This window comes from Panthera tigris, chromosome B2, assembly GCF_018350195.1.
Source record: "Panthera tigris isolate Pti1 chromosome B2, P.tigris_Pti1_mat1.1, whole genome shotgun sequence".
NCBI lineage: Eukaryota > Metazoa > Chordata > Mammalia > Carnivora > Felidae > Panthera > Panthera tigris.
Window position 1 is genome coordinate 51,725,212 of NC_056664.1, and position 144,179 is coordinate 51,869,390.

Sequence of the window (144,179 nt, forward strand, 5' to 3'; positions counted from 1 at the left end):
AACAACATGTATTCCATTGAGCTCCTAAAGTTATAAAAAAATTATTTTGAGTTCCTGATTTTTAAATTTATCCCTTGTTTTTAGGTTACTTTATTATTATTTTTTAATCCAAAGAGTTGGTTGCAAACATCCTAAGCCATAATATACCTGAGAGTATCTTTCAGTAGCATTCCATATGAAAGAAAATTAAGCTGGTTATATACTTCCTGAAATAACAACCATCCCTTTCCATAGTTCCTATTGTTGCAGTTGAAAAACTTGAGCAATTCTGTCTTTTTTTTACTGGCAAATTTTTCAAAAATTTGTTCTGACTATATGAAGGATTTTTTAATATACTTGGACACTTCAAATCTGGAAATTCAGATGATTTTTCAGCTCTGAAAAGTTTTGTTTTAATTATACAATTTATTTACTTGCATTTTCTATTATGAATTTGCTGGTTTCTTATTAAATAGCAGCCAGTCTTTAGCAGGCACCATTATAGTTGTTGGAGATGATCGTGTGCAAGATAGAAAGATCCTTGTTTTAGTAGATCTCACATTCATTCGATCATGAGGAGATGAAAAACAAGGTGAGGGAAATAGGGTAAATTGATCGAAAGTGATGATGACAGAAGAGGGAGGAGGTGGTCAATTTTAAACAGAGTCATAAGAAAAATCCTCTCTGAAAAGGTAGCATTTGAATGGAGGCATGAGGGTGTGGTAGACTGTCCAAATAAATGAAATACAGTCATAAAGTGAAATGAAATAAAAATCAAAAGCCATCAAATGAAGGATGTCACGTACGGTAAATGAGACATACCATGGTAGGAGCTGAGGTCTGAGAGGTAGGATCACAAAGGATTGAACAGGGAGAAAGAGTATGAAATGAGAAGCCCCTGAAGAGTTTGACAAAGTGGAAAGATGTGATTCTGGCTTCATTTTCTAAATATTTGCCCTTGTTACTATGTCATGAATGTTTATAAAGAGGCAAAAATATATGCAGGAAATCCAGTTAGGGGTTTCATGCAGCAATTCAGGTGACACGTAATGGTGGCTTGCACCAGGGTGATGGTAGGCAAGAGAGAGCAGTAGATGGATTGGGGGACATATTTGGGAGGTAGGACTGACAAGATTTGCTGATGCATTGACTATGGCAGTTGAGGGAAAGAAACGTTAAAAATTGCTACTCGGTTGCTTATTTGTACAAAGGGATGGGTAATGGACACTAGAGGAGGGAAAAGTTTGGGTGGATGGAAAGCCAAGAGTTTTGGAATGTGGGCAGAGTGTGGAGTGGAATGGTAAGATGACATGAGAGGCATTACTAACATTGAAAATGCAGTTGGGTGAATACATTGGTGCTCCTGGCATCTTGAAGGATTAAGGACATGGTGATTCCAGGTTGGGCGAACTGGAAGAATTGAGGTGGGTGATCAGCAAAAGAAATACCAACTGTGATTTTGAAGTTGGGCAGTTGTCGCTTTAAGAAAATTAAGGGTATGACCATACACTTGGCCATTATGAGATGAAAAAAATTATCACAAGCACCTAGAAAGCCAAATGAAAGGTAAAAAAAAATGACTGAAATGAGTGTTGATATGATGAGAAATAATTTCAGAAACACTGGTGAGAGAGGAGACACTTCCCTGTACAAATAAATATGACAAGTACGAGGGGATGGCAAATGGCAGAGTTGCAGAACCTGACTTTCAAAACAGTTCAGATTTATGAAAGTAAAAGACTTAAAATGGTTTGTAAATGGTAATCGGGAACAAAGAGAAACTTGGCTTATCTCTCTGCACCGGGATACATGGTTATATGAAATAAAGAGCAGCCTCAACCTGAGTTATTAGTTAGTTAATTAGTTAATATTTCCCAGGAAAAATTTCAGTCAGGACTGCATATAGTGAAGATGTTAGTGACTGACCATGAATCCCAGAGGGTGTGGAGGGATTTGAAAGGGCTTGGACTTGAGCCACTATTTTCTGTTTTTCATAAATACCACCTTTTCCCATTTCCATTACCTTATACTTTTGACTTTCGCATCGAATATTTACATTTTATAACATTAATTATGCTTTTTACTCCTTGTATGTTTGATTTATACTATGTGTTTTTTATTTATGCCATTGTATTTTTTATTCCTTGAAAACCTCTCTTCTTTTATTTCATCCTACTTCCCCACCCCCTGCCATTTTGACATTTTCACTTCTTAAGGATATCTACTTTTACCAATAAGTAATATCTTCTGGAATCCCACTGAGAGTGCCCAGTGTTTTTCTATAACTATCTTGTGCTTCTTTCAGAAGACAATTTTCAGAGATTTACTTTTCACTATTTTCAGAATGATGCTTATTTTATTATTATTATTATTATTATTATTTACTTTTGTAAAATATCTGATATCTACGGTAGTAACTTGGAATATTTATAGATGGGAAAGTGCTGACTCAGCAAATTCCCTGTGTCTAAACGGCTATCTTGGGCATCTATGTTGGCCTTCACATATTTTCATTTTCAAGAACCATGATACACTAGAGTAAAATAAAGAAGTATATAAATAACTCCAATTCTGGAAGTAAGCTGTATTTAGAAACTTTTCCTCTTTCTGCTATATCTACCCTGCACTACAGGGACTGACTCCCGTGAAGCAATGTGCCAGTTCCAATTTAATCCCCACCAAGTTCAGTCTCCTTGTTTTGTTGTTGTTTTGTTTTATTTATTTTTTTGTTTTCAAGCATTTCTGTCTCTAAGTGGTACAGACAGAGAGGATTGATCGAAGTATAAAAAGGGAAAGAATCTACTAGTTGCCTTAAACATGTAGCCATGAGTTGCAAAAATGGCTGCCTTTCTTTTGGTTTATCTGAACAAGAGTTCAAAAAAGAGAAAAGCAGATAGGATCTTTCAAAGTATTTTAAAGCAATAGATTAAATGGCATCATATCACAGGTTCCTCTACTTATTGAACTTTACAATCCAGTTCCACTGACTTTAAATTTTGCAAAACTGTGGCCATGATTCTGTGATTTAGAGGATGATCAGTCTCAATATAGGAGTCAGCTTTCAGATTGTATGTGTGTGTGTGTTTGTGTAACTTCTGAAGTATTTCAGAGAAACATTGCAGGATTTGTGTATAAGTGCCCGTCAAACAAATTGGCAAATTGGACAATTGGAATTCTCACCTGGGACCTGCTTATCAGTGGAAACATTTTAAGTCTGAAAACTGAGACTCTGATTATGTACTTTTACATATAAAAGAATAGATGGAGAGTTGTAAATATAAGATAGGGTGGTCTCAAAAGATCTGAAAATATACCACATGGGTGGTGACATACACACATCCCATCCCACAAATATAGACATAATATTTTGTGGTTTTGTGTATAGAAGGGAATGCATGTTCACACAAACTAATTCTTTGATAGTATTTCCTTACATCCAGAAACAATCAAATCAAGAAAATGATTATTAAAATTACACAATAAAGAAATAAAACTCAGGGCACCAGGGTTGCTCCTCAGGTGAGCGTCTGAGTCTTGATTTCAGCTCAGGTCATGCCCTCAGAGTCATGGGATCGAGCCACATGTTGGGCTCCATGCTGAGTGAGGAGACCACTTAGGATTCTCCTCTCTCTCACTCTGCCCCTCTCCCCCACTTGAGCATTCTCTCTCTCCCTAAAATAATAAGGAAACAAATCAAAAAGGAAGAAAGAAAACCCAAACTATCAGTGGATGTTAGGTAATGAAAAAAAAAAACTGGAATGATTAAAAAACCTGAGATAAGATTTAAGAAATAACACAAAAATCCAGTGAGAAACAAGAAAAATAAAATCAACACAACAGTTTCTCTTTGTGAATTCATCAACATATTTTCCTGTGTTGCAACTTAGAGCCTGAACTTAGAATATTTTTGGCTAGAATATAAAACTAATCCATTGCTTTGACAGCATAGGCAAACCAGTTACTCCTCAAGTAATCTCAGCAAAGGAAGCCTTGTGGGAAATGGGAAAGGGGGGCCTGGGGGTAACAAGTTACTTCTATACCAGAAAAAGTATATGAGTTGTTTTAGTGTTGCATATTTAAGTAAGAATATTCTTGAAATTCCCATGAGACATTGTATAAAGTAAGTTAAAATGTCCATGACTTACCAAAACATAGAAAAATGTGTTTTCTATATAGTTACAGTTTAAAATAATTAAACTATCTGCAATTTGTTTTTTAAGGATTACCTTTTACCATTGGGCTTTTCTGAGAAGGCATAAGAAAGTCGTGAAGTTCTTGGGCCAGTTGTTACTAAAAAACACCAGGGGGACACCAGGGTGGCTCAGTGGTTAAGCCTGGACTTCAACTCAGGAGTGCAGAGCCTGCTTAGGATCCTGTCTCTCTTTCTCAAAAGTAAAAAAAAAAAAAAAAAAAAAAAAAAAAAAAAAAAAAAAAAAAAACATTAAAAAAAATACCAGGGACTATGTTTTGGTGTACCTCCAGTTTCCTCTGAGCTCTCTAGGGATTCAATGGGAACTGGGTAACATGAGAGAAAATAAGTGAGGACTTTCTTTCCAAGCACATTCAGGAAGATAACACTTTTATTTACCCGAAGTTCACGTAGCATGGGATGTCATTCTCTACTCTCCCTTTCCCTCCACCTCATGTGGCTTCAAGTGAAGGCAAAGAGCAAAAACAGTAACACTACCATAGCCTGCTCATCGGATTCAGTGAAATAAAGCATTTCTGTGGATGATTACAAGATGTTTCTATGGAATGTAGAGGATAGACATCATCAGAAACATTTTTTAAAATACTCTTTCTTTGGTTAATGAAGCACTATTGACCATTCATATGAGCTGAAATATGAGCTGAAGCACTATTGGCCATTCATATGAGCTGTTTCCCTAGAAGGAATTTCTGGATCCTACATAAAAGCCATAAGGAAGCGGGCACCTGGTTGGTTCAGTCAGTTAAGCATCTGACTTTGGATCAGGTCATGATCTCACAGTTTTTGAGTTCGAACCCCACACTGGGCTCTCTGCTGTCAGCAGAGTCTACTTCGGATCCTTTGTCCCTCGCTCCCTGCCCTCCCCCCGCACGTGCACTCTCTCTCTCAAAAATAAACATTTAAAAGAATTAAACATTAAAAAAATTGTAAGCCATGAGGAGAATGTAAATGTGGAAACTATACGATAACCCTTGTAGTAACTTATCTATGTCTCCTCAACCCTCACTTGTCATTTCAATATCCAGCAGGAAAAATATTGAACATACCACTCTCATATCAGCTTATATTCTTTGCCAGAGATACCACCACTTTAGTCACTCAGAAAAAATGACTATCAGACAAAAAAAAATATGTAATATTATTTATTGGGTGTCATGCCCTATTCTAAGTACTTTATACAAATATGTTTTTTTAGAAAACATCAACCCGGAGAGGTATGTATTGTTGTTATTCCAATGTGGATGTTCCTGAAGTTTCCTTTCCCAGGTGTCCACCTTTGTGTGTAATCCTCTCTCAGTGAGTACAGGTGGAACCCATGATTTGCTTCTAACTAAGAATAGGCAAAAGTGAAGGGAGTTGCAGGTGAAATTAAGATCCCTCATCAGTTGACATTAAGTTAGAAGGAAGAATAGGATAGGTAGACCTGATCATATCAGGTGAGCCCATTAAAAGAGTTTCCATCCTTCACCTGAGAGAAGAGACCAGAAGTAGGAGAGCAGCACTCCTGCTTGCCTCCAAGCAAGCAGCCATTTGTGTACTGCCTGTGGAGAGTGGCTGTCTTCAGAACTGAAAGTTTTGGTCTTACATCAAGAAACCGAATTCTGCCAACAACTTGAATTAAGATGTGACGATGGCTCCAAACTCCAGAAGAGAATGGAGGCTGGTCGGCCCTAGGTTTGTGGTAACTTGTTACGTACTGTTGGGTAATTGATAATCCCATTTTACAGATAAGGAAACTAAAATAATTTGTTCTTGACTGTAGCTAGTTCTTGAAACCAAGAATAAGTCCCAGGCAGCCTGAATCCAGAGCTGCATAGACAACCACTTTGCTATCATTTTTTAAAGTTTATTTCTATTTATTTTGAGAGAGAGAGAGAGTTAGAGAGCAAGTGGGGAAGGGGCAGAAAGACGACGCTCTGCAAGGCTCCCAAACAGGCTGCCCTGTCAACACAGAACCAATGTAGGCTCGGACTCACCTGAGATCATGACCTGAGCCAAAGTCAAAAGTCTGAGGCTTAACTGACTGGGCCACCCAGGCACCCTTTGCTATCGTTTTTAAAAACTTGACTGAAGACTAACAGGCAACATGAGCAGCAATATGAAATAGGTAAAGTTGAACGTATAGTGTATGTATTTTTAATTTTTTTTACATTTATTTATTTTTGAGAAACAGAGTAAGACAAAGCGTGAGCAGGGGAGGGGCAGAGAGAGAAGGAGACTCTGAAGCAGGCTCCAGGCTCTAAGCAAGAGGTCAGCACAGAGCCTGATGCGGGGCTCAAACCCACAAACTGTGAGATCATGACCTGAGCCAAAGTCAGACGCTCAACTGACTGAGCCATCCAGGTGCCCCGAATGTATAGTATATATTAAAGACTGTATATCCAAGTAGTAAAGTCTTCCAGTAAAGCCAAATTATTAAGGAAAAATGGATTCATTTTTTTTAAACAAATTGATTTGAGAAGATTTTTCCGATTGTAGACTATTGTGATCTAAAATAGAATGGTCTGCAAATCAATTGCTAATTTAATTATTACAGCTTCTTTTTCTCCAAGTGTTTTTGCTTTCTATAGATAAAATCTCATTTAACAGTTTTAATGGAAGTAAAATTTTAGCTTAAAGAGGTATTTTATAATAAAGCAGAAATCAAAATTTTCAAAATAGAAAATATTTATGGTAGAATTGCAAAGTTAAGGAGCAAGTGGGTTTATTTGGGAACGAAACAGTTAACTACGATGGAAGTAATTTTAAATAGTAAAATTTTCGAAAGGAACTTGAGTTTCACAAGGGATTGTTCTTGACATTTAATATTCCTTCATATCTAAAAATTGAAAGACCTATTTTTAAGTCCTTTGGTATGTTAGTGAAAGTCTTAGTTAATTAAAATTTAAAGGTCTATTGTAAACCGATAGGCTGTGAGTGATTTTGACTATAAATTGCTTTCTTGTGAGTTAGTATCTAAATAATGCTTTTGTGCTAGCCTGTTAATTAAAGCAAGCCATCTTGATATATATGTGACAATTACGGTTAGTGAATCTGTTTGGAAAAAAAAATCTAACATTTCAAGGACTCAACTTGAGTACTAGGATAGTTTGGATAAGCCAACCAGTGTGAAAAAATAACTCCAAGACACTGGTACAATTGTCTTAAAGCACATGTGTTTAAAGCCATATTCTAGTTCCTGACTAATACACTTTTGATAAACCACTAACCCCCATTCTACTTGCTATAAAATACTAATTAAACACTTGTGGAATACCTCATTCCTTTAAATGATCACTATAAAGAAGTCACCAAGTGAATTGCAATAAGATAGTATATCAAGCAAATAGGCAACGTACTGAAATACTATAGGAACACAATTATATGTCCCTCAGACACCACTGGAAGGAAATAATTTGCTAATAGAGAGTGCTTGGCTTGATATCCTATTTATCAAATTAACAAGTTGTTTTATAACCTCTGCATAGCATTATGTTTGGATTCTTTTTGCACAGCATCATTGGAATAGGTAGAAACCACATAAAGTAACTAGTATTTCAATTTGTACTCAGTTAGGTCTATCACAAATATACAAAATAAATCATTCACATGGTCTAAAATACTAAGAATGGTTGGTATTGTTGACTTACCTCATCTTCAATCTTTTTCTCCAAATTTTCTTCCCTCTCTTTTCCCACTCACTCATCTGTTCCCCACCCCTAATGTCTAGGACAATGTTCTTTGGCTATCATGGCCCTACATTAGGTATAAGTAGTGAATAAAAATAAATAAATCCTGAAGTTGAATTAATGGGGATGAAATTTGTCCACATCATTTGAGGATAACACTGAGGCCTCTTGTTACACGGGCCATGAGGGGGCTTTCTGATCAATAACTCTGTAGGACTAACATGTACAATGGACCACTTCTTTTTGACTTCTGTGTTCAACTGTGGCTGATCTCAGGCCACTGAAGTCTTTGATCAATTCCTCTCCTCATTTGGTGCAACAGACTCATGGCCTTGACTGCTTTTTATTCATTTTTAATGCCTTGGAGATGTTGGTGAGGATGATAGCTTGGACTCTGGCCAGGTCTTTCTCATTTAATACTTGCAGTCAATCAATGTTAAGTCTCCAAATGAAATGGCATGATGCCACTTTAAAATAAAACAAGGCTCATTTGCACAGCCAAATGCAGAGATAAAGTGAGATTATGCACAAGTGGTTTCTAGTTCTCAAGTACTTTTCACAATTGTATTAAATGAGGCTGTTCTTAAGTGAGGGCTAAGCCTAGAATATGAATGGCTTATATAAATTTTAGAGCAGTGTAGTTCCTCCTATGACATTTCCTCTTTCAGGAAAAAAAAAAAAAAAGATTTCAGGGGAGATACCAGAAATCACACTATTGTCTTTGATTAACTTAAAAAATTTTTATGCTAAATAGACCTGTCTTATTTTATTTGCCTATAGAAGACTTCTATGTTTCTCCTATTCATCACTGGCATAAAGTTAAACACCAATTAGTTTATAGGCTATTTCTACTTTTGTATTTACTACAAAAGCTCCATTTTCATTTATTTACATAAGCAAATTACTAAGCAGAAGGCTCAATGTTCCATGTCAAGAATTCACCAAAGATTGCCTATTTATGAAGATGGCCTCCTTCACAAGCCTGCCCTCTTTTTTTTTTTTTTTTTTTTTTATGTTTACTTACTTTGAGAGCAAGAGAGAGCAGGCATGAGCCAGGGGCAGAGAGAGAATCCCAAGCAGGCTCCATGTTGTCAATGTGAAGCCCCACACGGGGCTCAAACTCAGGAACTGTGAGATCAAGATCTGAGCTAAAATGAAGAGTCAGAATCTTAATCGACTGAGACACCCAGGCGCCCCCCACCTTTCTTTTTTAATAGTTTCAAACAAGAGTGTGTAGGAAAATTACCTGGAAGGCTTGTTAAAACACTGATTACTGAGCCTCACCCCCAGAGAGCTGATTCATCTGGTCTGGGGTAGAGCTCAAGAATTGGCATGCATAACAAATTTCAGATGTTGCTGATGGTGCTGGTGTGACATTAAATTGAGAACCACTGCTACATTAGCTTCCCTGTACTTCTCCAAGGAAATATTTTAAAATGAATTTCTACTCAACAGTACATTGACTAATCAAATCTGTTTTTAGAAAGATTATCCTTTATGGGAGAGAATTATTCATGTGATATAGCCTAGTATTAATAATAGCTAAAATTTATTTTTAAATTACCATCTATTATAGCTACATTTTTGGTAAGCGTAGCATAATGTATAAACCTGTTGAATGACTTGTATGCCTGAAAACTAGTGTAACATTGTTAACTACACAAAAATTTCAATATGGACAATAAAATTACATCTATCTCAAAGATAACTGTACCCCCCATGTTCATTGCAGCATTATTTATAACAGGCAATACATGGAAACAACTTGAGTGTTGATTGATGGGTAAATGGGTAGAGCAAAAGTGTGTGTGTGTGTGTGTACTTGCACATACACACACATAGGAATATTCAGCTATAAAAAAGAAGGAAAACCTGCTATTTGTAATAACACAAATGGCCCTTGAGGGTTTTATGTTAAATAAGTCAGACAAGGAAATACAAATACTATATAATCTCATGTGGAATCTTTGGGGGCAGGGGTGGGGGCGGAGGAACTCAGAACAGACTGATGGTTGCCAGTGGCAGAGGGTAAGGGTTTGGGATAGGTGAAATGGGTGAAGTTGCTTAAAATGTACAAATTTCCGGTTAAAGGATAAAAAAGTTCTGGAATATAATGTACAGTATAGTGCCTGTAGTTAATATTTTATTTCATATTTGGAAGTTGCTAAGAACATAGATCTTAAAAAATCTCAAGAAAAAAATGTAACTGTAAAGATGGTTGTTAACTCGTTAGGGTAATCATTTTTCAATATGTACCCAAATCATTGTGTTGTACACTTAAAACTGATAAAATACATCTATTATATCTCAATTGAAAAAATAACCATCTGCTATGCAGTGTTCTAAATATCCTATGTGTTCATTTATCACAATAACCCTGAGCTTAGTACTATTCTCCAATTTACAAGTGAGAAAAGTATATCTTCAGAATTTCAGACCACACAGTTAGATGTGGTACATCAGACATTGGAACTTGATTACGTGATTACTAACTCTAGAGCTCCCACTTTTAATGACTAGACTATTGCTATGGATTGAATTATGTCCCTCTAAAATGCATATGTATTGAAGCTTTACCCCTGCCCCCATGAACTGTATTTAGAGATAGGGCTTATAGGAGACAGGTGAGGCTGGGTGCAATCCTAATCTGATAGGTTTGGTAGCCTTCGAAGAAGAGGGAGAGGAAGGTCTCTTACTCTCCAAAGTGCATAGCTTTAAGGCAGAAAACTTGACCAGAGGGGCACTCATATCAGAATTCTAGTCTTTAAGACCTGTGGAAAAATAGATTGCTAAATTTTATAGCCACACAATCTATGGTATTTTGTTACAGTAGCCCAATCTGACTGACAACTATTTTGCTTTAAAATGTAGATTATATTTTAATGTATGCTCCAAAAATGTATTTTTTTAAAAAATTCCTTGAACAGTATTAGTCTATCTCTAGTTTGTATATATTTGTCTTCAATTAAGTAAAGGCAAAAGGCACACAAAACTCTCATTTTTTTTTGTTTTTTTTAATGTTTATTTTTGAGAGAGAGAAAGAGTGTGAGTGGGGAAAGAAACAGGAAGAGAGGGAAACATGGAATCTGAAGCAGGCTCCAGGCTCTGAGCTTGAACCCACCAACCTTAAGATCAGGACCTAAGTGGAAGTCAGATGCTTAATGTACTGAGCCACCCAGGTGCCCCACAGCACTCTCATTTTTTAAGAAAAATTTGTGCTTGGTTTCCTTAGCTCCTTGGGGTATGGAATTATTTGAGTCATAAAGTTATTCAAGATAATTTTAATCTTGAATAAAAGATACTATTATTAGATTAATTTTCTATCACATAACTTTACTATGAATTTGATTATTGCTTCTGCTATAATTTAAATCATGTTCTTGACACAAAAATGCTTGGTCATTCAAGCATTTGATTTGGATTTGGATTTTTGAACTTTGTTTTGTTTTAAGTTTTTATTTATTGTGAAAGAGAGAGCACAAGCTGGGGAGGGGCAGAGAGAGAGAGGGAGGGGGAGAGGGAGGGATGGAGAGGGAGAATCCCAAGCAGGCTCCATGCTGTCACTGCAGAGCCCGATGTGGGGCTCCATCTCAGGAACCATGAGCTCATGACCTTAGCCAAAATCAAGAGTCTGGTTCTTAACCAACTAAACCACCTAGGAACCCCTGGACTTTTGAATTTTAAAGTGATACTTTGGTTGAGGCAAATTTTATTAGGGCAACTCTAAGTGTTTGTTGGGTTGTTCAGAATTGGAAAGTAGTTCCCAGAGGAAACAGAACTGGCTAATGAAATAGCAGAATGATCAAAATTAGTAAGATTTCCTACATGCAAGTAGGTAGCAAGAGGGGAAACTGACAGTGTTTATGAAATATAGATAGAAACTACTTAGGGCAATACAAATTAGCCTGAACACAGCATTAACAGGACATATTTTAGTTAGCACATACTTTATTGTCCACAAATTAAAACAGTTTTCATTAAAGAATATCTATAGCAATGTGCATAAATGTTAAGCATACAGCTCAGCAAATTGTACTGTTTTTACAAAAAAACAGTCCCCTCCCTGTTTTTATATTCTTTTTGCTTCCCTTCTCTTATGTTTATCTGTTCTGTGTCTTAAAGTCCTCATATGAATGAAGTCCTATGATATTTGTCTTTCTCTGACTAATTTCACTTAGCATAATACCCTCCAGTTCCATCCATGTAGTTGCAAATAGAAAGATCTCATTCTCTTTTTTAAGTTTTATTTATTTTTAAGACAGAGGGAGACAGAATATGAGTGGGGATGGGGCAGAGAGAGAGGGGGACAAAGATTCTGAAGCAGATTCCAGGTTCTGAGCTGTCAGCACAGAGCCCGATGTGGGGCTCGAACTCATGAATTGTGAGATGATGACCTGAGCCGAAGTTGGACGCTTAACCAACTGAGCCACCCACATGCACCAAGATTTTATTCTTTTTGATTGTTTAGTAATACTCCATTGTGTGTGTGTATGTGTGTACACACCACATCTTCTTTATCTCTTGATCCATCAATGGACATTTGAGCTCTTTCCATACTTTGGCTATTGTTGATAGTGCTGCTATAAACATTGAGGTGCATGTGTTGTGTCTGGCTTCTTTTGTTCAAAGTAAAATTTGTGAGATTTGTGCATGTTTTCACTTGTAGTGGTGGTTCCTTTTTTTTTAATGTTTATTTTGAGAGAGCACCCATGAGCAGAGGAAGGGCAGAGAGAGAGTAAGAGAATCTCCAACAGGCTCCATGCTGAGCAATGTGGGTCTCATTCTCACGACTGTGAGATCAGGTTCATTCCTTTTTTTTTTTTTTTTTTTTTATTGTCCTGTAGTTGTCAATTGTGTGACTATCCCACATTTTATTCATTTCAGTCTAGATGATATTTCCAGTTTGGGGATTTTTATTAATTGCCTGTTTGAAAACATTTAAGTTTTTACTCTTCTAGTAATTTCCATGTATACAATACATCAGCTATAGTCACCATGTTATATGTTAGATCCTCAGACTTTATTAATCTTGTAGCTGAAAGCTTATACCCTTTTACCAACTTCTTCCTATTTCCCTCATCCCCCGGCTATCACTTTACTACTCTTAGTATAGATTGCACTTTGTTTTTTGTTGGTTTATCTTTGTGTGTGTTTTTAACTTCATCTACAAATGATATAATGTAGTATTTGTTTTTCTCTGTCTGAATTATTTCACATAGCATAATACCCTCAGAGTCCATTTTGTCACCAGTGGCAAAATTTCCTCACCCATGAAAGAATGATATTTCACTGTATATATGCTACATCTTTATATGTTGATGGACACTTGGGTTGTTTCCTTACCTTGGTTATTGTAAATAACATTGCAATAAACAGGAAGGTGCAAATAATCTTGCTTTCATTTCCTTTGGATGTATACCCAGAAGTTGGATCACTGGATCATATCATAGTTTAATTTTTTGAGGAAACTTCAAACTGTTACCATAGCAGCTGCACCAATTCACATTACCACCAACAGTGCACAAAAGTGCCCTTTTCTCTACATCCTGGCCAACATTTCTTTTGGATGACAGCCATTCGAACAGGTATAAAATGACATGTCCTTGCAGTTTTGATTTGGATTTCCCTATTGACGAGTGATGTTGAGCCCCTTTTCACATACCTGTATGTTTTCTTTAGAAAAGTGTTTATTCAGTCCCTATGCCTATATTTTGATCAGGTTGTCTTTCTGCTATTAAGTTGTGTGAGTTCTTTATGTATCTGAAATATTAACCCCTTGCCAGATAAATGATTTGCAATTTTTTTGTCCCATTTAGATTTCTTTTCACGTTGATGGTTTCCTGTAATGTACAGAAGCTTCTTAGTTTGATGTCATCCCTCCTGATTATTTCTCCTTTTGTTGCCTTTGCTTTTGGTATCAAATCCAACAATTCATTGTCAAGACCAATGTCAAGGAGAATTACCCTCTCTTTTCTTCTATGTTTCTATAGTTTGGGCGCTGTTTGTTTCTTCAGATTAGATGTATAAGAGATCCTACACAGGTTTCAGGTCATAAATTTAATTTTTCATAAATTTTGACTTGATTTTTGTGTATAGTGCAAGATAGTCCATTTTCATTCTTTCACATGTGAATATCTGATTTTTTTTCCACCACCATTTATTCAAGACCCTATACTTTCCCTGTTGTATATTCTTGGCTATTTTGTTGTAAATTAATTTACCATATATGCACAGGTATATTTCTGGACTCTGTTCTATTGATCTATATGGTTTTATGTCAGTAATACTGTAGCTTTGTAATACAGTTTGAAATCAGGAAGTATGATGCCTCCAGCTTTGTTCTTCTTTCTCAAGATTGTTTTTGCTATTTGGAGTCTTCTATGGTTCCATGTAAATTTTAGTATTTTATCTATTTCTGTGAAAATGCTATTGGAATAATGATGCACATTACACTGAATCTTTAGATTGCCAAGTATAGACATTTTAACAATATTAGTTATTCCAATCCATGAGCACAAAATATCTTTCCATTTATTTTGTGTCTTCAATTCCTTTCATCAAAGTCTTGTGCTTTTCAGTGGATAGCTCTTTCACTTCTTGGGTTATGATTATTTCTAAGTATTGTGTTTTTTAAGTGGTACTGTAAATGAGATTATTTCTTTTTAAAAATATTTTGCTATTAGTGTATAGACATGAAAGCAACTGTTTTCTGTATGTCTCTTTAATAAATTGTGGTGGGAAAAGTTTGTACTCATATACCAAACAATGAAATTGAACTCCCATCTTACATGACTCAAATTAACTTGAAATAGATGAAAGACTTAAATGTTTTTTTCTACTGCTACCTGAAGCTGCCTAGTCCTTAGCAATGATATTTTTCCTCTGTGGTCTCTTTGGATATTCATCAATTTTTCCTGATGTTGGCTGCATTGCTTACAGGGAAATAATTGAACTTTCATGGCTGTTGGGCAGGAAGAAGCAGTTTTGATACTTGGTTGTTTTTTTTCTGAAACCCCATACAAAGCTTCATAATTTTTGGAAACAGGAACCCTACAATACTCTTTGCTTTCAATTACGGGGTAATGTCAATTCAGTGTTGTATTCTCATGCTCTGTCTGATGTACACCCACATTAATTCATTCAAATATACAAAGTTACTGCACTGATTAAGGCAATAGAGATACAGCTATGGTTAAAAAGTCACTCTGAGCTGAAACTTACATCCTAGTGAAATGAGGCAGGCAATGAGGAAACACATGAGTAGATAATATTTTAGATTGTGATGAGTGCTAGAAAGAACCACAAAGCAGAAGAAAATCAAGATGGGGGAGGGCAAGAAAGGATGACTATTTGATACAAATCAGGGAAGACCGCTCTAATAAAATACTTGGACAGAAGCTTCAACAAAGGACCCTGTAATTCTCTAGTGGAAAACTGATACAGCCTGAGGAGATGTCAAAAGGCCTGAGCCAGCAGTGTCTGTCTGGGTGGTTGTACAGTGGGGAGAAATGGGACGCACATGGAGTTCAAGTAGTAGCCAGGGACCAGATAATGAGGGTCATAAACTTCTTGGGTTTTCTTGAGCAGGATGTTTCACTTGGTATCCGATTTTTCTCCAAGTGACACAAATTTAAATATCCATGGCTGAAACAATTAGAAGTTTATTTTTCTCCCATGTGGAAGTCTCTAGGCACACAATCCAAGGTTGAAATTTTAGCTCTGAAAGTCCTCTTGGGGTGATGTCCTTCTACTTCATTATTTGAGCCTCCTTCAGACTCTAGGCAGCCGGATGGAGGAAGCAATTTAATACAGATCATAGAGCAACCTGAATTTCCTGTATGTAGAAATGACTTGAACGTGCTGGTAGAATGGACCCTTTGTCTATTGTTGGGGAGAGTGGCTCCTCAGTTAGAAAACCGCACACCATCACAAAACACACATGTAAACACATCTTTTCCACTTATTTCTGGGCTGTTTTCTATGAAAAACTTAGAGGTAATATAACACACATAGGAGTGAATGATTGATAAACTATCATTTCAGAAGTTATCTGAATTGCTAAAAAAGTATGCAAATATTACTATGCAAATATTTCTGATTAGAAGAATATCTGAGAAATTAAATACACGTAATAGGTGTATATACGTATATATACACAATATATAAATTATATATGATTTCATATGTATGGTATCTGAAACACTTAGGTTTATGTATAGATAGATAGAAATACTTCTCAGAAGCCTTTTGGGTTGCCATCTCTCACTTCTGGCTATTTTCTGTGACAACATAACATCCAGAATAGGATTAAATGCCTAGAATTGGTGTCCTTTTGCAAAAGGCAAACTTCCTTAACCTTGAACTAGTTTTCTATTTCATGGGTCCATAAAATTTAAGTAACATCTTTGGGGGGTAAGAGTGTGTTAGTATGGAAAGTGTTTAAAAACATGAATAGCAGTCCTGGCAGATCACCTATTTATGTTGTATTTGTTATAAAACTTTTAGTCTTGAGGTCAAATGTGTCAGAACAATGTACCAGATAATGTTTTTGATACTTTACACTTTATAATATATCAATGTTTCTGTTCCACTTAACTTGCTAAAGTGTAACCTATCTCAGTAGCTATTTACATCCTTCTAAAAGTGGTATGATTTTTTCAGTGTGGTATCTTGTTTGGATTTCTAGGTGTGCTCTATTACTAAATCTAACAACATCCTGAAAATGGTGAAGTTAGAGAGTGTGTGTGTGTGTGTGTGTGTGTGTGTGTGTGTGTGTGTGTGTATTTTTTCTTTTTTGTCAACTTTCATATGAAGGAAGGCCACTCCTAGAATTCTTTTATTGTTGACAGTGAAGCACTCTTTCTTATTCCACTCAGATTAAAGGGAGAGGTGGCAAACCAGAAGGAGCAAGCTAAGGAGGTTCTTGAACTCTATTGGAAAGAGTTTCCCAGGCAGATTGTGGGGCAAGTTACATATCAGCTTAATGGCTTAGCTTTACAGAAAGGGTGTTCTGTTCCATGTCAAGTGTTCCAGAATGATTCAGAAAATACATGTAGAACTTTAACATGGGTTAGAATTCTTAGCATTTTTTTTGCAAGGACTATGCTTATGAACCATGAAAAAGTAACAGGCATGAAACACCAGAATTATGAAATGCAGTACCCCATTTTTTGACTGAAGTACATTCTTGCTCATTTGTCCACACATTAATTAAGTGCGGGATCCTGGAAGGCTTCCTGTGTGCAGGGCACTGTGCTGGGTCCTTCCCTCAGGCTCCTTAGATTTTGTAGGGAGACAGGACATTTGTAAGGCTAAACAGGAATAACTAAAACTCCAGAGTGTGTAAATGCTGTGAAAGATAGGCCACTCCGTTTGCTGTATGACCCTATTTTAGGCTGCTTATTAGGGAAAACAGTGTTTTTATGCAATGACATTTAACACTCCAAGGACTTCATTAATAAAATTGGCAGAGGTGGAAATATGGTTCTTAGAATCTCTCTGTCTATGAAGGGAGAACTTGTTAGTGAACATGCAGAAGGAAAACATGGGCTCGGTGATTTGTTTGCAGTGTAACTGGAATAGCGTTCCATCGCGGTGGTCTCAAAACAGCTGTAATTATGTTGTGAAAAGGAGAGATGGTATAAGGAAGCCAAAGGATAAATCAGATGTGCAAATCATGTCTAAGAAAAATTTTCACTGTGCCTACTGAAACTAGAAACTAAAAGTTAATAAAGCAAACACCTACTACTTTCTTCAAAGAACGGGTTTGCTAAAGAAACCACAAGCCTAAGCAAAACAACATAACCTTCATCCTAGCATCAAAACAACACGAAGGCTTCACTTCTCCATTAGCAAGAGTCAAGTTATGAAAGTTCGAGAAGCCCCCACGAAGAAATTTCCAGGAGACCCTAAATAGTATGCCTCCAAATATCATACCCCCCAACCGTCAAGGAGAAAAATGAGTAAGAAAGAACCTTCCAGAAGGTGGATCAAGAGTCACAGAAAACAGATTTCTGATTAGAACCTTATTAAAGCCATTTGCAGTTGAATAATCATTGCTAGATGTCTCTCTATTCTATTGGGAACTCTTATTGAAAATGTTGTCCCAGGGTGCCTGGGTGACTTAGTCAGTTAAGCATCTGACTTTGGCTCAGGTCATGATCTCATGGTCTGTGAGTTTGAGTCCCACGTTGGGCTCTGTGCTGACAGCTCAGCTGGAGCCTGCTTCAGATTCTGTGTCTCCCTTTCTCTCTGCCCCTTCCCCGCTCACACTCTGTCTCTCTCAAAAAGAAATAAAGTTAAAAAATCAATTGAAAAAATGTTGCCCCTGTTATTGCATAGTATATGGAAAAACAGAAATTTTGATTTATTTTTAGAAGTTCATAGGTCACCATATCTAAACCTGAAGGATAGAATGTTTCATTTAAAGATCCAGGATTGTGCTAGGTGCAGGAACTATATGGGGCTATGTTTTTTTTTTTCTTCCTTCGGGTAGTTTCTATGGGTTTGAAGAAGGGAAGCATGAACATATTGTAGCCAGAGGTATAATCATTGGCTTTATTGATGGGTAAGTTCAACTGTGATGAGGATTGTTCAGAATTTTGTTAGGGCCTACAGTAGTCAGTACTCTAAGTCTATAGTAGGCCCACCCTAAAGTGTTTGGAGAGCCTCAGACACGGAGGGTGCTCTGGGCAGTGTCCCTACTGTGGCAGATCTGCACGGCTCTGTCTGCCAGCATTGTGTGCCCTCTCGAATCTCATAACTTTTGAAGAAGTTTTTCTGTTGGGTGTGTTCTTGGAGTCTTCCATCCCACATTTGCAGAGGTACCAGAATAGCCCAGGAATCAATCTGAAAATGCCAGAGCCTTTTAAAAACAGAGAAAAGTTAAAAAAAAAAAAAAAGTAACAGAATTCCCCCAAACCCATATGCTGGTCTAGAAGATGGAGAACGTTCTGACTTCAAAGTACCTACTATAGGAAAATAAACACCTTAGTGGGCCATCACCTGTGCTACCAGGGTCAGCCTCCACAGAGAAGAATGGTTTAGGAAAAAATAAAAGTGCATGGGAGACAGAAATGAAGTAGTGTTCGCCTTAAGATTGACATTCTCCCTCACCCCCAAAGGAGGGACATTGAAAGTCCACCTAAATTGGTGTTCAGATTCCGGAAAGCATCCTGGTAGATGTGAGTAGTGCCCAAAGGAAAAGGCCTTGTGCACAGAGAGGCAGTCTTGGAAAGGTAATGTAGAGGGAGAAGCAGAGGTAAAAGGGAGAGATGCTTGTGGAGACTGAGTAGTGAGGGGAAAGGCAGGGAAAATTTTAGAATACTATACAAAAAATGAAAGCACATTGAACTGTATCAGGCCTCTCTTCCAACTATTCTTCTAAAGCAAGATAATTGGGGTATCTGGGTGGCTCTGTCGGTGAAGCAGCTGACTGTTGATTTTGGATCAGGTCATTATCTCACAGTCTTGAGGTCAAGCCCCATGTTGGGCTCTGCGCTGAATGTAGACCCTGTGTGGAATTCTCTGTGTCTCTCTGCCCCTCCCCAGCTTGTACTTGTGCACACACACACTCTCAAAAAAAAAAAAAAAGCATCAGTAAAGAAATAACACTGCTATACTGACAAAAAGGGACACTTTCGAACTACTGTGATTTATTGTGGTTTATAAGATTAAGTTGTGTATATAGCTTGCATATATATATATATATATATACACACACACACACACATATATATATATATATATATACATATAGTCTAGATAATTGTAATAGAACAAAATGAGAATGCAAACAATTCAGCTGATGAGAATTCTAAAGAAAAAATTGAAGAGCAGAAGAAAATTAGGACATTTTAGACTGAATTTAACTTTACACACACACTTGAATGTGTATTTAAAAATACAGATTTGTGAATCAAAAATTCAAAAAACTAGAGAAACGGAAACAAGAGAGGACATGAGGATTGCTCCAATTCAGAAAAAAAAAAGAGAACAAACAATGATACTAGATACTTAAGGAAGAATAAATGTAAGTATAAGCTTCAAGTTATTTAAGGCTAGGACAATTCCATGGGGGAAAGAATAGTCTTTTCTACAAATAAGGTTGGAATAATTGGATATCCATGTACAAAAGAATGAAGTTGGATCCCTATAGTGCACCACATATAAAAATTCAAAGTGGATAAAAGACTTAAATGCAAGAGCTAATATATAAAAATCTGAGATGAAAATAGGCATAAATCTCTGTGACCTGGGATTAGGCAGTGATTTCTTAGATATGATACCAAAGGCATGGCCAACAAAAGAAAAATTAGTGAACTGGGCATCATCAAAATCGAACATTTTCATGCAGCAAGGAACATTATCAAAAGATTGCAAATATAACCTGCAGGATGAGTGAATGTATTTGTACATCATGTATCTGATATGTGTTTAATATCCAGCATTTGTAAATCACTTCTGTTCAACAGTAAAAAGTCAAATGGAGAAGACCTTGAACAGACATTTTTCAAAGAAGATGTACAAATGCTCAGTAAACACATGAAAATATACCATTAGAGAAATACTAGCCACTTGGCAAATCAAGAGGACAGTGATATCATTTCAGATACTGTATAATAAAAAATATACGGATAATATTGGTAAAGATGCGAAGAAATCAGGACTCCTATATGCTGGTGATGGAAATGTAAAACAGTTCAGCCACTTGGGAAACAGTCTGGTATTTTCTCAAATGACTAAATGTAGAATTATCACATACTTTCTCTTCTGGGTATAAAGCCCAAGAGAAATGAAAAGTATATGTGCGAAAATGTGTGCCTGAATGTTCACAGCTGCAGTATTCCCAATAGCCCCAAACTGGAAAACACAAATGTCTATCAGCTCATGAATGGATAAACAAAATAGGTAAATTAATACAATGGAATATTCAACAATAAAAAGAATTGAAGTATTGACACATGCTAAACACAGATGAACCTTGGAATCACTATGCTAAGAGAAATCAATCATGAAGGGCTTCCTGTCATGTGCACTTACAGGAAATGTCCAGAATAGGTAAATCTATAGAGACAAAGTTTATTGGTTAACCTGGGTCTGGGAAAGAGGGAGCTGATGACTAAGGTGTGCAGGGTTTCTTTTTGGAGTAATGGAATTGTTCTAAAATTGTGACGATGGATGTACAACTCTGAATATACTAAAGGTCACTGAAGAGTACACTTTATTTTCTTAATTTTTTTTTAACATTTATTTTGTTTTGAAAAGCAGAGAGAGAAAGCATGAGCAGGGGAGGGGGCAGAGAGAGGGAGACCATCCAAATCGGGCTCCAGGCTCTGAGCTGTCAGAACAGAGCCTGACATGGGGCTCAAACCCACAAACCATGAGAACATGACCTGAGCCGAAGTTGGATGCTTAACTGACTGAGCCCCCCCAGGAGCCCCTGAATTGTATACTTTAAATGGGAAAATTATGCAGTATGTGAATTGTATCTCAAAGCTGCTAACAACAGTTTTAGGAAAAAGAACAGGAAACAGTTAAGGTAGTGAAGAGGAGATAGGAAAAGAAGTAAAAAGGTGAGAGAAAATGTGGCTGAAAAAGAAGACAGCAAAGAAAATCCAATTTTTATATATTTGGAGTCTCTTATGAAGAATGACAAAACAATGGACCAGACTTTAGGTTTCAAACTATAATCCAAAAGAAATTCTAAAGAAAAAGTTACCAAAACCTACATATTGACAGGATTCACAGGGGACTGGTGAAAACTGATTCAGAGTAATCTACTTTGAGACCTATTCTAGCAAAACAATTAGATGTTGAAGATTAAAAAAAAATTCTCAGGGCTATCAGAGAATATAATCAAATAGCCTTACAAGAGCAAGAGAATTAAACAGGCATCAGATTTCTTGAAAAAAATGTGCAGAGCAAAGCCAAAGCTGGACATTGTTTTCAAAGCAAAGCTTGCAATAAAATTTGCCAATTTTATGAATGCCATTTGATCAGTTTTGATAAGTATATACAGTTATGTGACACTACCACATTCATGCTAGAGTACATTTCCATCACACAAGAAAGTTCCTTTGTCTCTTTGCAGTTAATCCCATACTGTACCGCTTAGCCCTGGCAACCGTTACTGTGCATTTTGTCTCTATAATTCTGTATTTTACTAGAATTTTATGTAAGTGGTATCTTGTTGTATGTAGATTTTTGTCTCTGACTTCTTCTTTTGCTTAATGTAATATTGCCTATATGCTACTTCATTTCACACCACAAAGTATTCTACCGTAGGAATTAGCACACCTGTTAATATGTTCTTTACATTTTGAACATTTGAGTTATTTCTAATTTGGGGGTTATTATGGATAAAGCTGCTTGTATAAGTATACTCCTGTATATCTTTTCTGTTCTCTTGGATCATTACATAAGAGTAATTTTGCTAGGTCATAGGTTAAGTGTATGTTCAACTTTAGGAGAAACTGCCGAATAGTCCTTCAAAGTGGCTGTTGCTTTTTGCAATTATACCAATAGTGCATCAAAGTCCAAGTTTCTCCACATCCTCTATACTATTTGGTAGTATCCATCATTTTGATATGAACTACTCTAAAGGTTACATGATAGTAACCTCATTATGTATAGTGATAGTAACCTCTCCTTATGGTTTCAATTTGCATTTCCATAATGATTAATGATGTTTAGCATCTTTTTCTTACTGGTCATTTTTTATGTCCTTGTTGGTGGAGTCTTTGCCTATTTTTTAAATTCAGTTGTCTTACTGAAGCATGAGATTACATATGCTGGATACAAGTTACTCATTAAACATTTTGCAAATATTTTCTTCTAGTCAGTTGCTAGCCTTTTCATTTTCTTACTGGTATCTCTTTTTCAAGATCCTGAGGTATATTTTACATAACATATTAATGCATTGTGAATAAGCAGTTTTAATAAATTCACACTTGTCATTCATTACTGTAATGTGGTTTAGTAACACTAACATTGTATCAGGAAATTCCAGTATGCCAATTTGTTGTTAATTCCTGTTCCCACCTGTAGCCCTAGGCAATTACTGACCTGCTTTCTCTTCCTCTAGTTCCCTTCCTTAGACATTTCATGTAAATGGAATCACACAATACCTAGTCTTGGTTTCTGACTTTTTATATTTTTTTATATAACATAAAATGTTTTTATAGTTTTAATTGTTGGAAAAATCAAAAGAATGAGATAACTTTAAAATTTTATGAAATTTTGAATTTCAAGATTTTTAAAAATCTTATGAAATTTGAATTTCAGGATGTGTTAACAACACAACCATACCTGTTCATTTATTTCTTGACTGTGCCTACTTTTGAACTCTAGTGGCAGAGTTTAGTGGTTACCGTCCAGGCTCTAAGAGCCATAAAATCTAAAATCTTTGCTATATAGTCTTTTACAGGAAAAGTTTGCTCTTCAAGGCTTCTTTGTTCCATATTTTTGGCAAAACTTCGTATCGTCAATCATTTTTACAGCAACTCTCATAGTGGTTTTCACTTGCCATTCCCTAATGAGTTGGTATTAAGCACCCATTTTATGTGCTTATCAGTCATTTGTATTTACATATGCCTATATGTGTACATGTGTGAAGTGTTTATGAAGATCCTTTGCCTGTTTATTATTTTGGTTTTGTTATATTGAGTTATAAGATGAACATTCTGGATATAAGTCCTTTATTAGATAAATCATTTGCAAATATTTTCTTCCAGTCTTGGGTTTTTCACTGTTTTGGAATAGTGACTTGAAAAGCAATAGTTTAAAATTTTTAAGATGTGTAATTTATCCACATTTTTCTTTTATCCTTTGTGATTTTTGTGTCATTTTTAGGAAGTCTTTGCCCATTTTATGCTTTTTCTTTTTAAAAATGTTTAACATTTATTTTTGAGAGAGAGAGAGGAAGGGAGGGAGACACAGAATTCGAAGGAAGCTCCAGGCTCTCAGCTGTTAGCACAAAGCCTGATGAGGGGCTTGAACCCACAAACTGTGGGATCATGACCTGAGCTGAAGTCAGACACTTAACTGACTGAGCCACCCAGGTGCCCCAATGATTACCTATTTTAAAGTCACAAAGAGTTTTTCCTACTTTGTGTCCTACATAACATACGGTTTTAAAATTAGTTTTGAATTTTTGCATGAGAAGTGAAACTACGGCCAAAGTTCATGGTTTTTGCACACAAATATTCAGTTTTTTTTAGCACCACTTGTTCAAAGAATATACTTTCTCCATCAAATTACCTCGACACTTTTTTTTTTGAAATTGATTTATCATGTGTGTTGGTCTTCTGTTATCAGAACTCTGCATTCTTTTTTATTGACCTGTTTCTTAGCCCAGTGATACTTTCTTAACAAAATAAAAAATCCTAACTAAAATGGTATTAATTCCAAAATTAGTGTCTTAATAGGGAAGCACTAGAGGTATTTGCACTAAGATCAAGAAGATGATGGGCATCTGGGTGACTCAGTTGGCTGACCTTTGGAACTCTTGATCTTGGCTCAGTTCATGATCCCAGAGTCATGGAATGGAGGCCCATGTCAGGCTACATGCATGAAGCCTCTTTAAGGTTCTTTCTGCCTCTGCTCTTTTCCCCCACTCGGGAACTCTCTCTCTCTCCAAAACAAAAAGTGGGGGGGGGGGAGGGATGACAAGAACTGTCTTCACTACTATTCAGCGTTTTACCGAGATAGTAGTTAACATCCTTAGACAAACGGGGAAAAATATTGGCAGAATATCTGGGGGGGGGGGGGGGGGGGAAACAAAATAGAAATCTGTTTACAGATTATATGATTGTGTACCTGGAAAGCCCTAGAGAATTTTTAAAACTCATTCTGACTATGAAGAAAGCCAGTAAATTAGCAAGATCTAAAGTTAACACACAGAAATTTATAGCATTCATGTACAAAACAATAACCAGATATTTTCTCTAAAGGACTGAATGGAGGTTTTTCTATAAAGTATCTTATATTACGTATTTTAGGCTTTGAAGGCCATACATTCTCTACTGCAATTACTCATTACGTCATTATAGTATAGGAGTAGCTACAGACAACATACAAATAAAAGAGCTCAGCTTTGTCCCAATAACATCTCATTTACAAGAATAGGCCAGATTTGACCTTCAGGCCATAGTTTGGCAACACTTGAGATAGAGATACAGAAAGAAAAACCTTTACAATAATATAAAAAATAATAAAATTTTTGTGTAAGAAAAGAGGAAATAAAACATTTTGCACATAGTGATTAATTTGTGCAAAATAAAATACAAGGCAAGTAGAATAAAGTAGAGTAATGAGATTGGTTACCTGCAGGAGATGGTTGAGGACAGGATAGAAAAGACGAAAGGAAGAAGGGAGAAAAGACCTCTCAAGACTATACCTCTTTGTACAGGTCTGATATTTGGAATCTTGTTCATGTTTCACATAATGGACAAGTGAAAATAAGTGAAATCAAGAATAGGGAAGAATCCCAAATTGAAATACAGACAGAAACAAATGAACTGAGCTATATTAACAAAGGAACAGCATAACCACACAAAGAAGAAAAAAAAACTAACCTTTAGAAAAATTTAAACATAGAATTCAGATAATATATTCCCATGTTAAAGACACAAAAGAACTCTGGATAAACATTGAAATCCAGTTGGTAGGCTTTTTTTTTTCTCTTAGAAGCACGGGTTAGAAATTCTGGAACTATGTTCTCAAGTAGGATTGAGCAAACTAGATATATTGTGGATAATGAGATGGGTTTCTCACTGTTGGCAAAATAATTTACATATACAGAAAGAGAAAGAATGAACCCTCTGAGGTGATGAATTAAAGTTGGAGATAACAAAATCTCATATTTTTTATTTTATTAATTTTTAACGTTTATTTTTGAGAGAGAGAGAGAACACAAGAAGGGAAGGGACAGAGAGAGAGAGAGGGAGACACAGAGTCTGAAGCAGGCTCCAGGCTCCGAGCTGTCAGCACAGAGCCCGACTTGGGGTTCAAACTCAAGAATTGGGAGATCATTACCTGAGCCAAAGTCAAATGCTTAACTGAGCAACCCAGGTGCCCGATGACTCATGTTTTTTAAATAGACAAATATAGAAATAGATACAGGTGTGCCTTTGCATCATGTGTGTTTGTATTTCCCAGTTGCTCTGCTCTGCTGAGAAGATCTAGAAATGACAATCAAGTAGCAATTAACACATCTCACCTAGATCTCAGACCTTGGTTTCTAAACATCTTTTCCATTAAAAAAAAATAATAAATAGATCGTTTTGGAGAAATAACAGATTCCAGTGCTGCACAGCAGGAAGTTCATGATGAGCATGGAATATTTTAATTTGCCAGAATACAACAAAATATTAAAAGAATGATGAAAAATGTCAAAAGGATTCTGGAGCTAATTTCAGGGGATTCTCACTAAATATAAGAAAATCAAAATAAATAATACTAAAGAAAACCCACAAAATAAAACCAGGATCCATGAGCCCACAAAGAAAGAGAGGGAGGAAGAGATGGAAGAAGGGGAGGAGGAGAGAAAGGAAGACAAAAACCTTCTATTAGAGTACCAAATAATAGCTGTGACAGAATGGAACTGTAAAAATCACCATTTTGCAAACATTATAACAATGACTTATTCAGGGAAGAATCATGAATGGATGGTAAAAAAGTTGAAAGTTTGTGTAGTAACAGATACGCAATCTCAGATTATCTTCCCACGACATGCTTGTTAATTACAAAAAGAAAAGTAGTACCATAATAGCACACCTGACAAACACCACTTTTACCAAGTGACCAAAATTAACATCAGCAGTCATGGGACAAATCAGCATGTGCTTCTGGATAGAATGCAGTAAGAGCATAGGATCACGTTTGTGGGATGCCTGCCAGGTAGGTATCTGACTCAGGATGTTTCCACATCAGGCAAGCTCAAATGGAAGTACATTTTACCAAACTACCGGCCCATGTCTCGAAACACACTGAAGGTCTGAGGAACCTGTCAAGTTGAATGTAGACTGAAGAAACATGACCCCTAAATGCAGTATGTGACCTGGGAGTTTCGTTTGCTATACAGGATGCTTGTGACAATTAACAAACCCAGAAGATGGGCTGTAGGGTTGGTTGTAGTGTTGTATGGATAGATAGTATGATCCTGCTTTTGAAAATAATACTGAAGTTCTATGAGAACAGTTTCCCCCCACCATAGGAAATAGACCCTGAAGCATTTAAGAACAAAGAGGCAGGATGGCTGCAAGTTATTCTCAAATGATTTAGGAAGAAATTCTATAGAGACAAAGTAGAATAAGATGGATACAGTAAAATAGTTATTTTAACATTTGTTTAACCTCAGTGAGGGGTATAAGAATTGTTTTTGTTTTTGTATTCTGGTCATGTTTCCATAAATCTGATGTGTCAAAAAAAAATTAGAAAAAGGAGAGCCAGGATAGCCCCTTCCATAGTTCTCCCTGAAGGCAGGCAGCCTGCCTACCACAGGCCCTCGCTGGGAGGTTGAAAAGTCCATTCTCTGAATACAGATTGAAATATTGTTTAATATATGAGTCTTGACAATGTAATTTGAGTCCAGATTGTTTACAACTTAAAGTGACCAAAGGATTTTCTATTCCCTCCAACTCACCAGAAAAGTCATAGGTCCTACAGGGTTTTTTCTTCTGGTGGAGAAAACTTTCTCCACTGAAAAGATTTTAAATAGATGGTAGAAGACAGAAATAAAGTTACGTTTCGATTTCAAAAATAAATAGAATACTGATGCCAAGCAGATGTCATTTCCAGGTTCTGTCACTAAAGTGATAACACTGGAAAATTTCTCAAAACTTGTGTACAAGTTGATGAATTATTCAAAAAAAAGTTACCATAACCACTATCCACACAGTTTACATTTATATCAAGTAATACAAATTAATTATTTTTGCCCTATTTGAGGAAACTGAAACCATGCTATGGAAATTTGATACTTTATAAAATTAAGGTATATAATCCATGAAGGCTGGATCTTTTATGGAGGTGTTTACTCAAATATAACCACATATCTTATTACTTTAAACTCTACTTCTATCTCTCATTTCTATGGGAGGTTTGTCAAACCAGAAAAGAAAATAAGAAAAAAAAAAAAGCCTCCTTTCTCAGAAAAATTGTTCCTGACAAAGAAAGAAGCAGTTTCCCATTCATTTTATCCAAAGTAACATAAGCAAATTTGACTTTCCAGAGAGTAGGTAATGTGTGTTGTTAAATTTCTTGTTTTTGTGTTCTTGTTCTAAAAGTTGGTTTTGTTCTATTTCAGTGTTCTATTTTGAATATAATAATCTATATCCCAGTTGAAGACATCTACTTTAATGTCTATGCTGTGACTTATTTAAATACAGTTTTAAAACTGTGAAGGAAGTTTGAGAGTTGTAGGTATCTTTAAGTAAATAGGGGTTATTTTTGGATGTTGTTTATCTAAATGTAAAAAAAAAAAAAAAAAGTCCATGTTTTCATTAATGACTACATTAGCCATCTGTCCATGTCTTGGCTCAAAGCATTCATTTTCATATTAAATAAAAAATCTTCATCAGTTAGTTTGCATTCTAATTTTGTTTGATTCTTTTAAGGACTGAGGCAGTTGGCACATCAAAAAGTCTTAAAGTATGGGATGGGAATAAACAGCTAGCTCACAGATGATTTTATGTACATTGTGTTCTTATTTACGATACTTTGAGGAATGTCATTTTAGAAATCTCATCTGCAAAATAAGATAACTAGTAAGAAAATCTGGTATCATATTGATAATGAAATCCAGTTTAAAATTAAAAATGGGGGCACCTGGGTGGTTCAGTTGGTTGGGCTTCCAGCTTCAGCTCAGGTCATGATCATGCGGGTTGTGAGTTCGAACCCCACATTGGGCTCTGTGCTAACAGCTGAGAGCATGGAGCCTGCTTCGCATTCTGTGTCTCCGTCTCTCTCTACCCTCCCCTGCTTCTCTTTGTCTCTCTTTGTCAAAAAATAAACATTAATTAAAAAAAAATTAAATTAAAAATGTATTTTGAAACTCAAATCTTTTGTTTTTACCAGACTTATATTGACAATATAGTTCTATCTTAAAACTGAGATAAAACTCTTGTATTTATTAGTATGTATAATATTTGCAACAGAATAAACAATAGAAGTATTAACATGGAAAAATATTTGGGACAATTTAATACAATTTCAAAAAGAAAAGATTTCTTGAAGAATAAAAGTGCCTCTTTTTCCAAAATAATCTGTGTAGTTACCTTATTGCAATGGAAATCTTTTTCTAATCAAAATATTTCAATGAATTCATCAATGGAAGAGGGTGTATAACTGGTATACTTTTATTTGGTAAACTCAAATTTGGAATAGTCAGTTCTAAAGATAGTCGATGGAAAAAATAATAAAGGTTTTTACATATACTCAAAACTTTGTAAGTAGGATTTTGGCTGACAGGACATTCATTGTTATACTATTTTTAACATCTCTTTTTCACGTGTGCAGGTTGTTTTGCTTGTACAACATATTTTGCCATATAACCCAATTAAGATGAGGTGGTATGAATAATGATAAGTGAGCACAGTGACTGGGACAAGGCTTTGATCACCTGAAAAGCGCAGTCTGTCTAAACCGTGTCAAGAAAAATGTTAGCTATCAAACATAAATAAGTACAGACAGACAAAGGAATATTTTATTACTGGGTGATATTCTTTGTTCTCAGAGCAGACCTCTAAAGAGCTAGACTGGATGTTAATGAAAACTCTTTGTTTACTTTAACTTCCAGTCTACCCCCATGCTTAAACTAAAATTCCTTTCAGTGCAATCACTTTCAAGCCTTTCTGCTTTTGGGGCACTACACTCTAATTTTTTTCCTCCCCACTCCAGTCTGCTGCATACACACACACACACACACACACACACACACACACACACACACACACACTACACTGCAAATTTCTCAGTCATCTTTATTGATTTCTTCTTCTTTACCCAATTTCTAAGTGTTTGAGTTTCCCACCTTTGGAAGGCCTAGGCCCTGGATATTTGTTTCACTTAAATCCATTCTTTCTCCTATAGTTACCCCTTTATCCAGGTATCTGATACTAAACACTTCCTCAGTGCACACAACTTCCACACTTTTATGTAGTCCTAGTGTCTCCCTGGCATCCAATCTCCTAATCAAGTTCATTGCCAAAGAGGCAACTTCACTGCCAACTTTTCAAAAAGGAATTTTTGATATTTTCTTTCTCCATATTGTTTTCCATCATCTTGGTTGTTCTCTGTTTCCATGACTCCACAATCCAGCTGGAAGTTCAAGCACAAACATAAATAAGGACTTCTTCTTTATTCCTTTTTCCCATCTCCTAGTGACAGTCCAGCTCTAACAGTCTCCAATTCTACCTTCAAAATACAACTCCTATCTATGTTTATCTCTGCTGACAGGGTGCTAGTCCAAGCCATCTTTCTTCTGCACTGCCCTCGTTGTTCCCTCTTTCATCACCTTACCAGCTGGCAGGATTCTGGAAGGAAACAGGTGGTATAGAACAAGATATAAATATATTTAAGGAACCAACAAGGGATGGGAAAACATGTCTGGGCCAGACCAAGGTCATATGGAGGAAGGCAAGAGAGTGGTCCCTTGAGCCTGTTGTGAGCAGTTAACAGCAGTTACCCCCCAGTACAGCTAAGTTTTTGGGAAAGAACAGGGGGCTGCAAACTTCAGCTCAGCAGGTAAGTTGTTGAAGGCAAAAGCTCCCCCAATTTATCTCTCCTTCCACCCTCTGAATTCTTCCATTGACCAAATTTAATGGAATCCAAAAAGCCGGAGGGTCTGATTGACACTGTCTATAAAGATCAACCTCCAAGGATAGACTAGAAAGGAAGTGGATAAGGAGTCTTGGAAAATAACCAACACACTTCACCACTGTCCTTTTTTCCACACAATAAAGTGACTTTTCAGTAACCCCATTCATACCTTGTGAATTAAACATGTCAACCACCCATTCCTCTTAAAATGAAATTCAAACTTCTCACCCAGGCTCCATTTGCTTCTCTTTTCATTTAGACTAAGTAGTGTTTGGAGGCGATGTAAAGACATTGGCTTTTATAGTGAATGAAATGGGAGGTTACTGGCAGATTTTTATCAGGGGAATTTCGTGACCTAATTTAAATTTTAAGCAGATCACTGTTAGAGTTGCATTGAGAATAGGCTGTACAGAGATGAAGAGAGAAGCTGGGTGACTATATAGGTACCTACTGCTGTGGCTAGGTTGGAGATCATGGTGGCTCAGACAAGGGCAATGATGAGAGGCATTTGGATTTGGAATATTTTGAAGGAAGAACATGCAAGATTTCTTAATGAATTGGCTACAGAATGTGAGGAAAAGATGTCAAAGATTGCGCTGGTGTTTGAGCACCAGATTACAAATCGTGCTTGGTTATGTACTTTCCTTAATAGTTTTCAAATTGTTTCACATGAAAGGATTTTTATCTCCAATATCAAGGCTAGCATCTTGAAATAAAGGTCTTAATGGGATTGGCTTCAGTTTGCTTATCAATGTGTCTGGCACTTCATAGGCATTCTGTAATTATTTGCTACATGGGGGAATGTGCTTTATTCTTTTTAATGTCAGCCTTGATGATGCACTAGTCCTGACATATCAGTAGGGCTGTCTCAGATTATGAGCCAACAAAGAAACCAACACAAATTTTCGGCTGATGTACAGAGGAGACATTGCAATTTACCAGCTCTTTCAGGATATAGGAAGTTTTCAGTAGGGGAAACAGAAAGCTCTAAAAGTGTGACTTTTGTTTCTCCTGAAGCATTCAGCCACATACCAGGCTCAGAGAAGGTATACAACTATTATTTAGTTGCATTTAAACAAAGGAGTTAATATTTAGAAATTTTAAAATGCTTTCAACACATATTTTGGTGAATTTATTTGAAATAAATCTTTGGGCTTCTTTCTGGATCCCTACCTGTGATTCATACTTGATACTTAACTGCTTAAGGGACAAGCAATGCATATGTCACCCTGATCTGGTTAAATAAAATTAGCATTAGGTATGGGTGCAATTGTAATAGATCCAAATAAATGTATTTATTTTAAAAATCACATAAATATTCTTTGGGAAATAAAATATTCTAACGTTTTTCATCTGAAAAAGTTCTTGTAGCCATTAGCAAAATACATGAACGTATCTAAGATTATTTTGAAAGCTTTCCATGGCTACTTTGGGTTGTTAAAAAAAATAGACTTTCTACTTGGTGTTATTGAGTATACACACTTCTTAAAAATTTACAAAATTCTGTCCCATATTTAAAAAAAACATTATGGTTGTAAAACTACATATAGTTTTCAAAATTATACAGTTATAGGGGCTCCTGGGTGGTTCAGTCAGTTGAGCTTCCGACTTCCACTTAGGTCATGATCTCATGGTTGATGAGTTCGAGCCCCGTGTCAGGCTCTGTGCTCACAGCTCAGAGCCTGGAGACTGCTTCCGATTCTGTGTCTCCCTCTCTCTCTGCTTCTCCCCTGTTCATGCTCTGTCTCAAAAATAAAGATAAACATTAAAATTTTTTTTAATTATACAGTTATATATGTACAACTATACAAAAATATACACATATATATATAACAGCAAAAGAATATTGTGCACATGATATTAATAGTTTTATTTTTATTCAGTTAATCCAGAAATTATATAGATGATGTTTAAAATTTAGTTATAATTGAATTTTTTAAAATAAAAAGACCTGATGTGTAAATGAGTTTGGATCTAGTCCTGTTGAACAGAAATTAATAATGCTTAATATATTTTTTTTACTCAAAATAATCTCAAGAGTTTTAGTCTAACATAGCAATCACATAAGACTCTTGTTACTAAAATTACATGAGACCATTAATGTATTTAAAATGCATAATAAATGTGTCCTATTTCTTCACTATATTATGAACTATTTTTATTATAATATTATATATAATATATATTATATATATATTATATATATATTATATATAATATATATATTATATTATATTATTATATTATATATATAATATATAATTATATTTTTAATATAGTTAAAATTATTCACATTTTCACATTTTCAGCACACAATATATATTCCCTTTTTGAAAGTGTATTTCTTTTCATTATGCAACTGATTGTTCAGTGTCATACAGGTATGAGGGGGATGCATTTAGTTCAATTCACTGCTTACTATTGATTCCAGGCCTGAGATTTAGTGAAGTCACACGTGAGCTTCAAGATTTTTATCCTATAGAGGTGCAGATAATTTCTGCCTGGTGGAATAGAAAATCCCAAAGGTTACAGTTGGACCCTAGGAAATTTAACCAGTTTTGTATCTACATCAATAGTCTTATTCTGATATTGCCTGTTAATATTAAGCTTCACAGCTTCACAAATGCTCTTTGAATCAGGTGTGCATGTGTGCATGTTCCTTCCAATAGAACTACATCTGTGAGGCAGGCAGTGGGCTGGATTTGGCCTGTAGTTTGTCAATCCCTGCTACACAGTATTTCACTGTAGCACAAGGCTTTTAGCAACCATGTGAAAATAGTCACCTTCTCACTACCCAGGTTTTCTCCCTGTTACCAGGCAAGTAAGGTAATTTAGCTTTCTTCTGGACTCAGGAGCTCAGAACTGAGTTCTGAATGAAAAACATTGATGAGCTCTAGGTCATCTATGACTTTTAGATACCAAATCTCCAAAGTACCTTGATGTTAACATCTGTCCTTTGTCTGCCCTTCCGTCCCCACTTCAGCCATATTGAAAGCAATGTCACCTGTCCTGAAGCTTGGAAATCTCTTTGAACCAGTTTTAGCATACTACTGTTTCTTAATTAAATGATTTAAATAAAATATTTGATGTATTCATTGTGCATTTACTTAAGATTTATGAACTTACCTACTTAAAATTATTCTGCACCAGTGTAAAAAAAATTGATATAAAGCTGTTGTTAAATGTATCGTGCATAATCTCTTAGTGCAAAGATAGCCACATTTTTTATTAGAATTATTTTCCTTTTTTGTTGTCCTTCCAGAAATGGGTTGATAAGTGTCCTATCAAAATCCATGTCCATCTGGAACCTCAGAATGTGATCTTATTTGGAAATAGAGTCTTTACAGACGTAATTAGTTAAGAATCTTGAGGTAAAATTATCTTGGATTGAGAGTGGGCCCCGAATCCCGTGAATGGTTTCCTTCTAAGAAGAGATGAAGACACAGACACAAGAAGAAAAGCCATGTGAAGGTGGAGGTGCAGAGTGGACCGTAAGTCAACAAAGTCAGGAACCACCAGGTGCTGGAGGCAGGGAAGGACCCTTTCCTAGAGCCTTCAGATGGAGGATGGTCCTGCCAAAACCTTAGTTTTGAACTTCTGACCTCCAGAACTGTGAGTAAATAAATTTTGGTTGTTTTAAGCCTCCCCATTTATGGTAATTTGTTATGGCAGCTCTAGGAAACTAATATACTTTCTATTTTGATTCTTCTTCTTTATATGGGTTTCATGAGGAAGCTTTAGGAGCTTCCTTATCTGTAAAATAATCCCCACGTGCCTCAAGACAGCCACTTTTCACATTTAAAAATGACTTCCACCTATTTCCTTCAAATGAAGTTTTATGTAGCAAAACTTATAATTGTGAATTTATAATTAGGAGCTTTTCTTTTTTTAAAGAAAATGAGTTTCCCCCAGTAGTATTTTTTAAATATTTTTTAAATGTTTACTTATTTTTGAGAGTGGGGTGGGAAGAGGGGCAGAAAGAGAGGGAGATGCAGAATCTGAAGCAGGCTCCAGGCTCCAAGCTATAAGCACAGAGCCTGATGCAGGGTTCAGAATTCACAAAACATGAAATCATGACCTGAGCCAAAGTCAGTCCATTAACCAACTGAGCCACCTAGGCACCCCTCCCCAGTAGTCTTAAAAACAATTTTAATATCATTTTAATATGTATAAATTAGTCCCTCCTATAAAGTTACTGTAGTCCCTTTGAATTTTTCCCTATTTTTGTGCAGTCACATTTTGCAATTACTTGCTTTTTTAGGTAATGTCAAATATATTTGTCTATTTCGTTAAAGGGTTATTTAGACAAATGTAAAATGCCCGGTCAAGAGTAAGAACATTTGTGGGGGGTTTTGGCCTCTTGATTTATAATGAAAATCTCTTCCCTTGTATATACCAAAAAGCATTCAATATTAGCATTTTAGTTGCTGATTTATTTTATGAAAAAGAAAATTGTGTTATTTATGCATTTAAAAATTATTAGCAAATTTTAATTATTTAAAGACATTTATTAGCTCTTTGTATAGGCTATTTTTAAAATTTATCTGCTTGTGATGTTTGCCAATTTATGATTTGGGGTTTGTTTCTGTTTCCTGCCCCCCAAAAGTAGCATACACTGCTTGGCTTGACCAGCAGAAATCATTGACTCACAGTTTTAAAGGCTAGAAGAACCCTATCAAATTGTTGACAGGGTTAGTTGTTCTGAAGACTATGAAGGAGAATCTGTTCCATGCCTCCCCTCTAGCTTTCAGTAGTTAGCTGACAATCTTTTGTGTTCCTTTGCTTGTAAAAGCATCACCTGTTGTGTGACTGCATGTTCATAAGGACTTTCTTTGTGTAGGCATGTCTGCCTCTGTGCCCCAATTTCCCCTTTTTATAAGGACACCAAGAATATTGGATTAGGGCACACCCTAATGATTTTATTGTAACTTGATTACTTCTGTAAAGGCCCCATGTTCACATAGTCATGTTCTGAGTTAATAGGGGTTAGGGGCTCCAACATATCTTTTTTAGAGGGACAAAATTTAATGAAGAACAGAGTCATAGTGCTTTTCTTTTTTTTATAAATATTAAAAATATTAACTATCAGTAATAGTTTTACAAATGTATTTTCCAGGCTTGTATGATTTTTTAAATTCTCTATGACTGGCACTTATTGTGTTTCATTTTTGCTTCTACGATCTTGTTTGTATATATTTTACAAAGAGATGTTTTATATTTTTCATGGTCAAATTTATTTTTTCCTTATTGTTTTAACAATTGGTCTTAGAAAAACCTTTAGTTAGATATTTAGAAGTTATTAAATTCTATTTTATACTTTTTAAATAAAATTTTAGCTTTTGTTACCTTTAAAATTTATTCTGGGGCACTTGGGTGGCTCCATTAGTTGAGCATCTGACTTCAGCTTAGGTTGTGCTCTCATGGTGAGTTTCAACCCCGCATTTGGCCGTCTCCTGTCAACGTGGAGCTTGTTTCAGATCCTCTGTCCCCCTCTCTCTGCCCCTCCCCTGCTTACACTCTCTCAAAAATAAACATTAAAAAATTGTTTAAAATTTACTCTTTTGTTCATCTGCAGTAACAGAGGTCCAGTAACACATATAAGCTTTTCTCCTTTAACCTAGATTCTATTTTTTAGTCCATATTTCAACTGATCTGACATGGGAGTCTTGGACCTGTCCCCATGTAGGTGTGTTTGAGGTTATCGAACTTGTATGGATTTTCGTTTCTCCCTTTGAAAAAATGATGACCATAAAAAGTATTTTCACAGAAGGATGTCTTGAAAGCTAAACTTGTATGACTCTACCAAGCCAGCCTCATGTAAAATGCAGACAGTATAATTGTTTGTAGCCAAAATCAGAAGGAGGCTATTGCATGATTAAAAAAAAAAAAAAAAAAAATGAGGAGGACTGGCAGTCACGTGGCAGTTTCAGCTGCCTTCATGTCAGTTTTCAGAAAATACATTTATCCCTTTTAGAGCTTCCAATTTAAATAAGTTGAGCTGTTTAAAATATTATGATCTTGGGGTTCCTGGCTAACTAGTTGGAAAAGCATGCAACTCTTGGTTTTGGGGTCATGAATTCAAGCACCATGTTGGGTGTAGCGGTTACTTAAATAAACAAACAAATGTTAAAAAATATATTATCACCAAGGCAGATGAGGAATATTATTGGAAAATACAGGGAGAAGGAGATGTGATAAAAGCATTAAATGTTTCAGTGATCCCTGTGGGATGGTTGATAGAAAAACAAAACTGGTGGACAGTAAACAGGAAAAACACCTTTTCAACGTTTTAAGGGTTGATTTCGTATTTTAACTACAGAATTTATTGGTATTGCACGTTAGGTTGGTGTATTTATCACAAATCCATTTCTCCTGCTGTGTGACATTGATATTGCTGTGGCCAAATATAAACAAGAATAAACAGAATTCAGTAGTCAGATTATGCCATGTCTGTCAGAAAAGCTATTAGTAATTATAAAATTAAAAATTCAAATTGCATAGATTTCCTCCAGTTATGGAGGGAAAAGATACAAATGTGAACAAGTTATCTAAATGGATGTTCATTCTGTTTTGTTTTGTCACCATTAAAAACAGAACCCCAACCTTGAGGAGTACCTTCTGTGATGTTCCAGGGGTTGGATCTCAGCATAATGGCTCCATCACTGGATGTCAGTCCTAACTCCTTTCCTATGGTAGAGCCGGCTCTATGTATGCTCTTCCTTGTGTTTTTCCCCTCATGAAAGGGGTGACTCAGTGGAAAGTCCTTAAAATAGAATAAGTGTGATTAAATGGAAGAAAGTTTTGTGCTTACAATTGGTTAGGTTTTCTGCTTTCCCATTTTAATTTCCAATTACCTCTGAAGTACTATTCTTGAAATTATTTTTGTTCTTTTTCATTGACTCAAGTGAGGGGAAGGAAAAGACTGGACAAATCAAGTAATACCTGTTTGCTCCTTTATTTCCCTGTGTACATGACCTTTTCCTTAGTCAGCATGAGATCCATTATTTTTTGTGGCTGTTGGGTTGGGGATAGATTAGGATTTATTGAAGCAAAAATGAAAAGAGAAAGAAATGATTCATATTCAGTTTCAGACACCCAAAATAGGATTGTCAAAACTTTAGCAATAAAATCGGCTTGGATCCCATAGTGTATGAATGTGACTTGTCCTTTATTAAATCACAAACAGACTTAAAATATGGCATTTTATGTAAGGGAGGTTATAGAGGGAAAATAAAATCATGGTCTCCATGGATTGAAGAAATGGAAACTAGGTTAAGTTTTGTAATTGTCACTATTTGGCTAAATTATGAGGCAGTGATCTCCAGAAATGTACAGATTTTTAAAGGTGATTTTAGAAGCACACTTCTTGGTGTTTTCTATGAGGATCCATGACCCTCCGGGAGAAGCCCTACTCCTGTTAGGGAGTCCCTTCCACCTTTGTGCAGAAACAGTGGTATTAGTGAGAGACCACTCTCTCAGAGAATCTGAAGCATGGCTCTTCCTCCTCCTCCATGGCTGGTGTGCAGTGTGGAGAGGGAACCCCAAAGCATCTGCATACCCTCTTGATAGATGTGGGGGGCTATAGAGCTGGCCAGGGGAACAGAAGAGGGTTGGAGTTGCAGCAAAAAGAACAAAGTGGCCATAGTGTTGGAGATCAAGAACTCCTGTAATAGAGCCAGAAGGTTGTCCCCAAAGGCCAGGTGGAGCCATTCACACTAATTTATATCAGGAGCTGTCCAGCCCACAAAGACCCCATAGCATCTGAGGCCTCCATCCCAGCTGGAGCTGCAAGTTCACATTCGCCACACCCAAGGGAGGTGTTTCCTGAAACGTAAATGATTTTTGGAACTTTACTGAAAAAAAAAATACAAGTAAAAATTTAGAGAGTGAAAAGGAACATGTATTCTCAGAATGGGAAACAATTTACAAAAATATATTTGAATTTTCAAAAGCTATCAAATGCTCTAAAACATATAGGAGGAAAAGGATATAACTTTTATCAATTAGCTACCTGACTCACCTCTATAACACATTTCATCCCTACATTGTCGATGGCTTATACTTTACTTTGTTTCTTCATATACATTTGTAGAACCTCCCTATAAAGATGAGAAAAAGAACTCGGTCTTTCTTCTGGCATGGTTAAGAGAAATTGGCTTTTTAAAAATTAGCAATTTAAAATTAATTTCTTAAAAAAATAGTATCATTTTAAGAAAAGTTCTTTTGGCTTCACAACTTGTCATTGGTAATGCCATATAGGTTTTTACCATTGCTGTCAAATCTGGGAAGCTCTCTGTCAAGCTTCTGTCATAGATGCACTTTAAAATCTCAGGACATTTTATGTCTCCTTAAATACTTAAATACTCTTTAAGCTGACTACATTATTCCTAGAAGCCTTTCAAGACTGCTGGCAATAATTTAATTTACACAGAAATAACTGCAAACTATGAACACTTTTACTCTAAATTTAGACAATATGTATTCTCAGTTAAATGTCCCCATAGGCTGATTCCAAAACTTCCCACAGCCATGGCAATCTACCAAACAAAAGGGGATCCATGACAGAGAAGAAATCAGAGTGGAAACACCTAATCTCTCTAATCAGTTGTGGCTAATATGTATTAATATCACACATTTCTATAATGCATTACCTTATGAATAAATTCCTGTGCAAGGGAGATACTTGAGAACATAAGTTTTGTGGCTTTTACAGCCAGTTTAGGTCCTCACATTTGCAGAAGGGCAGGGGAAATGGTAGATCTAAGACAACTGAATGATCTAAAAAAGAATATATGTTTATTATTTTTTTAATGTTTATTTACTTTTGAGAGAGAGAGAGGGCGAGTGGGGGGGGGGGGAGAGAGAGAAAGAGAGAGAGAGAGAGAGAGAGATAAGAATCTAAAACAGACTCCAGGCTCTGAGCTGTCAGCACAGAGCCCAACACGGGGCTTGAACCCACAAACTGCGGGATCATGACCTGAGCTGAAGTCAGACACTTAACTGACTGAGCCACCTAGGTACCCCAAGAATACTTATGTTGAAAATACTTTTTTTTTAAAGCAGGCTCCAGCGGCACCTGGGTGGCTCAGTTGGTTAAGCATTGACTTTGGCTCAGTTGATGATTTCATGGTTCATGGGTTTGAACCCCCCATTGGGTTCTGTGCTGACAGCTCAGAGCCTGGAACCGGTTTCAGATTCTGTGTCTCCTTCTCTCTCTGCCCCTCCCCCACTTGTGCTCTGTCTCCCTCGGTCTCTAAAATAAATGAACATTAAAAAAAATTTTTTTTAAATAAAATAAAGCAGGCTCCAGGCTCAGCATAGAGTCCGATGCAGGACTCGATCTCATAGTTGTGAGATTAGGACCCAAGCCAAAATTAAGAGTTGGACGCTTAACTGACTGAACCACCCAGGTGCCCTTAAAATACTTGCAATTTATTATAGTGTACCAATGTTATGTTGAAATAAACTTACTATTATCTACTTTGACTCTAGGATCTGCCCGTTACCTATCCCTCAGGAGGTAGGGCTCAGGTGAACATCCCATCTTTTGAGTGAAAATAAAGAAGATGCATTATCCTTGTGCTTCTTAGTATTCAATAAATGTGGGATAGTATTACATTTTTTCAAGTTAGCATTTATTTACTTTTAATATAATAGTTAATTATAATTATACTATCCAATATTTTCTAAATTATCATTCGATTTATTATTAGACCTATAGGAGAAAGGCTTTACATTGCTCAGAATTTACTGATATGATTCTAGTCACTGTCAAGGGCTGGTACCAAATCACATGCAAGAATTGTAATGGTAACTGATCTATAAGGTTCCAGGTGCAGAAATTCCAGTAGTCCACGGTTTTTTGTAGCTGCTCATGCCATCATCTTTTTCACTCAAGATCACAATCAGGCCTAGATAAATTGATAGTGTAGGCTTAGTGGTTTTTCCTAACTTCTCTCTTTGCTACTCTGAACTTCTTTGTGCCAATGGACTTGACAGGTAGGTTAGACTCCAAAACACGTGATGAGCTTGTAACATCACATTGATTTATCCTCAGAAGTCTTCAGATTGGGTTGCTGACTCAACACATTCCATTTGCGGATAATAGACAAGAAGATAGGAAAAGGGGTCAGTAGTGGTATGGGAATGGAGTCAGTTAAGGAGTGCTGAGTACCTCACATGTGCTCCTCTTTATTGAGCATCTCCTCTCCCCACCCCCCCCCCCATGACTAGAGAGTAGAAGATAGAATTGTAAGTTTATTTTGTTTGGGGAGGTCATGATGTTCTGGTAAGGCCTGTTAGGGCAGATCTTACCTAGGTTGAGATGGAAGGTAGAGGAATTAGGTAATAGGAGAATAGAGGATTCGAGGCAAAGGCAATAACATTGCAAAAATGGAGGGGTGCCAACATGAACGTTTGCAGTTATAAAACTTGGACTGTGAGGTAGACAGTGTGTTGAAGGCAAAGATTAGGAGCAACAGCAAGGGGGGAGTGTCCTCAGTGGCTTCTGGAAAGTCCTTCTACCCCTTAGAGACAGGAATACTTGATTAAATAATTAAAGAGAAGGCAGAGTAACACTTAGAGCTTACCGGGATCCTCCTTTACCTTGAAATCCAACATTTATCCACAGAGTGAAAAGAAAATGGTTAGCATATATATTTTTTTTCACGAACTCTAAGTTCCCTTGATCTTGGTGGTTTATGTAATTCATGTAGCATTTAGACAGATTAATCCTTTGCAAAAACAAAACATAGAAACCTTCACACAAGCCTACCTTGGACTAGGTGCTTTTACATCTGTTGCCTCACAATCCCCAGAAAAAATACTCTGAATTATTATTGGATTTTCTAGGTTTGACAAGAGGCTTAAAAAGCCTGAATATGAGGTTAAACAAGCCCAAAGGAGGAGAGTTTGAACACAGGTCATCTGCATTTACCTCACCAAGAAAAATGTAAATTTTGAATAATGTTTTCTTTAAGCTGATATGATACCATAAAGCAAATCCTGAATACTTGACTTTTTTGGTGTTTTAAATGCATATGCTTTTGAACTGAAGGGTATCCATAAGAATAAACTGCCAGCCTAATAATTTCCAAAATGTTTGCATTTTGACTGCACAGCCACAATTCAAAAGAAATCTTAACTAGGGAAAAATGCATTATGTATACAAGATTGAGTTGCAAATTTCCAATTATTTTGATGCAGTAGGCACTCTGTCTTCAGAACAATCAATTAGATTCTTGCTTCCTGATGTGAATATCTGAATACAAATTAAAAATGAAGAGCATGTACACAACATCAGAATATAGATCAAAATCATTACCCAGGTCAGTTTGTAATGTTCCATTTCAAGCACGTATAATCAGGGAAAAAATTACATGTGCTCTTGGGAACAATGACAAACACCTGTAATTGCTTTTGAAAAACCATAATTTATATATTTGGAGATATTTCAGAGATGCCTTAAAGTTCTCAGTGAAATGATATAATGTAATACTTAAATATATATATTAAGGAAGCTTCATTAAGATTTATGTCATTGTAACCTATTTCTGGAATCAGTGGGGAAGTACTTATTTCACCTATGAAATAAGTAAGACTATTAATAAAATTCAGTGACCTGGTGGGCACAAAGCACCTGAACTCATGTCTGGCTTCCAGTAGTCACAGTAGAGTTAGTTTCCTTCTAGTTTGACAGATGTGCAAAGCAACATTTAAAAATCATCTGAAATAAACAAAAAATAAAGGAAAATTATCTAAAACTCAACTACAAAATGTGTTTAAGAATCTGAGGCTCTAAGTAGAATTCTATTAGGATGAAGTTTATTACCAAAATTCAGGCATATGTTACTCTCACTTAGTTTTACTTAATAATTAAAGACAGCTTGAAAAAATATTAGCCGTAAACATTGAAAATCTAATACATTGCTGTCTCCTTATGTTTTGTGGTTTTTTTGTTTGTTTTTGTTTTTGTTTTTTTTACATGTGCCTTATGTGAGGGGCAACCAAATTTAAACTTTCTTCTAACTTCTCACTATCTTCTTTCAAGCTATTCAAAGTCAGGTAATTCAGTCAGTATAGCTAGTCTTCTCTTTTGCCTACTAGTGGAGAAGTCACTTCCTGACTGTGTTCCTTCATTGGTTCAATGGGGTTAGTACTACCTCTCTGCTGATGAAATACGGAAAACACTTAGTATGTTGACTGGCATGAAACTGCATTTGGTGTTTTGAATTGGCCCAGAAATAAAGTCTAATAAAGAACATTTGAAATTCACTGTATCCTTCTAATATTTTTTTTATTTTAATAATAAACTGTTGAGGATTATGCCACCTGTGTTGAAGGAAAGTAACCCTGCTGGTCTAGCCACAGATGACAGGGGCACAATTATAGTACATGATTCAAACATGTCCACTGACATCTGCTCTTGGTAAAGGACAATTCCTCCTGTGGTAGCCCAAATGGAATTCTGCTTAGTAATATCCATATTGAATGGTGTTAAAATGATCATTCTTAGGGTATATAACTACTAAATAAACACAAAGAAGCAGGCCACTTGATCTCACTATGAATAGTCTAGTGCACATCTTAGCTCTTATGGAAACTGGGAGGCAAACCCAGATAATAGCATGGCTAAAAAGGCATGTGAAGATTCTTGAACACTCTTATAACAAATCCCTGATGCCAAAGCCACCCAAATTTTGTCTCTTCCATACAGGCTTTCTGTAACATTATTGGTAAAATCTGATAGGTTTTTAAGGAATAGACCTCAGACTTGAAATGGAGTTAGGTGGGAAAAAAATAGGGAGCATGAGGTGTTCCCATTAATTTGGTTTTGGGGAGTAAATCAAAAATTAAGGTATCAACCCACTATGCTGTTGTTTCAGGATTATATACCCAACAAAGTCAAGGCTTCAGGCCACATAGTAGGCATGATATTAAAGTATTATAATATGGAAGAATAATAGATAAGCCATTCTGCTGACCCTATGTTTTCTATATGGAGAAAGCAATATACTCAATCTGACTGTAGACAACTAACAAAACTGACTTCCAGCGTTGTGTCAAATATGCTGGATTGCTCACCCAACTGACAACCTCTCCTCTTCTGCATCTTTAAAACACTTTTTAGTCAAAGATTAAAATGCCAAATACTCATTTTTTTCTGCTCTATCTGCAACTAGATCATGACCAAGCATCTCTGACCATTGAAGGTAGAACGTGGTTTGGACCTGAAGGGTAGTCTTCTTGGCTTATGGGAAAGATTTTCAACCATGAACATACACATTTTGGATAAATGCCTCTTTAACTGGATACTATATTGTCTATCATGATGCTGACATCTGCAATAGCCATCTTCTGACCATGAGAGGTGAAACTAAAGCTGAGCCAATATGTTGAGTATGGTAGAGGAGGAAGATGAGAAAAGTCTCAGTCTTGGAATGACACTGGAACTCCCTTCAGATTTTTGTTGCATATATATATATATATATATATATATATATATATACACACACACACACATATTTTTATATATACATACATACATATATATGTGTATACATATATATACATACATATATGTATGTATATATAAAATAGGGAGCATGAGGTTGTGTGTGTGTGTGTGTGTGTATTTAGTTAGGTCTATTGTCCTTTGTACTGAAAGATGTCCTAACTGGTATAACCATGTGACTATGTAGAAGGAAACACTTTGAACTTGACTTGTCTGGGTAGCAGTGGCATAGGGCATTTAAGGCAATGTAAGAGAAAACTGAATTCCCAGTTGCATTAACTTTTTATGGTTAAGTTAGGGTTCTGATTGGTAAAAACAGGATTTTTTTTCACTGAAGTGGACTTTTAGAAGTATTGAGGTTTCAGCTTGAGTACCTCACATACCAAGACATTTCTAATCATCTCTCTACCACCAGAACCCTTCCCTATACCTTCCTTTTTTTTTTTCCAGTTAAAATGATCTGCCCTGTAGCCTCCCACCCCACCAAATGATATTCCCAATTATGAGGCACATCCGTTAATTAGAGTTGGAATTTGTCACTGACCCTGTTAGCGTCACTATGCAAAACTATACTTAGAAAGAGTGGAAACGTACCCAGGAGTTGTACAAGTTGTCAGAGTACTGCCAGAAGATAGAAGAGATGACCTGGTCTTGATTTTAAAGTTACTTTGTCCAGGAGACAAGAGCACCTACTTAAAATATGCTTTATGCTTCATTTGTGTTTCTTGGACCCATTAGGAAGGCACATTAAAGCACAATCATGGACAGCTCTCAAGAGTTTTAAGAACTTGCTGTTTTAACTCATGTACAATTATATTAAGCCCTGAGTCATGATGAATGTTGTGAAGAGCCAGTATCTGACATAATTTAGGAATTCAATGGTTTGGGAGGAAAGAACTTACATAGTAGGTCTATAACCTATAACTAGAGCCCCCATTATGTTCCCTACATGGTGTTTCCTGGTTGTTAGAGGCCAGAAGGTGAGGCGGACAAAGGAAAGCCTGAGGAAGGCTAGCATGACCTTTTGTCTTTTCTCCATTGGTGGGAGAGGCTGTAAACACAAAAGAGTTGTTGATTATAATGGGATTGGTCAAAGTGGGTAGGCACAGGTAGTGATTGTCAGCAAGAGCAAGAAGTGGGTGTGATGCTTTAGGAGGTGATAATACCAGATATACTTGATTATGATTTAGATAATATAGGATGAAATTTTAAAGTATTTCCTAACATTATATTTGATATATATAACTAAGGAAATGGCACTGGCCTGATAAAAATAGGAGCTGTGCTTCTCTCATAACGACAAGATAGTATATCAACAATGTGGTGAAGACAGCCTGGATTCAAATACTGGGCCCCTTTACACTTGCTGTGTGATTCGGGGTCTCAGTCTCTTCAAAAGAAATGTAAAATGGTGATAAGAATACTACCCAAAAGGGTTATTGTGAGAATAAATATAATGTATATGAAATACTCAAAGTTCTAGACATAGTAAACATTAAATTTCAAGAAGACAGATCCTTGGGCTCTTTGGTTATTACAAGACAAGACAAGCAAAATCAGGAATGTCTGGTAAAGGCTGCTATAAATGCTTTTATACATACTATGCTACCTTACTATTCTTCAGAAACTCAAAAAAAATTATAAAGACACTGGGTTATTATTTAGAGAAGTGATACTTTAAAAGTTTTCAAACATTGACCCCAGTGGTCCACTGAAGGCTTGCAGTATCAAGTTATCAATGATGATGATTGAGTTGATCTCACAGTAGGTGGGACAAATGGTTTTATATTGTTCTAAAGTTATGTTGCAAATCCAAGAGTATGTACTTAGGAAGTGTATTTAGTAATTTAAAAACAAAACAAAACAAAAACACTGTTGGTTCCCTAACCCATGGAGTAAATGACGTTGGAATTACGAATATGATGTTGCTGACTGGGAGGAAGCCATTTGTGCTTCTTCTATTTTCTATGTTATGTTTACAAACCAAAGTCACCTTCTACCTCCAGAAACATCCTTGAAATTTCAGTCACTACCAAAGATTTCCTACGTACTGTGATTCTGTTAGCTCTCTTTTATTTCTCTAGTTTGGCCTGGGAAAACATATTGGGTTCTAGAATATGAATGCAGTTTCACTAATATTTAACTTATTAGTTATTTATGCAGGTGTTTAGACACTTCTTTTTTGGACAATACTAAATGCCAAACTCATATATGACAGAGGAAAATCTCTATCATAAATTAATCATCAAAAATATGGAACACTTTTCCTCCCCGGGCCATCACACTTCTCTATCAATGTGATGTCATACTTGGCACTAGGAAAATGGAAGTTGTAAGTGTTTTGATAAAATAAAAAAAAAACGATAGATGTTAGAAGTGAAGCTTATAGGGATATGTATCTTAGGGAAGTTTTTATCAGTCTAAAGACATGGAGTTAATTGTAATCCCCTCCTAGGTTGGGGATGTTTTTTTTACTCTAATTCAGAAGGAGGTGTAGCATTTAATTGACTTCTTATTTTGAAGGTATCTTATTTTTCATCCTAGATATCCTTCACTACTTAATAATTTATTTTAGCTCTTCTACCGTACGTTGTAGACTTTATAGAACCATTGAAGAATTTTAGGTTGGCTTGCGATGAGCTGCCCTTCCAGTTAGTTCATATGATACTACTGAGTTTTCAGAGGTCTGAAGTCTGTAAGGGAGAAGAATTCTAAAGTGGTAAAACTGCAAAGGACATTTAAATGTGCCCCCTGTCGTGTGTGATAGATCTTGCAGCAGAAAGGTACTTCCCTTCAAGAAAGAATGTCTGATTTTGTACAGGTCTCTAGAGTACAAATGACTGATCATGAAATACAAGTTACCTTGAGACATGAACATTGTGATCTATTATCTACTATATTATCCTCCAAACTAAATGTTTGGATACGTCCAGATAAAGTCCATTATTACATGGAAGTGGTCTGTTTAGGATCAAGTCCCTATGTACACTGAATAAATTTTCTCTATATTCACTGACTTTATATAGGTCGCATTCCCATTCTTCCTAGCTCAACCTATGCCTATGGCTTCATAAAAACTCTGTCCAACTTAAAAGGGACAAAAGTCTTAAGAGATACTTGCAGGGAATTCCTCAGAGCCTGAAAGCACTATTCAAAAGCAGATTGCTAGAGCATTGGAGCACTCCTTAAGAGTGAGTTTGCAAGATAATGAAGTGAGAAAATCCTCCCATTCAGCAGTTATGCCTGGAAGGAAGTCTAGATTGAGATCCAAATTTACCTTGATTTGGGGAGAGTGGCAGACTTTTGGCTAAAATGTCAGAGATTAGGGAGAAGTACAATTGGAGGATTTGTGCCCTTGGGTTTTGGAGAGAGACTATGTGGATGAATTTCTTAAGAGAAAGGTCTGAACCTAGTAATTTCACTAGAAAAGAACAGGGACTAGGTTTGGGTTCAGTTGACTTGTTCTCTCCTAGCTAAGGTAATTTGACTATAGCCGTTACTGAGAACCAAATTTGTCAGCAACAAGAAGGTTTGAATTTCTAATAAAGCACTGTACTCTAGTTGAAAACAGCAAGCCAATGCTAGCATGTTGATTACCTCAGTGTGTGTGTGTGTGTGTGTGTGTGTGTGTGGCATTAATGTGACAGTTGTTTACCTTTAATGAAAAATACTATTTGGGATCTAAATTTGCTTCTTGTCACCATCTTCTTTCTATGACATGGATTTGCTGAGTATTTCATGTGCCACCAGGTTCTTCCATCAATATCACTTTTGTCCACGGCAATCACTTCCCAGGAATAGAAGCAGTAAACTGAAGCCCACGAAAGGAACTACTCTTATCATATGCAGCTGGCCTTAAATATGATAACCTGATCTATTAAAAACTCACTTACAGTGTCCCTTCATTGACCATAATGGACTGAAGGTCTCCCTTGTCTTATGTTGTGTGGTACATGATCCAAGAGAACTTATACATAATGCTGCCTCTTCCCTAGTTAATTATAGAGGTCTAGGAATTGAGAAGTAGTAGAAATGGTGTCTTTTAAAATCTTACCTGATGTATCACTTTCAAAATATTCTTCTGATTTCTGCATTATGGGCTCATGGCCATGAAACTAATAATATCCAAAGGCGGCATGCTTAGATTTATATTCTATGTAAAATAAAAAAATGCTTCCACTAAATTGTAAACTGTGGTTGGCATGTGACAATCTTGGACATCTCATGTCATAAGAATAGTTAGTAAAAAGGATCATCACCATATTGACAGGAGCAGTAAGTTCTGTACCCCAAAAGTTTGAAGTTTGGAAAAATTACAGATGAACTAAGGGACTTTTGGAGAAACTCTTAATTTGCTATTGAATGTCATTGAGAGAATATGATATTTCTAGACCTCTTAGAAATGATGGTTCCATGCTATTCCATGAGGTAAGAATTCCAGGCCAACTAAGAAATTAGCTAAAGGTAAAAAGAAGGAGAATATTTCTTTTGTTAGGTTTATTCCTAGCTGTCTTACTGTTTTTGGTACAATTGTAAATGGGACTGATTCCTGGATTTCCTTTTCTGCTGCTTTGTTAGTGGTGTATAGAAATGCAACAACATATTTCTGCATGTTGAATTTATATCCTGCAACTTTGCTGAATTCATCTATTTGTTCTAGAGACTTTTTGGTGGAATCTTTCAGGTTTTCTACATAGAATATCATATCAGCTGCAAATAATGAAAGTTTGCCAATTTGTATGCCCTTTATTTCATTTTGTTGTCTGATTGCCAAGGGTAAAACTTGCAGTACTATGTTATATAGTAATGGTGAGAGTGGGCATTCTTGTCTTTTTCCTGACCTTTTTCCAAAGGCTCTCAGTTCTTCCCCATTGAGGTATTTACACAAAGAATGCAAAAATACAGATTTGAAGGGGTACATGCACCCCAATGTTCATAGCAGAATTATTAACAATAGTCAAACTATGGAAAGAGCTCACATGTCCATCGGCTGATGAATGGATAAAGAAGGTATGGTATGTGTGTGTGTATATATATATATATACATACGTGTGTGTGTGTATACATGTATATACATGTATATACATATATATGCATACATATATGATAACTTGTATGTATGTATATATACACACACACATATATATACACACATACAGTGGAATATTACTGTCAAAAAGAATGATATCTTGCCATTTGCAATGATATGGATGGAACTAGAGTGTATTATGCTAAGCAAAATAAGTCAGAGAAAGACAAATATATGATTTCACTCATATGTGAAATTTAAGAAACAAAACAAATGAAGTTACAGGAAGTACGGGAAAAGACAAGAAAGGGTAACAAACCACAAGAGTCTCTTAAGAATAGAAAACAAACTGAGGGTTGATGGAGGGAGGTGGGTGGGAAATGGGCTTGATGGGTGATGGGTACGAAGGAGAGCACTTGTGATGAGCACTGCGTGTTTTATGTAAATGATGAATCACTTAATTCTACTTCTGAAACCAATATTGCACTGTATATTGACTAAAATTTAAATTAAAAAATAAAAGAAGAAAAGTCTAATACTGAAAATGGCCCTCTGGTAACAAGGTTACATAAATAGGTACTATCCAAAAAATCAGTAAGTGAATGTCAATAGGTAGAGTAGATTGTGACATTAGAAATTAGCTTCAAAAACAATTTGAAGATGTCATCTTTGGTTTCAGAAATAAGTAACAGTTTTGGTAGCTACTCATTTAGGAAGTGGATGGGAGTGATTTTGGTTTGGTGTGAACTAGAGATATTATAAAAAATTGATGGCATGTTTGGAGATGTAGACTTAAAAAGATGTTCCATCCAGCAAGTGAAGTTTTTCATGTAAGAAAAAAAAAACGTGAAATATTTGCCAATCACACTGCTCCATTCTTAGGAAAAATTTCAAAACAGAACTCCTCTGTTTAAGTAATTACGATTCTTGTCATGTTTTTGTTGAATGAGTCCAAAGTCATTGTCCTAGGCAACATTGATTTAGAGGGGGCTCAGAGTGAGATTAAAAGCCAAACAAATTTTATTAAACACAGTTTCTCTGCACTGCTTGGCTTCAATATCATACAGGTTCTCTTTACCCAACAAGCAAGGTGGCTAGGAGTTGGTCACAACTTCCTCTTTGATAACACACTTTCCTGATTTGCCTCTTACCTCATTGATGGTTCCTTCCTTAGTCTTTTACGTTTCTTTCTTCCATGTTGCCTTAACCTCTTATGGTTGAAAGATTAAAAACTCAGCTCTTTTCCCTTTCCTCTCTTTCATAATATCATTTTGTTCTCATAGCTGAGACACTTTACAACCCAGATAAATGCATGACTAACTCCTTCACCTCTTTCAAAGCATTGCTCAAATGTTACCTTCTTTTTTTTTTTTTTAATATTTTTAATGTTTATTTATTTTTGAGAGAGAGGGAGATAGAGGGTGAGCAAGTGGGGAAGGGGCGGAGGGAGACACAGAATCTGAAGCAGGCTCCAGGCTCCAAGCTGTCAGCACAGAGCCTGATATGGGGCTTGAACCCACGTGCCATGAGATCATGATCTGAGCTGAAGTCAGGTGCTTAACCAACTGAGCCACCCAGATGCCCCTCAAATTATTACCTTCTTAATAAGAGCTATCCTGACCATCCAACTTACTATTGCATCCTGTCAAACTGGTACCCACAAACCCACTTCCTTGCTCTGTTTTCCCTTTTGTCCATGGCTCTTATTCCTTTCTAACTGTACAAAATGTTAGTGATACAAACTGAGTATTATCAATCTCCCTCTTCAGTTAGAAGGTAAATTCTATAGGGTAGGAGGGTTTTGTTCTGTTGGGATTCACTGATTTATTTCAACAGTCTAGACAAAAGCCTGGTATATAAAGATACTCATTAATATTTAATGAATGAACTACTTAAGAGCCTGAACCCCCCTCCCCCAAAATTAAAGACTGTGCCTTTCTGACAACAAAATTAGTGTCAAAGATTCCAACTCCTAGGATATGGCCCTATGGTTATCTCTGAACTAATCAAAGGACAAGGATATTGGACTGGTCTGGATCACATGACTACTTCAGGCATTAGAGTGATAGAGTCAATTATAACCAAACTAAGTACACAGAATAGTGTTACTGTGGAAGAACAAGGCGAATGACACCCCAAAGAAGCACCTGTGTAATGTGAAGGTTAAGTATCTCTAAGTAGCTTGAATGAAACTTTACTTCATACTGGCACTCCATATGGGTTGGTAAAACACAAACACAAACACACACACACACACACACACACACACACACACACACACACACATGCACGCACACAAAGTGATCCGGTTAAATTATCTGCCCTGGAAACAAAAGTAGTAGATGGACAAAAAAAATATTAAGGTCTCTGGTAGTAACCTAAATATATCCAAAGTAGTCTTTTAATTACACATGGAACTTGTATACCTCAGGCTCAGAAACAGAGTCTATGATATTACCAGAATGAACACACAAAAAAAGTATGTACTTTACTGTGTTATATATGTATTTGGTAACAAATACTTAATACAGTACACCAAGTGTATCCCTTCAAAACTTAAAGGAAGATATTCTTAAGGTAGTCTCCAGATTATGGTAAGTAGACTTTTCAATGACTGATTTCTGTGCCTTCTGATTTCTGTTCCTTATCACACCAAAATCTCCCACAATTTTGAAAGCTAAAGGAAGCTAAGGAGTTGGTGATGATCTTGCCTTGTGGGATGAAGAAATGTAATGTGAACTTTACAATTGTTTATACATTGAAAACACTGGGATAAAAAACTGGTCATCAATGACTGCTGGCAGTAAGCAGGGCCTCTAGACTTTATCTCATTAATTAAGATAAATCAGTAAGACAAGAAGAAGAAGCCATTAATTTCTAAACTAGCCTTAAAAATAAATAGGCAAATTGAAAAGAAGAATTTAAAAAAACCTGATACTGCAGTGATGATCTCACCTTGGAATAAAGAGATCATGGAAAGTAAATGATACTTTTGGCTAGAGCACTCTTTTCAATAAAGGCGATGGAAAAAATGGTTTACTCTTTAGCAGATGCCTCCCTAATAGCTTTAGTTTTACTGAATTTTCCTTTATTATTCAAGATACAGAAGCTGGACAAATTAAAAAATAAGCTTCCATTCTGGTACGTTAATCTTACATTGAATAAACCAAAGAGGAGCACATTTTCCATTCCAAAATATCAACATAGGAGAGATGGACCAAGGAGGACCAGCCCATGATGCTGATATCAAAAGTGAGATGAAGAGATGAAACCAAGGGTCAGCAATATTTTTCTATAAAGAGAGAGTATTTTAGACTTTCCAGGCCACCCAATTTTTGTCTCAGTGACGTGTAGCATGAAAATGGCTATAGCTGCTATATAAATGAATATGTTGGCTGTTTCAATAAAACTTAATGATAATGAAATTTGAGTTCACATAATTTTGAGATATTCTAAGATATTTTTCTTCTGACTTCTATGTAACCATGTAAAAATTTAAAAACAACTTTTAGCTCATGAGCAATATGGCAATAGGCAGCAGGCTGAATGTGTCCCACAGGCCATAGGTTGCCAACCCATTAATTAAACCATGGATGGTCTCAGACTGAGAATGATTGCACATCCTACTTGTTTAGATGACTTTCCTAACTTGAAATGATGGTTAGTGGTTTGAGATACACACATTATTTGTCCAAAATGAGTCACTGGTTTCCCGTTCATATCCAGTTGTATCTTTTCCAAGGAAAAAATGTTGTGGAGGCAAGATGAAGAATTGAAGGAAACAGGTAGTTTCCACATGTTTGTTTCCACCCTTGTTACTCACCCCTTCCATCTGTAATACAGGTCTTTGTGTTGAATCTGGGTATTTCAGTGCTTATTCTGATAAGCTGTATGGGAAGCTTTGGTGTATCTTTAATCCTCAGGTTTACTCAGAATACTTAGAAAAAGAGCTGATTTCTGATTTATTTGTACGTTCAAATCATGCAGTTCTTTTTTTTTTTTAAATGCAGTAAACATTCATAGAAACTAGAATAAAAATGTAAACAGTGGCTATCTTTGACTTTTGGGATTATGGTTCCAAGTTCTTATCTTTTTTCCCTTGTTTTTGCTCGTCTGTATTTTTATCGAATTGATATATATTGTCTAGTAATACATTATTAAAGACTTGATTAACCAAATTTGTTGCACTCCAAATATACCAGTTTTTTTAATATTTTCAAAAGTTGGAAATTTTCACACATTTCTGGCAAAATGATGTTTTTTACTTGAAAGAGAAAGGGAAGCCTCCTTAATCAGAGGAGAGTCAAGCAAACTACATTTTATTTTGACTTGCAAATGCCATCTGCACAGTATCTCATATCTTAGTTTAAATTGAAATTGATCTCAGCAAAGGGGAAAAAAACCTGAATGCAAAAATGCAGTCTATTAAATTTTTTCAGAGGTGTTTTTTCAAGTATTTAATATCCTTAAGAGTGAAATACATGCAAAGTTGTTATCCAAGCACCATGAAAGAGATAAGGATAAGGAAGACATGGCCTTTGTTGTGAATGGATTTTTCAGTGTCATGAATCATGATTGATTAATTAGCTAGCTCATGACTGCTTTGCAAGTGTTATTGTTTCTGAGCCATGGAGAGTGAAACTATAGAGAAGCAAACAATAACACTTCTCATTTTCTCCATTCTATGGGAGTTTTTGTTTTTACCTTTATTAAGCAATTTATTTGTACAGACAACAATTACCACTTTTCAGAGTTTAAGTCTTCATGTTGTGCTCTCTAATGTTTGTAAACATCTTCTGGAAAAATAGCAATAGTTGAAGAGATATACTTGATGCTCTAACAGGGAGTTTCATTCCATTAAATGGTAAACTGGCTTTGGAAGGTGTCTTTTACCTTTCAATTCCTTTGGTGCAATCTCTCGATTTTGCTAGATAAAGTCTTGAGGCCCTGGGTAGTTTAACAATTAACTTTAGGTCAACGAGACAAAATGAGAACAAATATGTCAATTAAGAATATGTACTATAAGAGTGATTACTTCAGAGTGATAGGATTCTGGATTTTTTTTTAATTTTTTAAAAAATATTTTAATGTTTTTATTTATTTTTGAGACAGAGAGAGACAGAGCATGAGCAGGGGAGGGGCAGAGAGAGATACACAGAATCTGAGCTCTGAGCTGTCAGCACAGAGCCTGATGCGGGCCTTGAACTCACAGACTGTAAGATCATGACCTGAGCTGAAGTCAGATGCTCAACCAACTGAGCCACCCAGGCACCCGGGTTCTGGATTTTTTTAATTATTTATATTCTTTAAAATCTAGATGTTTTAGCTTATAAATATATGTATTAATGTTATTAAAAATGTACTATATATATAAACCAGCATTACAATTTCAAAAAAGTAGAGTCAACATAGCTTTCCCCTTCTCCTTCAAAATGTTATCCCAGAGCATCAAGGAGAAGAACAAAAATACCAATTCTGAATTCAGATGAAACTAGGAGACTTCTGTAATCCTCTTCTCCCAGTGTATGATGATGAAAGGCAGATGGGGGAAAATACATGATTTACCAAAGTTCCTGAAATTGCTGGAGTGGTTTGGTGAGAAGACAGGCAGTCTGCTCCATGGAATCCTGGAAAGCTGCATGGAGGTTGATATAACCTGCAAGGGAGAAGAGAGCATGTAAGGACCTTCAGGCTTCCACCCTAAGCATAACCCCCCTTAACATCCCCCCCCCCACACCTGACATAAATCCAGACATAAAGAGACAAGCACACAGCAGGGCAAAGAACAAAGTTGTACACAGATTAGGTAAAGATGTGCACACAAAATCATGAGAAAATTTCCTCTCTTGTTCCTAAACTATCTTTAAAACTTCCTGTGATAATACTAGATCTTCCTCTGAAAAAAATCAACCAAAGGAAGAAGGACTTAAAAATAGCTACATGGGAAGGTAGAAAAAAGCCAGTTGTTTACCCTGTCAGCCTTCAGGGAAGACTTGAAGCCCATGAAACTTATCCACTCATGCAGAGCTACTGACTAACTTGGATGTCTCCCTCTTCAGTGTCACGAATACCATATAACCAGGCAGTTGAGGAAATCCCTCAACATCAAAGATAGCTACAAAATAAGTTAACAGAAAAAGTGCTTGAGGAAAATGTAAATCAATGTAACTGTAATCAATACCCTTAAAAAGTTAGAGAAAATACTGCATCCATTAGAAAAAAAAAGTGGTATAAAAAGGAATGGTTACAGCATAAAAATCACTCAAAATTATAAAAATAATATCCAAAATAAGGAATTGAGTACAGAAAATGAAAGGCAAAATTAAGTGAGTGAAAAAGAACAAAATGGGGCCCCTGAGTGGCTCAGATGATTGAGCATCCAATTCTTGATTGCATCTCAGGTCATGATTCCAGGATTGTGGGATCGAGCCCCGCATTAGGCACCACACTAAGTGCGGAGCCTGCTTCAGATTCTCTGTCCTTTGTCCCTCTCTCCTGTTCATGTGTGCTCTCTCTCTCTCTCTCTCTCTCTCTCAAATAAAAATAAATAAATAAAAAAGTAAAAATCAAAGCAATGAAGTCACTTTAAAAAAGTAGAACAAATCAAGAAATTAGAACAAAAACAGAAGACAAAGATCTGAACAGAAGAGACCTAGTCATGGCTGCTGACTTCAAGCCCAAAGGGAAAAAAAAAGTCTCCAAGATGTCTCAGCTTGAGAAGTTCAAAGGTGTATGCCTTGAATCTCAAATGAGACTTTTCCAACTTCAACCATGTTAATATTCAGTCCTAATCAGGCAACTGGCTATATTAAACACAAGCAAGCAATTTTTTATAAAATTGTCTCTAAACTAAAAATGAGTAATTTTTTACAAACCTAATTCAATAAAAACAGAGTAATAAATTTTAACTTATACTAGAACTAAGACGTTGAGAAAATGTAATATTTCTAATGTTACATATAACTAAATCTTTCTTCCAAGCCCCTCACTTTGGGTAGCAAATATATAAATATTAGTAAGTAACCCAACCCAGCTTACAATGTAGTTTATACTAATAATGTTCAAGGTTTTCATAGCTTTTTATAATATTCAGAATCTCTAATCTCTCAGATTTCTCATCTTTCACCCCACATTACCACTCTTGGTACTTCCAACAGATGGCTCCTGGGAAGAAGAGTGTGGCTTTTACAACTTCATGGAGTAAGGGAGAAGTAACAGTTCCAGGGATTTGTATATTCTGGCGCTGCATCACATTGTATTTTCAAAAGATGGCCTCACCAAGACATACCATCCCATGTGGTGTTCTCATAATGTTCCCTCTTCTTGGACCAGAGTGGGCCTTTGAAATTGTCTTGACCAGTTGTGCTGTAGATAATACCATGTCACTTAACACAGCTAGTTGCTAGTGCATAAAGGCAAGGTGAGTTCTTTGTGATTCTGTCTTTCTCTCTTGATGCCTGTCCATGGCGGCTAGAGCTTAGCCACCGGGTTGTAAGGAAATCCAGGGCACATGCAAAGGTCACATATAGACCTTCGAAGTGGCACTCTATGCCTTCAGATCATAACTAACATCAACTGCAGGCAGTACATAAAGGAGACTTCGAAAGATTATAACCTCTAGCCTCAAGTGTTGGATTTCAGTTAAGGCTCCAGATAACATGAACAGTTATCCCCTCTGTGCCTAGTTTGAATTCCTAACCCTCAGAAACAGTGAAAAGACAGTTAATGGCTGTTTAAACTATGGAGTATAATTTGTAATGTAGCAATAGAGAAAAAAACACAACTGCTTCCTCCCTTCCTTTCAGTAATAACTGCTTCTCTGGCTGAAGCCTATGGCTGGCCAGAACATTGTGCAGCTCCCTGACCTATTGGGCCACCTGTGTGCTCCTGTGGATACTGTAGACACCCTCTGAAGTCTCACTGTGCCTTCTGTTTAGCTCTGACCTGACTGAAACTCTCTGATATATATATTTCTAAGTACTCCATGTACTTTGTTGCATATTGATCCTTACATATGAGAAGCTGCTAGACAGGTATTATTTATCCAATTTTAAAGATGATGAAAAGGGTTGATAGAGATCAATGCCTTACTTGAGAGATTCTAGCAATAAATGACATTGCAGGAGTTTGATCCAGATCATTTGATCTTAATCTTAGTACTTTCTCATCTATTGCCAACTTGATTAGCCTAATATGTGTATAAAATACGGTATTGAGAAGTAGTAAAGTCACTGCCATTTACCTTTATTTTAATATACAATTTCTTATACTTCCTCATCAATAAATTACTAAAAATAAGACTTTAACAGCTGAGGTGATGAGAAAAAAAAAGCCTTAAAAAGGTGCATAGACTGGGACCCAGAATTTGTACTTCTGGGGTTTACTTGGAGCTAAGAGTAGTGTATTAAAATATTGGGGCTGAAACATTAAAATTTTAACAATAGTTTGATAGTGGGGCACATGGGTGGTTCAGTCAGTTAAGCGTCTGACTTTGGCTCAGGTCATGATCTCACAGCTTGTGGGTTCGAGCCCCACGTCGGGCTCTGTGCTGACAGCTCAACACAGAGCCTGGAGCCTGCTTTGGATTCTGGGTCTCCCTCTCTCTCTGCCCCTCCCCCGCTCATGTTCTGTCTCTCACTCTTTTCTCTCTCTCTCTCTCTCTCTCTGTCCAAAAAAATGCTTAAAATTTTTTTAAAAACAAAAAAACACAATAGTTTGATAGTTAATTACGATCCAACCCAGTCTCTATAAAGATGTTAGAAATTATTGATGAATATTTTTGAGAAATGTTAATATACATAGTTTAAAAGGTTATAAAACACTAGATACCGTATTATACCAATGTTGTTATGTATCTGTATCTACATACACAAAATCTGGGGGCCTATATACTAAAATACTAGCAAATGTTTTTATCTCATGTTGACATTTGAGTGTCCCAACTCATTATACATCTTTGCTGGTTTTGCTATTAATTCCACCAGTATCATAAAACAAGAAATAATTTGTAATGGGATATATAATAAAAATATGCCAGAGGCCTAACCTATGATATGTCATATATTATAGTTGCATTTGAACTTGCAGTTTGGCTCCAGGCCTCTAGAGCTGGTGTCAATAATGTACCTTTGCTCAACTGCTGTGTGACTTTCTCTAATTCTTTATTGCCTCAAACCAGACATGTCCCAGGCCCCATGATCTGCTTGAAAATGGATCACAAGCACATATAGTGAACTTTATTATTAAAGTCTAGCTTTCTTTATCTTAAATATGGGAGTTTGAAGTTAAGTCAAAACACTTTAAGGATTTTGACTTTTAACCACATACCCCCATGGATGTAATGCCCTGTCTAGTTTTCCAGCTCAGTGTCTTTTCTTCATATCGTACATGTAATTTTAAAGACCTTTGTGGCTAAGTTCAATTTTAAAATTATTTTTATTTTTGAGGGGCAAATTCAGGCTTATTAGGAATTTTAGATTTACTTTCTAGACACTTCTGTCATCCCATTCACTCTTGGTCATCTTCCATATGTGCCCTTTAAAAATCCAAACTTATCAATCACAAATATCCCTATTTGTCTTTTGGGTATTTACTCCAGTGTTTCTTCCTCTCAGACCATTCTTGACTGAATTTACCCCCATCTCCCTCGTTTTTGTTTGGATAAGCTCTTTATCTTCTTGAATATTTTCCCCTTTGGAACTTCAGTTCATGGACTGTAACATATTTTCTCTGGAATTTTTGAAATTTATATCTAAAGTCAGGCATAGGTTTAGAATTGAGAAATAATAATATTAAGCTATGTCTGTGTAAAATAAACAGTTTCTTTCAAAAGAGAAAAAGATTAAGCTGAAGTAAGTGCCCTAATTGCCTAATTGCCTTAAATACTATTTTCCTAATCAGCTTAGAACATATATTAATAGATGGGAACGGCTACAGAATGACCCCTCATAAGGAAAATAATCAGGGATTGTCTAGTTTTGGGAGAAAAATGGCTCTTGAACAGATTAAGGTTTTCAGGAGAAAATGCAACTCAGAAAGTTTTGACAGGTGAAGGTGTTAAACTAGGATGTTCTGGGATACCAAACGTTGCCACATTGCCAGAGCTTCCCCCAGGAATAAAATTATCCGTGGATGGGAAAAACCAAGGGAATATCTGCAAAAATGCCAAATTAACTCAAGTCATCAGTCTGTAGCTAGGTGGTTTATGCTGTTCAGTCAAACTCCGCATTTTATTTTTTAAAATGTAGTGATTTTTCCATAATTTAGGCAACCGAATGATAATAATTTAACTATGACTTCCAAATCCTCAAAAATACCTATTGATCAATCATAGCTAAGTTTATTAGAAACACTGCCATCAGGGAGAGCACCACCTCAACAGAGTCTTAGAGATTTTTCAAGGGAAGGATCCTCAAGGAGGATATTAGGGTCTGGGCTGGGGCATTTAAAAGTCAGTTTATAAGGTGAGAACTACACAAGATTTAGCAAATTTTATCACATAATAGCTTTGAACTTGTAGGCACAATGAGGCAAGGGTCTTGAAGTCAGGTTTTTTTTTTTAATGTTTATTTATTTTGAGAGAGACAGAGAGGTGGGGGGTGCAGGGAGAGAGGGGCTCAATACCATAAACTGTGAGATCATGACCTGAGCCAAAACTAAGAGTACGATACTCAACCAACCGAGTCACCCAGGCACCCCTTGAAGTCAGTTTTGATGAGTAAACTGTTAGTCTTAAAAAATAAGCTGTTTTAGTTGGTTCACCAACTTATCTTCTAAGAGCAAATACTTCCTGAAATAAGTAGCTATATTATTTTTGATTAATCCCAGTATTTTTTTAACATAGAGCTAGGAAAGTTTGCCTTGTCTCAATATAATTTAACACAGAAAAAATTACGTTGATTTTAGTCTCACTTGCATTCTTGAAAGTTGGTCTACACATGAGAATCACCTGTGCCACTCCAAATAAACTATGGGTGTAATGGCCCCTTCTGTGAAGATTATGATTCAGTAAGTCTGGATAAGGCTTCTGTATGTTTAAAACCCTCCATACTTAATTCTGACGAACAACCAGAGTTGAGAACATCCAGATACTGCAGGTGGCAATCCAGGAACTAAGAAGTGAACTCTCACCAACCCCCAAATCTGCCGTTGCCTTGATAATGGACTTCCTAGCCTCCAAAATTATAAGCCCTAATTTCTGTAGTTTATAAACCACCTAATCTACAGTATTCTGTCATAGCAGCCCAAAGCAACTAAGACACCAGGCCACACCTAAGATTTCTGCAGTGTATGGATGTTCTCAATTCTGGTTGTTCATCAGAATTAAGTATAGAGGCACCGATCCCATTCGTAAGGGCTCCAGTTTCATGACCCAATCACTTCCCAAAGTCTCCACCTTCAAATATCATGGGCTTTAGGATTTTACATATGACTTTTGGGGGGACACAAACATTCAGTCTACAGTACTTATTATCAGCTAAGTCACTTGCAGACGTGGAGACAAAACAGCCTCTATTGAATGTGCTACTGTGGCCAAATGCATTACGTGATGGTGTATGTAAAGTTGAAGAAAGATATATGTTCAAGTGATAAGTACTCAACACTTACCAGAAAAGAGATATCAGTTGCAGTAACGTAAGACATTACTGACCTTCCTTTTTCCAAAAATTATTTTCAATGAAGATAAATGATAGGTGAGTGCTTTCCGTAATTTCTTTTCCAGTAAGCATTACAGAACTTTTATTAATTCAAACATAGCTGATCAACTGTCATTTTATTCTTTGATAATATTCACCCACTCCTAAAATGTTTTATCAGCTTCTGAAATAAATTACATTTTTCTTCTTTCAGAATCTGATTTTATTCCTCAATGCTTGAAGATCACCCACCAAAAAATAATCAACGAATATTCCAGATTTTCAGAAAAGATGCACATACTGTGGTTCCATGTTCTCTTCATTATGTTACTGCATATAATAGGCATCTAAATATCCATTAAAATTAAGTGATCCGGTTTAGTGCCTCAAGTTTTCATCAACTAATGTTTTCCATTCTTTTCTTTGTAGCATGTTCTACAATAACAAGGCTTAACTCGCCGCTTCTGGTAATTATTTTATATCTGCTCACAAACCGTATGCAGATTGTAAAATGTTACACTCTTGGAAGGTATAGTCCTTTCAAATTTACAGAGTGCTGAGAATTTCTGTGAATGAGTTGCTTAGGGCCCATTCAGTTCAAATTAATTAGTAAGCATCTAGCATATCTACTGGGAAGGGAGCTTAAGGCAATTTAGAAACTCTGCCAGAGAACTTGTTGGTTGGAAAAAGACAATCACAGAGTTTTCATTCAGGCCAGAGGCTTCATGCTTCTGCATAATTCTTGTCTCTTTCTGTTTTGCCAAGAGGAGAGGGAAAGAAACAAGGACATCAGAGGGAACACAGCAGGGATGCTTGGTATTCAGCAATCTAATCGAGAATGCTAAAGAGACAAGTTCATGCCTACTCTCTGATTAAGATGGAACCAATAGGTTCTCTCCCTCCAGTGAAGAGTAAAGAAGGAAGGGAAGCTACCTTTCAGAAGTTGAAAAGAGATTCTGGAAACATGGAAAAAGTTAGGCAAAGAATGTGTTAGGAAGTGAAAATAGATTTTAAAAGCCAGGGTACTTAAACATGAACAGGAAACAAGAATGTGGTTTAAAAATAAATGAGTAGGGGCGCCTGGGTGGCGCAGTCGGCTAAGCGTCCGACTTCAGCCAGGTCACGATCTCGCGGTTCGTGAGTTCGAGCCCCGCGTCAGGCTCTGGGCTGATGGCTCAGAGCCTGGAGCCTGTTTCCGATTCTGTGTCTCCCTCTCTCTGTGCCCCTCCCCCGTTCATGCTCTGTCTCTCTCTGTGCCAAAAATAAATAAAAAACGTTGAAAAAAAATTAAAAAAAAAAAAATAAATGAGTAAAATTCAGAGAGTACTGAAATGTATATATTTTTACTTTTACAAAACTTAATGTTGTTACATTACCTGTTTAAAAAAAGAGCATTTTTTCTAGTTTATAAATGTCTAACTGTTGTAATAAGAACGACAAAAAAGGCTACCTTTGCTGAAGGCAAAAAAGTAATTTTCTAAGGCTCCTGACATCCTGGCTACTTAGACTTCCAAACCATGTCTTATCAAATAGCATCATATCTGTGTTCTAGTTGACATCTCATTGTTGTTTGAGACGCCCACTGTAGTGGGAGTACTTTACGCTTGCTGCAGTACTTTACGCTTAGAGGTTCATTGCACATTCTTTTATCTATATGTACATAGGGAGGTAAAGTTGACATACAGTGACATATATATACAGATCTGAAACATATAATTCAGTGAGTTCTGGCAGTTGGCTACACCCATGTAACCAACACTCAGTCAAGATACAGAACAATTTGGGGGCACCTGGGTGGCTCAGAGAAGTGTCTGACTCTTGGTTTTGGCTCAGGTCATGATCTTACAGTTTATGGGTTCAAGCCCCACGTCAGGCTCTGTGTTAACGGTGAAAGACTTCTTGGGATTCTCTCTGTCTGTGCCTCTTCCCTGTTTCTCTCTCTCTCTCTCTCTCTCTCTCTCTCAAAATAAATAAACAAACAAACAAACTTAAAAAAAAAAAGATGCAGAACAATTTCATCACCAAGCAAGTTCCTTCCTATCATTTGCTAGCCAGTCATCACTATCCAATAGACAACAACCACTGCTCTGATTTCTATAGCCATAGATTAATTCTGCCTGCTTTTGAGTGTCATCTAAATGGAGTTATTAGTATTTTTTGGCTCTTTTCACCCCTAGGCTTTTGAGATATATCCATGTTATTGTTTTTATTAGTTCCTTATATTTTACTGCTGAGTAAAATTTTTTTTTTATTTTTTTTAACATTTATTTATTTTGAGACAGAGAGAGACAGCATGAAAAGGGAAGGGATAGAGAGAGGGGGAACAGAATCTGAAACAGGCTCCAGGCTCTGAGCTGTCAGCACAGAGCCCGACACGGGGCTCGAACTCATGGACCATGAGATCATGACCTGAGCCAAAGTCGGCCGTTTAACCGATGGAGCCACCCAGGAACCCCTACTGCTGAGTAAAATTTTATATGAGTATACCACAATCTGTCTTTTCATTCCTTGTTGATGGTTATCATCTCAGCAGTTTCTTCTCAGTTTTGGATCATTTTAAATAAAGCTGCTACAAATATTCTTGTATTTCGTGTGTGTGAACACATACTTTCACTTCCCCTTGGTAGATACCTATGATTGGAATTATGAGGTAGTAGGGTACATTTATGCTTAACTGTATAAGAAACTTCCAAAGAGTCTTCCAAAGAGGTGGTACCATTTTACATTCCCACTAGAAGTGCAAGAGAGTTCCAGATTTTCCATATCCTTGCTAACGTTTTTTTTTTTTTTTTTTTTTTTTTTTAATTTTGGCCATTCTAGAGGTTATGAAAGTGAATAAAAATTTCACTGTGGTATTATTTCTCAAGCCCATAATGACAAAGACATTGAGCACATTTTCATGCACTTAGTGGCCATTTCAGAAACATTGTTTTGTTAAGTGTTTTTCTACATCCTCTTCTTTTTAATTAGGTTGTTTGTCTTCTGTTACTGAGTTGTAAAACTTCTTTATATATTCATGAAACCAGTTTTTTCTTGTCAAATACATGTATTTACATTATATATATATATATATATATATATATATATATATATACACACACATACGCATATAAATGCTTTGCTTTTTTGTTAATGATAATTTTTAATGAGCATAGGTTTTTATTTTTGATCAAGTCTAATTAAACATTATTTTTCACCCATTATAGGGTTTTTTGGTATTCTCTCTAAAAATAGCATAAAGATATTCTATGCTTTCTTTTAGAAGAATTAGAACTTGTACTTTTATCTTTGGGTCTACACTTTATACTGAATTAATTTTGGGAATGGTGTAAGTTAAGGAAATCTACTTGGTCCAGTATCATTTGCTGAATTCATTTCTCCTCTGAATTTGTCTCAGTGCTTTTGTTGAAAATCAACTAATGATGATCGTTTTTTCTCTTCCGTGAATCTTTATATCCATTATATATTATTTTGCCAATACTACAATGTCTTGTTTATTGTAGATGTATAGTAAGCCTAGAAATCAGGAAATGTGATTCTCCCGACTCTGATCCTCTTTTATTAAAATTGTGTTAGTTATTTTTTCATAGATTTCTTTTCTCTGCTGATTATTTATACCTTCACTTATTAGGGTCATCTTTTTAAGTCCTGAAAAATATTTATAATAACTTTTTGAAAATACTTATCTGATACTTCTAACATCTAAGTAATCTCAGTCTCTTTTCACTCACACCTATTTCCTCTAATTATGGGTCACCATTTCCTGTTTCTTTGTCTAGTAATTTTTATTGTAGACTCATTGCAGCCAATTCATTGAAGAGAGTCAGCATTATGTTGTCTTTAAAGTTTGTTCTTACAGGAAGTGAAAAATGCTTTTGATTCTCTCAGTTTTGATTTTACGTTGTTAGGGTAAGTCTGTTTCAATTTTTTGTAGCCCTTCTTCAAAGTATGATTCTTTAAGTCATGTGTTTTGTTTTGTTTTGTTTTGTTTTGTTTTGTTTTGTTTTTTCAGGGTTTTCAGCTGAATGCCCACGTTAACCAGTGAGGTCTCTCAACTGTAGCTGAGTTCAAATTCTGATGTCTCTTAGTCCTATAAATCTTCTGGTATACAGGTCAGTTCTCCAATGAACTGCAATCACCCTATTTTAGGCATTGTAGAGTCTTGTCCTGAATATGTACAACCAGCTCTCAGAACTCGTGGGGGATTCACTAGGCTTCCGGGAGCATCCATTATAAGCACATTTATAATGCAGTCTTGTTCATTCTAGCCATAGTTCTCTGGCATATACTGTTTATTACTTTTGTTTTTTTTCCCTTCTCTACAAGTCAAAGGCTTGCTTTTTATCTCTTTGTTTCATACATGTATTGTTGCAAAGTTGGACTATTTGCAAAGCCATAAAATACATTTACTTTGCTTTTTACAGCCTGCCAAATTTCTAGAGCACCTTCTGTGAGGATTGCTCATGTTTGGTTTATATCCCACATAGTCTAGCCACTTCTCCAGGCCTGAACTCCGATCGGTGATTCCTTCTCTGAATGAAGGCCTCTGCTCACTGCTTGAGACTGCTTCCCTTTGTGCAGTTTGGGAGATTGCTCCCAGGTAGAAAGCTTGGGTGAATGTGGGGTTGATTTCTTTTATTTCCATTCTCTTAGAAACTAAACTGCCCATATTCAGTGTCTGAAAACTAGTGCCTCATATACTTCAGCCAGTTTTTTGCTTTTTAACACTGTAAGAATAAGTCCTTCACCAATTACTTCATTCTGGTGAGAGACGATAATAAACGTGTTGCTCATTTTAAGTGAATCAGTGCTCTAATTGCAAGTGAAGACTCCAGAGGAAAGTAACTAGGCTTCCGGGAGCATCCATTATAAGCACATTTATATAGCAGCTGAGTGTCCACTGAACTTGTCTTGTTCATTCTAAGCATAGTTCTATGGCATATACTGTTTATTACTTTCATTTTCCCCCTTTCCTACAAGTCAAAGGACTGCTTTTTATCTCTTTGTTTCATACACGGGTTGTTGCAAAATTCAACTATTTGCAAAGCCATAAAATACATTTACTTTGCTTTTTATAGCCTGAACTTATCTATCAAGAGGGGTCACCACGTGGAATATTTGTCAAAAGGGTAGTTGTAATTTTTCTTCATTCCTGTGACCATTGCAATAATTTTGGATGCTTCATTTGGCTGGAAGCAAGTAAAAGTAATTCCCTTTTTTTAACGAGTGCTGATAATTAGAAAATTCACAAGTGCTTATCTCTAGATTGCACCTTTCTCTAGAGCTGCAGATGGAGATTTCTAAATATGCTGGATGTTCTATTGGCACTTTTAACTCAAACGTCCCAAACCAAAATTTTCTCTGTCTTTCCTCTTGCGATTTCTATTACCTCTCCTTCACAACTCAAATTAGAAATCACAGAATCTTTTTTTTAATTTCCTCTCCTCTTGCAGTATGATTTATTCATTGTATTTTGGCATCATTTTTTTCATCCATTCTCCTTCCATTCCTACAGACATAATCATATTTGAAGCCTTATCACTACTCCCAGCAGGATCATAGCAATAATTTCCTAAATAAATTTGTACCTCCATCTTCCACATGCTGCCAGAGTTATGCTTCTAAAATAGATTTATAATATCTATTCACACAAAAACCATTATTAGCTCCGTGTTACTTATGGAAAAAATGGCCAAGTTTCAGAACAGGTGTATTATGTCACATATCGCCCATTTTCAGGCTCATCCACCCAGAGAACCCGGTGTTCTCCCTGTTTGTGATGGTACATTCTTGTTGTGCCTGTCTTCAGTTTAATGTTCTCTCTCCAGAGCAGGTATTAAGCATCACAACACACTTTTTCTACATTCTGGGAATTCACTATCGGCACTATTCATTTCGTCACAAACTACCACCCAGGCACTTCTACCCATCCCCTCTACTCTGGTTAAACTCATCAACTTGATGACACAGATGTTCTGGAATTTTGGGCATTACACTTCTCCTTGTGCTGTCATCTTATACCAAAAATGTTGTTTCCTGGTGCACTTGGGTGGCTCAGTAAGTTAAGCATCCGACTTCGGTTCAGGTCATGATCTCATGGTTCGTGAGTTTGAGCTGTGCATCAGGCTCTGTCCTGACAGCTCGGAGTCTAGAGCCTGCTTTGGATTCCGTGTCGCCCTCTCTCTCTCTCTGCCTCTCCCTTGCTTGCATTCTGTCTCTCTCTTAAAAATAAATAAATATTTAAAAAATTGTTTTTTAGTTTTGTTTCTTCCTTGTATTCCTGCTCTAAAAAACTCCATGGTAGTTTTAAATGTTTATGGCTTATTTATGACTTTCACTATTTTTTTTAAAACAGGAATCACTACATTTATTGAGTTTCATGTGTGAGGGTAATATACAAAAAGCTTCACATACTTTTATTAATTCATTAAATTCTCAGAAGCATACAAGGTACATCTCAATGCTTTTCACTCAATATTTGAGTTTATTAAGTAAATCTCTTTAATTATAGATTCCTCAAAAGCAGGATTCAGGTCAAGTTCATTTTTTTTTTCCTCCTCATCATTGTACCTTGCAACATCCTGAACTAAATTTAACTTTTCTCTTTTTCTTTGCTTCTTTTGGCTTTCTCTCTCTCCCTGTATAATTTGTTCTTCCATCCCTGCCACAGTTATCATTTGTGGGTTTTGTCCATTTTAATCAAAGCTTCTGTAGTTTCACAGGATGCAACCAGCAGATGCAACCTGAGAATTTTTTTTTTCAGTTTTACTGAGAAATAATTGACATGCATCACTGTATAAGTTAAAGGCCAAGAGCATTATGGTCTGATTTACATATATTGGAAATGATTACCATAATAGGTTCAGCTAACATCCATCTTCTCATATAGACCGAATAAAAAGAGGGAAGCAAAAAAAAAAAAAAAAGGAAAACAAATTCTCCTTGTGATAAGAACTCTTAGAATATACTCTCTGAACAACTTTCCTGTATATCATGCAGCAGTGTTAGCCGTGGTCATCACATTGTACATTATTTCCCTGGATCATGTTTATTTTGTAACTGAAAGTTTGTACCTTTTAATCACCTTCCTTCAATTCCCCCCTCCCTTAACCCTCTATCTCTGGTAACCACAAGTCTGGGTGATTTTTTTGATGAGGTTTTGTTTTTGTTTCTATGTTTCACTTTCCACAAATAAGTGAGAGCATACAATATTTGTCTTTCTCTCACTTATTTTCCTTAACATAATTCCCTCATTGTCCACCCATGTTGTTGCAAATAGCAGGATTTCCTTTTTTTGTGTGTGGCTGAATAGTGTTTTGTGTAAATATACACAAATTCATTGTCCATTCATCCATCAGTGTCCACTTAGTTTGTTTCCATGACTTGGCTGTTATAAATAATGCCATTATGAAGATAAGTACAGATATCTTTTCAAATTACTGTACTTGTTTCACTTGGATATAGTTCCAGAAGCTGAATTGCTGGATTATATGGCAGTTCTATTTTTAATTTTTTGAGGACCCTCCATACTGTTTTCTATAGTGGCTTTACCAATTTTTATTCCTACCAATAGTGCCCCAGTGTTTCCTTTCTTTACATCTTCCCCAGAATTCATTATCTCTTGTCTTTTTAATGATGGCCATTCTAATGAGTGTGAGCTGATATCTCATTGTGATTTTAATTTGCATTTCTCTAGAAATTCATGATTTTAAACATCTTTTCTTGCACCTGTTGGCCTTTTCTGTATCTTCTTTGGAGAAATGTCTATTGTGGTCCTTTGTCCATTTTTTAATTTGGTTATTTGTATTTTTGCTAGTGAGTTGTATGAATTCATTATATTTTGGATTTTAACTCCTTATCATATATATGGTTTGCAAAGATATTCCCCATTCCATACAACTTGAGAAACTTTAAGTTGAAAAATCATTTTCACTGGCTCTATCACAGTTTGATTGAAATCACTAATTTCTAGGAGTACCAGACAAGACTCATGAGTTTTTTTAATAGTCCTCTCCCGCTGTCCTCTATTATTCTCTGTGAAGCTTTTTAGGGACACCTTCTTCTACAGATGCTTTCAGAACGCTTCAGTTCCTGACACTACTCAAGCCACAGATCTTTGTTTTGCCAATATAAAATTGCGTTTCTCAATCCCTCAATGTGGTGAAGGTAAATGGAATTCTGGGAAGATGAGTGGAGAACATGCTCTGTTCTTCCTTCTGGGACCCACCCTGTCACTTGACAGCAAAGTAGCTCTGCTTTTGTTTCTAAAAAAGTACCCTATCTTTCTCTGTATGACTTATTTCATTTAGCATAACACTCTACAGTTCCATCCACGTTGCTACAAAAGGCCATATTTCATTCTTTCTCATTGCCACATAGTATTCCATTGTGTATATAAACCACAATTTCTTTATCCATTCCATAATTTGGCTATTGTTGAAAGTGCTGCTATAAACATACCGTATGTTTCCATTCTTATGTGGATCCTGAGAAACTGAACAGAAGACCATGGGGGAGGGGAAGGAAAAAAAAAAAAGGCTAGAGAGGGAGGGAGCTAAAACATAAGTGACTCTTAAAAACTGAGAATAAACTGAGGGTTGATGAGGGGCGGGAGGGAGGGGAAAGTGGGTGATGGGCATTGAGGAGGGCACCTGTTGGGATGAGCACTGAGTGCTGTATGGAAACCAATTTGACAATAAATTTCATATAAATAAATAAATAAATAAATACCCTATTAGAGCAACCTCTTTACCTTCTGCCTCTTCTTCTCCAGAAGGTATTATTCATAGACATTTATTATTAGTTTCCCTAGTCTCCATTCCACCAAATTCTGGCTGCAACCACAGGTTTTAGGGTGAAGATCCATGCCTTAAAAACCTTTCAGTGTTATATGAGTGGAGCTTTGTACCTCGGCTCCACAGTTGAACACCTGACTTAAGCCTATGTCACCTTAAACCACTATGTTATCTTAGCCCTACTATTTATTTCATATGTTGAAAAGTGACTTAAGTCAATCTAATCAACATAAACATTTACATGGGGACTACCAGAAAAGAGAAGCTCACAACGTCCAGTGTCAACTAAAAAGATGGAGCTCATGAAGTCATTTTGGCACTAGGATGGAAGTTTCTATATAAGGTAAAGGAAGTTACCCCCCTCCTCTGCAAAAAAAAAAAAAAAAAAAAAAAAAAAAAGTGAAGCAGAGAAGTGGGGAGAGAGAAAATGAGACTGGATGATAACATATTAAATGCTACAGGTGAGCCTAAAGCCTGGCAGTTGTTGGATTTCTCAGGTCAGGTAATCAATACTTTTTTTTTTTTTTTTTTGTCCTGAGTCCATTTGGGTTTGGAATTCTCTCACTTACACCCAACGGAGCTAACCAAAATGGGTTTAGGCACAAATGAGTACGTGGGACCATTTCTAATACTGAAGCCATTGTGACCAAGAAGTACAAATTAAAAATGCCATATTCTTTTTTTTTTTTTAACCACACATAGATTTTTTTTTACTTATGATGAGAACTTCTTCAATTTACTCTCCTGGCAATTTTAGAATATATAATACAGTATTGTTAACTATAGTCACCATGCAATACATTACATCCCCAGGACTTATTTATCTTATATTTGGACGTTTGTACTTTTTGACCCTGTTAGCCCATTTTGTCCACCCATATCCCCCACTTCTATTTTTGTATCTATGAGCTTATTTGTTTTTTTTTAAATTACATATATAAGTAAGACCATATGATATTTGTCTTTCTCTATCTGACTTACTGTATTTATCATGATCCCCTCAAGGTCCATCCATATTATTGCAAAAGGCAGGATTTCCTTTTTTAAGGGCTGAATAATGATTAATAATCCGTTATATTTTTTCTTCATTCATTCATCCTTGGACACTTAGGTTGTTTCCATGTCTTGGCTATTGTAAATAATGGTGCAACAAACAGGTGTACATGTATCTTTTCAACTTAGTGTTTTCATTTTCTTTGGTTAAATACCCCACAGTGGAGTTGCTGGATCATATGATAATTCAATTTGTAATTTTTTGAGAAAACCCCATACTGTTTTTATAGTGACTGTACCAATTTACATTGCCACCAACTGTGCACAAGGATTCCACTTTCTCCACATCCTCACTAACACTTATTTATTATCTTTTTGATAACAGTCATTCTAAAAAGATTCTAAAGGTGTAAAATGATAGCTCATTATGGTTTTGATTTGCATTTCCCTGATACTTATTAATGCTGAGCACCTTTTCACGTTCCTGTTGCCTATCTGTATGTCTTCTTTGGAAAAATACCTATTCAAGTCCTTTTGCTTTTTTTTTTTTTTTTTTTTTTTTTTTTGCTATTGAGTTCTATGAGTTCTTTATATATTTTTTTATATTAACCCCTTCTCAGATGTATGATTTGCACATCCTTTCTTCTATCCCATAGGTTGTCTTTTGATTTGGTTGATGGTTTCCTTTGCTGGCAGAGGCTTCGGTTTAATGTAGCCCTACTAGTGTATTTTGCCTCTTCTGCCTTTGCTTTTGGTATCAAATCCAAATAAATCATTGCCAAGATTTATGTCCACCTATTTTTACCACCTATTTTTTTCTAGGAGTTTAAGGTCTTTACATTCGGGTCTTTAATCTCTTTTGTGTTGATTTTTGTGTATGGTGAAAATTGTGGCCTAATTTCATTCTTTTACATGTGGCTGTCCAGCTTTCCCAGCATAATTTATTCAAGAGATTGTCTTTTCCATATTGTTGTTTTGGCTTCTTTGTTGTAATTAAATGACCATATATGGGTGGGTTTGTTTCTGGTTCTCTATTTTGTTTCACTGATATGTGTGTTTGTGTTTATGCTAGCATCATACTCTTTTGGTTACTATAGCTTTGTCATATAGGTTGAAATCAGGAAGCATGATATTCCCACTTTCGTTCTTTCTTAAGATTACTTTGGTTCTTTGTGGTTCCAAAAAAATTTGGGGTTATTTAGTCTATTTCTGTGAAAAACACATTGAAATGTTGATAGGAATTGCACAAATGCATTCTTCTTGTAAATACCTTACCCTGATCTCCCACCTCTTGTCTGTGGCTTTAGACCTTGACTTAAAATCAAGCACTGATAAACCCTTTGGAGAATTTTGAATTAGGGACCAAACAAAGATGATGAAACAATAGCATCCCTTGTGACAATGTTTTCAGTCATATGGCACAAGCCAATCTAATTGAATTAGACCTAGAAGGCCACAAGAAACAGCTCTAGAAGCATGTTTCAATGAATTGAATAAAAGCAAACTTTTCAATAAATTTCTCCTCTTTTCTTAATCAGCTTGAGTACAGAAAGATTAAGATAAATAAGGAAGTGATGAACACAAAACTTAAATCCAGGTCTGTTGGACTCCAGAGCCTTATCATACCCCCACTGTTAAGTATTATAATACTTCTCTTATGTTCCCTTAGTGCCTGATACTGTGCTTTGCACTGTGAATGCACTTTTGTTGGTTAGACTCATGATAAAAATCCATATTTGATAAATACTTTTCAAAGAGATTTATTTAAAAATGAAGACGAACCCATTGAGCCAATGCCACTTTATTTGTTGTTTCCTATGACCCACTTCATTTGAGAATCTACTTGGCCATAAGGATATTGTTTGTATCTGAGCTGTGCTGGGAAAGATCTGTTTGGCCCTTTGGCTTCCCCTGCACTGTAAGCTGAGATCCCCCTCTCAGGTAAAACTTCATCTATTGAATAGTACCAAGTACATCTATATTGAGATGCAAATGAATGGTAATGAGAAAAAAAAAGATCTAGAAGGAGAGTTCTTTATGTCCTCTGAAAGATCATAACTGTTAATAAAGCACTCTTTCTTCACAAATATTTTTTCTCCTCTAGAAGTAATTTTAAAGTTTAATTATTTAAGTAATCTCTATACCCAATGCAGGGCTCAAACCCAGCCCCTGGAGATCAAGAGTCATATACTTTTCCACCTGAGTTGTCCAGGTGCCCCCTCCTCTGTAAGAAGTTTTATTTATTTATTTTTTTAATGTTTATTTATTTTTGAGACAGAGAGAGACAGAGCATGAACAGGGGAGGGGCAGAGAGAGAAGGAGACACAGAATCTGAAACAGGCTCCAGGCTCTGAGCTGTCAACACAGAGCCCGATGCAGGGCTCGAACTCACAGACTGTGAGATCGTGACCTGAGCCGAAGTCGGCCGCTTAACTGACTGAGCCACCCAGGCGCCCCTGTAAGTAGTTTTAAAAGGTACTTTCAGTTTGAACTTCTAGCAGTGGTAGATTCTGCATAGATGTGTATCATTTTTACACCCATGTTTCTAAATCCAGTAATAAGGTACAATGTAATTTCTGAAGGTCATTTCCTTTGCCATTTCAGTTCCTGATGATTTGGTGAAGAGAGTTAAAAAATCCATTTACTTGAAACTTCTAACCTACATACCCTATTTATGTTGTTGGAGAAAGAATGAAACTCCCTGAAAATGACAGTGACTAATGCTTCCAAGAAAGATATATTGAGGGGTCAGTTCACCAAAAGGCATTTTTATAGGGAAGGTCTGCAATATGTTTTCAGAACCTCCTTCTGTCTCAGTTTCAACAGTAACAAAGTGGGTTAAGTAATATATTTAATCCAAGAGGTATAGACCCAGTGTGTCTTCATTTGCTGTAGTAACTTGTACAAGACTTTGAAGATGAACAGAAGTAAATACAAGTGCTACATTCTCTGCCCTTTGGGTCAGTAATCCTCACCCATTCCTACTTAAGAGGGAGGTTGTCAATAAGGAAACCCATTTCCTCTCTAAGAAGATTAATAATAGGAGCATAGGGTCTGGGTCTGGTAGGTTCAAGTGCAAAAGCTGATGGGGATCCTCAGGATGGGATCTCCCACTTGGTGAGCTTATCAACAATCCATGTGTTGGGTTGATACTTTGGATATAGTGTTTGATGGAGGGAAATTTTTCAGAAAGGAATATTATGTAATGAATTTCATGAGACTCCTATTCTATCATATTTTTTCCTTCCAAATTAACTTTGAGCAGGCATGATGCAGGAGATAACATGAATAAAAAGAACTGCTGACTTTATTTCACAGAAACCAAGATATGTAGTTTATAGGGGAATGATTCCATTTCTCATTTCTGACTAATCTACATTAGCTACTTATTTAATATCCTTTCATTAAGTCTTGAAATATCTCTATTAGTATAACTGAAATGAAATTATACAGAAGGAAATATTAGAAGAGGCTTTGAATGTGCTGCAGAAGCTATTTTCATTGTTGTCTGGTTTTCCAAAGGGAACTAAAAAAATAAAGATGAGAAGAGCATCTTTTTCTTTGTGAATTCTTAACATCTGCATCATAAAGCAATTGATTTTCACCTAATGGCAGTTAATTCTGGTCTAATAAAGATCGTAAAAATAATTACTGTTAACCTTTAAGTTTTGATGGGACTCCCTTAAAAAAAAAGTCTATGTTCCAGTATACTGTCTCAGTCCTAATTTCTGCTATTATAATTTGATATAAAAAAAAAAATGCAGCATTGGCAAGAAAGTTAACATGACATCCAGAAATAGGCATTGGACTTCTCTTTTACAACTCCCACCTCCAGCAGCCCCAGGCCACTGGCAGGATTAAAGCTATCTCCCTGGAGATAGAAAGTTAATCAGAAAAGCTGAAGTCACATATTCAATTCCTTGCGTGTCACAGCCCTCCCTAAGGACATTCAGGTGTACTTTTTCTCAACATTGCAATACACAAAGGAACCAAGGGCTTCCCTGGGGCTCCCCTTGTCTGGGGGTTCATCTTGAAGCTCCCCTGCCACTAGAAAGTGGGGATGTATAGATTTCACCTGCCTACTTGCTGACAATCTCTTCCAGAACCCTAGGTCTCTTACAGACCTTTCCCGGATTCACGCAGACTTAAAGATGTGCTAAAGGAACTCATATGTGATAATGGTAATAATTCATATATATTTTAGTCTAGAAAGAGATATTATATATAATAATAATAATAGCTAACACTTTTATAGCTATTACTATGGGTCAGACAATGTTCTAGCACACACAAAAAAATTAGAGATTTAAAAAAAATATTTGGACTATAACTATTCATATAACATGACTAAGATTGATAGGATCAGCATTTATCCCCCTCCCTTTTAGTGCTTTTCTGTACTTCAGAGTACAGAAAGCTAAGAACTACATTTCCCAGACACCTATAGCCAAAGTTTTGGTTGAGAACTAACTTCTACATTTATATGAGACTTGGAAGACATAAATGAGGCTTAAGCCCTGTTTCTGCTACGGCTTCTACAAGCAAACCCAGTTGTGGAGTTATGAATATTGATGACAGTTATTCCTTTGATACCGGACTTATTGTTAAATGGTACACCCTTGAATTCAGCAATTTCACTGGTATGCTCCTAATCCCTACTCTTTCACTCTTGTAACTTCTTCTGTGAAGTACATTCCTTTCTTCTTCAAAATTTCAAGTGGCTTCCATTTCTTGAACTGGAACTTGACTGATACCATATTTGAAACCATAAATACCAGCATAGCACAGACCTGCAGAGAGGGAAATCTGTAATTATTATCTTACCTGGTAGGGTCTGAAGACGACAATGATCTGCTTAAGATTGGAAAATGAAATACAAGCACAACCTCAGAGATATTGCAGGTTCAGTTCCAGACCACCACAGTAAAGCAAATATTGCAATAAAGTGAGATAAATGAATTTTTCAGTTTCCCAGTGTATATAAAAGCTATGTTTATACTATAGTCTATTGAGCATGATGTAGCATAGTAGACATTTTTTATGTCTAAAAAACAAAATACAGTACTGGCAGTCCATTGATGGCAAAGGCAACATGATTTACTTAAGTTATTATTACATAATGATTGTTTCCAACATGTACACGGAAGGCAGGACTTGGTGAACCAAGTGGTGCCAAAAATAGGAATCAGTGTGAGTGCGAATCACAGGCACTATGGAGTGGGCAGACTAATTCTGACAGCCCTGGGGACATTATCAACGACTTAAAGATAAACTCCTTCAAGAGAATGAGAAAACAAGCCACAAATTGTAAGACAATATTTCCGAAAGATCTATCTGAATAAAGGAGTATTATCCAAAATATCTAATAAATTTTTATAATAAGAAAATTAACAACCCCATTAAAAAATTATCAAAGTTTTGAATAGACATCTCACCAGAGAAGATATATGGATGGCAAATTGGCATATGAAAAGAAGCTCAACGTTATATATCATTAGGGAATGGCAAATTAAAACAGCAATGAGATACCGCTTCATACCTATTAAAATGGCCCAAATTCAAAACACTGACAATACTAAATGCTGGTGAATATTCTTGTTCATTGCTGATGGAAATGCAAAATGGTACAGCCACCTTGAAAGATGTGCAGAAATTAAAAGATTAGTAGAAGGGAGGAAGGTATGAATAGGTGAAGTTTTATTTATTTATGGAAAGGATCTAGTCTTTTTTTTTTAAAGAAGTTATTTGTTGCCTTGGGCATTTTAGGTATTAAAAATAGAAAAACAACTGGCATGCATTTGATTTTTCTCCTTAAAAATGGAATACAAGGGTGCCTATGTGGGTAACGTGGTTGAGTGTCCAAGTCTTGATTTCCGCTCAGTTCATGATCTTATGCTCAGTGGGGAGCCCGCTTAAGACTCTCTCTGGAAATGCAAGCTGGTGCAGCCACCCTGGAAAACAGGATGGAGTTTCCTCAAAAAACTAAAAATAGAACTACCCTATGACTCAGCAATTGTACTACTAGGCATTTATCCACGGGATACAGGTGTGCTGTTTCAAAGGGACACATGCACCCCCATATTTATAGCAGCACTATCAACAATAGCCAAAGTATGGAAAGAGCCCAAATATCCATCGATGGATGAATGGATAAAGAAGATGTGTGTGTGTGTGCGTATATGTGTATGTGTGTGTGTATACACACATACACACACACACACACACACACACACATACATACATACATACACACACACACATACAACGGAGTATTACTCAGCAATCAAAAAGAATGAAATCTTGCCATTTGCAACTCCATGGATGGAACTGGAGGGTATTATTCTAAGTGATATTAGTCAGAGAAAGACAAAAATCATATGACTTCATTCATATGAGGACTTTAAGAGACAAACCTGATGAACATAAGGGAAGGGAAACAAAAAGAATATAAAAACAGGGAGGGGGACAAAACAGAAAAGACTCATAAATATGGAGAACAAAGTGAGGGTTACTGGAGGGGTTGTGGGAGGGGGGATGGGCTAAATGGGTAACGGGCACTAAGGAATCTACTCCTGAAATCATTGTTGCGCTATATGTTAACTAATTTGGATGTAAATTTTAAACAATAAAAAATTAAAAAAATAACAAGAAATGAACTGGGATGATATTTTAAAAATCAAGTTTTCTGAAAAAACATAAAAGACAGTGTGGACACATAAATTAAAAGATGAGACCAAGCATTGTATATGATATCAAATTTCCTGAAATTAAGCTGTAATTTTAATATAACACCAATATGAATAAAGTAAAAGAAAGAGAGATAACAAAGTCATAGGAAAATGAAATTAATGTTGCAGAATGGGAAGTGTCAAGAATATAAACATGTATTATTTCCAAAATGTAAACTGAATGAAGTTTCTTTCAAATGTCTGTAAGGTTAGTTTTCTTTTTTTTATTTCTTTCCTTCCTTCCTTCTGTTCTTCCTTCCCAACTTCCTTCCTTCCATTGTCTCTTTTTCCTTCTTTTGAGTTGAGAGATGTGGCAAAATAATTACTCAGTTCATCTGGATGAATATATTTATCGAGTAACCAAGATGAAATTGAGAAAATACTATAGTGTGCTAGCAAATATATAATTATGGCACACTGATGTAAAACAAGAAAAAAATAAAATGCAAATTCCAGAAGCTTCTGGTAGAAAATTGGAAATGTAATGTTGGATATATGTGACATTAGAAATCAGCGAGTTACAGATGGATTATTGAATATATGGCAGTGGAATATTTGACCATCTAAAGGGGAGAAAACATGTCTCAGCCAAATACAAAAAGAAAAATGAATTTTAGGTGAATTAAAACTTTAAAGACAGAAGGAGAGATGTAACTATAAAAGAAGTGAATGCTGAAGGATATTTTTATAATCCAATCTTAGAAAAGGCCTTTTTTAGCATGACTTAGAGGTGACTGAGCATTAACCAACTGTATTTAATTTCATATTTTAAGATTATTACTCAGAAAACATTTTGAATCAAGTTGAAAAACCAATGACAGAGTGAAAAAAAAAAAGTCTTGTTCTGCATCTGATCACAAGTGACTCTCAAAATGTAGAGAGTCTCTGCAAATTTAAAAAAGAATGACGACATACTCACTTATATGTGGATCTTGAGGAACTTAACAGAAGACCATGGGGGAAGGGAAGGGGAAAAAAATAGTTACAAACAGAGAGGGAGGGAGGCAAACCATAAGAGACTCTTAAATACAGAGAACAAACTGAGGGTGGATGGGGATGGTGGGGAAGAAGGGAAAATGGGTGATGGGCATTGAGGAGGGTACTTGTTGGGATGAGCACTGGGTGTTGCATGTAAGCGATGAACCATGGGAACCTACCCCAAAAACTAAGAGCACACTTTACACACACTGTATGTTAGCCAATTTGACAAATGATATTTAAACAAACAAACAAACAAAAAAAGATGAAAAACAGCCCCAAAGCAAAATAGACAAAGAATTTTACCTTTGGGAGGTTTGTCTTCTTTTTTTTTTTTTTTTTTTTTTTTAATAAATGAGTTAAAATAACAAAATTAATCAAATAGCAAGCAGATATGTGAAGTTAGAATAATTTATAAAAAGCAATGAAATACAATTTTAGTCTGTAAAATTGGCAAAAATAGATTATACTTTTAAGCCTGGATAATAGTAAGTGAACACTCCTACACAGTGAGTGGGTATATAATTAGCCTAAAAAATTTAGAGAATAATTTTGATTAGGATGTAAAATTTAAAATCAATTATAGATTTAGGAATTTCTCTTACAAAGATACTTATAAAAATGTGCCCAAAATGTTGAGAACTATTCATTGTGGCACTCATTGTGATAGTGAAAAAATTGAAATATCCATCAAATGAGAATTAAACAATTTATAATATATCTTTAAAATGGATTAATCTGCAGCAGTGAAAAAAATAAGGTGCATTTGTGCTGTATGTGCATAATTGAAGAGATATGTACAACAAATAAGGCAAAAATAAGATGCAGAATAGTATATATGATCACATGTATTTCATATAAGGAAATCTATATACATATGTCTCATGAACATATTTATATGTATAAAATTCTAGAATGATATATATTGGAAATAATTCTTGTGGGATTTGGGGGTACATATTACATATTTACTTTTATTAAAATAGGCATTAAATTTATAATAAACTAAGAACAATTAAAAATTCCAATTATTGGGAAACAAACCTCATTTCTGACTAATTAATGTAAAACTGCTGAGAATGTTAGTAAACATATATTGATATCTAATTGCCAGATATTCATCTCAAATGTTTTCCATGCCTAATCTCATTTACTCTTCAAAATGGCACTCTGAGTACTCTCCAGGTTTCAGATGAGGAAGCTGAGTCAAACAAAAGTTTAAAAACTTACTTAGCCAAACAGCTATAAAGTTGTAGGACTCAGGATTCGAAACCAGGCAGTTTGACCCAAGAATTCCTATTCTTAACATCTGATAATGATAGTAAGAATACTTTGTACTAAGAGTGAATAGAAAAGAAACTCATACTTTATCGTATAAAAGGAAGAGGTATTCTGTCCCTACCCTAAAGAAGAATCTTTTATTCAGACAATTCCAAAGCCTTTGTTAGAAAATTTGCAGGAAAACTAGAGCCTACCTAGTCACATGGTAAGACTGATAGGTTTAATTGTTCATAGTGTTAAGCTAAATCTTTCTCCTTATAATTCCCACCTATTCATCTAAGTTCTGGTGTCTGGAACAACAATGAATAGAAAACAAATATACTCCTCTTTTATATGATAATATTTCAAACTCTTGATGAATTTTTAAAGGGTCTTTTCTTTGTCTTAAGTGCAGTTTAAATAAACAAAGTCTCTTTAACAACTTCTCATATAACATGATTTCAGCATATTTAACATCCTGGTGTCCCTCCTGGATATACCAGTTTGTTAAGTCAGTATTCGGGAGGAGGAGGCAGTGTCCTTTCACCAGTCCTTAGGCTGAACAGAGCAAGTAGGATAGTGAGCAGATGGGAAAAAAGAAAGAAATACACTGCCAGAGTCATATGACAATGAAGTTGACAACACCCCTAAATTGGAAAATACACAAACACAAAAGTTCTCTCGCTCGTAATCTTAGAAGTAACGTGTGACAGCCATTGGTGTACATTAGGATTTGCAGTGAGTGTTTTCTGGAGTCAAGAGAGACTAAGTATTGAAGACATTCATTCATTTAAAGGCCAGTAAGAAAGCACTTTGTGTAGTGCAGTGGCATTGGGATATACAAGGAAATGAAGAGCAATACCAAGCATATAGCTAGTAGAACTGTGATAGGAGTAAGTACTCGTGTTAGAAATCACTCATGTCTTCATTAACCAGCCACTATTGTCTTTATGTTCCATACAACACGCTGATCTTCCAAAGAGCTGGTGGTCCAGTGGGGCAGACAGAGGTGAACAATGGAACCAAAAAAGCGCAGGTGAGGGTTGGAGCCCTAAGTAGATAACACGTGTATTTTCCTACGAGGTTGGGTTTTGTTGATAGTGGAGTGAGAACTCATAAAGAAGGATTATGATTACATTGACAGCAAGTTGGAAGGTTGTGAGAAAAGAAGTAATGACATTAAACTTGCAACTGCGAGGAGGGAAGCAAATGTTCACTAGAAATTGAACTGGAGCTCTGTAAATGGAGAAAAATTGTAGGGTCAAGAATCAGAATCAGAAAAACCCAGAAAAAATATATTTAAACTCATCTAAGTAGCATAGGATTGAAATCTAAACTTTTATAGGTAATCAAAGTACCAACTGTGTTAGTTTTCTACTGCTACTTTAATAAATTACCATAAATCAACACATATCTTGTAGTTAAAAAACACATTTTATTGTCTTTTGAATTAGATCTGTGGATGAGAAATCTGACATGGATCTTAGTGGGGTAAGATCAAGATGTCAATAAGGCCATGTTCCTTTCTGGAGGCTTTAGGGAGAGAATCCATGTCCTTGTCTTTTCCTTCTCTAGAAATCATCCACTTTCCTACTCATGGCTCTTTCTCTATTAACAGGGAGTGAGTCCTCACACTGTCATCTTCTGACTCTCCCACTCCTGACTTCCACTTTGAAGGCCCCCCTGGATAATCTTGATACTTTAACACCAGCTAATTAACAACTTTAATTCTATCAGCAACCTTAATTTCTTTTTTTATTTTATTTTATAAATGTTTATTTTTGAGAAAGAGCACACATGTGTGTGCGTGTGCCAGCGGGGGAGGGGCAGAAAGAGAGAGAGGGAAATAGAAGATCCAAAGCAAGTTCTGCACTGACAGCTGTGAGCCTGATATGGGGCTCGAACACAGGAACCATGAGATCACGACTCGAGCCAAAGTTGGACGCTCAACTGGCTGAGCTGCCCAGGCTCCCCAACCTTAATTTTCTTTTGCCAACTAACCATGAGTTACGATCTGGATATCATTAGGGACAATTATTTTGCCTTTCATACCAACAAATGAATAGATTTTGATCATTCTGTCCTAGGCTAAATATATAAACATGGACATTCCAGAAAAAAGCTTGACTTTCTCTTTATAAAACTGAAGTTAAGTGATATTTAAAATACTAGCTCAACTAATAATTTTGAAAGATTAGCGAAAAAAAAAGACTTCTGAGAAAATGATTGTGCAGAATGCATTGTTCCCGTACAAATGAAATCACAGAAGGGGTTGGGATTTCTGCAAGATGTTTGAAGTTCTTAATATCTTTATTAAGCAAGCTAATTTTATTCCAAGATTCTAAGAGTTTCACATTTAAGACTGTTTACAAAGAGAAATAAAAGTCTGTGAGTCTTGAAAGAAGGAATTTTACAATGTTAAATCTATTTCTCCACCAACATTGACAAATCTCAGTTATTAGTATTTAGAATGCAAAGGTTAAAGAAAGCAAATTTCAACTTGGGCATCCAATAATTGCCAGGATTTGTTTAATGTGTCTTCTGGGTAATCCATCCTGAAAAATGTCATGTAATTATATTTACATAAAAAGTAGGCAACGAGATGAATTTAGTGCATACAATGCATAGTGGAGTCATTTCAGCAAGCCTCTTATCAAATGATATTATAAGATAAAAACTTTATATTAATACATATTGGTAGATAAAAATAATTACATGACTTTTATAATTTGAAGTTCTATCCAAAATATCTCATTTCCAAGTCAGGGTCAAATGGAATGTGGTTGAAGGAATATTTAAGGAATTTAAATCCAGAGGTTTTAGTCCAAGGAAAAGTACACTATATGATCTGACCAGCATAAAAGCATGAGTTTAGAATTCTTGAGGGATGTTGGGAGGCCTAGAAAGGAAAACTGTAGGATTAATAGGTAATAATGTGTAGATTGATAAGAACATAAGCTAAAATCAGATTTGATAATTAAGATTTGAAAATTGGTTTAGAAGAAAGAAGAAATACATTGCGTCCAGGAACGGGAAGAATGTGGCTCAGAGACTTGCTAAGTAGAGTACAGAGGCTGGTTTGCATTTAAAGGTATTGAAGGAAATAGTTTCCATCTGAAACTAAGAAATGAGCCTGAATCTGAGGATAAATGAGCTAAAAGACTTCTCCCCATAAGAACAAGGGTTGGAAAATAGCACATTCTCTCTTTGTCTCCATAGGAACAATGCTTTTAATCTGTGCCCAGTCAATCGAGCAATAGGTTTCTGATTTTGTAAATTATCTAATCTGTATTCTACACATTATTTTGCAATCTAGTAACAATAGACTAAGTGCACCCTGTGTTCTGAGGACAACAGGGAGGAGAGGTAATTTCAATAAACTAAATGGGATTATGAACAATTATTATTTGTAATATTACCTATGTTGGCATAGGTTTTCATAGCCTTAATAAGTGCTTTTGTAGTCAGGCTCTTGGGAAAACAAATCAACCCTAACACACCAAAATTCTGTTAAAGTTCCCCTAGAGAACCCATGATAGGAAATTTGCTGGGAAGTCCAGAAGGAGACTCATAGGGGCGCACGCATGTAACGAAGTGACATTGGAAATCATTCTTTCAAAGGAAACTTCTCTTTGTTCAGCAGTGACTTCACAGAGTTGTGATGTATCCAACATTTGGAAGTTGTGGCTTCCTTTTCTCCCTATTTCCACTCTCCCTCTGCTCCCCACCCTGATTATGCATTTTCCCATTTTTTTTTATCAGTACTGGTAAGTGCTGATGAGGGTTCAACATAAAAAAGGACCCTTAAGCATACTTAGTGGAAGTGTAAATTGATTCTATTTTTCTGAAGAGCAATTTGTATGTGTTAAAAATGTTTAAAATGTTCTTGCACATTGCTCTGCAAATTACTGTTCTGGATTATACCAAAATAATCAGGATTTGGGGTAACATTTAGCTACAATGATGCTCATCACAAAATTGCTTATAAAGCCACAAGTTGGAAACAACCTAAATGTCTATAAATAGAATCAAGGTAGCAAAGCCATGACCAAGTGTCTATACTTACTCTCAATTGCCAGAAGCAGTGGTGTAGACATTGAGTGGGCCTGGTGTGGATTAAATATAAGTTGGCATTTTTAGTAAACAATGCACGTGATTTTCAATAACGGCAACCTGTAATTAATAAAGAAGAAATGTGTGAATACTTATACTTACCTAAACTCACGTAAAATTCAGTCTGGTGAAAAGTTGTTCTTGATTATTATTTCCTTTCGTGCAGAATGAACTGCAACACAAATCTTAGAGTATGTGAAGCTAAATTAGCATTGTACTCATAAGAAAAAAAACAAAAGTGAACTTTCTCTTTATCAAGCATCTCAATTGTGATTCATATGTATTCAGACAATGAAAAACGAGTTTGATTACATTGCTATTTTCCACTCTATTAAAAAACATAGTTGTCAGTTGCTGTTGCTAGTAATGAGATAGCCATAGTTAAGATTTATCCTTCAGAATATCCCCAAAACAATATTGTGAAGGTAAATATTGACAGATCTTATGTGATGGAACTACTAAAAGGTTGATAACTAATATAGAAACAGAAGCATAGGAGTAATGTATTGTTAGAAGCCAGCTTGATAAAAAAAGATTTTTTAACATTAAAGACATTAATTAAATTTATTCAATATTAAGGACATATTTTGGCTATGAAAATATGATCACATTACTATCTCCTACCTCACTGTCTAACTTTAGTGAACCATAGTAACCAAGGTACTACATGTGTGACATATTACTGCAAAACAGTCTGCTCAGAATAATCAGGTATAAATAATTCATCAGTGATGCTGCACATGTCCAGGGCATCCTCTGTTGTGCCCATCCTTTAACAAAAACAAACTCAAAAGTTGCTTGACTTGCTTCTAGTTCCTCCTCCAAAGAAAAAAACCAGCTAGGAACTGCAATTGATTTTTTTATAGCTAGTTGTGAAGATAGATCGATGTTAGGAAGAATAAAAACTGATCTAAATTTGAATAGTGCAGAAAGCATTAGTTCTCAAAGTAATAGACCTTACAGATATTACTACCACCCATAGGCATTTTTCTTACTAATGTGGTACTAATGTATAAAGTCAACTCAGTAACGGGAATACTTCCTTTACCAGCCAAGGCTTGAGTGTAAAGTTTCTACTCCCTCTTTCCTGAAATTCTTAGAGTATCATAATCCCAAAGGGTTTGTTCTATTCTGTCTCTGCTAGTGATTTAACTTTTGGCTCAATATTAAAATAAGGTTTTGGCTTGTCTTTTACAGCAGGCACTATGGCACAAAACACTAGCATAGGATACTTATGGGTTCGTTGTCAGCCCATTCTTATTTCTGTCTGGAGACTTGTAGATTTCCAGGGATTAAGTCACCTGTCAGCCCAAATTCACAATGCTGTTAAATGATGGATTCATATTTACCTGCCTTTAAAACCTTTTTTAAAATATAATTCTTTTTATTTTATTCATGAAATTAATGATTTTTACACATTTAAGTTTCCTCAGTGTTTGCTCTATGTGTGTGTATGTATATTTTGTGGGTGTTATCTCTCCCTACCTGTCAGCCAATGGAGGAGGGGTGTTATGTGACTCAGTTGGGGAACAGTATAACCTTGATAATTAGGTGGCTGGTCAGGTTCACTCAGCTTTGGGTATTTATCATGATGCCAGTATTTCCCCCAGCGCTTTCCCAGCCCTGCATCTAGATGAAGCTACATGCCTACCTCATGCCAGTGGTAAGCAGAAGAAATGTTTTACCTGCAGGCCAAGAGGATTAAAAAGGTTTACTTTCTCCCCAGTTTTTTTTAGACTACTGTTTCTGGTTTGTTACAGGTATAGTGAACTCATAAGCTGCATGGAAAGTACTCGCAAAAGTCAAGGAAAACCAGTCCTAAAAAACAATTTGGAGGGAAGCTAGGCACCAGTTGGGAATATCTGTTTTATGTTCTCCCCTAATAAGAAACTTCTATCTGTTGAAGTCATTTTACAACCGATTTGTTATAATAGCAGCCATCACACGGATTTGGTCCTCAAAATATTTTCATGCTGGGCACTTTGTTATTACTTTGTTGGGTGGTCGTCGCTGAGTACGTTCTATCTGCTCATTTTTCACAGTGTTTGACATAGGGCCCTTTTCTGAACCTATTACCTACTTAAAAGTGACAGCTGTGTGGAGTAGTTTCGGGGTCCTATTTTTCCCTAGTTAGCCGCAGAGAGTTTCCTTTAATTCAAATTGAAAAGGTTGGGCTTTGTGCCAAGGTTGCCAGGAACTCCACCTGATATTGGACAAAAGAAGCCTTGGTCTCTCCATTCACGCATGCATGTTGCATCACAGAGAGAGCAGCTGAGCAACTGGTGTATGCTAAATATTGTACCATGTTCTCAACTTAAAAATAAATAAGACAGGGTTCCTCTCTCAAAGAGCCTACAACCGAATATTCCAAGTGAAGAATTACAATGGAACATTCTGATGAGCCAGCAATGTGAGCTCTTTATTCAGAATGACTGAGTTTTAATTTTGGCTTCTGGACATATTCAGAGTGATCTGAGTAAAATTTACGTAGCTTCTTTGTGCTTTTATTTCCTTATATGTAAAGGAAATAATAATAGAAATGTTACAGGGCTCTTGTGAGGTTTGAGGTGGTTTTTTGTTGTTGTTGTTGTTTTGTTTTTTTGAGCAGCAGGCAAAAGTTTATTAGAATGTAAGATTAGAAAGGAAGGATAAAAGGAAAGTTCTCTTTACAGAGAGGGGATATTCGACAGTGAATGCTCCTGAGGGTTTTTTTTTTTAATGCTTATCTATTTATTTTGAGAGAGAGAGAGGGAGAGAGAAAATCTCAAACAGGCTCCACACTGAGCACGGAGCTCACCATGTAGCTCGATCACACAAACTGTGAGATTATGACCTGAGCTGAAATCAAGAGTCAGATGCTTAACCAACTGAGTCACCCAGATGACCCAGGATTAACACTTTTGTAAAGTTCTTGGAATAATTTTTAGTAACTTGGTAGACATCAGTAAATATTAGCATTACTAAATGTTGAGGCCAAGGTATATGCAGGACAAAAACATATACAGCACTGTACCTCAAATATTAGGGTTTATATTAATCACCTGGGGCTCGTTAGAATTCAGAGTTTGATTCAGAAATCTGCAGTGGAACGTGAGATCCTGCATTTCTAACAAGCCCAGGTAATGCTGGATGTTTTTGGTCCAAGGACCACTTTTTGTGTAGCAAAGTCTAGATGAAAAGAAGTTTTTATAATGATGAAATGCCCTGTTTATATTTGCTATTTCTAACATGGTAGCCACTAACCACATGTGGCTATTGAAATGTGGCTGGTGGAACTGAGGAGCTGAATTTTTAAATTTTTATTTAATGTTAGGAAATGTTAATTTAGTTAGACACATAAAGCTAGCAGCTACTGTGTTCGACAACAGAGGTCCAGACTAATGATTCTTCTTTTTAATGTTTATTATTTTTGAGAGAGGGGGGGAGAAGGCAGACGTGTGTGCACACATGCTCGTAAGCAGAGGAGGGGCAGAGAGAGGGAAGGAGACAAAGGATCCACAGAAGATCCGTAGCAGGCTCTGCACGACAGCAGGGAGCCCAATGCGATCATGATCATGCAGGGATGACACTCACAAACCATGAGATCAAGACCTTAGCCGAAGTTGGGCACAGAGCCAACTAAGTCACCCAGGCACCCGTAGACCAGTGATTCTTAAGACTGACCATAGGTTCAAGAAAGGATTGGTAGCTAAGAATCATTGTGGAGCATCAGGTTATATGATCATCAGCATAATGAAAATATTTCCAGAAGTTTGAAATTAGCTTGAAGACTGCTAGGATAACTGTTAATCCTTAGAGATTCCGTTTACACTATTTGGGTCAAATAGTGGGCCACTTTAAGTCTGGCTATATTCTTTGTCAAACTGTATCATAATTGAAAACCCAAATTACTGTGGCTTAACCCGTAAGTTTTTCTTCCACTCCTCAAGTAACAAGAGGTTCTGGGGCAGGCAATGCTGATACTTGACCCAGCTGATTAACAATGACCTCAGAGGCACAGCTGTTAGATTTCTTCTTCAACACTTTTAACCTGTTAGCTTTTGTTTTCAAGCTTTTAGCATCGTGGCCCACAATTGCTAAATCAGTTTTCAGTGTCCACGTTCAAGAGAAGGTTGGGAGTGCAGTCCACCTGCATGTGTACCCTCTTATCACAGTACCTACACCCTACTGTCAAGGAAGGCTGGGCAAATTAATATTTAGCTGGGTGCAATGTTGTTCCAAAAAAAAACCCCTGAAATTTTGGTAGCAAGCAAGAAGGGGGAATTGATAATGATTAGGCAACCAACAGTGTCTGTCACACACACGAAATTATTATTCATATGTGAACATGAATAAATACATTTTTCCAAATAAGGAACACCTAAGTAAGGTATACCAATCATCCATATGCAATATGAATTAAAAAGACAAACTCTTGAATGATAAAACTATGGCATGAAAGGATTGGTGGTGAACATTGAATCTATTTGAATAATAAATAAATATAAATAAGTGAAATGATTATGGTTACTATATTGAATACAGATGTTAAAACTTTTTATTAAAAGCCTCATAATGTCAATGGGGAAACAATTATCCAACCAACAAATATCAGTAGATCAGTAAAGTGGTAAGGAGGAAAAATGTAATTCATTCTGTTTATGTGAAAAACAAGGTTTTTTTTAAATAGTTATTTATTTGGAGAGGGAGAGAGAGTGCATGTGAGTGGGGGAGAGGCAGAAAGAGAGAGGGAGTTAGAGAATACCAAGCAGGCTCCACACTGTCACCACAGAGCTTGATGCAGGGCTTAATGCCACAAACTGCTAGATCATGACTAGAGCTGAAATCAAAAGTCTGATACTTAACTGACTGAGCCACCCAGGCACCCCAAAAAACATGTTTAATAATTATTTTAAGAGAGGAAAGGAGGAGCAAATATGATTTAAAAGCAGGCTGTGTACCTTCTAAATTACTGCAGGGTTTGGGAAGCTCAGAACAGGGATCAGAAATGGATCAGAGTTTTGAAAAATAGAAAAAAAAAAAAAAGGGAGGGTGCCTAGGTGGGTCAGTTGGTTAAGCATCTGAATGTTTTTCTTTATAGTTGAGCATAATGTTTAATATAAGAAATAATTATTGAATTATGTTTATATTACTATATTTTGCTTAGATATAATTAGCCTAAGAATATGATTTTTTTCTATTATTTTTCACATATTTATTTAATATCAGTAACAGTAATTTATTTAATGTTTGTTTTTGAGAGGGAGGGGGAAGGGGTAGAGAGAGAGAGAGAGGGAGACACAGAATCCAAAACAGACTCCAGGCTCTAAGCTGTCAGTAAAGAGCCTTCTGTGGTGCTTGAACTCATGGACCGTGAGATCATGACCTGAGCCAAAGGTCAGATCTGACTGAGCCACCCAGGCACCCCAACAGTAATTTTTAATAAAAATTTTGAGAATGATAAACCCTAACTATTCCTATTATCACTTCTTTTATAAGTGAAAAGGAAGTCTTTGTATTAGTTTACATAAGATATATAAACTTTGTGTAAGTTTCTATAAGATACTTTAGGCAACTAAAGTACTAGAAGATATCTTGGGTATGTTATTATTCTGGATTTGGCATTTGGATCAGGAGTTTGTCAAAGGAGATGAAGCATGAACATACGTTTAGTATCCAAACAGGCAATATTTTTTTAAAACTGTAGCATTGAGAAACCATGATCATTAGTAACCTTTAACCTTTTTTCAAAAATAACTATTTGTTGTTGTCATAATGATTCAGGGGTATGCTGAAAGTATAGAAATATAACATAGTGTGTGGCATAACATAGTGTGTGTAATCTACGTACAGAATAATTGAGTCACTATATAGGACAAAATCTAACTTCATTCCATCTGAATATTATCCATCTAACAATATAGAACAAAACATTAATTAGTATATTTGATAGATATATATTTAGATCGGTATGAGCTGAATTGTGCTCCCCCAAAAGAAACCCTAAGCCCAGTATAACTGTATTTGACATAAGGACATAATGAAGGTTAAATGATATTGGAGCCCTAATTTGATAGAACTAGGATCCTTTTAAGAAGAGTTATCAGAGAGCTTGCTTTCTTTTTACATGATAGAGAAAGCCTCCAACTCCTGATTTCTGCTCAAGTCATGATCTACGGTTTGTGAGATGGAGCCCTGCATCCGCTCTGAACTGACAGTGCAGATCCTACTTGAGATTCTCTCTCTCCCTCACTCTGCCTTTCTCTCTTTGCATGTGCTTTATCTCTCTCAAAATAAACAAACAAACATTAAAGTAGAAGAAAAAAAATCAAGGAAGCATTAAGCCAAAAGCTTGACATTAGAATTATAATACAAAAAGCCTGCCCAATTGTTATAACAATAAATGTAATCAGAAAGTAGCCCATAAAATTACATAGCTTGGCTCAAAAAGAAAACCTTGTTGTTACATGTAATAACCACACTGTAGAGATTTAAATATGTAGACGGTAAAAGAATAAGCAAAGAAATACCAGGCAAACCTATACACAAAATAAAAACTCATATTAATAAAGTTATATCTTATAATATACAATATGTATATTTAGTATTAGCTATATATATATGCTATATGTAATAAAATATTAACTAGGATAAAGCTTTTTTTTTGGAATGAAGCTATTTTGGAATGACTCTGAGATGACTTTGCAAAAATTATAATTATCCTGAAATTTTATGCACTGTTTGACATAATACTGAACCAGAGATTACAAACTACTAAAAATACAAGAAGAATTTAGTAAAAACCCCATTAATGAAATATTTTTTTTTATCATTCTCTTCTTAGTTTTCATTGAACCAAGTACATAAAAGGTCAGTAATATAGAGGAGTTCTGAATATTTAAAAAAAAATTTTATGTTTATTTTTGAGAGAGAGACAGAGCGTGAGTGGGGGAGACGCCAAGAGAGAGGGAGACACAGAATTCAGAGCAGGCTCCAGGCTCTGAGCTGTCAGCACAGAGCCTGATGCAGGGCTCAAACTTAGGAACTGTGAGATCATGACCTGAGCCAAGGTCAGATGCTTCACTGAGTGAGCCATCCAGGCGCCCCAGGAGTTCTGAATATTTTAATTGATGACTTAACAGATATGTATCCTGGGAACAAAGACACATGATGGGATACACAGAGCATGAATTTCAATTAGTCATATTTATGAATGTATAAAAAAATGATAATATCTCAAAACTAGACAAAGATCATTTTCACAACTTTATAAAGTCAAATAATAAAACTTAAGGGAAAAATCATCCATCGACTGGAAATTTAATTTCTTTTTCTTGAGAAAACTAGAATCAAGGGCCAAAATGAAATTGCAATGTGGAATACAGAGAAAAGCTAAATATTAAGAGTGTACATATTAAGTTTATGAAATAAAATGCAGAATTTATTCAGAGGAAAAATGTGTAGTCATATTTTTATTACATGACAAAAAAAACAGGTGAATTTAGCACTAAGAAGGTAGAAAATAGATAAAATATTTTTAATTGTAGGACAAAAAATAGGAATAAAAGAAAGCTGACAAATTAGAACACAGAGAAGTATAAATTAGATATGCCAGGAAGACCCAAAATAAAACCATTTCATTGTTTCCTCTTATGGAAGGAGACATATAAAAGTATTCAATTTGATGAAATTTTGCTCCTTGTTTGTATACATTGGAGAGGTTTTCTAGAACCATGAAATTACATAAGATTTTATAAAGGAATTCTCTATTTTCATATGTTTCAAAACAAAGCAGATTCGCATCTCAAACTTAGGGAAATGCCAAACTGTTCTTTCAGGGAGGATTTATCATTGCATCTCACTTTAGCTCTCATTGTGCCTTGTGATGCACCACAGAGAAGTCCGCAGCCCAGTCCCCAGCAGACCACAATTGTTGCACATGCTCCCACATGGGACAGTGACAGTAATAACTCTGTTTGGAATAACACCTGCTATCATCTAACAATAAGCACGCTGAAGTGAAATTTTCCTTTACCTATCTGGCTTTATACATTTCCATTTTTAAATTGGTAAAGCCCTCTTCACTGATTTTGAAGAAAATATTTTTTTATTCAATACATTGGAATCTCTTGATATCTTGCAAATGAATCACAGCAAACAACATGAATGGCTAATTGGTACTTTTGAGAAAATGGTTTATGTGATCAAAATGATTTATGTGAATGAAATGGAAATATTGCATACTTTTGTTACTAATGTTAAATACGCCAGATAAGATATCTGATGTATGCCAACTAAATAATCATTAGAGACTCTTAACAAAGTAAAGCCACAAAGTGCATCAGGCCGTTATTTTTTTGACAGTGTGTACTGTGTGACTTTTAAACGTAGAACAATCTATAAAGCATTTGTCATTCAAATCACTATGCAGCCTCCTTATGTTCTGTATCCAGAGGTCAACACATGGTAAAACAAAGAAACCCAGTCTCTAATTCCAAGCTTCCATTTGCAGCCTGGCAAGTTCTCTGTATTTAAACACGCAGTTAAATTTCTTCCCAAACTATGGCTCTATCATATGCTCTGTTGATTTCATGTTTGGGGGGAGGAAAGCCACATTACCCATCTGTACGATAATGTCTCTGTTAGTAATCAGGGTTAATTATTGTCAGTGCATGTATATTAATAAGATAATCCCTCATTGTTATATGCAGACAAGTTTAGCTCTTTCAGACTAGCATGCTTACAAAACTGTTCTATGGACAAGCACTTCTAGTAATATGCATATTTTCGGTAGCATAATATGAAAGTTTAGGACTCTTTATGTTGTATTTGTGTTCTTAAACTAAAGTGATATGGGGTTTATCACAATGTAGGAGAAACACCAGAAAGTCTCACGTCAGAAGCCTGAATTCAGCCTCAATTTTACCAACTAGCTCTGTAAACTTCTATGAACCATTAAGTTCTTTATATACAGTATTGAGAAGATACTCTTAACCTTTCTATGTTATTTTTATGTATTGAATTTTCCAAACTCTAATAAGCTGTTTGAAATTTTACATACTGTTATTGCCATCATTGGTTTTGTTAGTAATAGTCATAGGAATGGTTGACAGTCTAATAGGGGTACTAAATGTTTTGTTTTGCTCAAATAAGATCATACCATTAAAAAAAAAGCCTAGTTCTGGACAAAAAATAACACTGAGGTTACTTTGATTTTAATACCAATATCTTAAGGTCTTTTTAGTTCATATCGATAGAATGAAAGAGCCTAACCAGCATGAAATGAAGTTTTCCAGCCCAAGAGATATAATTACTACTAATGTCAAGGTCTTTTTATCAGGAGTCTGTACACTCCCTTGATTGCTGGGTCTTTTCCCACCTGGGCTGGGAGCATGCTGGCAGTGGTGTGGAGCAGGTAGGTGAGTCAAATGAGGGAGCAGACTGAGTGTCCTTGACTATGCTCTGGAAAGAGTGTTCATTGAAGACTTAAAATGCAGAATGGAGATGGGTTGCAGGTTCTCTGGAGAGCAAACTGAGTTGGAGTTTAACTGAAAGGTGTTTATCAAAGTGTCCCTAGAATCAATCTCTCTGGAAAGAGGGGAAAGGAAGCAACAATGGGCAGAGGCAGAAGTTGAAATGGAAATCAGACAATGATAGATTCAGAGACATGCAGAAAAGCTCTGGAGCTATATGACCTTTCAGAGATGTTAGGATTTGTGTGGATGTAACCAGACCTCTTTATCCAAGGATTGGTCTGTCATTTCTGTGGACTGTCCTGGGAAGGGTGTGACTTCAATGAAAGCAGCGAGCAGTGTCTCAGGCAATCCTGGAAGGGGCTGATGATGCAGGCTGATTGCCAGCAGTGTCCCCAGCCGTCAGGACAATAAGTCCCAGAGGGAATCTGGGCACATCACAGCATCCACAACAAGCCCCCACTAGCAACAGAGAGGTAAAGGAGTGGGAAGAAAAGAAAATTAATGATCATTGAATATTTATGTTCCAGGCACTGGACTAGACATTCTTTTGGTTATCTCGTTTAACTATTACAACTCTTTGTGTTTAAGGGTTACATTATTTTACACACAAGAAAACTAAAGCGCAGAGAAGCCAAGTAGTTTTCCCCAAATGACACAGCAAGGTGGTGGCCAAAGAAGGCTTGAGTACAGGGTTCACATCATTAACTAATACCCACAATAGGAGAGACAGAAAAACAAAGAAGTCAGGGCCCAAGGCTAAATAGGATTGGCTCACAAACATCCTTTCCCATTTGTCACAATGTAACTAAACATCCTATCTTATACTTTTGACTTGAAGATCGTCATTAAATAGAGAACAAATGTTTAATGGCCATTCAGCCGAACACACGTTCTGGAATAGATTTTAGCATGCCTTTATGATACAGAGATTATCTAAAATTGCTAAAATAGTAAGCAAAAAATATAACATAGTATTATAAATGAGGATAAATACCTTGGTATTTTGGAGAATTTCAAGCAAAGTCTAATGGAAAAATAATGAGGAAAAGGCTGATTTAAACACTCACAGTCCAAAAGCCAATTAACATTGCTGTCCTGTTTTTCACTGTTTAATATAGCAGAAGAGTTTTATATTTCTGAGTGAAGTTATGTTTTATGAAATGAAAAAGATTGTTATCAGTTAAATCAAATGAGTTCCAAATTGCAAGCTTCCAATATATTATGGCTTTCATAATGTGTCTTCAGTAACACAAGGAAATGGGAGAGGAAATATTTTCATGTGAAAATTGCAGTAAACTTCAGCAACTCAAAATAATTATCTCTCTCAAAAGCTGGTTCAATGCCAGATAATAAATTGTTTCAAAACTACACTTCCTTTTTCCACGTATTTTATTTAAACTAATCATTTATCATGCTAATAAAGCATTTCCACTGAGCAGATTCTTTGAAACACCTAAATAAGAATTACTAACCCAAAGCTTTCAATCAATATACTTAGAAACATATCTTTAAAACAAACAAAAACACATAAAAATAGAAACACTTCTTCAAGGAAAAAGAAAAATGCCCTAGTATTTTCTCGCCTACTTAATACTTCTCTTGCTGTAGATATTCTGCCAACTCTGGAATAAGGGTGACGTCAGTACATTACCTGTCTTCATGTCAATAAACTGGAGCATCTTTCATATTCATTGTATGAAATAGTGACACACCTTACTGTACAAAACACTTGTGTTTCAAGGTAAGTCAATTCTGATTAATGGAAATGTAACTGAACTTGACACCCAAAGGCATGGGCTTTAAACCTGGCTGTGCCACTTACTAGTCATCTGACGTAACTTGACGTGGTCTCTCTTTGAGCTTCAATTTTATTTGTAGAATGTATATGTAAAATAACTGACTGTCATGGATGTTGGGAAGATAAATTTAGTTAGTATGTGTGAAATAAATTTGTAAACATTACATCCTAATGCCTATGATAATGTAAATTGCATACCACTGGGAGAATACCAATTAATATGGCCATGAGAGGCTTTTGCCAATAATAGAATATAACCATAAATTTTCTATTTGCCTCTCTGAAGAAAAATGACATATTTTGTTTTAATTTACATTTTATTAATTTTAAGTGAGGGTGGGCAACTGTATACAGGTTTAAAATGTCTTCTTGCTGTGAACTGTCGGCTCTTGACCTTTGTTGAATTCTTGCCTTTAACACATTAATTTACAGGAGCTCTTTAATGATTAAAGATATTAACTACTTGCCAAAAGCAAATATTTTTGGCCAATTTGCTTTTCTCTCCTTGCTTCATGTATACTATTTTTGTCATATAGATACTTTAAGTTGTATGAAGTCAACTATTCTTTATAGCATCAAGTTTTCACTATCACTTAGAAATGGTTTCTTTTGTTCTTACAAAATATATTCCACATTTTCCTCTAGTGCTTTTGTGGTTTCTTTTTTTTTTTTTTTAATGTTTACTTATTTTTGAGAGTGACAGAGACAGAATGCAAGTGGGTTAGGGGCAGAGAGAGAGGGAGACACAGAAACAGAAGCAGGCTCCAGGCTCTGAGCCATCAGCACAGAGCCCGACGCAGGGCTCGAACTGGTGAAATGTGAGATCATGACCTGAGCCAAAGTCAACCGACTGAGCCACCCAGGCACCCCAATGTGGTTTCCTTTTTTAAACTGAGATCACTTACCACAGATTTATGTTAATACCCAAGATGAACACCACAGCCAATCTCTCCCATTGATTGTTACTAAAAACTATGTAGAAGTTACAAAAGTATGGTACTGGCATAAAGACATATATATAAATGAATGGAAGAGAATAAAAAGCCCAGAAATAAATCCATGCATATACAGTCAACTCATCTTTGATAAAAGTTCCAACAATACACAGTGGGGGAATAATAGTGTCTTCAACAAATGACTGGGAAAACTGGATGTCCACATGTAAAAAATGAAATTGGAATCATGTCTTCACACAAAACTTAAAATAGATTGAAGATTTAAATGTTAAGACAGGAAACTGTAAAACTTTTAGGAAAATCATAGAGGAAAACTTCATGGCAGTAGTTTTCACAGTGATTTCATGGATGTGGCACTAAAGGCATAGGCAACAAGAGCAAAACTAAGCAAGTAGATTATATCAAACCAAAAAGGAAATAATCCATAGAATGAAAAGGCAAAGTATGGAATGAGAGAAAATATGTGCAAATCATGAATTTGATAAGGGGTTAATCTTCACAATATATAAGAAACTCTTTAAAACTCAATAGCAAAAAACATAATAACCTGCTTTTAAAAATAGGTGAAGGGTTTGAACAGATACTTCTCCAAAGACATATACATGGCCAGTAGGTATATGAAAAGCTGCTCAACATTACTAATTATCAGGAAATGAAAATCAAAACCACAATAGCCAAGATGTGAAAACAACTTAAATCTCCCTTGTCAGATAAATGGATAAAGAAAATGTGCTATATACACACAGCAGAATAGTATGTGGCCTTTGAAAAGAAGAATGTTCTCTTATATGTGACAGCATGGATGAGCCTTGAGGACATTACGCTAAGTGTTAAGCCAGTCACTCAAAGACAAATACTGCATAATTCCACTTACAAGAGGTATCTAAAATAGTCAAATGGATAAAATCAGAGTAGACTAATGTTTGCTAAGAGCTAAGGAGGAAAGGAATTGGGGAGTCACTAATGAAGGCACGAAGTTTCACATAAACAAGATGAATAAGCAAGCGACTAAAAATAGTGAAGAGCTTGCTGGCCCCATTGTTGCTGACCTACAGACAGTAGCAGGCTTGACCAACATATTTTAGCATGATCCATATTGTGGTGATTGTCTAGAACACCAACAGACACTAAAATGGGCGACTCATGTGGCTATTTTTTAAATATTGAGAACTAATTATTGAACTGAAAAGTGTAAGAGTAGAGAAAGCCATGTTAGAAAACTAAGAAAAAAATGAAATTAAACCTTTTTTCAAGTTTTTACTTAATTTCCACTTAATTAACATACAATGTAATATCAGTTTCAGGTGTAGAGTATAGTGGTTCCTCACTTACATACAATACTCAGGAGTATTAGGCCAATAAATGAAGTTACCAATAACCATTACTCCTAATCACTGCATAAGTAGACATATCCCTATTATTTAGTAAATAGAAGTCAGAGTCCATTTAACAGAGTTTCCTGAGGATTATGGAGACCAAACATTACTGCTTGCATAATTCCAACCCTACCATAGTCCCATACTATAGCAAATGTATATTAAAGAGAATTATGAGAAGAATAAAATAAATACGTCTGAAACAGATATACTTTTCCAGACTTAAGTTTGGAGTTTCCTACACCTACACCTTTAAGCAAAGTTTCTTTTATTCATGCACTTTATTTATTGTTTGCTTTTGCACTTCAAACACTTTCAGGGTTCAAAATAAGTAGATCATTGTGAAATAGAGGAATGGAAAAAATATGTAAAATTATACACACAAGCACACACACGCATCTTACATATATTCCTGGAAAGGTATTGTTAAACTTTTTGATTGGTGTATTAACAGCAGGTAGAATAAAATCATTGTAACAACGCGAGGATTGAGGCAACATTTCATTTTCAAGAAATTTATTGTCAATGAGTTGTTCCTTTAAATAGAAGTTTAACTATGATTAGTGTTTTCTACACTTTCATTGCTTTCACAGTAGGCAATATATACATTTCACACTTAAACTGAAGAAAGATTGTATTTGTAGTAAATGGGTCAGTTGGGCCAGATTGGGCATAGGTCCACAGGATGAGGGGCAGAAAGCTGCCATGTGAAACCATCCAGCAGATTTTTTTTTAAGAAAGAGGAAGCAAGAGTGGGGGAGGGAAGAATGAGAGAGAGAATCCCAAGCAGGCTCCATGCTCTGTGCAGAGCCCACACGGGACTCAATCCCACAACCCTGGAATCATGCATGACCTGAGCCAAAACCAAGAGTTGGATGCTCTTGGTTCCGACTGAGGCACCCAGGTGCCCTTTAGGCCGGTGTCATTTTTAACTTAGAAGTAGAGGTCCAAAAATGAAATATGCCAAGAATGAGCTAATTATACATGTGTAGGAGATGTGTAGAAATGAAAAGAAGAATAGGATTTTAGATATAGAGGTTCTAAAGGCTAATGAAAGACTTTTACACTACTAATCTGGGGGCCCCGTGTTTATATTTGTAAGCAGTATGAGTGGAGTAAGGCAGGGATGGAAATGGAGCCTGTGGGTATGTGTGTAAGTGCAGAGGATTGTGGAAGAAGGGCCACTCCAGTAAGGAGGAACATCAGACCAAAGCCGAACTTTTTTAAATGACCTCGCCACATTTTAACTACCCATGACACTTTATGTTAATTTTGAATGTGCTATGAAATATTTTTATAAGTGTAGATTGTGACATATAAAGATTATAAAGCAAGAAATATATACTAGTAATATATATTTATATATATAAATTTTATATACCCAGTGTATTATATACTACATAATATATTACATATTTATTGTGTTATATAACATATTTATTCTATTCTATATGTTATATATTATGTATCAGATCTATTATTTATATATAAAAATCTTATATACAATTATATGTGTGTATACACCCACACACATACATATATGCATACTGTTTCAGGTTGAACTGGATCCTCCAAAAAGATAGGTTGACGTTTGTACACCTGGTACCTGCAAATGTGAACTTACTGCAAACTCTTTGCATGTATAATTGAGATCTAAGTTAAGACAAGGTGGTGTGAAAGTGGGGTGGGTCCCAAATCCAGTGTTACTAGAGTCCTTATAAGAAAAGAGGAGACACAGAAGCACACACAGAGGTAAGAAAATGTCTTGTGAAAACACAGACAGACACACAGGGAGAACACTATGTATGGGTGGAGCATGCAGAGATTGGAGAACTGCACTCACAAATTGAGGAATGCCAAAGATTGCCAGCAACACCAGAAGTCAAGAGGAAGGCACAGAGCGTATTTTCCCTTAGAGCCATCAGACCAGGGCCCTGCCAACCACTTGATTTCAAATTTTTAGTCTTCAGAACTATGAGAGAATAAATTTCTATCATTTCTATTGTCTACCTAACTTGTGGTACCTTGTTATGCTCTAGGAAATTAATACCTCTGCTAAAGTAAATGTACACACACATATATATAATAATATAATTTCAGTATACGTATATTTATGTGTTATTTATAAATTATAGTTATATATATAAATATATAGTAAAATTATAAGTTGTACATTTTAAATGTATAACATATATACAAATGTACATACATTTTTATCTTTTATGATGATAGATTTGCACATTTTACAGACACTGTGCTACCTGCTTACATGTACATTGATGTACTATTTTTTGTCACTATGCCCTATTTTAAATGTTTCCTATTGAAATGTTCATATTTTATTCATTCAGGAACATTGTTTTAATTAATGATTATGAAATATGTGTCAGACATTTGCTTTGATTTTGTTCCAGTGGACACTGTAGTCTTTTGTCATGTAATGCATAAGACTATGTCACACAGGCTTGTTTTAATTCGTAGTGGCTGAACCCAGTCAAGAATCCCTCAGTCATGGAGTCCGTAATTTCTAAGTTCCATTTTAATTATAAACCCATCAGATTCTTTGTGTTGGATTTATAATCAGTGACCATTTCTAAATTGGCTTTATGATACATGGACCCTCCAATACTTGTTTTCTAGTCAATAATCACTCCCAAATGACTGTTGATCACTTTTTAAATGCTATTCTTTCTAAATTTGTATAATTATATTAGTATAAATGGTCTAGGCCTGGCTGCCCAGCCATTAGGTAGGCCTATTAGGTGTCGGAAAAGGCAGGCCTCCAATTTGAAAAAAAATAAGTTCCAAAATGGAGGGAGGCCAAATCAAGTACTAAGACAAAATGTTAAGTACTCTAGCTGACAATACCTGGAATTAAGAAAGGATGTTGGTTAGAAAGGCTTTATATCACATGGAGAAGTTTAAAATCTCACCTGAATGCAGGGCATTATCATTTCTCACTCATGTGAGGCTTTCCAAACTAAGAAATTTGGCTAATTTGGAAATTTTATGTAGTCCCTGGTATATTACCCTGTTATATAAATATGAAAATTGATTATCTTGTTTGGTAGCAATTTACTCTAATCCTGAGTGGATATTTTAAATTGTCTTGTTTATAAAATGACCTTAAAAGAGATTTTTTTTAGACAAATATTTATAGGAAAATAAAGCCAGATCTCGCATTGTTGGAGAAAAATCCTGAGAGACATTGAAAAGGTGACCTTACTTAACATATTGTTCCATTTGGCTCAAGCAGGTTCTCATAAAGGTACATTTTTTTGTTCAGAATAAAAACAAAATGTCACATCATTTATATTAGTCCTCCTCTTGTTTAAAAAGCTTGTTGACATGTCTTCATTCTTTGGGTGAGGTTAGAATTCCAAGATATAATCATGCCATATTATATGTATATAGCATGATAACATTTATATAATGTAAGGCTAAAGATTAGTTTTTCAACACTAAATCCCATATAAAATATCTTCTATACTGAACCTTGAAGGAATGAATCAATTATTGGATAACAAAATTGTCAGTTCCTTTCTTTCCATCCAGACCTTTTCTTCTCACTTAATTTATTATTTCTAATATGCCATGATGAACTGGGAAATCAGAAAGCTAAGCCTGATGAAATTTTTTGTAAAACAAGAGTAAGAAAGTTCTGAATGCTGATCTTAAGAACTATCCTATGACTACAATATGAACTACAGGATATGAATATCCTAGGAACTATGAAATGCACATGTATGTAAGATATCTGTTGTCTGCTCAGAAGAATTTCAGAGCTGTTATCAGATTCCTCAGAGGGTTTTTCTGCAGTTCCACTGATAGGAGACAGACACAATTTGTGCTTGCAATATTTATACCTGTTTGACATCAGCATTTTGTTGCTCTTAAAGCTATTTTTTCCAGGATATAAGAAAACCAGCTTTGTGGTTTTAGCTGTACATCATTTTGTTCCTTGTTCTATATTGTTCAGCTACAATTTAAAAAGGAACTGCTATGACTAATCCTATTCTAATACTCTCAATGATTCTGCACAATAAGAATATTTTCCTCTTTTATAAACAATAAAACTGAGCTTCCATGATATTAAGTAATTTTCCCAGCAAGATATAACATAGTGGTGGTATTGGGATTCATGCCCTACTCTGTCCAAACGAAAGCTCATATTCTCCCCTGTGTGCAGCCCCGCCCTGTCTAACCAGTTTCTCTGGATTTAGAGGGTATATTGCCGCCTTTGATCGGTCTCTACTAACAGGACAATATCTCTAGGGAAGTCTTCAGGGAGCCATTTAGAAAGATGAATCTCTAAATTTTTCCTTTAAAGAGGAAAAAAAAAAGGAATATCTCAGATATGTAAATGCTGCCTTCTGTAGCGCCAGACCCGGATGTGTATACTCCTACCAGAGACAACCCCAGAAACTCAGAATAAGGGCTGCAGACAAGTTGGCTGGACAACAAGGGTCAAATACTGGAGAGGCAAAGTACAAATAAGAGGTGCTGCTACAAAAAGCAGGAATCTAGTTGGTGGCTCAGGATCAAGAAGATGAAACCAATAAAGAGGTTGGATTAGGGTAAACTGGTCAGTGAGTAGGAGTGGGATCCAGAACTCTTCTCAGAAAAGTCATATCCAAAACAAAAAAACAAAAAACAAAAAAACACCTCAGTAGCTCAGTGGATTGACTGTCCGAGTTCGCTCAGGTCATAGCCTCACCATTTGTGAATTCAATCTCTGCCTCGGAATTGCTGCTGTCAGTACAGAGCCCCCTTCAGATCCTCTGTTCCCTCTCTCCCTGCACCTCCCCCAGGCGTGTGTGTGCACTCTCTCTTCTCCAAAATAAGACGTTTTTTTAAAAAAGGAAAAGTCATATGCATCTGCTCTGGGCTAAGATCTTTGAGGAAAAGATTCTGTCTCATTTTTTTCAGTGATTCTACAACAATCAAAACGGTGTCTTGTGTTCATTGCTATCCCTAAGGGCTACCATGGGATTGCACTGAACTGCAAACAAGCTGTCAAAATCTACTGGGCCTAGATCACCATTGACAGAGTAGATCAGACACCATGCTAGATGAAAACAGAAATGTCTAGGTGGGGTGGGGCAGGGCAAGAGCATGCTGCTTCAATCTTCTCTTTTCATTCTGTTATGCTCAGAGGAATTTGTATGCACTCTGATCAGGGTGCCATTGACACTAACTAACCTACCAACTCTTGGTAGCATTGGTCAGATACTGGAAATTTTCCTCATTCCATGATAGCTGGTTTATCCATGGATACTGATTGTTTTGCTTGCTTTCGGTATTTTTTTCTTTCTTCTTATTAGGAAAACATAGCAACTGGATGACTAGAGGCTCTGCAAACCCATGCCTGTGCTTGCAGTGGAAAGAACGAGTGGTCAGCTTTTTACTCATGTCAGTGCTGGTGCCCTGGGCTATAATTTGTATTTCTGCTAAGACTGTCACAGTCATTTTTCTTGTCTCGGCTTAGCCCGGGACCCACAGGCCTTTAATGACATGTATAACTCTATGCGGTAGGAAGAAACAAATGCTTCGGCATGAGTAGTCACCCTGTGATGATTCTAATACACTACTTTCCCTGAAGTAAACGGCCAAAATTTAGAATTACCATCTTTTCCAGAGCTAACAAATGACCAGGTGGCATAGGACATGATTATGTGGCTTAATCTGGTCAAATGTGATGCCAAACTTTGTCTGGCTCGAGCCTGGCTTTTTTCCAAAATGAAACCGCACTTCACTATAAACCAATTCCTCAGAGACCTTTGATTAAAGGAAACAAGTAAGGATAGGTCTTGGGCAGTATACTTTTATAAGACGTTCAAGATATAAGACCTTATTTCTGAAAGCACCTGTTGATAGTTCATAATGGTCAAAAATAATTCTCTATGTCAAAGTACAACTCTTGTAATTTACATGCACATTTTCCTGTGAGTTTGAAAACAAAATTACACCACCTTGCAAAGTTTTGAGGCTCTCTACACAGCATTTTAAAATAATGATATTTTATGAGAAGAAGCTGGGTGCTTCTTTATTGTGCTGAATGAGTCACCAGGATGTTCCCTAGACACCCATCATACTCCCTGCAATAAAGTGATGACATAAGCCAGCATCATAATTTTATCTTAATTAGTTTTTTATAGGTTTTAAGATTTTTCCTTCATTTTTATTTTTTTATTTAAAAAAATATTGTTTTCTACCTAGCATTTTTCCATATTTTAAAATGCTACGAATGCCCTGTGAATAAAGCAAAATAAGCTTTCTGTAAGCTATTGTGTTAATTTGAAGACTTGGTCTGAATTTACAAAAGCTGATACTGTCCCCCCCCCCCCAACCCCCCCAGATCATCCCCATTCTCCTGATGAAAAAGAGAACCAAGGAAGATTTTGTTCTATACTTTTATTTTTGGTACTAAGGAATAGTTGTGAGAGAGTCCTTCTTCTCCAGGAAGAAGGAAATGGGGTGTAAGATGTTGGAAGACAAAGGAAAAAGCAATGGGTGGTGACCCTTTAGGTGTGATTGCTTCTGTATTGCTTCTGTCTCTAATGCTGTATAACAAATTGCTGCACATTTAGCAGTTTATAACAATATGAATGATTACATCACCTTTTCCATGCATCTAGTATTTTAGCGGGTCCTCTGCTTAGTGTCTCCTCAGATTAAGTCCAAGTGTCAGTTGGTTTCATCCTCACTTTGGAGACTTGAGTGGGGAAAGATCTACTTCCAAGTTTTCTCAGGTTTGGGCAGAGTTCATTTCCTGTGGTTGTACAACTGAGGTCCTGCTGTCTCAGTGGCTGATCATCAAAGATTATTCTCAACATTTAGAGATGGTGATCAGGTTCTTGCCTTGTGGATGTATCCACAACATGGCAATTTGTTCCTTCAAGACAAACAAGGCATTTCTTCTCATGCTTTAAATTACTTCTCTCAGGAAGGGGTCACACCCTTTTAAGGGGTCATACGATTAGATCAAGTTCATCCAGAATAATATCCCTTTTAATTAACTCAAAGTTAATTGATTTTGGACCTTAATTACATTTGCAAAATCTCTTCACCTTTGTCATACAGTGTGATCTAGTCATGAGAATGAAGTGTATCATATTCATAGTCTTATCCTCACTCAGGGAGGGAGGGTAATACAGAGCATGGACACTAAGGGGACACCAAGGGAAACCACAGGGCCATCTCAGAATTCTGCCTACCACAGCTTCTTTAATTCCTTGTTCCAAAAACAGCCAATTCTGCCAACTTATGTGCTTGAAGTAATAAGAATTTCTTCCAGAGTTCGGGGTAGCTATTTGAAAGCTGAAGTAAATGTATGTGATAAAGGGCAAATAAGAATAACACTGAGAAAAATCTTTATCATCCTGTTTCTGGTTGTATGGCTATTCTGACTAATCTCCTGGTAACCCCCAAAACTAAAAAGTTACATCTAAAAATGATAGCTATACTACTTTAAAATATCTCCAATGCATCAATGAGCTAGAAATTTAGCAAGAAATACTTGAAGGCCTAGGACTAAAAATAGACACCCAGGATGGGAAGCTGAGCACTGATGTTGGTGTTATCATGAAGATGACATTGACCTTAGGGCTTGGCAGACAGGAGACCATGCCCAAGCCCCGCCCCACCCCCCCCATGATGGCAAGTCTAATAAGAAACTCTTCACACAAAGCTGGGATTCCTCCATGAAACAGGGCTATTCCCTCCAAGTTAGAGTCAGCTAGAATTAAACAGCCAACTTTGGAAAACTACAAGAAAAATGGTCTGTCTCAAACTCTGCTGCTGAGCTGAAGAAGTACAAAACCTTAGAATATTTATTATATTATGCTCAGGCAGATTTTTAGTCCAAATTCACCTTAGCTTCAGACTGAATATATTTCAAATTAAAAATTTAAATTAACTCGAGGTGCTTAGTAGAAAAAAATTACAATCTCCTCCCCAAAGCAACTCTCCTTCACATGGGCCTCAAAGTGTTTTACATAATAAGATTTCCCAAAATAGGAAATCATTGTCACAAATCTCTCTCTGTCTCTCTCTCTCTCTCTCTCTCTCTCTCTCTCTCTCTCACACACACACATACACACACACACACGCACACACACACACACACCAGGAAGCATAAAAGAGAATAGGGGAAAAAAATACAACATAAAATCGGAGGCCTGACCATTACTATAAAAGCAGTAATTAGAACAAAACAGATATAGTTTAGAATGGAAGAATCAAAATTCTCATTATTTTGGATGATATGATTTTTATATAAAATACCCTAAGGAATCTACAGATAATTTTCAGCAATTTACGGGAGTAAAACAATGTTGCTGAATATATATTATCATTCTACAGGAATCACTTGAATTTCTCTACCTCAACAACAAACAGGTAGAAAATATAAACATAAAAATATATTATTTACGTTATCATAAAAATATAAAATAGAAACAAGTCTAAAACATTTTAAGAGGTTCATGAAAAAAAAAAACTTTACTAAAAGGCATTCAAAAATGCCTAAATAATGAAGAGATATAACAAATTCATCCATTGAAAAATCAATGGTGAAAGATCTGTTTTCCAAACAGAATCAATGCAATTGCAATTAAAATCCTAACATTCTTAGAATTCTTTTAATGAGATAGTAGTGAACACTGTAGAGTATGTGTAGAGATATAAGCGTTTATAAATGGACTGAGGAGTCTCTAAACAGTGCTCTAAATATATAGAAATTTGACTTCTGAAGAAATTATACTGTAGATCAGTGATGAAAGTATTTTTAATGAATGCCAAAATAAATTGAGCCCCATCTACATACTCACGTTCATGATGGATGAAAGCCTAAATGTGAACAGTAAAGCCATAAAACTTTTAGAAGATATATAGAATAATAATCTCAGGGCAACAAAAATATCTTAAGAAATAAAAACATAAAACATAAGAGAAATGATTGATACATTAAAATTTAAAAAAATACTCATTAAGATATTAGAGAATCAACTAACATACTGGGAAACAATGGTTACAATGCAAATAATTTACAGAGGATTATTATCCAAGATAAACAACTACATCAATAAGAAAAAGATAAGCAATAAAAGTGGGCAAAATATTTGGATGGATGCTTAGCAAGTGTGGTTAATACCAGATGATTAAACTTATCAGTAACTAGGGAGATGCAAATTAAAAACACACTTTCAAGATTGCCAAAATTAAAAACAAGAAAATGTCAAGTGTTGGCAAGGATTTGGAACAAGAACACTTGTACTTTTCTATTTGTGGTGTAAACTGGAAAACAATTAAGCACCATCTAGTAAAGAGTATGCTCGTACCATGTAACACAGAATTTCATGTCTAAATATATACTCAGAACAGTGCGTTCCAGAATTTTAAAAGTATGACACATGTAAACATTGCAAATATACACATGGTATATACTAAAGTAAATTTTAGGCATCATGAGAGCATCCATAATGAGGCTTAGATTTTTAAGACTTCATTAGATTCTCCTTTTTTATATTTACTTGTTATTTTAAAAGTAAAAAGTATTTTAGAGCGAATTTAATATTAAGTTTACATAAAACTTCCAAATATGTTTTCAAAATATTTATGGGAATGTTGATTTGTTTGCATGAATATAAATGTATGTGCCCTACACTTGCAATTTCCATGTCAGCTCTTGATCATGACTCTTGCATAATAAATATGCAAGATATTTTGACCAGATAATTGGTCAAACGTTATTTTGGGTGTGTTCATGACAGTGTTTTTGGATGAGATGAACATAACTTGGTAGACTGAGTAAAGCAGATCATCTTCCCTAACGTGAACAGTCCGCATCTAATTAGTTGAAGGTCTGGCTAGCACAAAAAAAGTGTGACCCTTCCTCAACTAAGAGAATTCCTTCTGCCTGATTATTTGAGCTGGAATATCAGTATTTTCCTGCCCTTCGGATTCAAGCTGACATCCCCTCTTCTTGGGTCTTAACTGTGCCAGCCTTTGATCTAGAACTTACACTATCATTCTTCTGGTTCTCAGACCTTTAGACTTGGACTGAATCTACACCATTGGCTACTATTGTCTTTCCTGGGTCCCCAACTTGCCAATTGCATATCTTGAAACTTATCTGCCTCCATAATTGCATTAGCTAATTCCTTATAAGAAGTCTCATTATATGAATATACAGACATACTTTGTTTTATTGTACTTCACTTTACTGTGCTTCACAGATTATGCTTTTTTTTTTTTTATTTTTACAAATTGCAAGTTTGTGGCAACTCCGTGTTGAGCAGGTATATCGATGCCATTTTTCTAATAACACTTGCCCACTTCATGTCTCTGTGTCACTCTTTGGTAATTGAAATATTTCAAACTTTTTCATTATTGTATTTGTTATGCTGATCATATGGTAGCATTTTTTTTTAATTTTTTTTAACGTTTTTATTTATTTTTGAGACAGAGAGAGGCAGAGCATGAACGGGGGAGGGGCAGAAAGAGAGGGAGACACAGAATCTGGAACAGGGTAGCATTTTTAACAAAGTATGTTTTATTTAAGATATATACATTGGTTTGTAGGCATAATACTACTGCACACAATAGACTATGATACAGTATAAACAATTTTACTGTGCAGTGGGAAACCCAGACTCCATTTGACTCACTTTATTGCAGTATTCGCTCTGGTATTCTAAAACCAAATCTAAAAAATCTCTGAGGTATGTCTAGGTGTATTATCTTTTTAGAGAACTCTTACTGATAGATCATTTATTTCAAAATGATGCAGAAGCCCTAATATTCAGAAAGCAAATTGTAACAAGCTTTTTATGCTGGTAAAAGTGCACGTCAGCCATAAATAAATAAAACTATCTGATATTTGAAGACAGGGATTTAAGCACACCACCTGGATTCCTCACAGTCCCCTGCTCTTAACCAATCTCTCCTGAGCTATAGGCTGTGCGCCTTGGCCACCTAGAACCAGAGATCACAGTGGCTACCAGCACCCTTGTCTATGATTGACAGTGGCTCATAGCACCTTTGTCTGTGGTTGACAATGGATCCCTTTGCTGTCAACATTTAAAGTAAATATCCAGGTGATAGAGCACCTTGTGATAAGGCACAGAGCACCTGAGGGCATTAGAATGAGGATAGTATTTAGTGTGTGCTCACAGCCAAAGGAAAATATGGAAGGACATAACCAATTCCATTTTACTCTGGCCATCCCTCTAAGGAGAATGAGAAGCGGCAACTAGTGTTTGAAGCAACCACCCAGGGGCACCAGCCAACTTAGACTTCCCTAGGTAACCTCAGGATGGAGTCAACAATATTCTGTAGCATGATCTATGATATAATAATGGCATGCCTCTTGAAATACCTTTCATAGAGAAATTCTTTCACTGGGCACATGTACAAAAACTAATGTTCATTGAATTCCTTTTAGTAAAATTAAAACAAAACAAAACAAAGCAGGAAAGAAACCCAATGTCTAACAAAGTTAAAAGAAAATGAGACCATAGAATACCCCATTGAAAATGAGTCAATGGTAACCACATACCAAAATATAGGTGAAGACCATGATGCAGAGCAAAGAAGTAAGTTGCAGAAGAATATTGTAAAGTAAGCACTATATTACAGATATTTATGCATATTTATATAATGCACGTATTACATCGTATATGATACAAGTAAATAGGATTATGTGCAAATACAATTAAAACATAAAGAACAGGGGCACCTGGGTGGCTCAGTTGGTCAGGTGCCCCACTTCGACTCAGGTCATGATCTCGCAGTCTGTGGGTTTGAGCCCCGCGTTGGGCTCTGTGCTGACAACTCAGAGCCTGAAGCTTGCTTTGGATTCTGTGTCTTCCTCTCTCTCTGCCCACCCCTCCCTGACTCATGCTCTGTCTCTCTCTCTCTCTCCCAAAAACAAATGACTACTTAAAAAAGTAAAAAAAAAATAATAATAAAAGTAGGAACAAAAAAAACCCCAAAAAACAAAGAGCAATAAGGGCATATAAACACAAAATTTCATGATTATTCCTTCTGGGAGAGAATAGAATGGAATGGAATCAGGAAATGATACAAAAGGAACTTGTAAGTTAATGAAAATGCTTTTTTTTTTTTTTTTGCCTTAAAACGAATGGGACTATACAAGTGATAATGTATCATTATTTATGTCTTCATTTATTTTGTGTTATTTTGTACTTACTCATGTGTCACTAAAATCAAAACGAAGGTACATATATCCTTGGTTTTTAAATCAAACTGATTATATGAAAACAACTATGCAGGTACATGCATTCATTATATTTAAAGTCTCTGCTATAACAATTACTTATTCAAAAATAAATCCTGAGATGTTCCAAGGAAGAAAATATGTGTAAGTACTTGAATGGGTACGTAGCGAAGTACAAATAGCTAAGGACACAACTGACAGAATGACCTGACACAGGAAAAGAAGCATCTCTGAAAAATTAGTGGTTAATATGTTGTGCGTGAAGGCAGAAAGGAGTTCTAGAACATAATATTCTTTTTTTTAAAATTTTTTTTTTTCAACGTTTTTAATTTTTATTTTTGGGACAGAGAGAGACAGAGCATGAACGGGGGAGGGGCAGAGAGAGAGGGAGACACAGAATCGGAAACAGGCTCCAGGCTCCGAGCCATCAGCCCAGAGCCTGACGCGGGGCTCGAACTCACGGACCGCGAGATCGTGACCTGGCTGAAGTCGGACGCTTAACCGACTGCGCCACCCAGGCGCCCCTAGAACATAATATTCTTAAAGATGAATGACTCTCAAAGAAATAGCATGAATGGGAGCAAGTTGCTAACATCAGTTTGCCAGAGCTATGCATTTTCTTATGCTCACCTAAAAATAGGAGAACAGTAAGTTCTTCCTGCTGTGAGATGAATGGTTAGCCTCTGTAGTTACGGAATGTTGTTCGGCTCTTCTCAAGAAGCTAATATCTCCAGTTCTTATTCACAACGGTGTATCAGTTTTCCTTAACTGTATAAAAGTGTCTTCCTTATTAGTGTATCGTAATGACTACAATAGCCACATTCACATTGCTTGTTAAACGTGGGCTTAAACCTGGGGTAAATGTACCCCCTACATATAAAGGTGGTGGGGCACAGAGGACTCACATCCATTAGCTTAATATTTATTTATTTGTTTGTTTGCTAGTTTGTTCATTCTTTCATTCATTATTTTAATTTTATACTTTCATATGTCTAACCCAAAAGAGGTAAGACTGCCAAGATCAGTCTGAAGGGAGTTCACGTTCCAAAGGAGGGAGAAAAAATAGGCTAATACATGGGTGAGAGAGTTCTTATCTACACAGTAGACCCCCTAGATTGAAAGGACTTCCACTCTTAAGGTCTTGGAAATCTGTATAGAAGTGGTGTAGCCTGGTGATGAGAAACCAAAGAAGCTGCAAAAAAAAAAAAAAAGCTGCAAACTACCTGGATTCACTGGTAACAAAGTATAGCTCACAAGCAATTGGAGCTTCAGGCCTGTACTACGTGTGGACATGAGATCCAGTTCCACACTACTCATGTGATGTGGGTATCCCCAAGCCAAGAAATTATTACAGGGATGTCTAGACTCAATAAGCCCATAGAGACCCTGCCCTCAGCAGCTGAAAGGGAACAATATCCCCACAACATACAGCATATGGGATTCCTATGGAAAGTGTGATGGATTCAAAAATATTCCAAAAGATTTAAGACATAAAGCTTTATAAAGGGGAGCTGTAAGGTGTAACCAACAGGAGAATTTGAACACCAGGAAACAAGGGACAGAGGCTCTTTAAGTATTTACAATGATCAAGGACATAAGGGACTCAAAAAGTAAAAACTAAGTGGGGCGCCTGGGTGGTTCAGTTGGTTGTGCATCTGACTTCGGCTCAGGTCATCATCTCGCATTTTGTGAGTTTGAACCCCACTTCGGGCTCTGTGCTGATAGCTGGGAGCCTGGAGCCTGCTTCAGATTCTGTGTCTCCCTCTCTCTCTGCCTCTCCCCTGTTTGGGCTCTGTCTCTGTCTCTCAAAAATGAATAATTGTAAAAAAATTTTTTTAAGTAGAAACTAAGGATATAACATTATGAGAAAAGTCAGATTTTTTTTCAGAGCAGTGTAACATGCATTGGTCATGAATATTTGGTTGAGACTTAGTTAAAATAAAAAATCTGATAGTAAAATAAATAATTGCATAATCAATTAACTTTCTTGTTTGAGACTTTGTCAAGTATAAAAATTCTGATAGTGAAGTAATTACACAATCAATTAAGTTTCATCACTACAAATCCTTTGGCAAGAATTTTGCTGCAATGTTAAGTGAGCCTTGGAGAATCTTTCAGACTGCTAAGAGAGTCATATGATTCTTGTCTCAGCAAGGAAATTGATTTGCTAACATTTTACCAGTATCACCTTTAAAAATTTCTTGGTATTGCCTCTTTTGGTGTTTTGGGAATTGCTTTTTACAGGACCATATGTGATAAAATAACAGAACTACCATGGGTGCTCACATCAAAGTAGGAGTCTGTGTTCTTATAATATTGTGACATCAAAGCAAATATCTAGGATCCTAAGTCTGATATGCGATGTTAGGTCTTTTCAATTCATTGTGACTTTAATACTATTAATAATTATTGCTACCATGTTGGAGTATTATTTAACTATCAGGAAATGTGACAAGTACTCTACATATATACTTCAGTTAATTCTCCTACAATGAAATGGACAGGGAGATAATGAGAAGTTAAGTGACTTGTCCAGACACATGACAAGAAATGGAGCCAAATTAAAATCCAAGACACTCATGCTCTGATTTTTCTCATTAATTCACAGTGTTTTATTGCAATAGCATCATTCTCATTGTCTGAAAAGATATGTAAACATTTTTTGTTTGTAACTTAAAATATTTTTCTTTTAAAATAAGCTTATAGTATGAAAGAGATATTATTAAAAATAATTCATGAGGCTTCTAAGAAATGTTGGTTCTTTGGCAGGCTGCTCTGTATTATGCCCTAGGTAGGTGGGGGTAGCATTCATTTTCCTTTGCTCTTGGGTGTCTTCAGGGGCAAGTCTGAGGATTGACATTCTAGGCTTTTTGTTAGTTCAGAGCACATGACAGTGTAGGCATCGCAGTCCATATTAACTAACACAGTAGCACAGATAAGCTCATCTCTTCAGGTTGCCATTCATCATTTCCTCTGCATAAACATGAGAGAATGGAAGGTAGATGTTACATGTTAAATTGCGTGCCCCACTGTGATATGTTGAATTGAACCTCCAGCACCTGTGAGTGTGATATTATCTGAAACTAGTTTTTACAGATACAACTAAGTTGAGATCATTAGGTTGGCCAGTAATCCACCAGTAAGGTGGTATTCCTTATAGGAATATGAGAAGAGACAGAGATAGTGACACACAAGGGAAGATGGCTGTAGGAAGATAGGAGCAGAGATTGAAGACCCACACTAAGGAATATCTGGAGCTTCCAGATGTTGGAAGAGGCAAGGTAGGATGCTCCCCTAGAGGTTTTGGCGAGAGCATGGCCATAGCCCAGCCACAACTTTGATTTGGGAATTATAGTCTTCAGAGCTGTAAAAGAATAATTTTTTGTTGTTTTAAGTCATCCAGTTTGTAATAATTGATAATGGTAGCTCTGGAAAACTGATACAGTAGGATAAATACATTTTTTATGGGTTCTAGGAATAGGAGTTTTAAAAATAAGTCATCAGAACTGTGGATCCTTGCAAATTAGAACAGACCTAGGATTGGAGAATCCCAAAGTGGAAGTATAAAGAATCACTGGGAAAAACATGTCTCTACCTCTTTAATTTGACTGGCAGTACTTGATAGAGAAATGTCTTTTGTTTTTATTTAAATAGTGGGTCTGTTATGGCCAAAGAGAGAAGTTAAGTAGTCTTTTTTACTCTCAATGTATAAATCAAGCTTGTCTACTATCTTGCTGTTAACTGCTAACCTTAGAGTTCTTTAAAAAAAAATCCCTTAGGGCTGCCTGGGTAGCTCAGTCAGTTAAGAGTCCAACTCTTGATCTCAGCTCAGGTCATGATCTCACCGTTCATGAGATCAAGCCTCGGGTCAGGTTCTGCACTGACAGCGCGCAGCCTGCTTGGGATTCTTTCTCTCCCTCTCCCTCTGCCCTTCCCCCACTAATGCCCATTCTCTATCTCAAATAAATAAACATAAAAAAATTTTTAATTCACCTTTTATAACTGAAATCTAAATATTTCCAGTTGAAATAGAATGCTAAAACTGTTCTTCCTGTTAATGTTTGTAAAATAAAGTTAATATTTAATCCAAAAATAAAAATAAAATATTAAAAACAAAATAAAATGTAATACAAAATAATATGACAAAATATTACTGAGTGTAAAAACATTTGAAATGAAATTTACTTCCCATTTATTTTTATTTGTAGACATCTTTATATAAGACATTAGATTATTTTCTCTGTTTTGACATGAATTCCTTTATCTTGATGGGTTTCATTTATTCCAAGGAAAGTTTTTCAAGGCATGGCTCTCTTCATGTACTTTCTTGATGATTTTGTTTCCTAGGTCCTTTTTATAAATATATGTTTATTTTTAGATTATAAAATATGTAATGGTTTAGGGAAGCAAGTGGAAATTGTCCATAATACTAAGAAATAACATTATTTACAGTTTAATTCATATCATTTAAAATTTTATGTCATGTCTACATACATATCCCTATACTTTCACAAAAACATTTTCAACATCCGTAAATATATAATTACAGCATTATTTTAAATAGATGCTATATCTCATTGTATTGGATATGGATATAGTGTGCATCCAAATTTATATTATTATAAAAATGTTGTAACAAAGGCTCTAGTATCATATACACATTAATTTTCCAGAGAATTTATAGGGTGATTGGATCAATGAAATTTTTACCACCTAAGATAGGTATACAATACAAAAAGATGAATTTGTGGGCTAAATGAAAGGCTGAATATTTAGCAGTTGTGAATGTGTATGACAACTGGATCTTTAAATTAGCTGTATTTCTAGTTGGGTGTCAGGTTCCCATATTCATGTACTTTAGAGATTCCCTAACAGGATTTTTTTTTTTTTTCCTGATAACCGTAAAGATGATTTTGTAAGTCATAGTCTTACGATGTTTGCCTTTGAGACCTTCAGAGAAGGGAGGCAAACATGTCATTTATTCTTACCATATGTTGGCAAGGAAAACTGGACGTAGCAATCCTATTCCTCAATTTTTCTGTCTTGCTTTGACAACTACGTGAAGATTTGACTTGAGGCTCAGCATTTTTGATCCCTGCATTTACAAGAGTGAAGTTATTCTTAAGATGCAGGACCAACTTTTAGGAAGTTTCTAAGAAACCTGACCTTGGTTCCTCCTCTCATTCCCAACTTGTTTGCAGTCAGATACTCACTTCAGAAGAAGTCCAGGCAAGCTGTTAGGAAGGCAGAGTTAGCCTGCCTGTCCTTTAGCCTTCTGGGCCTCTCCCAGGAATGCCAGTCATTCTCTCAGTGCAGTCACTGGAGCCCATATATACTCTCCTCAGAGGGCCAGGCCTGCTCCAGGCACTCTGAGGGGAGGTGTGGCTGTGCAGGTGAACAAACCCATGATAATGCCCTGAGTGAAAAGTCCTGTGGGCTGTAGTTCACTTCCAAGGAAAGGTAGGTTTGAGGGTTTTCTGAAGAAAGTGTTATTTTGACAACTCAGAAGACAGACTAAAAAAAAAGAGGTGTTTCATCCAATGAGGAGGAGGGGGTCTTTTCTATGGTTCATAGTGGTTCCAAAGGAGATAGATTCAGCCCATGTAAGTCGTACCATATAGAAACCATCTCCCTCAACTTAGGTTTCTTGGAGATCTGTGTATGTCTGGTTACTTCTGACACAAACAAAATTTTGACTGAGTTGTATTTGATCATTGTTTTGCGTCTATTAGAGGAATGCCAGCTCTGTGGATTTCTTGACGCGTGATTATAAATGACAAAACTCTGGTTAGTTGGCAGCCTTTTCCTTTAGTTCCATTTGTCTGGTGATTAACACAATCACTAACCCATAGTATGCGGTGTTAGACAGTGAAAGGTTTCTGTCAGTATCCACATTCTATGCCCCTCCTTTTTTTTTTTTTTTAATTAAGAGAACTCTGATTGTATGGGTCCTGCCTAAAAATGACATATCTAAGCAACCCTCAAAGCTAGTGATGGGTATGTTACATAATTCTGGCCATTAATATGTAAGCAGCCATCTATTGAGAATTTCTGAGAGGTTTTACTTTCTTGAGATAGGTATCACCCCTTGATCTTTATCACTACCATCTTCTTCCTGAAGATTATGTAGTATTTTGGAATCATAAACATGAATGTTTCGTGGTAGGAGTGGGAATAGGAACCTGGGTCTTTGATAGCACCTTGGAGCCAGCTCTGATTTATATATCTATCATTCAGATTTCTTGTTGCTTGGAAAACACACACACACATGGTTAAACCCTTGGAGTTGTTTTTCTGCTTTGTGAAGTCAAATGCAATTCTTTTCCTAGACACTTAGTCAATGCAAGTGAAATGCATGATTCCCCAGACTGTGCACACTCAGGCAATACAAGGTAAAATTTAATCTTTGCTTAATCAATAAAATTTAGGAGGTAACTTCTCTTTCCAAAATAAGCACATGAATTCCAAAGTATAATGGAAGTTAATTTTTCAGATTCTCTGTTCCAGTCTTCTTCAGTAGAATAGATAACATTTAACTGAATATGAGCACCTTCAAATTTCAAATATGTAATTTGTACAACATTTTAAAATTGAGGTTACATTGGATTCTACATGAAGAAGCATTAAATTATGGGTCAATCAAGATTTGAAGTGCTCTGTGATTCTCTTAGAATATTTGATTAAAAATAGATGCAGGTGTAATCAATAATGTATGTGCATTCAGTCAGGAATCTTGATTTTTTGTTCAGTTATTTAATTGAAATCTCAGAAACTGAGACTTCTAAAATCCTGTTGCACTAAGGGACTAGTTATTCCTCCACAGAGACCTATTTTAAATGTCCCTAGCAATGCACTTTTAAGAAGAGATGGGAATCTATCTGTGTGATAGCAATGGAATAATAGCAAAACTGAAAGTTCGATTTGTTCTCTACCTCTAGAATTAGTCATGATATTCAGGGGGCAAAAAAAAAAAAGTAAATAAAATGCTTTCCTATTTAAAAAGAGGAAAATCCTCAGGCTACAGACTCAAGCACATATAAAACCAATGTTGATAGAAAGGGCTAATACTTTTTGGACCACCAATTATTTGATATTTACACATAATATTTATGTGTAGGTTGATGGTTGAGGATGTCTCTTCTTTCTCATGCTAGAAATACAGTCTATTTGGAGGAACTGTTTGTTTCACTTTATATCCACGTAATTTTATTGGGAAAGACCAATCATGACCCTTGTCCTTTAGTCTCTGGCTTGTATACATATATTAAAACAGGTTCCTTGGCGTTCTTCACTTGTCTTTTCTAACTACACTCAAGAAAAAACAGCTTCATTTTCTTTCTGACATGAGGTTGTGATTGTAGTGATGATTGGGGTAAGAGTCTAAGCCTCTAGGGACAGCCAAGTTGAGGAAAAAAAAAAAAAACATGGAGGGCTAAAGGGAGGAAAGAATGAATGAGATTGCTTCCTTTTTCTTGATTTGTTTATGCTAGTCAGTATTTCCCTATTTTGATTAAATTAATTTGGTTTTCTGTCCTCATAATAAAAAAAAAAGTCCTAACAAGCAGAATAGTGTGGTTCATGATTCATTTAACAAGACATTATTTAATACTTGTTATGGTAGTGATAAAAGATGAATCTGTTTCTAGAACTTATGACTTACCAAGGAGATAAACACTTTAAAATAACTTTAGAGGAAAATATGGTATCTTCAATGTTGTGAGATGCCAGAAGAAGGGGGATTTTCAGCAAAATCAGAGACTTTAAGAAAAATAGGATATTGATGATCAATCTGAAAGAAGTTGGGAGGTGGGGAGACACTTAGCTGGCTCAGTGGGCAGAGCATGCAACCCTTGATCTTGGGGTCATGAGTTCAAGCCCCACATTGGGTGTAGAGATTATTTAAACAAAACGAAGTTGGAAGATGGGTAAAACATGGTGGAAGATCATTATGAGTAGCTGAATGCAGACATATGAGCAGGAACATGAGGGTGTGAAAGTACATTGTATGTTTAGGAGAAGGGTGAGTATCTTGATATAGCTAGAGCAGGAGGTGTCTCTGTGTTAGAGTAGTAAATGAAGATGAGGCTTTAAATGTAGATAGAGATGGATTCCTAAGATGAAATGCTCTATGTTACGGAAATGTTACCGTTGAAGGGTTTAGGTTTAAGAATGAGAATATCATTCTGTTTGGGAAGAAAAATTCTGTGAAAGTGACAATTAGGAAAAATTTTTTAAAAAGCACGTTGATGAATGGATTATAAAACAGAAAAGCTAGAGATATCTGTTAAGAACATCTTACAATAGTGCCTATTAAAGATAAAGGGAATCCATAATGGATGGTGTCATAAATATAGGGAAATAGATAATTTCAGAATATTCTAAATGTTACATTGACACTGCACTATTTCAGTAATGCCAGCTGACTTTATATACTGCCTTATAGGGAAAGGCCGTAGTGTCTCCCATTTATTGTAGTTTTGCTAATGTGTAAGGGACCCCAACATCCTGGTACATGAGAATGTGGAGGTAACCTAAACTCAAAAGAAGGCAACAAGATCCATTTAAGAAAGACTCTGTAAAAACAGAGAAGGAAGTTAAATTGAATAACAAGAACAGGTGGTTCCTTTTGAGGCAAAATAAATGAAAAGCTTAAGCAAAAAATTCATATATTGAAGCTCTAACTCTCAAGTTGGGATTAATGACTTCATAAGAAGACACTCTAGAGAATTTTGACTCTCTCTCTCTCTCTCTCTCTCTCTCTCTCTCTCTGTGTGTGTGTGTGTGTGTGTGTGTGTGTGTGTGTGCGCGCGCGCGCCATGTGAGAGGGCTACCGTCTATAAGGAAAGGAGACCTCACCAGACTCAACAATGCTGAAACCCTGATTTTGGACTTGCAGCCTCCGGAACTGTTGGAAAATAAATTTCTGTTCCTGTTTTTAAGCTAAATAAAAAAAAAAAAAGTGCAGCTCTTAAGAGATGCAATTAGAGCTTAAAAAGGGCTTTTCAGAGCTGGAGAAACATGGTATTTGAATTATAAAATTTAGTACAGGAACAAAAAAAGAGGATGTTTGCTTTCGTGGTCAGAAAGAAAAATTGAAGAGCCATCTAACAGGACTACACAGATGCAGAAAAAAAGTGGAAATCACAAGAGAAAAGATAGGTAAGAAGACTCAAATGCCTACAGGATCTTGGTATATAACATAATTGTGTGAATTAGTTTGTTTAACACAAAGACTAAAAGGAGTTGTATAGACTGTGATTGAAATCTAAAGGAGAGTCCACACCCTGCTTTAGAGATATTCAAAAGGAATTTTTTTTTTAATTTTTTTTTTTTAACGTTTATTTATTTTTGAGACAGAGAGAGACAGAGCACGAACGGGGGAGGGGCAGAGAGAGAGGGAGACACAGAATCGGAAACAGGCTCCAGGCTCCGAGCCATCAGCCCAGAGCCTGACGCGGGGCTTGAACTCAGGGACCGCGAGATCGTGACCTGGGTGAAGTCGGACGCTTAACCGACTGAGCCACCCAGACGCCCCTCAAAAGGAATTTTTAAAACACTCAACAGGCCAAAATTTTCAACAGGACTCTGCAGAGTATATCACCTTTTAAGACATTGATATAAAGGATTTGAATGACATAGTTCACACACATGCACACTCACACAGGGTACTTATTCCTCCCAAAGAAAGAATATACATTTGTGTATCAATTATAAAAAAAAATCAAGGGAAGGAAAAATAGGATAAGATCACAACAGGGAGGCAAAATGTAAAAGGCTCTTGAATATAGAAAACAAAGAGGTTGATGGAGGGAGGTGGGCGGGGGATGGGCATCAAGGAGGGCGCTTGGTTTGATGAGCACTGGGTGTTGTATGCAAGTGATGAATCACTAAATTCTATTTCTGAAACCAATACTAAACTATATGTTAACTAACTTTAATTTAAATAAAATTTAAAAAGCAAAAAATATTAAGAATAAAATAAAGTAAATGTTTATGTACTGGCACATAATTTTTAAAGCTTTAGTTACACCTAAAATCATACATTTTGTAAGTCATATTTTCTAACCGGATCCAATAAACCAGAAATTAACAAACAGTTCTAAAAAATTATCGAACAGCTTGGAAGCATCCTACCTAAGTTGAAGTCTATGAAATTGCGGATATTTTGCCATTTTACAAAAATGGTAATCCATGTGAGTCCACCGAATAAAATCTCCCAACAAAAAGACAATGAAAACTGAAGCTCTAAATTATGTAAGAATTATAAAAATGGAAACATTTCACATGAAAGCTATTACTCCCATCAGAATAAAATTTTATATTTTATGAAAAGAAAGAAAATAATTAAGTGTGCAATTTAAGAGACCAGGGGAAAAAAAAAGGAATTACGAAAAAGTCACAGGGCTTCTGGTCCAATGTCTTATTAAAGAGTTGTATTAAAATCATTGCCCTCCCAGGAAGCCATTTTCCCAGGAAGATATTAACATTTAGAAAAGTATAGATTATAAAACCCATGAGAAGATAATAGGATGGGAAACCATTGGCAGGTGAGCAATTTCAAAACAGCCCTTGGAGAAAGGAGGTGGAGGAATAGTGTCTAATGGAGAAAAACAGAGGGGTCCTCAGGGCACCTGGGTGGCTCAGTGGGTTAAGCTCTGACTTCAGCTCAGGTCATGATCTCACAGTCTGTGAGTTCCACTGGCTCTGTGCTGACAGCTCAGAGCCTGGAGCCTGCTTCGGATTCTGTGTCTCCTCCTCTCTCTGCCCCTCCCCCGCTCATGCTCTTTGTCTCTCTGTCTCAAAAATAAATAAAAACATTAAAAAAAAAATTAAAACAGAGGGGTCCTCAGCCTGGAATCTGAGTGGCGAGGCCTACTTTGCCTGGTGAACTGAGCAGAGACCCCAGAGTCTGATACTTTTGTCACTGTGGAGAAAGGTATAAAAAACAGGGCTGAAGGACTAAAGATGACACATGCTGATTGGCTTATAGTTAGGCACTTCCCCCTTTAAATTAGTGAGAGTTTCCAAATCAAAGGAAATAAAACTAAGGAGAAAAAAATGCAGCAAAGCATGGCAGTAAGACTTTTTATCTCATTTTTAAACATAAATAAACAGCTGAAGATAAACATACAATAATGAAAGTCTACAACATTAAGCAGAAAGGCCTACTAAATTTTCAGAAAAAAAACTAATGCAAATAACTGAAAAGTACAATAGAAAAGTAACTCACAGAAACTAATACCACAATCATCACATCATATATAAAAATGCCCAACCACACAAATAATCAAGGAAATTATAACAGTGAGTTGCCATTTTTCATCCGTCATGTTAGAAAATGTTTTAAAAGGTTCGTAAGTCTGGGCACTTGGGTGGCTCAGTCAGTTGAGCATCTGATTTATGCTCAGGTCATGATCTCGTGGTCCATGAGTTTGAGACCCACATGGGGTTCTGTGCTGATAGCTCAGAGCCGAAAACCTGCTTCAGATTCTGTGTCTCCCTTCTCTCTGCCCCTGCCCCACCCGTGCTCTCAAAAATAAATAAATATCTCTCTCAAAAATAAATAAACGTTACAAAATTTTGTTTTAAATTTGAAAAAAAGTTCATAAGTCCTAGGTGACGGTGTGGGGGATGGGAGGGACTCTCACATAACTGGTAGAGGAGAGAATTGCTATAGGCGTCTTCAATAAGTTATCTGACAATATCTAATACAATTTAGATATGCTAATACTTTAATTCAACCATCCCATTTAGAGAATGAATTATCCACAAGAAAAAAAATATATATATGAGTATTCACATATATATGAATATTTTTACAACATTGTTTGTTGGCCAGAGGGATTTTTATCAGTACCCTCATCAAAATCCATATGTATTGATCAGAGGCATGGCTGAGACAAGGCATGTTATGATCCCAATATTGGAAGACAAAAAAATAGAAGCATGTGTGCATCTCTATGCTTTTTTCTCTTTATCATAGCATGGAAAATGATGTCGAAGACTGCATACCACACTGCTAATATGGATTACTCTGAGAAATAGTAGGATTTATTCAGAAGGAAGGAGAATCTTTTTCGATGCTATGGTTAGAGTCTCTGTTGCCTCTTCATTGCAGCAAGAATATTTGCTTTAGTAGTTTGAATAAAAAATACAAAATAATATTAAAAGAAAGGAATGAAAAGAGACCAAGAGATCTTTGAGAAAATAGGGAAGTTTCAAGGAAGGAAGAGAAAGCAACACAAAGAAGAGAAGAAATATGAAAAAAAAATGCTAGGGTTATCATGAAGTCAGTGGGCATGAACAGAAAGTGGAAGCACACATCAGACTACAGGGAATGTGGAAGGGAATGGAAGGCTAGGCATTGAAAATGGTCGAAGAATGGACATGCATGAGAGAGAAAGGCATGCAGAGCACTGAATAAGAACTTGGGCATCAGAAGCCACCAGATCTTTTGCAATTTGCAAACATACTGCTCACTAACTTGCACTGGGCATTTTACTTACTCCCAGGCCTCATTTTTCTGAATGTTTTATTGAATATTTATTAAATGATAAAAACTGCACAAATCTCTTATGTGCACAGGTTGAACACAACCATAAAATCATTACCCAGTACACTTAAATTTATACAATGTTATATATCAATTATATATCAATAAAAAAGATTATATACACTTGGACCAGGAGATGGAATATCACTTACAGCTCCACATCCTTCTGTATGTGGTCTCTTCTAGTCACTGCTTTCCTCCTGACATCTGCCACTAAATCTTAGGTTCACTTTGCTTTGAAGTGTATATTAATTCATAATATATGTATTATTTTGTTTCTATTTTTTTTTTATTTAACATTGTTTACAAGGTTCAGAAATGTCTTTTCTGGGTTTTTTTGGGTTTTTTAATTTAATTTTTTTTATTTTTTAACTTTTTTTAAATTTACATCCAAATTAGTTAGCATATAGTGCAACAATGATTTCAGGAGTAGATTCCTTAATGCTTATCACCCATTTAGCCCATCCCCCCTCCCACAACCCCTACAGCAACCCTCTGTTTGTTCTCCACATTTAAGAGTCTCTTATGTTTTGTCTCCCTCCCTGTTTTTATATTATTTTTGCTTCCCTTCCCTTGTATTCATCTGTTCTGTGTCTTAAAGTCCTCATTTGAGTGAAGTCATATGATTTTTGTCTTTCTCTGACTAATTTCGCTGGGCATAACAGCCTCTAGTTCCATCCACGTAGTTGCAAATGGCAAGATTTCATTCTTTTTGATTGCTGAGTAATACTCCATTGTGTGTGTGTGTGTGTGTGTGTGTGTGTGTGTGTGTGTGTATGTATATATATATATATATACCACATTTTCTTTATCCATTCATCCATCGATGGACATTTGGACTCTTTCCATACTTTGGCTATTGTTGATAGTGTTGTTATAAACATTGAGGTGCATATGTCTCTTCGCAACAGCATACCTGTATCCCTTGGATAAATACCTAGTAGTGCAGTTGCTGGGTGGTAGGATAGTTCTATTTTTAGTTTTTTGAGGAACCTCCATACTGTTTTCCAGGGTGGCTGCACCAGCTTGCATTCCCACCAAGAATGCAAAACAGATCCTCTTTCTCCCCCTCCTTGCCAACATCTGTTGTTGCCTGAGTTGTTAATCTTAGCCTTTCTGACAGGTGTAAGGTGATATCTCACTGTGGTTTTGATTTGTATTTCCCCGATGATGAGTGATGAAAAAATGCTCAAAATGTCTTTTATATACAGCAGTAATGCATTTATTCTTGCTCTTGTGCCATAATATAGCACATGATTATACCACAATTGATTAATCCATTTCACTATTGATGGATATTTGAGTATTTACAATTTGGAGCTGTTATGAGTATTGCTAATGTGAACATTCTTTACATACTTTTCAGTATAAATGATTATACATTCTGTTTGATATATACCCAAATGGAATTACTGTGTTAGAGATGATGCATATGTTCAGTGTTATGTGATATTGTCAGTTTTCAAAATGGTTATACTAATTTACACACTGTTGTAAATAAGAGTTTCTGTTTCCCCACATCTTCAGCAACACTTGAAATTGAACAGTCTCTTTATCAGGCTTTTTATTAGCCCTGCTGTTGGGTGTGTGGTGTTAGCTTATTATGGATTTTAATTTGCATTTCCCTGATTAATGATTTTGAACATCTTTTCATACCATCATCAGATATTTGAATATCTTTTTTGAAGTACCTCCTTGAGTAGTCTAATTCTCATTTTTTCTATTGCTTTATATCCCTTCTTCTAATTAAAAATTTTTTACTAATGTTTATTTATTTTTGAGAGAGAGAGAGCACGTGCCTCTATGTGCAAGGGAGGGGCAGAGACAGAGGGAGACACAGAATCTGAAGCAGGCTACAGGCTCTGAGCTGTCAGCACAAAGCCCGACATGGGGCTCGAACTCACCAACCATGAGATCATGACCTGAGCCGAAGTCGGATGCTTAACTAACTGAGCCACCCAGATGCCCCTCCTTTTTCTTATTAATTTTGAATTCTGAATGAGTCCTTTGTCAAATATATACATTACAAATACCTTTTCCCACTCTGTTGATTGCCTTTTTTCCTCTGACTAATCATTTTCCATGAGTTGAAGATCTTAATTTTATTTTAATCAATAAAATTGTGAGCATAAAAATTCATGAGCACATAGAGAAGTGACATCAGCAAGGTGGGAGAATATAAGTTTTCTGCCATCTTCCTCCCAAAGAACACTGATTTTGACTATCAACCACAGATAACAGTATCTTTGTGGAAAGAAGGGAGTCCAGGAGAGCAGTTCAAGCAATTGTTGGAGTAAAAACTCTCTGAGATTTGATGCATTGACAAGGTTAAGTGGAACGGTTTCATTTTACCCACATCTACCCTTCCCCTGGAGCAGCAGAGCTCAGTGCCAAGAGAGATCCTCTTAGCCTACAATTTTTCCAACTGGGGAAAATGAGAACATGTGAATGACTTCTCAGCTTCTCCAGCTGTGTGGAACATTGCCAAAGAGACTTGTATCATCCTTGCACCATGGAGAATACTGAAATGTGCTACATGACTGGGCGGTGGGGAAGGGGCAGGAGGTGACTGGGAAAACAGCAGTCAGAGCTCTTGGAGAGCATCAAAGGGAAGAAGATTCTACTGTTGCAGAATCAGTGAGCAGGAGGGTCAAGAAAGAATTCTTGAGTGGGGCCTTGGTGGCTTAGTTGTTTAAGGGTCCAGCATTGGCTCAGATCATGATCTCACAGCTCTCTCAGCTCAGGTCATGATCTCACAGCTGGTGAGTTCAAGTCCCACATTGGGCTCAGTGCTGACAGCCTAGAGCCTGGAACCTGCTTCGAATTCTGTGTCTCTGTCTCTCTCTGCCCCTTCCCGCTTGTGCTCTGTCTCTCTGTCTCAAAAATAAAATTAAGAAAACATCAAAAAAATTTTAAAGAATTCTTGAGACATTTTACAGTATAATTTAGTAAGTTTATTTAAGTAGCATGGGGCCAGGACCCACTGGCAGAAAGAATTGCAGTTTTGCTGTGTGAAGCTAATGGTTATGTGCCTAGTGCTCAAGGGAAAGGGTGGCATGCAGGCAGTATTAGATCATAAATGTTTTCTTTGAATTTCTACTCAGAAAGCTACCTCGTAAGATTTATCTGGTGCTTATCATTCAGCCCAATATTAACTATAGCTAAGATGTACAAGCAGTCATGAGACCCTTTAAGAATGTAGAAACCTGCACATATTTGATCCTTATCAAAATTATGTAGGCTATAGGTCAGCCTTCTGGGCTAAAGTTGAATATTTCTCTGCTTCTATTCCTCATCACTACTATATGCTTTCTGGACTCCATCAGAAAGCCTGCCCACAAGTTGCCAGGATGTCTTGCCTATGAATCCCCCCAGTTGACTTAAAGGCACCCCACCAACATTCTGTCTGCCTCCCTCACACACCCTCACCACACACCTGGCTCCCTGTGCATGCTTCGGAGGGTGCTGACTGTGACTTGCAAATGGCTAGTGAGAACACACAGAAAGGTGCCCTGACTCTGGGATTTGGAGAAAGCCCATAAATGTAAGGCTTCAGCAAACAGGAGGCCGTCATCATTGAGCCAGTCTTTGCAAGACTAAAAGAAGGCACACAAGCCTATAAACTCCGTCCCAAGAAAAAACAGTGTAGAGCATGCATAGCTAGAGAAAAGACCTGAAAAAAGCCTTAGAATTGCTATCAGGGCTAACAGAAGGCATTTCTTTCCAAAAACCAGTCAGTAAAGACTGAAGAGAGTGACTGATTCTTCAAATGAGTAAACGGCAATCCAAGACCTCAAGGAACATTGAAAAATCAAGGAAATATGACACCGCCAAAGGAACATAGTGCTTTTCTAGTAAATGACCCCAAAGAAATGGAGATCTGCAATTTGCCTAAAAAGCACTTCAAAATAGTTGTTTTTAAGTCAGCTCAGTGAGCTACAAGAAAGCACAGAAATACAATTAAATGAAATCAAGAAACCCATGCGTGAACAAAATGAGAAGTTAAACAGAGAGATAGAAATTATAAACAAGAAGAACTAAACAAATTCCGGAGCTGAAAAATACTATAAATGAAATGAAAAATGTAATAGCATAAACAGTAGACTTGAAAAAGAAGAAAGAATCTGTGAACTTGAAGATAGTTGATTTGAAATTATCCCATAGGAGGAAAACAAAGAAATGAAAAAGTAAAGAAAGCCTTTGTGAACTGTAGGACATTACTAAGAGAAACAATTTATGTAATACTGAATTTCCATAGAAGCGAGGGAGAAAAGTTCAGTAAAAGTCCTTTGTCCCTGCTTTTAATACACATATAGAATCTAACAATCTCTCCCCATTTCCACCACTATTGTTCCACCTTCTCTAGACTCAAAGACTGTGAAAGCCATCCTAAATAGTCCCTTTTTTCTGCTCATGTATTCCCCAATGTTTATAGCTTATTTTCCACATTGTAGCCACAGTGATCCTTTTAAAATGCACATCAGGTAAGTTCAGTTACTGGGTTCAAAACTTTTCAACAGTTTCCCATATGTAGAATAAAATGGAAATTCATTATCTTGGCCTAAAAACAAAGAAACAAAAAGTATATAATCTAGCTTCTCTCTACCTTACCATCCTCATATTCTTTACTCAGCTTTAAGTATACTGACCTTCAGGGTGCCTGGGGGCTCAGTAGGTTGAGTCTCCAACTCTTTATTTGGGCTCAGGTCATGATCTCAGGGTCATGGGATGGAGCCCTGTGTTGGGCTCCATGCTGAGTATGGAGCCTGCTTGCTTGGGATTCTCTCTCTCTTTCTCCCTCTGCCCTTTTCCCCAGCTTGTGTGCTCTCTCTCTATCTCAAAAAAAAAAAAAAAAAGTATATTCAACGTCTTGTCTTCTTGTCTACCATACCATGGGACATCTACACAACTCTCATCCATATCTTCATGTGGTGTGCACCTTCTATTCTCTGACTCCTTCTCAGGCATGCTTTCCAGACCAGACTACTTAAATTAGGACCACTTCCTTCATTTCTGTGCGTGTTTTCTACTTCTTTTACTTTACTTCTTTGGACTGTTATCTAACTTTGTACTACCTCTTTGGTATTACACTTACTTCTTGTCTATATATGCCTGATGAGTATGGTGTCTTTATCAAGGCAGGAACTTTTTCTACCTTGTTCCCAACTGTATCCTCAGGTGCCCAGAATGGTGCATAATACAATGTAAGTGTATTAAGTATATGTATGGTCATATCTACATACATAGAGTGTATGTAGATCTCATTTAAATAAATGAATGGATAAGAATGACTATTGCTTATTTTCATTTATGTTATCTCCATTGATAAGTTGGGGAAGAGACTTTTATCTGTAAAGCAATCGAGTATCATATAGTGATTTCAATTGTATGTTTTAGAGCCCAGCTGCCCAAACTCAAATCCAATCTCTTGCAGATGTGATCTTATGTGATTTTGAATCATTACTTGTTTCTACCTTAGTTTTCTTCCAATGTAAAAAAAGGCTAGTAGTGGTTCCTATATACAGAGTCATGAAAATTAAATGGGGAATATATCCAAAGCACTTAGAACAGTGTCTAGTACTTAGTAAGCATTAGGTATATATTAGTTATTATTTCCTTTGAATTTGTATTCTAATTCTATTTCCTTAAGCTGGTAGCTACAGACATGCCGTATTAAATCCCTAGTTGAAAGAGAAGACAAAATGTGAGTTTTGTCCTCTCTTTCTCTTTTTTTCTTGGACTTACTCTCTGGCTGAGCTGCTAGGCATTTATAATTGAAGTTATACTACTCTTGTTATCAAGAGTTTCAGCAATTCCTATGTTTGACACTCTTTTATTTACTTGATTATGATATAAATACTTTAGAAGCATCTGGCTTCCTCCTTGCTAAACCCAGTTCTTCAGTTCCTCTTATTATTTGGCCTTCATGAAAGCAATTTAATTCGTAAGACACTTTTACAGGGTCAATGCTCATTCTTTTATCACATCTAACAGATTCAGATAATTGAATGCATTAAGCCAAGCTTTATCCTTAGAGGCAACATTAATCTAATCCCTATAGCAGAAACTTTGTGATGCAAAAAGTTGCGAGTGAGGTTAATAATTAATAAGGTTTCTAGGGGCGCCTAGGTGGCTCAGTCGTTTAAGCATCTTACTCTTGGTTTCAGCTGAGGTCATAAATCATGGTTCACAGGATCAAGCCCCACATCAGTTTCCACGCCAACAGTGTGGAGCCTGCTTGGGATTTTCTGTCCCTTTCTCTCTCTGCCCCTCTTTTGCTTGCGAGCATGCTCTCTCTCTCAAAATAAATTAAAAAAAACTTTAAAAAATAATGTTTTTAGAAACATGACACATTTTATTCAAAAATTTAAAAAATAATAGTTATAAGGACAATGTGAATAATTCATTAAGTGTAGTGAGGAAAACAAAGATAAACGAGGTGTATGACTCTTTCTCCAAAAGCCATAACTTCTAGAAGGAAAAATATATAACCACACTTACAGTGTAAATTAGAGGTAGAAGAAATAGGTACCTAAAGGGAAGTTTCCACAAAATACTATGTGAAATGAATTGAAGCAACAATTGTTTCTGAATAGTTGCACTGTGGAAAGTGGCATTAAAGTATAGAGTTTGAGGAGGAAAACATAAGAAACTAAGGACATGTAATAAGAAATATTTAATGTAAATAATAAATATGATAAGGAAAAATAATTTTCAACATGATAACATGATCTGGGAGGAAGAAGAACATTCCAATATGCAGGTGCATCATAAATAAACCTATTAAGGGTGAAATTTGGCTACATATATGAGGCACAGCAGTAAGTAATTTGAATTATAGCCTTTAAGTATAAGGATGTGTAAATAATTTGAAAAAGTATGTTGGTACATAGTATGTCATATTAGAAGTCAGTTTGGACTTTATACTCAACAGATAAGCACTGCAGTTGAGGAAAATTGGTCAACAGTAGTATGTCAGGTGGCTTGTGTGGGGGAAAGTCTGGTGGCAGGATGGCCAAATAGGAGAGTGTCTTAATCTGAGCAATAAGAGAGTTTGAACTTGGGTTTTAGCAGCAACAAAAATGGAAGATAAGAAAATAGAGGTAATATCAATGAGTCTTAGAAACTGACAGTATGTAGAGGATGAACCAAAAGGGAGGATTCAAAGATGCCTGAGAGTTTAAGACCTGGGAATAGAGTGTTAACAAGAAGACTTAAAGAGACGTCATTTGGAAATCAGAATGAAGAGTTGTTTTTTTGTTTTTGTTTTGTTTTTTTTTTTTTAACATGGCAGGGTTTTTTGGAGCATCAGACATCCATCTAGAGACAGTCAATGGGTAGTAAGTTGTCAAGTCCTAGAACCATAAAGCAAAGGTTAAAACTGAAGATGTGAATCTTAATGTCTTCTGTAGGCATTGAGAGCTGAATTATTAAGGATGAAAGTAATTTCCAAGGGAGAAATGTGGAGAAAAAAGGCTAGAGGCAATCTACAAGAAGAAAACTCTGAAGAAGTAGGTCATTTAAAGTGGAATTAAGACGTCTAAAGTACAGAGTCACTATTGCCACAGAGGTTTTCAGGACTAAGTAGCTGATCAACAGTGTAAAACTCTCAAAGAGTTGTTGAAGAAGAGGGAAACTGAAAATACAGCCATTAATTTGTAAGTAACAGATTTTCTTCTATGAGATAAACAGGAAGCCTGGGCTACTGGGAAGTAGGTGGAGCCAGAATAAACAATTCAAAAAAACCTTTCTGGCAAAGCAATCTATTGGGTTTTTCCTCCAATCTGATAAAATGAAGGGGAGAATTCAGATACGAGGCAAAAGAAAACTGAAACCAGTGAACCAAGATAAATACAAGGGGACTCAAACAGAGCCAAGAGATCACCCTGAAAGCAGAGGTCAGTTTTAAAGGGGGTTTGAAAACTGAGAACAAACAGGGCTGATGGGGTTGGGAGGAAGGGGAGGGTGGGTGAGGGCTATTGAGGAGGGCATCTGTTGGGATGAGCACTGGGTGTTGTATGGAAACCAATTTGACCATAAATTTCATATTAAATAAATAAATAAATAAATAAATAAATAAATAAATAAATAAATAAAGGGGGTTTGTACTCATGAGCTTGGGCAAGGAGAAAGTCCATTAGAATATATTCCTGAGCTCGATGGAGGTGAATAATTCTGTTGTGGATAGGAAACACCACCTATTTTGTCACATTTTTGACTTGTGATCTCAGCTTCAGCCTAAGATTTGTCCATGGCTAGGTTATGGCCAGGAAATTGGGAGAAGTGACAAAGTGGTCCAACAGAAGACTGTTTGAATAAAAGTTTAACAACTTCTGGAAAACATCATAACTGTGTCAACTGTAGGACTTTAGACATAATCAGGTGTGCTTGTAGGACTATTGGGCTGACAGAAAATTCTTTGCAAGACAGAAGTCTCCTAGAAAAGAACCCATCCTAAGTGAAAAAGCTGTTAGCATGAATAGATTCTATAAAATGCTAGTGCTTAGAGGGAGTAGTGATTCGAGGCACTAAATTACAATAAAAAGAGCTATTTCACTAACACCTCTTAAAATATTTAAGCTCAATAAGTACTTTAACAGAGTATTCCCAAAGTGAAAAGAGACATTTCCTTTCACCTGCTAGATATATAATGTGAGCAGCATGGCTGCTCTGGTACATCAGAGTTGGTATCCTATGGAACTGTTACTGGGTGGTAGGACAGGTAGGATCACAAGTGTGGATCCTTGTGAAGCACAATAACCACAAATCCTATACGGCTCAGTGGAAGTGGGCTTATTTGTGAATACATATGAAATATCTATTTAAAACTGCCCTTCCCTCTCCCCAAAAATCTAATGTGTGTGTACCCCCCCAACACACACATATTCACATGTGTTATGTAGATATCTCACAACTATGTCCTGTTCTATGTAGTAAAATCTGTGCATCAGTAAAATTTAATTTATTCTATTAATGTGTCCTGGGTTTCCCCATAGGCTACTAGGACCCAAAGAAATTTGGGTTCAATGTATAAATGAATGAATGTTTCCAGATTTCCTAGCAATTCCTGATACAAATTGGAACTGGGTTATCCATAATGATTGCTGCCTTTTCAAACCAATGGCCTATAGCTACAGCTGCTGTAAGGATTCACTGGCAACACTTGCATCAGACAACATTAATTGGGTATCCCTAAAGATGAATTTAATGGTCAAATATGCTTGGGAAATTCTGGATTAAAAAATAGAACAATATTTATTAAAGGTATTTTTAGGGGTGCCTGGGTGGCTCAGTCGGTTGAGGGTCCGACAACGGCTCAGGTCATGATCTCATGGTTTGTGAGTTTGAGCCCTATGTGGGACTCTCTGCTGGCAGCTCGGAGCCTGAATCCTGTTCCGGATTCTGTCTCCCTTTCTCTCTGCCCCTCCCCCGCTCACACTCTGTCTCTGTCTCTCTCAAAAATAAATAAACATTAAAAAAAAATTTTATAAAGGCATTCTTAGAAGCTTTCAGATGCTAATTGTGGATTGACTCTAGGAGAGGATACATTATGGAAATTTCCAAAACTTTGACAATGAATTCTTTATTCACAGAGCTTTGTTTGGAACTAGTTTTCCACAGAATAGATTGAGAAATGCCCTCTAATTAGATATGAATTACTTTGTAGAGAAGTCTATTTGCTGCTCTCTAATTCCACCCCCCCCAAAAAAAAACACAAATCTTTAATCAGATGGAAGAGATTAAAAATGGCAGGAAGATAGAAATTTCACAAAATAAGATGCTTAAACACTGGAACCTAACTGAAATGGAACGTTAAAATTCAAGAATTCTCAGGGATTAAGAAATTTGCCATTAATAGGTGCCATGCACACAGTATATATACAAAATATTTGTTGATTGAACGTATGAAAATTTTTCCAGTGACATTCAAATGTCATTAATAGAGATTTTATTGGCTAAACCATGTCAATCTTCCTTCTGCTGTTTCTCTTTAGGGAAGGAGAATTAAATATTTGACTCACAGTTTGTAAAATCAAGACTGATGAAAAGCTGTGTAGATCTTGAATTAAAATGAACTGTGATTTGAGCACAATATACCAAGACTGTAAGAGACATAAAGTAATACATATTTTTGAACCAATAAGTCTATCTTCAGGAATTTATCCTAGAAAGCAAAAGAAATAAGGAATTCTATGAAAAGTTGTTGATAAAAGAATTATTTAAAACAATAAAATTAGAAACAGTTTAAGTCTAAACTGACATTAATTTGGACCAGCTCTGTTACATTCTGCTTGTGTGATCTTGCAAAAGTCATATAATTTTTCAGAGCCTCAATTGTGTAATCCAGAAAATGGATGATGTAATACTTCTCTCATAAAGCTTTTGTGAAGATCAAAGGTAATATATATAAAGCAGCTCACATAATAATCGCTAAAAGCTAATCAAACAAATAGAATGGATTTTTCATGTATGATTCAATGTAATAGAATATTGTCTAGTTACTATGAAAGCTACATAGGAAGATTGAAAGCTATGGGGTTTAGTGCTAGGCGAAAGTATAAACTCTGTATAGCATGTCTAGGATAAGCCACATGTAAAACAATTAGCTTTATGCACTTCCCTGTATTTATCCCTAGTCTTCTATATACCTTTCAGGCACAACTTGGAGATGTTGCAGTTTCAGTTTCAGACCACCACAGTAAAGTGAATATCACAATAAAGTGAATATCACAATAAAGTGAGTCACATAATGTTTGGTTTGTCACTGTATAGAAAGGTTATATTTATAATACGTTGAAGTCTCTTAAGAGTGCAATAGCATTATATCTAAAAAACCAATGTGCATTTGTTAATTAAAAAATATTTTATTGCCAAAAAGTGCTAACCATCATCTGAGCTTTCAGTGAGTCCTAATCTTTGCTGATGGAGGGTCTTGCCTTGAGGTTGAAGCCTGCTGACTGATCAGGGTGGTGGCTACTGGAGGCTAAGGCTGCTGTGGCTATTTATTTATTTATTTACTTACTTAAAGTATGAAACTTATTGTCAAATTGGTTTCCATACAACACCCAGTGCTCATCCCAACAGGTGCCCTCCCATCAATTTCTTAAAGCAAGATGACAATGAAATTCGCTGTATCAGTTGACTTTTTCTTTCATGAACAATGACTTTGTAGCATGTGATGCTATTTCCAACATTTTATTCATAGCAGAACTTCTTTTAAACTTGGAGTCAGTCCTCTCAAATGCTGCTGTGGCTCTAGCAACTCAGGTTATGTCACATTCTAAATCCTTTGTTGTCATTTCAACAATCTTCCCAGATTCTTCAGCAGGAGTAGACTTCATCCCAAGAAACCACTTTCTGTGCTCATCCATAAGAAGCAACTCACCTGCTCAAGTTTGATCATGAGATTGCAGCAATTCAATCACATCTTCAGGCTCCATGTTGTGCTGTTTCCACCACATCTGCAGTTACTTCCTCCACTGAAGTCTTAAATCCACTTCTTCTAAACTCTGTTAGTGTCAGTATTTCACCACTTTTTATGAATCACAAGTGTTCTGAATGGCATCTAGAATGGCGAGTGATTTCCAGAAGGTTTTCAATTTACTTTCCCAGATCCATCAGAGGAATGTCCATGGCATCCATAGCCTTATGAAATGTATTTTTTACATAATAACACTTAAAAGTTGAAAATTCTCCTTGATCCATTAGCTGCAAAATAGGTGTTATGTTAGCAGACACGAAAACAGCATTTATCTCAATGTACATCAGAGTTCTTGGGTAACCAAGTACACAATGAGCAGTAATATTTTGAAAGAAATCTTTTTTTTTTTTCCTGAGCAGTAGGTCTCAACAGTGGGCTTTAAATGTGCAGTAAACCATATTATAAACAGATCTACTGTCATCTAGGTTTTATTGTTCCATTTATAGAGCACAGGAAGAGTAGATTTAGCATAATTCCTAAGGGTCCTGTTTTCAGAATAGTAAATGAGCATTGCCTTCAACTTAAAGTCACCAGCTAAATCAGCCCCTAACGGGAGAGCCCCTCTGTTGAAGCTTTGAAGCCAGGCATTCATTGACTTCTTCTATCTAGCTATGAAGGTCCTAAATGGCATCTTCTTCCAACATAAGGCTGTTTGATCTTCATTGAAAATCTGGTGTTTAGTGTAGCCACCCTCAATAATTCTGTTGGCTAGGTCTTCTGGATAACTTGCTGCAGCTTCTACATCAGCACCTGCTGCTTCCCCTTGTGCTTTCATGTTATGGAGATGGCCTCTTTCCTTAAACCTCATGAACCAAGCTCACCTGGCTTCAAACTTTCCTTCTGCAGCTTCCTCACCTCTCTCAGCCTTCATAGAATTGAAGAGAATTAGGGCCTCGCTCTAAAGTAGGTTTTGGCTTAAGGGAACATTGGGACTAATTTGATCTTCTATATAGATGATGAAAACTTTCTCCCTGTCAGCAATAAGACTGTTTTGCTTTCTTATCATACATGTGTTCACTGGGGTAGCACTGAGAATTTCCTTTAAGAACTTTTCCTTTGTTGGGGCGCCTGGGTGGCTCAGTCGGTTAAGCATCCGACCAGGTCGGGTCATGATCTCACAGTTCGTGGGTTCAAGTCCCACACTAGGCTCTGTGCCAACAGGTCAGAGCCTGGAGCCCGCTTCGGTTTAGGTGTCTCCCCCTCTCTTTGCCCCTCCCCTTCCTTCTCTCTCTCTCTCTCTCAAAAATAAATAAACATTTAAAAAAATGTAAAAAAACAAAACAAACAAGAACTTTTCTTTTGCATTCACAACTTAGCTAACCAGCACAAGAGGCCTAGTTTTGGGCCTGTCTCATTTTTCAACATGCCTTCCTCATTAAACTTAAACGTTTCAAGCTTGTGATATAAAGCGAGAGACCTGCAACTCTTCCTTTTACTTGAGCAGTTACAGGTCATTGTAGGATTATTAATTGGCCTAATTTCAATATTTTTGTGTCTCGGGAAATAGGGAGTCCTGAGGACAGGGAGAGAGATGGGGGAATGACTGGTCAGTGGACAGCCAGAAAATTTACATGTATCAGTTAAGTTCACTGACTTATATATAGGCATAGTTTGTGACATCCAAACCAATTACAATAGTAACTTCAAAGATCATTGATCACATATCACCATAGCAAATACAATAATGATGAAAAGTCTGAGATATTGTGAGAATTACCAGTATGTGACACAGACACAAAGCAAATGCTATTGGAAAAATGGCGTGAAAAGATGCTCAAGGCAGGGTTGCCACAAACCTTCAATATGTAAAAAACAAAAAAACAAAACAAACAAAAAACTAGTATTTGTGAAAGACAATAAACCAAAGCACAATAAAACAGGTAGATCTATATATCCTTTAGTGTTCTAATTGAATTTACATACATTTTCTTTTAAAAGCTATGGAGGGCTATGATCTTACATGAAGATAGCTTATGCCATTCTTTTTTTTTTTTTTTTAAACGTTTATTTATTTTTCAGACAGAGAGAGACACAGCATGAACGGGGGAGGGGCAGAGAGAGAGGGAAACACAGAATCGGAAGCAGGCTCCAGGCTCTGAGCCATCAGCCCAGAGCCTGACGCGGGGCTCGAACCCGCAGACCGCGAGATCGTGACCTGAGCCGAAGTCGGACGCTCAACCGACTGAGCCACCCAGGCGCCCCAACTTGTGCCATTCTTGACAATTATCAGTGGTTAATGCAGGAGTAAGAGAGAAAGCAACAATTATCAAGTACTATGTTACTGGCTGCCTCTCCTACAAACAACTGAAAATGTTTCTGACATCGTAACACCTTACCCCTTATCTGGGGTCATGGTATGTTCCATATAATACATACCACATCCATGTTGGCTTTCACTTTTTTATATGTAGAAGACTCATTCACGTTTTTGTTTAGCCCATTATTTCTTAAAATTTGATCTGTAGAAAGCAGTTCTCAACATGCTGGAAGAACACAGAGTCCCAGTCAAAAAATGCTGTGCAGTGTTAAAATATGAACAAAATAGGGGCACCTGGGTGGCTCAGTAGGTTGAGTGTCCAACTCTTGATTTCAGTTAAGGTCATGATCCCAGGGTTGTGGGATCAAGCCCCACTTCAGGCTCCTCCCTGATCATGGAGCTTGCTATATTTCTCTCTCTCTCTCCCTCTCTCTCTCCCTCTCTTCCCCTCCCCCCTCCCTCCTTCCCTCTCTCCCTCTCTCCCTCTCTCCCTCTCTCCCTCTCTCCCTCTCCTTCTGCCCCTCTTCTCCTGCTCACTCTCTCTCTCTCTCTCTCAAAAAAAAAAAAAAAAGTGAACAAAATCATCTGAAAAAGCTCTGAGAAGGCTAACTAAATTAAAATGCTCTGCTATGTTTTGCCTGGTCTTATGATTCTCAAAAATATTTTGTTCTATTTATTTTTCAAAAACCCTATTAATATTTAATGGAATAATGATTCTTTGCACCTTACATTCAAAGCTGCTGGTTTAGCCAAACCTTTTCAAAAGTTCCCCCACAGTTACCCAGTAACTTGAACAGGAAGCTGATTTAGCTGCTGTTTCCCCCCACCCCCCGGCCCCCACTGATAAGAAAAGCACAGAAAGGAGAGTTACCCAACTTAGTTGGAAAGTGTATCTTTAGAGACCAGAGGGACTTCTCCACACTGTGTTCATATTCCGGGCTTTCTGCTTCCCCCACAGTGTGTCTCACCTTTGCTCACGACAGCTGCCCTGCCACTGGCTGCCTTTGAAGTGAAGCCAACCCTGAATTCCCCAACATTGTCACACATTCCTACTCCTTCAAAAGATGCAATCTTCTCCCATTTACTCCAGGTCATGTTTTTCTAATCCGAGACCCTCCCCCTCAGTGGGCTTTCATGGACCCAGTGTAGACATCATTTAGAGCATTTATTCATTTAACAAAGACTATATTTCTCTGAAAACTGCGTCAAAACCTACAAAACCAAACTGTTGTGCACATATGGAGATTGCTCTCACACTTCTAACCAGACACCTGACTAATGCTGAACCAAGAAGATTCAATCTATCAGAAATGCAGTTAGGGCAGGGGCAGCTGGGTAGCTCAGGTTGGCTAAGCATCTGACTCTTGATTTAGGCTCAGGTCATCATCTCACACGTGGTGAGATCCAGCCTGGTGTGAGGCTCTGTGCTGACAGCATGGAGTCTGCTTGGGATTCTCCGTCTCCCTCTCTCTCTGCCCCTGGCCTCCTCACACGCACATGCTCTCTCCCTCTCTCAAAAATAAATAAAATAAGTAAATTTTAAAAATGAAATGCAGTTAGGACAGAGGTGGTCTAATTCTTTCTGTACTGTTCACTTGGAGTGAGGTGATTTGCACTCAGGAGCCTAAGGCTGACATTTGGCAGCCATATTCTTAAAGAGCCATGGTCAGGCTAGATTCCCTAGAGAGGAAATGACATTTGAAGGAAACACAAGAGTGACTGTGCAGCCCCAGAGGGATGTGGGGGGAGGGAGGAAGAATTTTTATGAAAGAGTTTTCTGTTTCTGATAGCTTTCCTTTATAGGGTCACCCACTCAGATACAGGTTATTCACATTCTCCTTGGATTGAGAGATATCTCAATTACTTTACAATAAATGACTTTATGCAAATTTGAAATATGTTTTCATTACCTTCAACCAGAGTATCCTTAATTATGATAGACCTGTAATGAATAAGCAATGCCATTCCCTTTTCTTATTAGTAAATGTCTCTCAAGGACACAGTGCCTCATCTCTGAAGAACACTATAGAGGTTGGTTCTCCAGGGAAAGTGAAAAAGTTACAGGAGGGCCTGTTGAGGCCTTTCAAATTTCATTATGCAGGCACCTGCCTTTCTATCTCCACATAGACCTGACTCTGGATTATATAGAATCAGAAATAAGTCATCCACTAGGTGTAGAGGGTATACAGAATGAACGTTTCCAAAGATTCTCTCCACAAGTCAGATAACATGTGTGAACCTACATGACTTTGAAAACTTTTCCATTTCTTTCCATCCATCCTCTGCACAGCATAAAGAGGTTCTGAAATTGTGACCTCATTCCAAAAGGCTGAGAGGATGTCCTTTGCAGTTTTTATGCTGGCTGTATTTGAAAATGTTTTAAGCAACACAGCTAATTATGGAGGCAATGGTTAGGCAAGAGATACCATGGGATCTCTGGAGACTCAGGATTCTGGGGAGTAAGAGATCAAAGGAAACCCCAGTCTTGGGCAGGAACTGTAGAATAATCTGCATAAATTAAGCACTTATACTTCAGGACCTCTAGTGATTTTTTACTGGGTATTTACATAATGATGGGGGTCGGAAACTGGCACCTGTTGACGCCAAAGTCCTAGGTATCCAGGACCCATCATGATTTTTACTTGTTTTGAATCTGAAAATTTGAGGCCTCCAAAACATATCTATATAGTGCCTCTTGAAATCTCTGTATTATACTAGGTACTGACATTTAACTTCCTATGTATAAACATACTCTCCCAGAATCAAACTGTGAGGTGTGGAGAAGAAAATAATATATCACTGAGTTTTCACTTAGACATAATCAGGTCAGGGCTTCACCTGGTCACTGGTCCCAATATTATTAAAATCATAAAATACATACATAAGTTAATTTATGCAAATTTTAAATATCCTCCTCTCTCAGAAATCATTGCATTGCTCTTTGTTTTCTCACCACACACACACACAGTTTCCCCTGCAACTAGGCTTCAGCCAGCAGGGAAAACTCACTTCTTGCCAAAGGCCATTTGGTAGAGATAAAGGGAGAATTGATTACACAGGGGTGGCTGTGCCTCTCCTCAAATATGGATTTGAAAGCATTTTGAGAACCTTTAATTTTATCTGTTTCTACTTGCTGTTACATACTGCATTAGATACTTAACTGATGCTAATCGTGGACTCTGCTTTAGATTTTTTTTTTATTGGATCCCTCTTAATACCAAGCACTATAGTTAGCTTAAAATATATGAATGAAAAACTGAATACGTAAACATAAAATTTTATTTATCTTGGGAGGCAAACGTAAGGATGGAGGAATGAGGAGAATCAAAGTAATTTTGTATCTTTAGATAAATGGTATCTTTTCTTTCAGAATCACCTAACCTCTGCCCTATTTTCTCTCCTTCAACCATGGAATTATCTTGCACTTTCTACAGAAAAAAGCTAATTGCGTATTCATTGCAAAGGGAAAGGATTTGCACTGCATAGCTTGATAGCCAGTTGCATGTAAGCAGGTCAAAAACCTCGAGCAAGCCCCAACCTTCAACAGACACACCATAGTGCTGGGAAGAAATGCATACTTTAGGGGCAAAAGTTTCAGAAAGGGAATGTGGCCTGATGACTTAATTCAGAACTGCCTTTTCCTTGGCACTTCACATATAAAATAAACAGGACAGAACTGGGCATATCAGAGAGAAATAGTAGTAATAAAGTATAAGAAAAGGAACATTTGTTGCATATCAAAGTTCTTGAAGCCTATGAGAACTGAATTTTCTCTTCCAAAGTGTCAAATATGTGAAGAGAAGAAAAACCCAACTTTCATTGAGTTCTGAATTAACAACTTTTTCCTCCAATAGAAAGAACACTATGAATATTGAAGAGGAAAGTACCAGACAGGAATGCTTTAAGTGAATGATGGATTTGCAGCATATGTGATGGAATGCTTTATTGTTTTTTATATTTTTGAATAGAGGGCTACTTATCAAAGCTTGCTTTTTATGGTCCAATGAGTTCATTGCAGAAAAAGTGGAGAAAAGTGATTTAATAATTCTGGACTCAATTATTTTTTTCCCTTTGAATTTGTTTTACCCCTTTTGGAATTCTTTGGATATTTTCATCTAACTCCTCGCTATTTTATGCTGTGATAAAAAAGAACCTCTAAGCATTTAATCCTACTGGATAGAAAAAAAAAGTAATGAACAAAGACGGAAAGACAGTGATGATTTCAATAGGCAAGCCATGAAGGAAGAATAAGAAAGTAGGAAATTGCTTCAAGAGAAGATAAGTTTACGTAATGCTCAGGCATCGAGTGCAATGCAGTTTTTGAGAACAGTGTTGAAGAATGAAGCATGAGGAACTACTCAAGTTAGGTTATCTGACCTGGCAGCAGGGGAGTTACAGAACTTTGACTCTGGAAGGCGTGGTAAAGACAGTTGGGTCAGAGGCTGCAAACTGGCTGTTCACAGGTGTGCTGAATTTGATCTGCAGCAGATTCTGGAGTCCTTCTGGATGTGAATGCCTCTAGACAGAGTGAGTGTGTTCCAGTCCTCCCAGCCTCACTAGCTCCAACTACAGTCTCACATCCAGCTGCTGCTTCCCTCAATTTTATAACCTGCCCTCTGAACATACTTGAGTTTGCAATTCCCGATCTAGCCCAACTCTCCTATTTTTTAATTGTAGCAACCAAGGCCTAGAGAGAACAAGTGTTTTTCAAGATTACCCAAATGGAGGCAAAATGACAGATAAAACACAAGTGAGCTGTCACTCCTCAGTTGGAGTTTAATATGTATAGGTCCACAGTATCTTTTCAGCAGTTCTGAAAACTGAATTTTTCATAATTCATTTAAATGCAAAACCTCTTGTGAGTTGATGTAGCCTTTTAGCGAAAATATTAAGTTTCATTGCAAAAAATATGTACTTACAATACTATGTAGGTATGTTTATAATATGAGACATGCATTGTATTTTTACCTTTCTAAAATCTAAAAAAAAAAAGCACAATTTTGAAATAGATCTCTAGCAACAAAGGTTTAAGAAAAGGGCTTAGCACAACCCACTCAGATAAAGACAGTCCTCAACAAAATGTAATTTGTGTGTGTGTGTGTGTGTGTGTGTGTGTGTGTGTGTGTGTAATCTCCCGAAGCATTAACAGTAATTAGTGGGAATTAGTTTCCTCTTAGCTTAGACTATCTAACCCATACAGATCCTATCTTAGCAATGGAGATCCATCACTCTTCTTTGTTAAATTCCCTTTAAGATGGCCCCAGGTTGGTTCAGAATGGCTCACGTCTGCTCCATAGGAATCCAAAGAAGAAGTGTTCTTTACCTGGACAAACACTGGGAGTACACACTGGTTCCAATGTGGTCACCTCATCTAGCCACGTGGTAGAGAACTCTAGCTCTCTCATTGTTCCCCACCCGCCCCGCCCCCCCCCCCCCAGTATATGCCTGATATTAGTACCCTGTGCCCCCAAGTCCATATGTCAAATCCTCTAAATTCTCTTCCCTCTCCCATTGTGTTTGAGCTTAGCAAGCAGTTGCCCTGCCCTTCCCCTAAGAAAGAAGATGCAACATGCCTAAGACACTGGCAACTGTCTCCAAAAAATTCCTTCACTTTCCCACAATTCCAGGCTTTTGTACTGTCAAGATGGATAAGGTCGGGGGCGCCTGGGTGGCGCAGTCGGTTAAGCGTCCAACTTCAGCCTGGTCACGATCTCGCGGTCCATGAGTTCGAGCCCCGCATCAGGCTCTGGGCTGATGGCACGGAGCCTGGAGCCTGTTTCCGATTCTGTGTCTCCCTCTCTCTCTGCCCCTCCCCCGTTCATGCTCTGTCTCTCTCTGTCCCAAAAATAAATTAAAAACGTTGAAAAAAAAAAAGATGGATAAGGTTGAAAAGAATTACTTTAACATAATTCTCAGCCTGTATTGCATAGATGGTTAACATTTTGCTTATATGGAACTGTTAGCACCTATTATATTGAGACTCAACCATACATGAGACAGAAGAGTTTCTTTTTAGCATCCAATTACATGAAAATATTCTTCTCTCCCTCTTTCTGTATATATGCATGCGTGGACACACATAATCTTATTTACAAAAAAAAACCTAGTCTTTCATTTACTCAAGTTAAGAGCAAATATCTTTATCTTTCTAATGGAAAATATCCACTGTATCTGGCAGTCAATCAGAGCAAGTAGGAGTGAAAGGTTTTTATGTTTCTAGGATATTGGTTTATTTCAAGTGGATATAGTTGTTAGCTTGCTGGACAATTAATTTATTAATTCATTCATCGACCCCCAAAATAGTCATGTCTGTGAAAGGCATTTAGGGAATATGAAAACTAAGAAGATACAGTCCCTGTTCTCCCCTATGTCATAATGTTGTTACACAAATGTGTGTAATTATATTAACAAGGAATCCGTACTATGACAGCAACCTGAATGAAGTAATAAAGAAAGGATGAAAGGGAGACCTGGAGGAGCAAAAGAAATTAGAAGAGAGCCTGCCAAAGCAGTATATCTGAGTGTGGATATTCCAGGCAGGGAGCTTGAGCCTACCATGCAGAGGCATGAGGGTGTGGTATGCCCAAGGGAAATCGGAGCATGATACATATTTGCTGTATGCACCGAATTCCAAACTGGCCATGTGCGACCTTTCTTTATCCTCATTTAACAGACCAGAAAATTGAGAGTCAAAGGGATTAGTTCAATCTTTTTTTTTTTAACTCTAAGCATAAATTCAGCACCTACTATATATCGTACCTTCTGCTAGATTCTAGACTGAGTCAAGAATGCATTTGTAGTTAACTTTTGTTGGCTTAGAAGTTAATGAAGTCCATAATTTGAAATAAAGGAGTAATGATGGATCAAACTTGTCTTTTTTTTAACTTTATTTACTTATTTTGAGAGAAAGAGGGAGAGAGAGAGACAGAGACAGAGAGAGAGAGAGAGAGAGAGAGAGAGAGAGGGAGACAAAAATCCCAAGCAGGCTCCTTGCTGTCAGCACAGAGCCCCACATGGGGCTCAAACTCATGAACCATGAAATCATGACATGAGCCGAAACCAAGAGTCAACACTTAACCAACTGAACCACCCAGGCACCCTTGATCAAACTTTTCACCTGTAGTTGCGTAAAATATAAAATGTGAATTTTGAAACTTTTCCCCATCACTGTTTTTTCTCAGAAAAATAAAAATTGGAAAAGCCACTGAGTACAATATAACATTAGATGGCACATACAAAAGTAATTATTAGCTACCAAGATCCCTCATAGATATAGGGTGATTGCTACAACAAGTAGAAGTCATAAAATATAACCAGATGTTTACGTGTCACATAATTATTATACTTCCATTTCTCCTGTGGAAGAAATATATTCAAAAGAAGAAGTAAGCACAGATAAAACACAAACTCTGGAGGAGATATGGATATGAGGAGGGCTTTCATATTTCTAGTAGTACCTTCTGGGACTGAACCAGAGCCCCAGTTGTTAGAGGGGATACTCTTGAGGCAGCTTGAAAATACAGATATAATGTATCACCAATAAATGACCTCTGAGACTAGAGATAGCAGATACCTAAGGGGGGGGGGACTGTTGTAGCAGAGTGGGGGGAGAGAGAGTGGTTTGTAGAAAACTATCCCCTTCCTTGGCCACATGGAAGCATTCATTAAATTTTTGCAGCTTCTGAAATTAAAAAAAAAAAAAAAAAAAAAAAAAGATACACAATCAGGGTAGCGAAAAGAGTGTGATTGGTTTCATCATTGACAGCCCTGAGAGAAGGTTTAGTTCCAGGGATTGGCAGCATTTCATACGTGGTTGAAATCGTCACAGTCTTCTGATATCTCCAATGAGAAACAAGAAATAGAGCAGAGTTGATAATTCAATCATCCAGTGTGTGTGTGTGTGTGTGTGTGGTACCTATTATGGGCCAGGCCAGCATGGACCCTTCATTGCCATCCTGTTCCCTGTCAGCTGTAGATTTCAATTTCAGACTAGAGATATTTAGATGAAGCAAGAAAGATTGTGGCAGTGAACATCAAGTTATTAATCTTCTTTTATAGCAATTAATTATGCATGGCATATGCATTTCCCAGAAGCCAGAGTGCTATATGTCATTTGCTAGAAAATATTTTTAAATTAGAAACTCAATATAGCTTTAATTCATATTGTGAAAACTTTAATATTAAAATGGTTATTGAGATTCTTATGAAGGGACAATGGGTAGTTTTCCTTAAGTAAGCAAATGAGTATAATTTTCCTTCTAATGAATTCTTCAAGAAGTAGAACTTTAAGGCATTCATAAAAGTCTTTAGAGACATACTTTGTAAGTTAAAAATAAAG